The sequence below is a fragment of the Cynocephalus volans genome, chromosome 1 (assembly GCF_027409185.1).
Source record: "Cynocephalus volans isolate mCynVol1 chromosome 1, mCynVol1.pri, whole genome shotgun sequence".
Classification (NCBI taxonomy): domain Eukaryota; kingdom Metazoa; phylum Chordata; class Mammalia; order Dermoptera; family Cynocephalidae; genus Cynocephalus; species Cynocephalus volans.
The window spans coordinates 109,981,718-110,118,519 of NC_084460.1; the positions used below are offsets into that span (position 1 = coordinate 109,981,718).

General features: G+C 40.4%; 5 protein-coding genes across 10 annotated transcripts; 3 read left to right on the forward strand and 2 right to left on the reverse strand.

Annotated features, from left to right (window-relative positions):
- Positions 1-11,092: 11,092 nt before the first annotated feature.
- On the reverse strand, positions 11,093-16,844 carry CRYGS (crystallin gamma S). The gene is made up of 3 exons (XM_063079215.1): positions 16,824-16,844; positions 11,759-12,001; positions 11,093-11,365 (listed from the first exon to the last, which is right to left on the reverse strand). Exons 1-3 carry the CDS (start codon positions 16,842-16,844, stop codon positions 11,093-11,095), a joined length of 537 nt encoding a protein of 178 aa, XP_062935285.1.
- Positions 16,845-18,745: 1,901 nt separating this feature from the next.
- Positions 18,746-43,444, reverse strand: TBCCD1 (TBCC domain containing 1). Of its 2 annotated transcripts, none has more exons than XM_063108991.1 (8): positions 43,366-43,441; positions 40,446-40,718; positions 35,989-36,144; positions 32,362-32,728; positions 30,364-30,550; positions 29,714-30,211; positions 21,886-22,036; positions 18,746-19,197 (listed from the first exon to the last, which is right to left on the reverse strand). In XM_063108991.1, the coding sequence occupies exons 2-7, from the start codon at positions 40,479-40,481 to the stop codon at positions 21,907-21,909; spliced, it is 1,374 nt and encodes a 457-aa protein (XP_062965061.1). In that variant the 5' UTR covers positions 40,482-40,718; positions 43,366-43,441; the 3' UTR covers positions 18,746-19,197; positions 21,886-21,906. The 2 variants fall into 2 exon arrangements, with proteins under 2 accessions (XP_062965061.1, XP_062965055.1); XM_063108985.1 differs by having other exon boundaries at positions 18,747-19,197; positions 40,446-40,824; positions 43,366-43,444.
- Positions 43,445-45,747: 2,303 nt separating this feature from the next.
- On the forward strand, positions 45,748-71,684 carry DNAJB11 (DnaJ heat shock protein family (Hsp40) member B11). 2 transcript variants are annotated; one of them, XM_063109004.1, is made up of 11 exons: positions 45,748-46,033; positions 51,205-51,361; positions 55,857-55,954; positions 57,704-57,836; positions 65,268-65,410; positions 65,730-65,812; positions 66,471-66,528; positions 69,108-69,146; positions 70,046-70,157; positions 70,616-70,775; positions 71,588-71,684. In XM_063109004.1, exons 1-11 carry the CDS (start codon positions 45,966-45,968, stop codon positions 71,650-71,652), a joined length of 1,116 nt encoding a protein of 371 aa, XP_062965074.1. In that variant the 5' UTR covers positions 45,748-45,965; the 3' UTR covers positions 71,653-71,684. The 2 variants fall into 2 exon arrangements, with proteins under 2 accessions (XP_062965074.1, XP_062965081.1); XM_063109011.1 differs by lacking the exon at positions 69,108-69,146 and having other exon boundaries at positions 45,749-46,033.
- Positions 71,685-88,782: 17,098 nt separating this feature from the next.
- Positions 88,783-96,307, forward strand: AHSG (alpha 2-HS glycoprotein). Of its 2 annotated transcripts, XM_063114903.1 has the most exons (7): positions 88,783-88,995; positions 91,224-91,337; positions 91,694-91,778; positions 92,576-92,739; positions 94,059-94,160; positions 95,282-95,365; positions 95,972-96,307. In XM_063114903.1, exons 1-7 carry the CDS (start codon positions 88,783-88,785, stop codon positions 96,305-96,307), a joined length of 1,098 nt encoding a protein of 365 aa, XP_062970973.1. The 2 variants fall into 2 exon arrangements, with proteins under 2 accessions (XP_062970973.1, XP_062970981.1); XM_063114911.1 differs by lacking the exon at positions 95,282-95,365.
- Positions 96,308-121,968: 25,661 nt separating this feature from the next.
- Positions 121,969-133,208, forward strand: FETUB (fetuin B). 3 transcript variants are annotated; one of them, XM_063076602.1, is made up of 7 exons: positions 121,969-122,193; positions 122,529-122,639; positions 124,010-124,097; positions 126,288-126,451; positions 127,193-127,294; positions 131,846-131,926; positions 132,831-133,208. In XM_063076602.1, exons 1-7 carry the CDS (start codon positions 121,969-121,971, stop codon positions 133,206-133,208), a joined length of 1,149 nt encoding a protein of 382 aa, XP_062932672.1. The 3 variants fall into 3 exon arrangements, with proteins under 3 accessions (XP_062932672.1, XP_062932682.1, XP_062932691.1); XM_063076612.1 differs by lacking the exon at positions 122,529-122,639; XM_063076621.1 differs by lacking the exons at positions 122,529-122,639; positions 124,010-124,097 and having other exon boundaries at positions 121,969-122,197.
- Positions 133,209-136,802: the final 3,594 nt, after the last annotated feature.

The window sequence follows — 136,802 nt, forward strand, 5'->3', positions numbered from 1 at the left end:
CTGCAGGGTTAACCATTACACTAGGCTGTTTAAGTTAAAAAAAATAGAAATAAAAATAAAAGAAAGAAAGAAAGAAAGAAAAACAAAAAGAAACAAAAACCTCTCGTTCGTGGCTACATAGCTCCACTGATATGTCACATCCTGGGGATGCTGTTTGTGTACCAAGATTTCACACAGAATATCTTTTATTGCTCCGGTAAAGTTGTCCTAATACAAAACTGGCCTTCAGCCTTGTGATCCCATAAACTGGCTTTTGTCAGCACAATGAAGAAGGGACCATCTGAGTCGATATTTTATAACAAGTAATAACTGTCGTAGGAACCAGAGACCTCGAGCCCTTATGACCAATAGCAGTCACGTTACTTGAAAGCCAAGTCAGAATCAGAAGCTTGCCTGAGAAACATGGACTGAGGATGAGAGGAGTTAGAGGACTTAAGTGTCTGACGGCGAGAGGCTTGAATCCAGTCACAGTAGATGTGACACCTACTTGTTCCTGCCCATGGGGACAGTGAAATCTGGAGGCATTGGCAAGGCTTCCCCTTCCAGGGCAGCGTTTGGACATCCTTACCTGCTCACCCAGTGCCTGTCCCTGGGACTCAGCTTCGCTTGCGTCCCCTGGCTTCACCATGCCCCTCCTGTTTATTAACTGGTTTTGTCACATAAGGAACTTTTTGCTTTCAATCAGTGTACAGTAAAACTGGGAGGATGGGGAGCCTGTCTTTCTCCCTAAGTTGACTTTAAGGATCTCTGCTATGGTCCTTGGTAAGAACCTTAAGTTTAGGTCTTCAAGATAACTCTTCTTAGGGCTGGCCTGTGGCTCACTTGGGAGAGTGTGGTGCTGACAACACCAAGTCAGGGGTTAAGATCCCCTTACTGGTCATCTTAAAACAAACAAACAAACAAACAAACAAACAAACAAACAAACAAACAAACAAAACTCTTCTTTCTCTTAATTCCTAGCCTATCAGTACTGGCAACAGTACACAAGCACCTGACGCATAGAAGGTGCATGATAAATGTCCATTTAACAACAAACATCTACTCTGGTGATTTATGGACAAAAGACACAGTCCTTGACCTCGAGGAGTTCACAGTCTAAAGAGGAAGAGAAACGTGGATAGATAGCTGCAACTCAGGATATAGAGGTGAAGGTAGAGGGTCACAGGAGCAGGGAAGAGAGGTGTGTTGTCAGAGAAGCCCCCTGAGGGGACATCTGAGCTGTTACAAAGTATAAGGAGAAGACTCACAGGTGAAATGGCAGGGTTCTTCCCAGCAGGAAAGATCGTGACTCCCTTGAAGAATTACCAGCAATTCCCCATGAGTGCAGTAGGTTGGAGTTGGGGGTGAGGGAGCCAGAAGGAGTGGAAAGAGCTGAACTTTGTGCCAAGGAAAATGAAGGTGGCCCTCTCCCAGGGCCCTTTCTCCTGTGGCTCTGCCACACCTGCCCTCAGCGGGGTGCCTCTGTGCTCACACCGCACAGCTGTGCACATGGTGCTGGCACCATGGCCCAGGAGGTTGACATTTTGTTTAGCAAACACTCCAAACCTGAAAGATTACAAGGGTTTAAATCAAGAAGGTGACCCATCCCAACTGTGTTTAAGAAAGAATGCTCTGAAAGCAGTGGGGCCCACCGATGGGTGAGAAGTAAGATAGAAGGTGGGAGGCCCGTGGGAGGATACATCAAGGACACGAGCAGAGGCACAAGGCAGGGAGATGGTGGAGAGAAGATGCCTTTAAGAAATCTCCCAGGGTGGGTGGATTGGACAGGACTTTGTAACCAACCTGAAACGTGAGGAAAGAGGATGAGGACACGATGATGTCTGGATTGTGAAGCCGGGAGAGAAAGTGGCTCTGGAGACATAGATTTGAGAGTCATATATAGGGAGAGAGAAGTGGAATTTATGGGAGATTCAAGTGTGAAGAGGACCAAGAACGAAATGTCAGGGAACCCTGATATCTTAGGGACAGAAAGAAATGTGCTGGGAGTAGGGAGGAAGCTGAGGAGATGCTGGCCCATTAGTCTTTCTTTTTTCTGCTAGACAGGAGTTGGAGGTATCTGTAGAGACCAGGCCATGTGATGGGGGGCTTGAGGAGAGTGGGGAGGAAACAGCTGCCATGGTGGGGTGGGTGAGGGAGTTGACTAGGGACACAGAGAAGGACTGCCAAGCATGGGTTGTTTTCTCCTGCACTGACAGCTGCTGTCAGTTGGAGGACCAGATGGAATAATGAGGTAAGATTCTCCCAGCACAGAAGCTACAAAGCTGGGAGCAAAGCAGATACTTCCAATACAGAATTTATTCCTCTGAACCACCAGAGGGCCACTGGTGCCTGATGGAGTAATTTACTCATGAGAGTGTAGGAAGAAACTGGCCCCAGTTATAATCAGGAGCAGGCCCTACCTAATATTCGCAGGCCTGGAGCAAGAGTACAGATGGAGGCCCATATACCAGACACCCTTGCAACCCAGAGACTAAAGGAGCCAAGCTCTCCCCTCGGCCAGCCCTGCCATCTGTGATTATGGTGGGTAGCTCAGATCTGGGGCAGGATGAGGCAGAAGCTGGACCTAGGCCCAGGACTCCTACGTGGTGACCCTCTGGACCCAGGATAGGGACTAACACAATTGAGATCCCCAGGAAGCCAAGGCAGGTGGATTTCCCTTCCCATGTGTCATTTGCTAACTCAGAATTTACAGGCAGTTCTAAGGACCTCTCAAAACTACATCACCTAAGTAGACAGAAGAGAAAGAACAGTTATCTTGGGGAAACTGGCCTGATTAGACATCCACTTTGGGTAATTTGAAGCAACTATAAATAAAAGCAGCCATTCTGGAAACAGCCCAATGTCCTTTAATTGGTGAATGGTAAAACAAAATGTGGTATATCCATTCAACAGAATACTACTCAGTAATAAAAAATAACAAGCTACTAAAATATGCAACAACATAGATGTATCTCAAAAACATATTTTAAATGAAAGAAGTCAGGCACTGAGGCTACGTACTGCATGATTCCACTTATATGACATTCTAGAAAAGGTAAGCATAGGAGAGAAGGCCGATCAGTGGTTCCAGGGCAGGAAGCAGGGAGGGGGCTGATTGCAAAGGGACATAAGGGAGTTTGATTAGTTGATGAAAATGTTCTGTATCTTGGTTGTGTTGATGATTACCCAATTGTACACATTTGTCAAACATCATCAAGCCAAATACTTTTTAAAAAAGGGTGAATTTTGTAGTTTGTAAATTATACCTCAATAAAGCTAACCCTCCATATATGTAAGTAAGTAAATCAGTCAGTCAATCAATCAGACCCTCTTTCTGTGGTTTCCTAGGCCAGAGGCCCTGCGCCCCGCCACCTTGAGCATTCATATCCATATCCCCTAGTCTAGGGCATCCATTTCAGCTCAAGTTATCCTCTCCTACAATTACCAATCCAGAGACAGACAGACAGACAGATAGATTTAGACAGAAAAGACAGAAAATTGCATTTTGGAGTTTTTGATATATATGATCCTCTTAAGTGTGGGCCCCAAGGCAGGGAAGGCTTTTCCTTCCAGGGCCAAAGGACAGTGTGAGAATGTCAGACTGAGAGAATCTGCTTTGATAAGTCTGAGCATACCTCAACTTCTAATAATAGATTCTCTCTCACTTAACACACAACTTTTTGATAGCAAACCTTCTATGAATATTAAGTTTTTGTTAAAATTTTAAGTGCGTATTTTTTAGAATCCTATAGGTAGTTATTTTAGAGTGAATATTTTTTCTCTAATTTAATTGTTTTGCAAATTTGAAATGTTTTATGATTCAACTTGCTTAAAAGGGACTACATCTGAAGGGTAAGCCGTCAAGCCTCAGTTTTGCTTGACAGATGTGCCATATGTGTCTTTCATTATGGCAGGGCCTGACTGGAAACCAGAAAAATGGAGGGCAGAGGGGCAGAAGATAACACAAAACAATGGACACATGCACGTCTGTGTGTCTTTCTGGTACATACTCACAAACACATATTTCCCACCCCCCACCAACAATTGAGCACTCCAGTTCCCACGTATATTTCATTAACGTTACATGAAATCATAGGGGACACTTACTCTGAAAGTGTACCTTGTGTTTTTGATAAAAATGATGGAAATGGCTTTCTTATAATTGTCATGTCACAGGGAAGATTTTCGGCATGAATACGTGTTATACCACAAGGCTGTTCTTGACTATGGGGGCCTAGGAAGTCTGTAATCCTCCTTAAAGTCACATAGCCTTTCTGTGCCTCAGTTTATTCATATGTAAAATGGGAATAATCATAACTATCTTCCTTTTCTCATACCATCATGGTGAGGGTCAAATGAGTTACTGTATGTCAAAAAGCTTTATAAATTCTTAAATAATCTGTGTGAATGTGAGCTGCTGCTGAGTAGCTGTAAGACAGCGAGCATGGCAGGAAAATGTGAGTCCCTCATAACTGCAGGGACCCCTGGTCTTCAAAAGAGTCCCCAAAGCCTTGTCAGTGGCTCTAGTTTATAACCAACTTGCATGCAGCCCCCTTCCCCGCTCTTTCTTCCTTCTCCCTCTCTGCTCAAAGGGACATGGTGTAGAGATTTATCTCTGTCCTGAGTACTGGGTCCTGGCGTACTAGCCTAGCCAGGGTCACCAGGTTTACTGTGAGCTTGAGCAAACCATCCAGAGTGGACTGAGAAACCACAGAGGTCAGCACTACAGCCAGGCCCCACCATTGTTCCGGCTCCATGGTTCAGTGGACAGGCTAATGTGGCCTGTTCAGGGGGTGGGGCATGAACAATAGGAACAAATCTGTCTGCTGTGCTCCCAAGAGGCAAAGTGCTGGCAGGATTTCCCCGAAAGCTAATCAATTTTAGAGCCATTGAACCAAGTGCTGAGTCCCTGTGGTCACTAACTCACAAAGAGGCACTCTGGTGCTGGGAAAGGAGACATAAGTGAAAGGAAATGAGGTTACTCAGCTGAGATAAGAGAAGACCAAGGAGGCAGCACAGGCCTAGCAGAAATGAATGAGGGGATTAATTCCCGTTTTCTGTGCAAGGAGCTTCCCCTGTCAGCTGCACAGAGCTCTGTGGCTCCCCCGTCCCCCTGACCACTGCCTCAGCCCAACTCCCTATTCTCCTCCCCTCCACCTGCTTGCAAGAAAGGACCTCATAAAGCCCTCACAGACACCTAAGTCATGGATCATTAAAGCAGGGAGGGGCTGGAGAGACCACCAGCCCACTGGTTCCCAATCTTTTCACCAAGGACTCCTCTTCTGCCTCCTCCTTCAGGGATTCCATATTTGGAAGATTTTAGAATAGCTGCCTTTATTTAGTACCTGCTCCTTTGGGTCATTCATTGGGCTAAGAACTTTTCCCTTATTTCATCTAATGCCAGCAAAGCTGCTGGAAAGTAGGATTAATTACCTCTGTTTTACATATGAGAAAGCTAAGACTAAGAAATGTGTGTTTGCCCCCAAATCCTACAACTAAAAAACAGGAGAGCTAAAATTCAACCTAGGTTTGCGTGGCTTCAAGGCCCCATATGCTGCCAGCATTTAAGACAAAATAGTTCATATGCCCAGTAATTGTACTACTAGATATATACCAAGGAGAAATGAAAATATTTTATATCTATATAAAAACTTATACACAAATGTTTATAATTCATAATAGCCTTATTCATAATAGCATTATTCATAATAGCCAAAAAGTGGAAGCAACTCAAATGTCCATCAGTTGATGCATGGATAAACAACATATGGTATTTCCATACAATAGAATATTATTTGGTCATAAAAAGGAAGGAACAAATGACACATGCTAACTTGCATGAACCTTGAAGACATTTTGCTAAGTGAAAGAGCCAGTCACAAATGACTATATATTGTATGATTTTATTTACATAACATTTCCAGAATAAGCAAATACAAGGACATTTCAAAAAAGTTCATGGAAAAATAGAATTAAAAGATAATATGAATCTTTCCATGAACTTTTTGAAATATCCTCATATGTAGCTATAGAAAATTAGTGGTTGCTTAGGACTGAGGGGATGAAGAGATAGATAAGGTAGTGATCCCTAATGGGTACGGGGTATCTTTTTGAGGTGATGAAAATGTTCTAAAATGCCTGTGGCAATGGTTGCACGTAACTGTGCATATGCTAAAAGCCATTGAGTTGTATACTTTTAATAGATGGAATGTATGACGTGTGGATTATATCTCAGTAAGGCCATTTAGTAAGAAATAGCTCATGCTATGACTGACAAGATACTATGGTTTCTGTCCCTTGAAGGTTGAGGAGCAGAAGCTCCATGGTACAGTGAAAAGAATAAGAGCTTAGGAAGCAGTGACCTTGGACACATTGTTTAACCTATTTGAGTCCCAGTTCCTCATTTGCAAACTGGGGATAATAAGCCCCATCTAAGTTTTACCATGTATGGGAAAGCCCTCAGCACCTCCAGCTCTAAAATTGCCTGATTTGCAAGTTTGAGGCTGAGTGAAGAGGTAGAGGTGGGAGGTGTCTGTGGACAGAGAGGTTTCCCTTGCATCCAAATCACACACATGAGGGATCCTTCTCTCCTGTGTGCGGAGGCTGCTCAGCCAAAGGAGATCTTCTCTGGAAGGAGAGTTTCTTCTTTTCTCTTCTCTGAAAGGAGAGCTTGGAGATAGCTGCCCTCTGTGCCCTGAGAGATCCCAGATAAGAAAGACCAGGCAGAAGTTAGAAAAACAATGGGGATTTGTGTGGACTCTAAGGACAACCCTGCTGTCCTTGGAAACTTCTGGGAGCTAGAACTAGGGACAGGTTCATGTGAGAGCTAAAAGAAGGCCAGAAATCTATGATAATAAAAATATGGCTGTTTTCAAGGTAGTGGGATGGGTTGGATCATTCTGATGTATTTCTTCCAAACTATAAAGCCTCTGCCAAAAAACACAGAGATGCTTTTCTGAAAACAACTGGGGGATAGGAAGACGTATAAAAAAGCTAAACAAGTGAAAAAAAACCCAAAATTTTAAAAATTTGTTCATAGAAGTGCTTTAGTACTAGGAAATGGTATTAATATGGTAACCATGGTGGTAAAGTACAGTTGATCCTCATTATTTCATAGATTCCATATTTGTGAATTTGCCCACTCATTAAAATTTATTTGTAATCCCAAAGTCACTACTCGTGGTGCTTTTGCAGTCATTCATGGATGTGAGCAGAGCAGCGAAAACTTTGAGTCTTCCAATGAGCGTGTTCTCAGCAGAGGTCGAACAAACACTGCCTTCTTGCTTCATCTCTCATGCTGTGAACAATTGTCTTTTTCACGGTCAATTTAGTGCAATGTTTTCTGCGTTGTTTTGCTTTTTGTTGTGATTTCACTGTTTATAACAGCCCCCAAATGTAGTGCTAAGGGCTGTGTAGTGTTCCTAAGCACTAGAAGCCTGTGATGTGCTGTACTGAGAAAATACCATGTGTTAGATAATCTTCCTTCGGGCATGAATTACAGTACTGTTGGCTGTGAGTTCCATGTTAATGAACCAAAAATATATATAGAATAAAGTGTCTCTAAACAGAAACGCATGCATAAAGAAAGGTTACATATTGATCAGTTGATAAAAATGTGACCAGAGTCTCACAGGAACCTAACCCTATATTTCCTGTAGGAGCAATAGTTCATTATTTGCTATTCAATGTTTTTGGTGTCTTTATAGAACATAACTATCAAAACTAATGGTAATCAACTGTATATGCTATGTATTTTTCATACATTATCTCATTTTAATGCCCACAAAGTAGGCATTATATTTGTTTTACAGATAAGGAAGTTGAGGCTATACATGTTAGATTACGTGACTTAGAGCTCACATGTGAAAGCAGCAGGATTGGATTCTATTTCTGTCTAACTCTCCAGAAAGAAAGTAAACTCTCTAGACCTTGAATTGGGGTGTCAGTTCCTAGAAAAAGGTGTTCAGTCCCATATCAGGGCTGGTAGAAGGGCACAAGGAGGACTGGGCTTACTTAATCAAGAACAGTGTAAATCAGTGAAAGGAGGACAAAAGAACTAAACATGATCCTCCAAATGTAGTCTGCACTGGTCAAACTATAGCTAAGACAGTGGGAAAGTGATAAACTGCAATCAGCACAGAAGAGAGGAACCTTGGGCCGGCCCCGTGGCGCACTCCGGCACTGGGAGCGCTCCCACCATGGGTTCGGATCCTATATAAGGATGGCCAGGTGCGCTCACTGGCTGAGCGCGGTGCGGCCGGTCACAAAAAGACGAAAAAAAAAAAAAAAAAAAAAAAAGAAGAGAGAAACCAGGATGGTGAAGAGTCTGGGAGCCAACAGTTCAAGAGAGAAACAATGGAGGGAATAGGAATTGCTCAGAATAGAAATGACAGTGTGGAGGCGAACAGGAGGGATCCTTAAATATCTAAAGAGCTGTCTTGTGGATGCAGAACTAGACGGAAAGCAGAACTAGGAGAGCAGGTGAAAGTTACAGGGGGCAGATTTTGGCTCAATGTAAGGAATTAATTTCTAATATTCAGAGCTCTCCTACAAACCAAGAATGGAAACTGGTGGTCAACAGGCCAAATCAAGCTGCAGACATTTTCTTGGCTTATAGTGTTGTTTTGTTTTAGTTTTTTTTTTTTTTGTTGTTGTTTTTTAATGTAATTCCCTTCTTTGGGGGATGTGCTCTCATTTCTATAGACTGCACCACTCCCTGTGCTTTTAGCCCTATGTCACTCATGTGTAACTTGCCTTGCTATTGAAATAGGGCTGCCTGAATAAGCAAATAAAAATACAGGATATAGTTAAATTTAAATTTCAGACAAATGACAATTTCTTAGTATAAGTATGTCCCATACAGAACTAGCGGTATACTTATACTGTGTTTATATTTAGATCCCAATGCTTGGGATTTACTAATACTGTCCTGTATTTAATCTGGCAACCCTACTCAACACTTAAAATGGAAGCCCTTGATGTTGAATTTTGAGGAAGTGGGCTCCATATTTGGGAAATATTCAGAGCTGTGTCTCAGAGGAATGCTTGGAATGGAAACAGGGTTAAAATGGTTTAAGTATGCCTTTGCCCTATTTTCTTAAGATCCCCCATTTCAGAGCAACAAAACAATGAAAGGTAGAAAGAGATAATAACTCTGAATAACAACTCAGGTGCTGCCTCGGGTGTGCTTGACGGGTGGGATGCTGGCTTCCCACTCTAACAGCAGAATGTTCTACCAAAAGGGCTGGGATTGATTTTTAGATAAGGACACAAAGTATTTTTGTCCTCTAATATCAATTGCTAGTAAACTTCCTTCTAAGAAAAAGATGGTTGATGTGTCTGTAGCTGGGGAGAATGGTGGCAATCCCTTTCTACATCAGGGCATGAAACAAGAGGCACAGAACACTCCAAAATGATAATTCTGTTTTTGTCTGTCAAAAGCCATCTTCCATTTCTCTGAGGCTGTGGTTAATCATCCCGAAACTTCTCGTTTTCCTATCCTGCTGCCAGAACTGCTTTTCTGGTTGTTTTGAACAGACTGTGACCAACTCGCCAAGGAACATGGCAGCAGTTGGTATGAGAGAAGAGCTGATGCTAACTGACTCTGTTACCATAGCCTCAGTTTCCTCAGTGGAAAATGAGTGGCAGGATCACTGAGGTCACTTTTAGAAATCGTGCCTCTAAAACTGTCAGTAGTCTTTGGTCATCAGCTAGTCTTTCAGTGTCGTTCTTCTGGCCTCTGGCGAATTAGAATGCTCGTGTTTGATGGGACTCAAGAGAACAGTAGGTTCAACACCCTTGTTTTGTAGATAAGGAAAATTAGCTTCATGGTAGGTGACAAGGTCCACAGCTGATGGCTGCAGTCAGCTCATGGGCCAGGGCTCTTTGCAGCTCAGCAGATGGCTATCCATTCCTTCTCCTCTGTTCATCACGTCTCCCTCCCTTACTTTCATCCACTTTTCTCAAAGTCCCTCACTTGAAACAGTCAAAATGGCAAAAGATAGGGGAATATAACAAAATGGATAAACATATTTGGGGGAGAGTATGCACTATACAATAGAGTATAGACGATAGTACACACAAAGGGAGTTTAGCAATCTAATATGTCCTTTTGGGAATGCTCCTGCAAGACATGGGCTTTGCCATCTCTTTTAAAGACAGATGCATATAACATATACCCAGATTTACTTGAATGCTCCCTAAATACTCCTAGTGGTGCTATTTCCCTCATCACTGTCCTCTTCACCAATCTCAGGGGTTACGCAAAGTAAGCAAAACTCAATAAAACTCCATTTCAATTACTATGAAGTAGGAGCAAATTGTTTAATATGTCCTTTCTTTACTCAGAAACCTGAACTTAGGGTTGAGAAGAAAATGACACAGAAGTTTCTGGATCTTCAACAAGGGACTTCAGGTGACTTATGGCCCCACTCTTTTCAAGTAATAACCCCGTATCACTGGTCGTTCTTGACAGGTATCCTGTCTCCTCAATTGTTCCTTTGGGGACCCTGTCCTTTCCACTTTTTAAATTTTTCAGGGTCTTGTACTTACATTACGCGCACAGTTCTCCAGGCAATATGTGCTGAATGAATGAGTTGGAAATAAGGAGAAAAGAACAACGGCTTTGGAAGTAGAAATGTCCTGGACCAAATTCTGGTTTCTCCATTCACCAACTGGTGAACTTGGGCAAGTTTTTAATTTTTGTCTCAGTGTTCTTATTTGTAAAATACAGATAAACCACCTCTCACAGGGTTGTGAAGAGGAAATGGGATAAATGGCACTCCATACATGGCAGCTATTATTACTGTCTGTTGAATTAATGCAAAACATAAGCAAAAAAGAACTACTACATGACACTATGATTTTCTAACCTTTTAATACAGTTCCATTTTGTGTGGCACAAAGATCTAGATTGATAATCTGACGGATGGGTTGATTTGTAACTGCCTACTGTGGTGAGGACTACGTTGCTGGTCCCCAAAAGTGTATAAGGAGAGGCATGATAGTCAGCAGTGGGATGCATGCCAACTGTTTTATTTATGATGTCTATTTGGATCACAAGGTCAGCCAGCATTTGGCCCCCAGGAAGAAGCCCACAGCCCCATCCACGTCATTACTCCACAATGCGGCGGAAAGACTGTACCGCTGGGGAAGCTGCACCCCAATCGACGGGCTTCCGGTACTCCTTCTTGTCTAGGAGATACTGCCTGCCACGGTAGTTGGGTAGCTCATAGAAAATCCAGACACCATCCAGCACCTTACAGGAGTGAACCTCTCGCACGTGAAATTGCTCCATGGTAGAAGGGCAATCTTCAGTGGTTTCATACATCTGACCACTAAAATCCCCTTTCTCAAAGATCTGAATCTTATACTGGCCTCCGCTGGACTGAGAAAACACACACAAAAAAATGAACAGCGATCATTATAGAAATCACCAGCTGGTCAAGAACTCAGAGAACATTATGGTTCAGAACCTACCACCTTGAAAGCCAGATGATCTGAACTACTGTCCCCACTGTGTACTGACTAACACAGCTCACTTGCATTAAGAAAACATTAATTCCTCAAAATACTCAAGGCAGAGAAAGTGCCATGGAAATCATTAGTATGTTCAGTCTTGTGATGAACTCACCAAGATTTTATTCAACCCTCAGCAGCCAACAAAAGACAGTCACCCATTAAGAGGTAGGAAAACCTCAAGAAAACTTTCACATGAAAAGTAAGAGAGAGAGAGAGAGAGAGCCAGAGCAAGCACATAAGTGCAAGCCCCCAGACTCACCAGATGAACAGCTCTGCAAGAGCAGAGGCGGTCATTGAGGCCCATCCAACGCTGGTATTCAGGGTACTCGCCCTGAGGTAAGATGTACATGTTCCCGGCAAAGTTGGGCCTTTCATACACAGCCCAGGTGCCTCCTTCCACTCTAATGGAGTTGCAGCGACTTAGGTATGTGTGGAAATCTGCACAGTCGCAATCACAGTCATAGCGGCGGCCTTGAAAATTTTTGTCTTCATAGAAAGTAATCTGAAGTATAGGGCAAAAAAAGAGAAGAACTGAGGAGTTGGGTGGATTTATTTACATATAAAATAAAAATTAAAGACACATTGCGTACTTTAGAAATTACTTTCTCCTCGGGCTGGCTGGTTAGCTCACTTGGTTAGAGCATGAGGGTTTGGATCCCTGTACTGGCCAGCAGCAAAAAAGAAATTCCTTTCTCCTCTATTCTGAGGAGAAAATATATAATTCTCACTCACCTCACAATGTTTGCTTTCTGGCAGACAACTTTAGTTGTCAATAATGGGAACAACTACTTGCTGAAGACTTAAAATGAAGCAAACGGAAGAATGCTCTAATATAAACCAGTAGTTTCTGACTCAAGTTCATTGCTTCTTCCTTTATGTTCCTTCAGCTCTCTGTACTTACCACATTATATTATAAATTATCCATTTATATGTCTATCCCTCCCACCAGACTCTTACTAGACTTCTTACAAGGGCAAGAAACAAGGCTTATTTAAGCTATGGATCCCCTGTGCCCAGCACGTGACAAGCCCGTAGTAAGCGTTCAATGAAGATGAGTGAGTTCTAAATGCAGAAATTCATGCTAGGTGATACAGAAGATAGAAAAACATAAAAAACAGACCTTAGCTTTCGAGAGCTTAATTTTAGATGGATACAGAGCATACAAACATGGAAATATATCACATTATGTTCTGTATTACTTTATTGCCAATAGAGTAGTAGCAAAGTAACAAAATGACAAAGCAAAAATGCTCTTCGTTCAAACTCTTCCCAAGTTTCCACACAATGCCTGGGGTTAAGACTCTGACAGCACTGAAAAAATACACAGCCCCAGGAAACCAGAAATAATAAGCCAGGGCTCTAAAGCTACCTCTCTACGATCAGCCCTATGACCTTAGTCAAGTCACCTCTCTGGGCTTCAGCTTCCCATTTAGGGAAGGACTACTGTAGATTGGAAGGGTTGGCTGTGAAACAAAACTCAGAGCTTTTTTGGTTGAAAGGGCAGAGTTCTCAGGAATTCCTAGGGATTCACAAAACAGTTTCTAAAAATCACTATGAAAACCACAAATGGACTGCAGAGTTTGTCCCTTCTTGCTCAATAATTCCACAATCTAAGGTCAATGCTAGGTTATAATTTAAAATGTGAACACTTGTCATGCTTCAAGTGGTCAATTCTCCGGCATTATGCTGCCACCTTGTGGCTGATTTGCTTTATGGATTTAAAAAGAGAAAACCACGTGAGTCATTTCAGATGAAAGGAGCAGAACCAACTAGAGTCTTGACAGGATCTTTGAGCTGGAGGTTGAAAGATAAATAGATGTTTGCTAGAGGCAAAAGAAAGAGGACAAACCCATTCAAAAGAATAAAGAAGTGGAAAAATATGGCGCTTTATAGGGACAATAAGTAGTACATTAACTCTAGTGCATACTGAATACGTGGTGAGGTACTAGGAAATAAAGCCAGAAAAATAACACAGGAACCATACTAGAATCCCTCTGGTAATTATGCAAGAGTCGTGCATAGTGGTTTGTGCCTGGAAATAGACGGTTGCTATGAGCCAGCCGGGTGATGAAGAGGGCCAACCAAAAGGCAACTGCAATGTGAATGACGATAAGGAAACTGTTAAAGAAATTTAGGATTTGGTGACTAATGAGATGCTGGGAATGAAGGAGAGGAAGAGACCAAGAATGACTCACAGAAGAGAATAAAATCTCATTTTCTTCTATCCTGGGTGATTCTTTCTAGACACCTTAATCTTTCCCTTTCCCTACCCTTCCCATTTCTCTCAACTCTTCTATTTCCTGTTCTCTAAAAGCTTCCTTTTCTCTTCCAACCCTTAAGTCATCTACTTCATCTTCTTTCTCCCCTCCCCAAGTTTCTTTATGTCTTTCAGCTCCCTTTCCTATCCTGGCATAGCACAGATTTAGAGATAACATGGTAACTCTCTTTACAGATAAAAAAGAAAAAAAAAAAAATCCCAATACCACTACCTACTAGCTATGTGACCTTGGACAGGACATTGAACTTTTTCCTAAAGCTCTTCATTTGCAAAACAGAATATCTACTGCAGAGGCATGTTCTGAGGGTCCAATGGGATAATGTGAATAAAGCACTTGGTTTAATACTTGACTTATAATTGCCAATAAGCTTTTGCTACAGTTGTTACAAATGAAGGAGTTAAGTGACTTGCCTAAGGTCACTAGTTAGTTATAAGTTAGTTGCAGGCAAGCCAATGGAGTACAGTACAAAACTCCTGGTTAGTAGCCAGTGGTTCATTTTATTTTCCTTTGCTGTCCTCTTACCTACACAGCTAGTTCTGTTCTACATGGTAGCATTTACTCTTAGACACTGAATAAGACTGATCCTGAGCCTGAGGGGCTCTCTCATCACCTGTGGAGAGACATTTAGGAAAATCAAGTAACTTTTCTAAGAATGGATAGATTCTAAACGCCGTAATTCATACACTCAATTTACCTTTGGTTTTTGACCAACTATTCACCAAAAAGGAGGCTTTGTAAGGGGTATATTATGGGAAATGAAGTTAATATAATCTATTTTACATCATTGTTTCTCACACTTACTGCCCTTTACACATTTTCTGAGAAGTGGAAATATACACTGTGTTCTATAAGATTACCATGCTTTCCGTCCTCCCAGCAGACCAGCCAACCATCCCGAGTTTGAAACAGCATTTGTCATGTTGCCATGGAAGCTTTCCTTTCTGTGGGAGACCTTCAAAATCTCAAAGACAGAGAATGCTGGACCTAGCTATACTCAATTTCTATTTGTAGAGGAACCATGAAATCTACTGTATTGTCAGCTGAAAGGTTTTGACCCTTGGGCAAAAAAATTTTGTAGACAAGGCTAAGAAATGTGCAGAAGGTTTTCCTATAAATTATTACAAAATTCCTATCACTTTCAAGGGTTTTTTTTTTTGGCAGCTGGCCGGTACAGGGATCCAAACCCTTGACCTTGGTGTTATAACACCGCACTCTTACCAACCAACCTAGCCAGCGAGCCTGAAGTTTATTTCTTGAAAAATAGCCTACTAATCCAATAAAGAAGAAAGAAAAATGTCTTGAGTAGCCCAGAGGTAACAAAGACATACTTAGTAAAATCCATTCCTTTTGCCAAACCCGTAACTCCTCAGATTAGATTGCTAGCAAGATAGTGGGAAAGGGAGAATCAATGAGAAAAACTAAGAAATAATTTACCATCTCCTTTGACATAGGATGTAAAGGTAACTTAATTAAATGAACAACCTGGGTATGAAAAATAAAATAGAGCACACTATTACTACTCTGGAAGTCTCTGAAACTGGGGGAATGCTTTCATCTGTCTAAGATGGTTATGTAACAACCTTCTCTCAACACACGTGGATATCCCTCTAAGGACTTCAAAGTGTCATATTTTCAGGAACTTCATGACATTAAAGACACAGTCTTATTTTTTTCCCCAAACCTTCTGGATGACAAGTATGATTATTAGTTTAATTTTCCAAATGGAAAAAAAAAAAAATCAGGTAATAACCAATTACAGAACAAGTTAACAGGTACCTCTTGACAAGATGCAATGGGAAATATACAACATTGTCTATGTAGCTTTCATGTCAAAACGTTTAGTCGGAATCTAAACATGAAAAAACAATCAGACAAATCTAGATTGCAGGACTTTCTACAAGATGCCTGGACTTTGAAAAATGTTAATATCTCAGAAATCAACAACAAAAAAGGTAGAGGGACTGCTCTAGATTTAAAAAGTTAAACAAGAAAAAAAAAAAAGGCTAAAGAGACATGACAACCAAATGCAATACGTGATTTTTGAATGGGTCCTACATTAGGAGAAAATCTAGCCATGAAGCATACTTTGGAGAGCAATTGGGAGATCTGAATATGGTCTGCATATTAGGTATATTTATGATAAATCTTAGGGACATGATAATATGTTTATACAGGGGAATGCCCTTGTTTTTAGGAGATACATGCCTAAATACTTAAGGCAGAAGTATGAAGTCTGCTACTTATTTTCAAATGGTTTATTAAAAAGAGAAAGAGACAGAGACAGAGAGAGCCCAAATATGGCAAAATGTTAACAATCAGAGAATACAAGAATATACAAGTGTTCATTTAATATTTTTCTTTTCCTTTCAAGATTTAGTGGGTTTGAAAATTTTCAAAGTAAAAAGTTGGGGGGAAAAATGAGGCACCAGACAATGGGTTTGCCTTAAACCCATTGGAAAAGCTTAAAAGCGAACGAAGGGTAAGATCAATTTTCAGCCCACCAGTTGTGAGTCAAATATTTTAGAGGCAATTCTTCTAATGTAAGTGAGCACTTTACTTGGGGAAAGGGTAAGAATAACTGCTTAAATGAAAGAGGCATGTAGTATTTAATTCACCTGATTGGCCCAGCCACTTTGGCCTTTTAGAACATTAATAGTTGAGGCTAAATTTCACAGAACAAATTTTTAATTGACTTCTAAAAGTTTTCTACTCCACACACTCCTCATCAGTATGTCCTATTCCTGTGGAGACTGAGAGAGTATTAGTTGCTGGAAGGCAAAAACCATGATATTCACACACTGTTTACCTATAAGCATTTACCATAATACCATGCATAAAAGATACACCCTTAATAAAGTGTTTGGTAATTCTTTTGCAGTAGAAAATATAATAAGCATTTCTTAATCTTCTGTCCCATTCTCAGCATTCTAACCACTATCATACTCACCTCCAGGCAAAGAAGCAAAAGCTTTTCTCCATGTTCCTTTCAATGTATCACTAGGTGAAAAGTGAGTAGGCCAAAAACCACTATGACTATTTGCTTACCTTGGTTCCAGCTTTAGACATTTTTGGTGCATAGGTTGGTTTCCCCAGTGTTGAAAGAACTCCAGAAATAGCTACAGGGAGTTAGAGGCACAGAGACATTTATACTGGGCTGGTTTCAAATCAAACATTTGCTTAGTCATGAGAATAGGATCCAAAAATTGAGTCAGTCATTTAGAGGCTATTGATGGTTTCTAGAAAAACAATTGGGATTATGAAATAAAGGAAAGCTTCAGTACCCCCTTTAATGCTTACCAAGCCCTACTGCATTATAGACTTTGCTGAGTCAAGACACCAAAACTCAGCCAAAGGTTTGAAAATTAAAAACAAAAAAAGCTCCTCTTCCCTGAGCAATTTGGTTTTTTAGCAAGCAGCCTCTTTGAAATTCCTATGGTCTTTTTTTCTTCAACAAAGCTTGCAAGAGGTGAGTCAAAAGACCACCCTCTATTTCTGGATAGAAGTGACATATTCCAAAGGCAACAAAACTTACATGACAACTAAAGGTAATGCATGCTCTTGTTTTTGCAGGGGTGCGGGGGGGTGCAGGGGAAGACCACTAGAAAGGACATTTTGGGGACAATTATAAAAAATTTTAATATGGACTGTGTATTAGGTAATACTATTTTATCGATGTTTGACTTCTTGAGTTTGATCATTGTACTAAGATTACATAAGAGAATGCCTTTGTTTTTAGGAGATGCATACTAACGTATTAAGAGTAAAAGTCCAAGATGTCTACAACCTACTCCTGAACTGAGCAAAGATAAAATAATACTACATAGAGTGGTAAAGTCAATGTGGCAAAATGTTAACTATTGGTGAATCTAGACAAAGGGAATGAGAGTTCACTGACCTATTCTTGCAACTATTCTTTAAGTCTGAATTTTTTTCAAAACACAAATCAAAAAAGAAAGAGGTCTAATCCATAAGAAGGGTACCACAGTATGTAGAGAGACAGAAAGGTATTTTGGGACTCCTGAATTTGCAAAGGTTTAGCTCGGCCCAACTTGCCACCTGTTAGGTGGTCTTTCTCTGCCCACGATATCGTATTGTGACCTATTCAGAGAACATTTTTTGGCCCTTAATACACCTCTGACTTTAGGACTGAGATAACACGCTATGTAAACTCAAAGAAACAACAAATCAACTTCTTTCCATTTAAATTTTCCTAGTCAAGTATATTCTTCTCAAAAGTCCATCTTCCTCATCTTTCTACTAACAAAGCTATCCTACAAATATTTTCATAAATGGGATACCCCCAAGAAGTCCTATAGTCAATTCAGAAAAAGGCAAATGTGTCTTGCTATGAAGATACTTGAGAAACAAAGTATCAAGTCTTATGCTTAGTATTCTGAATTTTATAAACCTTAAAGAAAGTATCTGATTAATACTATTAATTTCGTTAACAAACAGCAATTTTCAAAACATACTTCTGTTACTCCAGTATTTCTTTATTTGGTAATGCTCTGCTTGCTTGAACTTCCTCTTAAAATAAAAACCATAAAAACTTCAGTTAGAATTAACAAACATTCCGAGGGTTAATTTTCACTTTACAAATATAAGAGCAAGCTGTTTTTTGATATAATTACTAATTAAATGGCCAGTGAGCATATAAAACAATGTTTATCAGTGATCAGTTTCATTTCACTAACCTGATCACTGTTTTTCTTTATTTGAAAGAACAGGGCTTTCCCAATCAAACATAAACTTTATTTTGATAATGATGTCACAGGATGACATTGGAAACATTTTCTAAAATTAAAAGTAAAGCTTTATCCTTTTACCAAAAGGAGAAAATTACTTTTTAGAGTTTGTTTATTGAAAATTTAAAGCAGAAAGTGAAAAACAAAGATATTTACACAATTTCATCAAGTTTTGTATTTTAAGGACTAAAATATCTTTGTATAAAACTATTTCTGCTATATTTATACACCAACAAATCATACTTTCATTCTATTATTTTTTAAAATGAGTAGTAATTTCCTTTTAAATAGTTACAAAGAACTATAAAACTCTTACTTAACTCTAGAAAGGATGAAACCCTTTCATGATACAAATTAAAATATGAAATATATTTGCAAATCTACACTCAATCACTTTAATTTTAACACATATACAATGGGACTGCCTTCATCAACTTTTTCATTTTGGCATCACAAAGATGTTCTGTTGTTCTACAAACAGTATGTTTATAGGTAAATCAGAAGTTTAGCTAAAATTCACCCTAAACAGTAATAACTGAGAACAGAATGAAAATCAAGGAAAGGTCTTCAATAGGAAGAAAAAGCCCCACAGTCTCTTAAACAGTAAGAGCGTCTTCCCAACTTAAGTTTCAAGATGGGCACCATCCTCCATTTGTCCTCATGGTTCCAGAGCGCTGAATATAACAAAAGAAATATTAATATTAATTACTTAATTTCCTTCTGCCATTATGCAAATAAGAAAAGAACTTGTATTCACAAAATCATATAAATCAGGGTGAGAAGACAGTTTACAGTAATAAAATATATAAAGTTTAAAGTTAATTATATTCCTTTTTTTTTTTTTTGTCCTTTTGTGACCGGTAAGGGGATCGCAACCCTTGGCTTGGTGTCATCCGCACCGCGCTCAGCCAGTGAGCGCACTGGCCATTCCTATATAGGATCCGAACCCGCGGTGGGAGTGCCACTGTGCTCCCCAGCACCACGGGGCCGGCCCTATATTCCTTTTTTCTAAGTGTCACATTAGTTCATAACAGAAGAAAAGAAATTCATACATAGACATAAAAAACTGGCACACTGGGGGCTTAGTATAAACTAAAATTTTTACCCTCTTACAGTTCCCATTTCCTTTGTATAGTCCCCAAGACTTCCAGTTCTTAATCTCAGCATTTACTAAATATTGTAAAATTCTTTTTTTTTAATTAATACACACTTCGAAATGAAAATTATATATAAAGTAAACAACAGAATACATTTTTCACAGCTTTGGAAAACTACATTTCCTTAAAAAGTTACACACATGTCCTTGCAGTACCACTCCTAGATATATACCCATGAGAAATGAAAACATATGTCGGCAAAAAAACTTGTACACAAATGTAAGTAGCAGCATTATTCTCAACAGCTGAAAAGTAGAAACAACCCAAATGTCCATCAACTGATGAAAAGACAAAGTGGTATATCCATCCAATGGAATATTATCTGGGCATGAAAAGGAACAAAGTACTGATACATGCTACAACATGAATGAACCTTGAAAACATTATGCTAAGTGAAAGCCAGACACAAAAGGCCACATGTTGTATGATTCCATGTACATGAAATGTTGAGCACAGACAAAGAAGATTAGTGGTTGTCAGGGGCTTGGGGGGAAGAGGAGATATAAAGGGTTGAAGGAATAAGCTACTGCCAATGTGTATGGGCTTTATTTGGGGGTGATGAAAATGCTCTGAATTTGTTCATGATGATGGTTGCACAAACTTGTGATTATACTTAAAAGACACTGAATTCTTCACTTTAAAAAGGTGAATTTTAATTCACATAATTTTATGTGTATTATATTTCAATAAAAATAAAGAATAAGTTTTCTCTCACCCTAGAGACCCAGTCTCATTTCTCAAAGACAAACACTGTTTACAGTTTATCTTTTCAGAAAATTTTAGGTGTGTATCAGCATATGAGTACATGTGATAATCCCTGTCTTTTTTCAGACATACAAGGCAACATTTTACTTTTTCCCCTAAGCTTAGAAACAATTCAATATCAGAACATACAAAATATATTCGTTCCTTTTAAAGATGCATTCCATGGTATGGATGAATCAGTCCATTAGGTGCTAGCCCTCTACCGAGAAGCATTTGGGTTGTTTCCAATCTACAATTATTTCAAACAATGCTGCAATGAATATCTTTTTAAACAAATCTTTATAGGTTACAAAATTTCAGTTAGACAGGAGGAATAAGTTCAAGAGATCTATTGTATAACATGGTATCTGCAGTTAATAACAATATATTGCATTCTTGAAAAATGCTGAGAGTATAGATGTTAAATATTCTCACCACAAAAACAACAACTATGTGAGGTAATGCATATGTTAATTACAGCTTTATTTAGCTATTCCACAGTGTGTATATATTTCAAAATATTAGGTTGTATGTGATAAATACATAAAATTTTGTCAATCTTAAAAAATTAAAGTAAAAAATTAAATAAATCTTTACATGCATGAGTATACCTGTAAGATAAACTCTAAGAAGTGAAATTGCTAAGTGAAAGAATATTTGTATTTTTAATCTTGATTTTGTCAAATTGCTGCCAAAAGAGGCCACACACATTTACACTTTCCCCAGTGTAAATAAAATGTCTTGCCAGTGTTATGCACCACCAGTTTTTGATCCTTTCCAATCTGGTATATAAAAAATAGTACCTTACATTTCTTCAATTGTAAGTGAGCACCTTTATGCATTCTGTTGTCTTATTCATGTCCTTTGTCTGGTTTTCTACTGTTAGTTTTTAGAAATAATTTAAAGCAACAAAGTAAACAAATTTGTATTTTAAAAAGGAATACCATATATTTGGATTAAAAAATTCCCAATAAACATGTATCCATGTTCTCTTCCATTTAATCTATGATCTTCTAGTGTTCAGTAATCAAATCTTCATTTGGATTAATTCTAGTAATTTATCACCGCTCATATGTGCAATTAACAAAGATCACCTTATTTATTAATTGGTTTGGGGGGGACAGGAAAAAAGAAAGATGTGTTAGAAAGAAGGAATAAAACTTAAATTTATGTATGGGGTTGAAGTGGTATCTTTGTACACTTATATAAAAAGCAAAAAAGACAAAACTGGGCCATTATATTTGCCCCAAATTCTATAGTCTCCACCTGAATATTTTGGTTGGTCTTTTCACTGTATAATATGGTAAATATGGATATGTAAAGGTCTGTGTATGCTGGAAGGTGCGGTGGAAAAAAAACTGGCAATGGTTAATAACATAATACCCTGTGCATATTTTTTGTATGCTTGGAAGATTTTCCCAAAAGAATTTGTTTTAAGTGGTCTACATTAGAAATGCCTACCAGTGTTTTGATACAGGAGCCCTATCCTGCTGCTTGTTTGGAACCTGCTGCAGGGGGTACAAGGGTGTCCAGCTGTTGGCGATGTCCTGTATTAATCAACCATTCATAAAACTTGTTCTCCACAAGTATCTGGAACTGCTTCCTTTGATCCCTAAAATTGCAATTGAGAGCAAAAAGAATATAAGAACACCAATTCATATAAATTTTATTCCAGATATTATATAATACTTTAATGGGATAATGCTAAATGATTAATTATTTCTAATTATCCTTTTGTTCTCACTCTGCTCAGAGTCCATTGTACCACCACCACCACCACAACAACAAAAAGGATTGGTCACAAACAATGCCTTCTTTGTAAAGACTTATTAATTGTCAGATATTTACTGAGGACCAAGTGAATGCTGGGGTAGAGTTCTGACTGATGGGGATAAAAATATAAGGAAAAGAGAAGAGACAAGGCCCCTGTCAAGGGAGGATGGCACTGCATGATTCCAGAGGGCACCATTCACATTGTGATCTATGTAGTCTATGGCCCTGTGAACTGTATATTCTAGTAGGGAAGATAGGTAATAAATAAAGTAAATATATGATATAAAGTTAAGTAGTTATAAGTGCCCTGAAGAAAAATAGAGAAGGATAAGGAATGGAGAGTATTGGGAATGCTATGTTAGAATAACAATGGACAGAGAAGGCCTCTCTACATGACATGTGAGCAGAGGTCTGAACGAAGTGATGAAGTAAGCAAATGAATATCTGGAGAGAAACCAGGCAGAAGGAACAAAACTACAAAGGTTTTCAAGTGAAATCATATTTAACATGTTTAAGAGAAGAAAGAGAAGAAGAGCTCCTGATAGGCAGGAGCTAGCTTAGCACTATTAGGCTGACTTTAGTGTAGCTAGGATCTAGCCCAGTCATGGTTGAACATAAACAATTCCACAGGACACCAACGCCACTCTGGGATGATGACATACCAAGACAAAAACAAGGCCACTCCATAATCATAACTCAGTCCAGACAAAAAGAAAAAATTTGTGGTCCAAACCACAAAAACGACCTAACATCACCCTTTCCTGGCTAATGAGTGACTGTTGCTTCTTTACAATTATAGTTTTAGCTCTATTTTACTTCTCTCACCTTAGATATAAAAATTATTGGTACTAAATCATAGAATTACTCTTGCTTCCAGATAGCCCTGCTTCCTAGAATTCTCCCCAAAATCACCTAACATAAGCCAAAATCCAATGATAAGTCCTTTTTAATCTGCTTTTACTAGTATGAAGCACATTTCTCCATGCTCCCCAACCTTTTACTGAGATGAAACACAGTTCTCTCCCTCCTTGCAATGAGTCAATATACCATCCATCTTTGTTCTACAGATGTGTTCCTGGTGGTCTTTGGCCAGAGGGCAATGACTAAGTAATAGCAAGAAGACTGTTGTATGGTGGGAGGGAGTGAAGGAAGAAAAGAATGGTAGAAAACGAGGAAGAGAAAGCCTGGTAGGTATGGTAAAGTCTCTGGATTATATTCCAGTTATGATGGAAAGCCATTAGAGCAGGAAAACCACATGATCTAGTAACTTTTTAAAGAAACATGCTGGCAGCTTGTTTTCAAACTGATTTGTCTTCCTATATTCCCAAAGTTAAATTGACTACTTTCATTGTTTCTAGTGTCACCATGGATCTCATTCCCAGAAAACACTATAATTCAGAATCAACATTAAGTGCTTACCACATCCCACACTCTGCACATGTGTGTAAGCTTTTCACATATGCAAAAGAAGCTAGGCATCTAAACACTAAAAGCATTCAAACAAGAAAATTGCTTTAAAAGGATGTTTATTCAATGACCATCTATTTTATATCACATTATCATGTTATTCTTATATGATGTAATATATGGTAAAAGTTGAAAGAAAATAACAAAGACATTAGAGGCAGTTAAGAACCTCTGTGTTGAGATACTTTCCTTCTATACCTAATTTGCTGAGAGTCTTTATCATGAAAGGATATTGAATTTTGTCAAATGCTTTTTCTGCATCTATTGAGATAATCATATGGTTTTTGTCCTTGATTTTGTTGATGTGGTTTATCACATTTACTGACTGGTGAATGCTGAACCATCCTTGGATCCCTGGGATGAATCCCACTTGATCATGGTGTATAATTTTTTTGATGTGTTGCCGTGTTTTGATTGCTAATATTTTGTGGAGGATTTCTGCATCTATGTTCATCAGAGATATTGGCCTTAGTTTTCTTTTTTTGTTGTATCTTTGGTTTGGTAGCAGGGTGATGCTGGCCTCATAGAATGAGTTTGGGAGAATGACTTCTGTTTCAATTTTTTTGAATAGTTTGAAGAGAATTGTATTAATTCCTCTTTAAAGGTTTGGTAGAATTTAGCAGTAAAGCTATCTGGCCCTGGACTTTTCTTTGTTGGGAGACTGCTGATTACTGCTTCAATCTTGTTGCTTGCTATTGGTCTGCTCAGGTTTTCTATTTCTTCTTGGTTCAGTCTTGGTAGTTTCCATGTATCCAAAAACTTATCCATTTCATCCAGGTTTTCAAATTTGTTGGTGTATAGTTGTTTATAATATTCTCTAGTAATTCTTTGTATTTCTGCGGTATCAGTTGTAATGTCTCCTTTTTCATTTCTGATTTTTGTTATTGCGTCTTCTTTTTTTAGTTAGCCTAGCTAATGGTTTCTTTATTTAATTTATACTCTCAAAAAACTAACTTTTTTGTTTCATTGCTCTTTTGTATCATTTTTGGGGTCTCTATTTCATTTAGTTCTGCTCTGATCTTAATTATTTCTTTCCATCTACTAATTTTGGGATTGGATTGTTGGATAGTATCTCAACACAAATAAAAATCACATATGACAAAACCACCACCAATATCATCCTGAATGGGAACAAGACAAGGATGACCACTCTTACCACTTCTATTTCACTCCTGTTTAGTACTGGAAATACTAGCCAGAGCAATCAGGCAAGAGAAAGAAATAAAGGGCATCTCAACTGGAAAAGACAAAGTTAAACTGTCTGTGTTTGCAGATGACATGATCCTATATACAGAAAAAACCAAAGACTACCCAAAAACTCTTAGAGCTGATAAACGATTTCAGTAAAGTTGCAGGATACAAAATCAACATGCAAAAATCAACAGTGTTTTTATACTCCAATAACAAACTAGTGGAAAAAGAAATCAAGAAAGCAAGCCCATTAACAATAGTTGCCAAAAAAATAAAATTTAACCAAGGGGGTGAAAAATCCCTACAATGAGAACTACAAATCACTGCTGAAAGAAACTAAAGAGGACACAAAAAGATGGAAAAACATTCCATGCTCTTGGATTGGAAGAATTAACACCATGAAAATGTCCATACTACTGCAAAGAGATCTACAGATTCAATGCAATCCCCATTAAAATATCAATGACATTCTTCACAGAAATAGAAAAAAACAATTCTAACATTCATACAGAAAACCAAAGATCACAAATAGCCAAAGCAATCCTGAGCAACAAAAATAAAGCTGGGAGCCTAACACTACCTGACTCCAAATTATACTACAAAGCCATAGTAACCAAAACAGCATGGTACTAGCATAAAAACAGACACTCAGACCAATGGAACAGAACAGAGAACCCAGAAATCAACTCACATACTTACAGGCATTTGATCTTTGACAAGGGCAACAGGAGCACACACTGGGGAAAGGACTGTCTCTTCAATAAGTGATGCTGGGAAAACTGGTCATCCATATGCAGATGAATGAAATTAGACCTACTTCTCACTGTATACCAAAATCAATTCAAAATGGATTAAAAACTCATAAATAAGACCTGAAACTGTAAAACTCTTAAAAGAAAACATAGAGGAAAGACTTCAGGAAGTAGGACTGGGCAAAGACTTTATGAATGAATAAGACCCCAAAAGCACAGGGAACAAAAGGAAAAAATAAGCAAATGTGATTATATCAAACTAAAAAGCTTCTGCACAGCAAATGAAACAATTAACACAATGAAAAGACAACCTGCAGGGTAGGGAAAGATATTTGCAAACTATGCATCCATCCCACAAGGGATTAATAAATATCCAGAATATACACAGGACTCAAACAACAGAAAAAAAACCAAGTAACCTGTCTAAAAAATGGGCAAAGGAGCTGAACTGGCATTTCTCAAAGGAAGATATACAAATGGCCAATGGACACATGAAAAAATGCTCAACATCACTAAGCATCAGGGAAATGCAAATCAAAACCACAGTGAGATATCATCTCTCACCAGTTACACTGGTCATTATCAAAAAGACACAGAATAATAAATGTTGCAAGGATGCAGAGGAAGAAGAACTCTCCTACACTACTGGCGGGAGTATAAATTAAGTGCAGCCATTATGGAAAAGAGTATGGAGGTTCCTCAAACAACTACAGATAGAATTAGCATATGATCCCACAATCCCACTGCTGGGTGTATATCCAAAGGAATGGAAATCATCATGTGGAAAGGATACCTGCTCTCCCATGTTTATCACAGCTCTACTTAAAATAGCTAGGAGTTGGAACCAACCATCAATGGATGACTGAATAAGGAAAATGTGGTATATATACACAATGGAATACTACTCAGCCATAAAAAGGAATACTACTCTGCCATAAAATTCCACAATGGAATGCCATTAGCTGCAACATGGATGAAGTTAGAGAAAATTATGTTAAGTGAAATAAGCCAGGCACAGAAAGAGAAATAGCACATGTCCTCACTCATAAGTGGAAGCTAAAAAAAATACAAATAAACAAAAAAAGAAAGAAAGATACAACAATCAAAACAATTCATTGAACTTTTCAAAGGAGAGACTGGAACTGAGGCCAGCAGAGGTAGGAAATGGGGAGGAAAAGGCGGGGTAGTGAGAAATTGGTAAAGGGCCACAAAAAAATGATTACATGTGTAATAATAAATATAGTAATTATCCTGATTTGAGGATCATGTATTGCAGCACAGGTATTGATATTCAACGATGTACCCTACAGATATGTATAATCAATTATGTTTCAATTTAAAAAAAATAAAAAAAGAACCTCTGGAACCATGGTGACTGGCAGTGAATCCTGGCTCTTCTGTGACTTTAGTAAAGTAATTAATCTCTCAGTTCTTCAGTTTTCCCATGTGTAATAGGGTATTGTTATGGAGAATAAATAAATTAGTACAGAGAAGGTGTTTAGAATAGTACTTGGCACATAGTAAGTGCTCAGTACATATTACCTGTTAATATCATTATGATGTAATATGCTGGAATAAGAATGACTGGTCTGTAGTATTAATGTCTTGGTGGCTCAATCCATGAGGTACAGATTACACAGAATGTTTGTAATAGATAATAGAAGTATTAACACAATGGACTTCTAGTTAAAGCATGCATTGTGACTGTTGTCAATCTTTTTATTTTTTGCCAGGTAGCAAATGTTTTAAAGAGTCTAAATGCAATTGTTTAACTATATATTATCCATGTTATTCCTTAATCCATAAGATGAGAATAAAGCCAAGACAATGCATCTGGAAAATATGACTAGATCAAGTCTTTTTTCAATTACTATTTCTCCTAGAATGAAGTTAACTCTAACAGGTCAGGTTCCAGATTTTCTGGGTAAACAATCTCACTCAGAAGATGAGATACATACACACATACACATCACTAGTACTCATACTAGTAAACACAGTATCTCATACACATAGCTAAACACAGAACAGCACACATCACACATACATCACTACTATATGTTACCTTATTAAATATACACATCAATCTAATTGGGTAGAAAATGCTTTATATGTATAAGCTACAATTAAGAGACAGAGAAGTTAAATACACACTCAGTGTCACATAGTAAGTGGCATGTTCCTTATTAATTCCTGAGTCTGAGACATTCCCCTACAATATAGACACAACTATCCAAAAAAACTCACTAAACTTAAAATCTAACAAAACTGAAAGATCTAATTAATATAAGCATTTTCACTCATACATTAAATAGAAATTCTGGATCATCAGAAATTGAAACATTTCTGGAATGGCTGTCACTTTCCAAGGTAATGACAACCAGCAAAAACAACTACTACTAGAAAAATAGAATCCAATCATTAAAGAATTTTTCTAAGTCGTAAGAAGTAGGGATAGGATATTATGAAGACATGACATTTCACATAAAGATCTCCAAAAAAAACTTGATACCTTTTCTCAAACTAGCTCTAGCTCTCAAATGGACGATGTTTAAATGTTTCCTATTTTTGTCTTCTAATATCTCTAACAAATAAAATTTGATTAAATACCAAAATATTTGTACAAACAGTAATTACTTATTCTGCAAATCCATTACTTTCAAATTGTATATATATAGTGTTCTGTCTGGAAGAAAACTGATGAATCAAAATTTAAGCTGGGCTCCAATTTTTGGAGTCATCTTTATTTTTCTTGTCTTCTTCACAGGATTTTCCACTGAGCCCTTCCTCCTGTGAAAGTATTTCTGTTCTCCACCCCTCTTCTCTTCACTCTAGTCCAGTTTCTTAGTCTAGACTATTGAAATATTACCCTTACTCCCTTCTTTCAATTCTAACCAGAGAATTTTCCCATGTGCTAATCACATTGCTTTATATATTTTTTAATCCACAATAGCATCTAATAAAGTGGTCTGCATATAGTAGGCATTCTACAAATGTTCCCAAATAAATGAAATGACTTTTTGTACTTCAATCCATTGTTAAAACCCTATAACAACTCCTAACTGTTCAATTCCACTTAAACCTAATTTTCACTGCCTAGCATTCAAGATTTGACATAATCTGACTCAATCTATCCATCCAAGCTTAAATACCACTATTCCATACCCAGAATCCCGCCTCAGCAATTGATCTTCAGGATACCTAAGGCCTACTTTCTGCTTCCACATCTGCTCCTCCAGTGCTGTTGAAAGTATTCTGCCCAGTCCTCACTTCCTATCCAAACTGCTTATTCTTCAGGGTCCAACACAAATTCTACTTCCTCCATAAATCTTCCCTCACTATCCACACTGAGGTATTCTGGATCTCTATAATCCATACAGTGTGTCCCTGATTTTTGGAGTTCAAAGACCAATACCCTTGATATAAAACTCCGTGGTGTACATAATACAGTAATCATAGCTATCTATTATCACAAGCATGTTGTGATAATAAAAAAGTAGGGAAAAAGTAGGGAAAAAATAATCTCAGAATAAAAGATAGTATTTTGCTCTGAGTAAATCTACCTTTATTTAAAAACACTGTACTTATTTTTCACATTTTACCATGGACTAGGGAAAACTTTGACAAAAACTGGCACTAGTCTGTGGACCAGCATTAGGAAGCTACCCTTAGAGATTCTGACTCAGTAAGTCTGTGGTGTGGTGGAGCCAGGGAAATCTGTATTTTTAACAAGCTACTCAAAGAATTCTAATACACTACCAAGTTTGAGAACCAGTAGTATAGTATAAAGAAGTAAATTAACAACTAAAAACCAATCCATTTAAGTATTGGATTATGTGGAATATTCTATATATGATTTAATTTATATAAGTCTTATATCTGACAACTAAACTCAAGCTTCTTAAAAGAAGGCAGTCTAATACCTGAGTATCCACTCACTTCCATCCCCCAACCCAACAGTGCCTAGAATAGTGATCTGAAATCCAAGCCTTAACAAAAAAACAATGTTTTTAAATTACTTTAACATAGCTATAAAAATGTGTAGATTAATTTGTTTTTACATGGAGTTTCAAGTAAAATACAAACTATTACTTCTAGAAAACACTCACTTTGTCAAACGAGCCTCCTTCACAGTTTTCTGCCAGATCTGTATCTTCTGCTCTCTTTGACCCAGTGCTTTCTGATATACAGATGGAAGACCCCCAGGTATCTCTGTTGTGTCCCCTTCCATTTCAAAGGGGATAATAAATACATAGAACTCACAAGGTGGTAAAAGCCGGAAGACACTTGTATTGTTGTTCTCTCTGCACACAATCACTGGATTATCCCAATAATTAGGTACTGTAGCAAGGCCAGTCTTGGCCATATGGTCCTCTAGCATTGGGTAATAGGTATGGAAAGGGGCAAAAGTTACTGTCTGGTTCCCAGAGAGAATAAGTGGACGTGTAGGTGTCAGAATGTGAAAGATGGAACCTGCTGTAGAAGAGATGGACAAACGATGGCAAACAGCAATGACTTTAACGTTGTCACAGCTGTGGAGATGAAGAACAGTCTCTACAGGGCCCAAGACAAAGGTGCTATTCCTACATTTCTCAATTGTCACAGATCTAAAAAAAAAAAAAAAAAAAAAAAAGTAAATTCCTCTTAATAAGATAAACAATATTTGACAAAAATACTATTCTCTGATGACAAAAGAAAGGATTGATCCTAGTTGAAAGAAAATGTGAAAATGTTAGAACACTATGAAGAGTGCACTTACCGCAAGGGAGAGAGCAGATATATAAAAGATTCGTTGCAACGATGAATCTTCACATGTGCCCCCACCAGAGTATCTGAGCTCTTGGCCAATGTCTGCTTGTAAACCTGGCTCATTACCACCATACGGTGCATCCTAGGGGCCACATGAGTATTACATGCTATCTTAGCTCTTTTGGTCGTACCTTCAACTATTTAAGAAAACATATAAATAAATGAGATAGTTTCAAATAAAAGAAAAACAAATAACCATATGAGGTTATACATGTCTACATATACACATGTCTAAGATTAGATAGTACATATGAGGGAAAAAGTGTTAGGTCTAAGCAATGGGTAAAGAGTTGTTTACTAAACCATTCTCCATTCTTTTCTGTATGTTTGTAGTAATTCATAATTTTGTTATAAAATAATTTTAGAACCTAAAATCCATTCAAGATTGTCTATAGATCTAAGATTTTTTTCATACCTACCCTTGAAGTTAAGTAATGTGTCTACTAAGGTCATAAGACTAGTAAGTCACAGAGGTGGCCCAACTCATAATTAACCTCTAAACAGCCATAATATTAATTCTGTACTCCTTCTAATTTACTTACATACCACATTAGTCCAAGAATTCTATTTGAATACATGTCTTTACTTCCAAGATCACTACTACCTAAGAGCACAACTTCCTATCATACACAGTGTCTTACACAAACTGACATTCAAAAAATATGTGCAGGTTGCCTTCCTAACAGTCCCACCATTACGTGACAAGCTTCTCAGACTGTACTTTCCTGCAAGCTTTCAAGACACCCTTGTAAACAATACTGGCCAAACATGGAGAGGTCACATAAGTATGCTATTATCTTCTTTTAAAAGAATTCTTATTGATTATTTTTATTACCTACATACATGTATGTAATACCTAGATATTGTAGAAAAATAAAAAGTAAAAGAAGAAAAAAATCATTTGTAATCTTACTGTCACTGTTAACATTTTAGTATAATCCTATGAAGTTGGATAGTTTTTTTTTTCCTATTAGTGCACATCCTAACAACTTTCAAAAACTCACTTGAACTTATATTCTTTTATGAACACCAAGAATTATGTAGTATCTCTTATATATTTATGGGAGCCTTACATATCTAAGAGTCTCCAACTTCATATTAGAGGAATAGCCTGATCGGATATAGAATTCTTGGATTACAATCTTTTTGCTCAAGATTCTATAGATGTTGCTAAACCATTTTCTGTTTTTTAGCATTACAAACATTTGATACAAAAATCATTTTTTTTACATTTGTATGGAACTTACTTTTTCCTTGCCTTTGAAATTCAGAGATTGTTGAAGTACATTCTAGAGCAGTTTTTTCCCCCCATTAGTTTTGTCTGGCACTTGCCTCAGTAGTGTAAATACCTACTGAGGTGTATGCCCAGTCCCTCTTCTCTTAAAACTTGTACCTGGGCCCGGGAGTCATACAGCACCTAAACCTATCCAGTTAGCCATCACTGGACTATCAGGAATAGATACCTGATACAACTAAAGCCAGATTCTCTCTACTGTAAATTTAAATTTCCTATTTAGAAACATTTACTCTGCTTGTGTTTATGTAGCTAAAGACCTCATCTCTACAACAACTCTCTGAAGTTGTTACTGTGGGATGGCGAAATTCTGCTGAGTTGTACAGAAAATAGGCAAGCCTCCAGCCAGTGAGAATATTTGAGTGAGTAGGAGAGAGAGTCAGATAAGAGAAAAGCAGAGCAAAGAGAGGACTAATTGCAGTTGGAGGTTCTGTTAACTGCAACCAAAAGGACCTCGACTAATAAATCAACTCTAAGATGTTGCCTTGAGAGAAAAAGTCATAGACAAAGCACAGATGTTCCCTTTTTCTCTTTTATAGTAGATATATATTTTTAGGTCCTCTACAGAAGATGTGTGATCATTAATACACCAGAAAACACTAAGTTTCTTAATTTGTCATTCAATTTAATATAGGTTAAAAAATTAAAAAATACCTTGATGAGCCCAAGCCAATTTCTTTCCAGACTTGAGGCAAGCAGATGTACCAAATGGATTCCCGGTCAAACAGGTTCTCAACCAGGCTTCCAGCTTGTAGAAAGAGAAAGTCTTAGAGATCCTTGAGAAGCCACTTTCTGCATGCAGTGGTTGCCACAGTGCAAGTTCATGAAGTGAATAGATTTTCCTGGCTCTACTTACAGTACCTTCAATGAGAAAGCTGAGTGCCACAACAGCTTCTCGAGAGACCAGACTACTATGAGTTGAATGAAATGATGCAGTGAGTTGTTCAGGATCTAAAAGCAGCTCAAGGAGATTTGACAGATGATCATAGACAAATGCTTGATGACTGTAATCATTCCAGTTCTGAAAAAATCAGAAGAAAATACTCTTAATAGAACAGAGATTCTCCAAGACCTAAAACTTCCATATTTTACTTTTTTCCTATTTATACTCTGCCTCATCCCCCTAAAAGGATTTAGGTGGCTATATAAACTTTATAAACTTTTCTTGTGTACGGTATGTGATAGGTTTAAATAGATTCCCTCTTCACCTTAGCTAACTGAAAAGTAATACTAATAATAACATTTAGAGTTTGCCAAGCATTAGGTATTATATATACTTTAACATATTTAATCTTAACAATCCTAAAATGGATGCCATTATCATGCCCATTTTACATCTGAGGGAATAGAGGTACAGAAAGGTAAAGATACTTGCCCAAGGTCACACAGCTAGTAAATAAAAGATTCAGATTGAAAATAAAAATAATTACCATGGACATTCATTCGGTGAAGCACTGGGTTTCTTAATTTACCTTCTCCAATTACAGAAAGAATTTCAAATTCTACTAGGTGAAATGAGGCAATCAATCTTATAGTGACTAGATTTAAGAGAAATTACAATTTGGGGAATATGCTTTGAGTTGGCAGATGTCCCAGTGATTTGATTCATTCATTTGATAGATATTTTTTGAGCACCTCTTATTCAGCATGAGCAGTATTTAGTGATGAATATGCAAATTGAATAACACACAGTTCCAGTCCTCAAGGAACTCAGTCTATGTAGTGAGAAGACAATATAAACAAATAACCACAACACAATGAGATAAGACCTAGAGCAGAGATTTGTAAAGACATTCTATGAGATGAGAGGAGTGACTAACTCCACCTGGAAAAAAAAAATCATAGTGGAGTGCTGTTTGAATAGATTCTTGATTGATGTTGGTAGTTAGCCAAACAAATAAGAAAAAAAGGCATTCTAGAGGCATAGGCAGCAGCACATGCAAAGGCCCACAGGAGTAGAAGTAGCTGCTGTGTTCAGAGAACTGCAAATGCTGGGTGGGGGTATAGGAAGCATGCTGGGAAGTGGCAGCTGAAGTTAAAATATTAGGCAGGGAATGATCATGAAAGGCCTTGTATGAAATACTAAAACATCTGGACTGTATTTTGTGTGCCAGGGACTTTCAAGCTATTTTCTAAATAGATATACCTTTTCAATAAATTTTATTTGGATGCCCCCCACCCCCCCAAAAACCCCAAACAGATCAAAGCAGAGCTGTCCTCAGATTCAACCTACTCTTCCTCCCTTTGCTTCCTCTCCCACAGCAGGCCCTGAGGAAGCTCCATGGAGTACAATATGAAAACAACATGACAATGAGGATTAATTGAAGGAGTTTAAACAGGAGATAGATATAATCCATCTGCATTTTAGAAAGTCCAGTGTGGTCAGTGGACTATGGACTAAAAGCAGGATGACCAGCTAGGACCTAATTACAGAAATCAAGACCAAAAAAAGTCATTAGACTAAAAAGCCTAGAGAAGAGGAAGAAAAGGGACAGATTTAAAGAGTTATTTTGTGGGGAAAAAAGTAATATTGAGGCAGAATAAGTAAGACTTGACAACTAAGTAGGCACGGGTGGACTGGTGGTAAGTTTCACTGGCATAGAGAGAACAAGTCAAATAAAGTAAAAAGATACTTTACTGTCGGGATACACAGTCATATCCCAAACTGAAGTAGAGGCAGGCCTTATTAGAATTGGAACTGGAAAGCCATCTAGAACCTGGTTCTCTTTCAGGGGTCAATGTTTCTCTGTATGTCTGTTCCATTCTGTTCTTTTTCTCTGATGACAAACATCCTGTGGTTCCTCTGATTACCTCAGAGTTTCTAATCCCTCATAACTCTAGGTCACTCATAAGCAGGTAGCTATTCTTATTCCAATGCCACATAAGTTTTCAGTTCAGGCACCCATCACCAACTGGTAATTTCTTCAGTCCCTGGGGTACTGATGGGCCCAAGACATCATCTCAAATCAGACCAATTTCAAATACACAGCAATGAATGGGCTACTCTATTCAAATGTCCATCCCTGTCCAATCAGTTGTTGGAAAGGTTATGCTATAGCACAAACCAGTCACAATTTACTGGAACTTACTATGCAACAAGTCCCATGCTAATATAATACTGAATTGTCAAAGCCATTCAGAAAAAGGAATTATTATCTTCGTATAAAGAGGAGAAGCCAAGGCCTACAGAAGTTAACTGACTTGCCTAAAATCATGTGACTATTAAGTGATAGAGCCAGATCTGAATGCAGGCCACCTTAAATGACAACACCATCTCCTAACAGTGCTCCTTCAGCAGAAAATACATGCAGAGAGAGCAGGCCATGATTGACATCTCTAATACATATGGACTTGGACATTCTGAATTTAAGATATAGCTATAGCATCTAAGTAAAGAGGTAAATATGACGCAAGAGCTCTAGATAGAGATAAACTTGGGAGTCACTGAGAAATAGGAAGTCCATGCAAATAGAAAGAATTATGGTGAATTATGCTTAGTGAGAAAATTGCCCCAGGCAGAATCTTGGGGGAATGGCACAGCATGTAAAAGAAACTCATGAAGAAACATGAGAAAAAGAATCTGAAACAGAACATGGAGGATATAGCATCATGGAATACAAGGGAGCACAGACTTATTAAAAAGGAGATTATAATAGTGTCAAGTATCAAAGAGATTGTTTTAGCCTCAGAACATTTTTAAAAAGCATGCACTGAGATCTACATTTTACTTAAAAGTTTTTCAAAATACTGCCACAAAAACAGATGAAAACACTTTAGTTTATAAAAACAGGAAGAAAAAAGCAGTATGACATTTTCTAAAACTCACAATGCAGTTAAATTTAACTTCTAGATTGTAATATCATATATAATTACTTAAGCATGATTAATCAATCTGACATTTTTATAGAAAATTTTTTCAGCAGATTTCAGACTTTGCAAACACGACATCTCATTTATCCTATCTTAATCTAATAAGTGATTCAAATTCACTAACATTTGCAAAAATGAGAATGCTAATATAGTGAATGATTTACCCAAAAATCACATAAGTGAATTTTGTGCCAGTGAAGAAACTAAAACCACTTCTCTATTTTGGTTAGGACTGCACACATTGATTTTGTTTTATAATTAGGAAAAAAAAAAAGGAAAAAACAAAAAGACAAAATAAGCCATCAAATCACTGGCTTATATAAGGAATCCCAACATAATTTTTAAGGAAGGTGAATCAGCTCCCTCACAAACAGTCCCTTTCAGAGAAGGACACCAAGATATAAATAGTACCTTATTATGACAATTGGGTTTTCCAGTCAGGTCAGGAGACCGAGATCTGTTTCTAGGACTAGGCCACTCTTCTCCAATCAAAGATGTCCTCAGCGAGACCTTGTTTAACTGCTGTATGTATAAGAAGAGCAGAAACTGTAGGGTGTCCACTGAAAGCTGTCCAAGAAGAAAATAAATGATGAATACATGTCTTAAAACAATATCAATCAATCATCTACAACTGAGTAGACACAGTAAACTAAATCCACAACAGTTTGCTAATACTAAAAAAACAAATTTAGAAACACTGCTAGCATTTGATATGTATGTCTCTGATACCCTGATGTAGGAATTTCTAAAACTAAAGTAGAAAACTATGTAGCATCTATGGCCATAGAAATTCTCTCCCAAAACTGACGAAGAGGTAAGCATGAAGTACATACTTTTTAAAAGTATATTATTTCGGAAGCTTAAAAATATAGTTAAAAAAAATAACCTTAATAATTGGAATAAATAAATGAATATGTGGAAGAAAGGAAGAAAGAAATTCAGTCAAGACATAGAGGTTTAACCTAAGATTCACAGTCTTACCAAGAAAGTTTAAGATATCATTGCAATACGTGACACTGTATGTAACTTTTTTGGTATATACGCATTTTGTGGTGGTGTAGGCCTCAGGTTTTCACCATATTCTTAAAGGGGTATCTGATTTAAAGAAAAAAAACACTACTGGTTTGATAGATGTGTAAAGTCATTTCTTATTTGAGGAAGGGTGTGGTTTGAAGCTCACCATTTGAAGCTCATGATTATCCTCATATACGCATTCCCACAAACACAGGAGAGGCGAAAAAATGAAATAATACATCTAGGTTTACGGCTATATTCACCTTGATTCCCCCCCTGGATAAAAATTGCTATAATCTGAGGAGTTTAAAAATACAGATTCTCAGAATCATCCAGACCTATTCAATCAACTGTCAATGTGGAATCTCATGAATGTATATATTTTATAGGTTTTTACTTTCTTAATTAAACTGCTTGAGATAACTGTAGGTTCACATGCAGTAGTACCCTTTATCCAGTTTCCCATCTTGCAAAACTATAGTGCAATGTCACAACCAGGACACTGACATTGATACAGTACATTTCCATCAACATTAGGATCTCTCATGTTGCCCTTTTATAGCCACACCCACTTCTCTGCCACCCTCACCCCTTCCTTAGCTCCTGGCAACTACTTATCTGTTCTCCATCGCTATAATTATATCATTTCAAGAATGTTATATAAATGGAACCACACAGTATGTAACCTTTTGGGACTGGCTTTTTTCATTCAGCATAATTCCCCGATTTTATACATATTTCCATTTTAACGATTATTTGTTATATTATTATTTTTTCACATAGTCTCCCCATGAGACTAGGAGATCCTTGTCTTTACATTTTATATCCCTAGTAACTAGCATAGAATCTGATACATAATAAACACTCAAAAAATTTGGAACTTCTTGAAGGTTTTACTCATGCCTTATCCACTTCATCCATTACTATACCTAGGCACACAATAGGCACTCAATAAATAAATAATTAATGAATAACTATAATGCCCTCCCTCTCTTGGTTACTTGACAAACTTTTCAATTTCCAAAACCTTATTCAGATATTACCCCACACAGCAGAGAAACTTTCCCAAAATAAATGGAAGCAAAGGACTCTGAGGCCCTAACAGGCATGGCTGTGGCAAACTGTATTATTTGCAACTGTTCTCTTCCCCATACTCCTCCAAGAGGCTTATATAGCCTTACCCATGGCCATGGGATCTTCCTTACCTCCTGTGAGGTAGTTTACCTTCTCATCGCACTGACTTTAGGTTTGATCATGTGACAAAGCTTCAGCCAATGGAATAAAAGTACTCACAGTTTTTGTCACACCTAAGCAAAAGTTTTAAGAGGAATCAAGAGAGCCCCAAAATAAACCCACACATGTATAGTGAACTAGTTTTCCACAGGGTGCCAAGATACAAAATGGGGAAAGGATAGTCTCTTTAATAAATGGTGCTGGGAAAACTGGATATCCACATGAAAAGAGTAAACTAGGGCTATAGCTTACACCATACACAATCAACTAAAAAATGGATTAAAGACTTAAAATGTAAGACCTGAAATGGTAAAACTCCTAGGAAAAAAAAAATAAGGAAAAACTCCTTTACGTTGGTCTTGGTAATGATTTTTTTAATATGACACCATAAGCACAGGCAACAAAAGCAAAAATAAACAAGTAGAATTACATCAAACTAAAAAGTTTCTCCACAGCATAGAAAACAACCAACAAAATGAAAAGGCAATCTATGGAAAAATACTTGCAAACCATATATAGAGTATCTGATAAGAAGTTAATACCCAAAATATATAATAAACACCTATAACTCAAAAGCAAAAAGAAAACAAAGCACCAAATAACCAGATTTTTAAAATGGGCAAAGGCCCTGCATAGACATTTCTCTAAAGAAGATATACAAATGGCCAACAGGTACGTAAAAAGGTGCTCAGCATCACTAGTCATTAGGGAAACGCATATCAAAACCACAATGAGATATTACCTTGCACTTGTTAGGATGGCGATTATTAAAAAATAAATAAATAAATAACAAGTGTTGGCAAGGATGTGGAGAAAAGGGTACACTAGTACACTGCTGGAAGGAATGTAAATTGGTACAGCCATTACAGAAAACAGTACAGTGATTCCTCAAAAAATTAAAGATAGAACTACTATATATGATCCAGCAATCCTACTTCTACGTATTTATTGAAAGGAAATGAAATCAAGATCTTGAAGATATAGCTGCATTCCCACAATCACTGCATAATTATTGACAATTGCCAAGATATGTAAACAACCTAAATGTCCACTGGTGGATGAATGGATAAAGAAAATGTGGGAGATATATATATGCACACACATACACACACACATATACACAAAATGAAATATTACTCAACATTAAAAAAGAATGAAATCCTGCCCTTTTCAACAACATGGATGGACCTGGAGGACATTATGCTGAGTGAAATAAGCCAGACATAGAATAACAAATACTGCATGATCTCACTTATATGTGGAATCTAAAATAATCAAACTCATAGAAGCAGAGAGTAGAATGGTTATTGCCAGAGGAGGGGGAAATGGAGAGGTGATGGTCAAAAGCTACAAACTCTCAATTATACAAGATAATTAAGTTCTGGAGATCTACTTACTATACAGCATAGTGCCTACAGCTGACAATACTGTATTGTATACTTAAATTTTTCTAAGAGGGTAGATCTTATGTTACAGATACACATAAAATAAGAAAATAATAAATAATAATAATAATGATTAAGGAGGCAGGGGAAATGTTGGGAGGTGATGAATGTGTCTATGGCCTTGATGGTGGTGATGGTTTCACAATATATAATTATACTCAAATTCTTCAAGTTGTATATATTAAATAAGAAAAAAAAAGAGGCATCATGAGTTTCCTCCTACTCTACTGTTCTTCCTTTCTGTTACAAGAATAAGCATGACCTACACAGAAGCTGTTTCTTTGGCCTGGGTTCCCAAATGAGGAGACACATAGAGCTAAGCCATAGCTGAAGTACAGCCACTAGGTAAAATAAGTAAGAAATAAACCTATGTTATTGTAAGCCACTGGAATTTCATTTTTTTTGTTTTTGTTTTTACTGCAGCAAAGCTGATTAATATAATAGTGACTCCAAAAGACAGAAGTGTGGATCCCTGAGTTATGACTTGGACAACAGCAGCCCAGAGATTCATACGACCAGGTGCACCTCTGTTGGACTGCCACATAAATGAGTAATAAACTGTTATTGTTCTAAGCCACTGAAATGCTAGGATTGTTTATTACTGTAATTGGCCTATTCTGATTAATATACTTTCTCTGTTAAGTCTTTCCTGATCACCAGAATGAATCATTATTTATTCTATTTCTGTACTTTATGCATACTTTTATTATTGGGCATACCACACTGTTAAATAGCACTTGTTTACACACCAGATTCCCCAAGTAGTCTATGAGCTCCATGAAGGCAGAGATGCTGTCCTAATCATCAGTGAATCCCAGCACATGGTAGATGCTCATTTAAAAACAGCTAGGTGCCCTGACTGTAACCTATCCGTGGTTTATAACACTCAGTCACCCCAAAATATTTTTAAAGTCAATGAAAATACTTCCTCTTTCAATCACAGGTTTCCTGCAACATTACTGTTTTTGGGAGTAGGTGAATAGGATTGGTAAATAAGAACTAATTCACTGAATACATTACATACTGACAAACTGTAACTTCTAAAAATCAAACGGTCCTTTTTTAATAATCACAATGGTCATTAACCTAAAACCCCACAATATACCACTAGTACAAAAATTAAGAATGGTTTATTTCCCAAAGTAATTAAACACATACACACACATCAATCTATACCTGATTTCTCTGCTTTTCAACTTCATCCTCAGACATGCAGTTGGACAGAACCTCAGACCATTCCAGGCGCTCCTCAGGTGTCCTCACTGAAAGACTATCAAATAGTTCGAAGTAAAGCCATGCCAGATCCTTAGCCAACTGCAACTTTCCACATGCAATATGTCTCCATGTAGACCAGTAGAGGCGTGGATAAGCTCCCTCTGCAGCCCGGGTTCGCACATAGGTGGATATCTTCCTGAGATAGTGAAGACTGAACTTGGATGGAGGGGGGACCTGCAAGGCACCCACTATAAAGGGTTCTGCTTTCACCCAGAGGAGAACTCTGGACTGATCCATATTATCTCTAAGGACATCTGGATGAAAAGGCTTTTCTGCATACCTAGGAAACAAAATTTCTTCACAAACTGATTTGAAACAAATTTCATTTATACATTTTCTTAGAAGGTGACCCCTCTCTTATCTGTTTTTAAATGTACTACATCAATTTAAAAAGCAGCTCTAGTTTAGAGGAACTGAGAATTAAAACAGATTCCCAAAGATAGGTACGAGTTATCCAAGGAAAGAGAAGGGAGGCTCAGAACAAATAGGCCCAAAAGAGAGTGAGAGATCATATTGAAAGAAGTGAAAGATGTTCAGTGTGGATTTTTGGTCAGATCTCATTAACCAAAAATAGAGTGGATTTTTGGTCAGATCTCATTACAATCTATTTGAGCAAAAAATTGTGTGACAAAATAAAATTATCCTACTTGAATTATTAGAAATCGTTGTTTAAGAAGAATGTGTAAATGCAGCAAGTCTGAGTTGAATCCCTGCTCAGGGCAGTAAGATAAGAAGGAATGGGGGGAAAAAGTCATCCTGTCACAGGAAAACTTGCTCTACACTGAGGGTGAACATTGATCAAAATAAGAGGAATAAAATTTCTGAGTTTAATCATTTACACATAGAGGACAGTTGGTTAAAGATTTGGATGTGTTAGCTGACCACATAAACTCAATATGAAACACTAATACGAGGCGGTAGACAAGAATGCTAATGTAAACACAGGCTGCAAAAATAGATCAAGGGAAGTTAAAGTATCTTTATCCTTTGTAACAGTTAACTGGCTCTGGCATATTCTATCATGCTGAGTTCAAGTACAGTATTTTTAGGTTTTGTTTGTTTGTTGTTTCTTTGTTATAATAATGATACTTGATTTTTATACAATATCTATAAAATATCTGAAAATAGAAGAGAATCATCCACAGTCCCATCACCACAGGGCAACTAGTTAATATTTTATCATATTTCCTTCTCCTCTTTTTTCTACACATAGATATAAATTTCTTTTTGGATTTTCATAGTTATGATAACACCACATATACAATTCTGTATTATTTTAAAAGCTTCAAGGCATTCTAAATAAATATACTCAAATTTATTCAACTATTCTCCCATTTTTAGACACTTAATAGGCTCAAGATTTTTCACCAAAACAAGATAGACAAAATAATGATCACTGTTGAAGCTGAGATATGGGTACATGGGGGTCCATTTATTTGTTCTACTTCTGTGTATGTTAAAATTTTCCAGTATAAAAAATTTAAATGTTTTCTCTATTATAAATAATGCTGACTACCATCTTTTTTTATTTTCTGCATAATGAATTATTTCCTAGAATTTTCAGATATGTATTCGTGAAATGAAGTAACTGACAGTTCCGAAGAACCTGACATGAGGGTACTTCAAAAAGTTCATCGAAAGATTCGTATTATTCTATTCTTTTATTTCTATTTTTCCACAAACTTTTTGAAGTATTCTTGTACATTCCCATTGCTTTCCAAACTATTTTATCAAATTGTACCATCATTTGACCATGGTACTCACTTCATTGAGCACTCCTCAGCATTAAGTAACATCACTTAAAAAAAAATCTTTCCTTGTCTGACTGATAAAAAATGTTTTATTGTTATTATTATATTTTGCATCTGATTCTAAGAAATTGTACTTCTCTTGAGAATGATCTGCTAAAAAAAATAATTGACATCAATCGAGTGCTTAGTATGTGCCAGGTAGAATGCTAAACATTTTGTGTACTTCACCTGGAGAAACAGTACATATTGATTGTTCTCGTTTTCAGATGAGAAAACCGAGGTTTAGAAAAGCTCAGGGACTTATCCAACGTCACACACTCAGCTGGCACAGCCCTAGATTAGGATTCAGGTCTGACTTGAGAACTGCATTGCTGCAGATGAACTTTGGGAACCCAGTTTTGGGAGAATATCTGAAAAATGGGAGTGGATCCAGAAGGGGATTACCAGAACGAAGAGCCTTACACATGAGACCATTTAAGGGCTAAGTGAAAGAAATGCGAGTGTGAACCCAAAAGAAGGGCGTGGAAGGGTAAATGGCAGCTGTCTTTGAATATGGGAGTGGCCTAGCGTCGTTTAGCATAGTTCTGAGTAAAAGCAGACGATGAGAGAGTAACGTGAGGAAGACGTCAGCTCTCTCCAAAATGTAAATAGGCTGCTCTGTGAGGTACTGAACTCCTGTTCCTTCAATGTGCAATCAAAAACCAGATCTTGAGAATGAACCTTATATTCTAACTCTGAGACTCGAGAGGGCTAACTTCGTAAACAAACATAAACGGGGGCCGTTTCACTCGGGATGCACGGGGATTCGGGTTTTTCAGAACTGGAGATGGGCGAGGGCCCAAGGCGAGCTTCCCGAGGCTTCGTCACCATCTCGACGCGGTCCGAAATAAGACTCTGCGTGGGCCGCCGAGCACCCCGACCAGACTTCGGGAACACAGACGCCCCAGCTGACAGGGTTCTCAGTGGGCCCGAGACCCGGCAAGCGCGAAGGCAGCCCCCTCCACCCCCGACACGAGCCTGAAGCTTGAACGGCTCAACCCTCCCCGCCGCCACCGGCCCCTGCATATTACCTGCGAAGGCAGGCTCCCCTCCACCAAACCTCTCCGAGCGCCACAGCGCCCAGCGTCCAGCTCACCGGGCCCGCCCCTCGCCCGCCGCCGCGCGTCGCCGCGCCCACCGCGCCCACCACGCAAGCGCGGAGGCTTCGCATCACCGAGAACGGGCGGACCACGTTGCTAGAGCGGCGGATTGCTTCTCCCACGTCTGAGAAAAACTTGGTGGAGAACGAGAGTCGTCGATGCTGGGACCTGGAACCAGACCCACCACTTCCTGGTGTCGCGCCTTTCGACCAGGGAGAGTAGGAAGTTTTCTGTTGCTCCACAGAACTGTGGTCAGCCAGTAGCTGCTGGTAAGGTCAGCACTCTCTTTCATCATTAATAATAATGGCGATTTACATTTATAGAAGGCTTACTATGGACTGGGCACTGTGTAAAGCACCTGACATTTGTTTTACTGATGAGGAAACTGGGGCGTAGAAAGGTGACAGTAACACACCTCTTGAGTCACAGAGCCAAGATTCAAACCCAGGCCGTCTGAGCGAGACCCGCCCACCCCCAGCCCCAATGTGTGTCTGGCACAGTGCTAGGCACTAGGGTTAGAGTAGTGAACAAAATAGACAAGGTCCTTGCTTTCGTGGAGTGTATAATTTTATAGGGAAAATATACACTACGTATTAAGGAATAAAATAGGATAATTTCAGATAGTAATAAACGCTATTAAATTGGGGTCAGGGGATCAGGGAAGGTAGTGCCAAATTTGAGCTGAGACCTACGGAATAAGAAGTCAACCATGCAAAAATCACAATTGTAGCAACTTTTACTCGAAAATTTTTGAGCATTTACCCCGTGCCAGGCACTGTTCTGAGGTGCTCTTTTGTACAGCTGTGAACAGAACAGTCTAGATTCATGCTCTCATTAAACTGGCATTTCAGGGTGTTAAGAAGGGGGGGGGTGAGGAGGAGGGATGGAAACAAAATAAAATAGGGTGCTGTAAGAATATGGGACTCAATTTTCATGGGTTGGTCAGGGAAGTCTTCTCTGAGGTGGTGACATTTAAGCTGATATCTGAGTTTTAAAAAAGGAGTCATCCATGTTAGGATCTGCGGGAGGGAAGAGTATTTCAGGCAGAGGGAACAGTACAAAGGCATGAGCTTGGTGCATTCGAAAAAGAGAAAGGAAGCCAGTTTTGCTGGAACATGTAAGGTGTTTAATAGGTGAGGGTACAGATCATAAGAGTGTAAGTCTTTGTAAACTAGCATGGAGTTGAGAATTTATTTTAAGTGCATTGAAAAGCCATTCGAGGCTTTAAAGCATGACTTGACATATTTTCTTAAAAATCCGGTGGGAGGCAGGGGTGAACAACAGATATTAAGATATGAAGTAAGATATTAAGAGTGGGATGAGAGACATATGAGGAGGTCCTTACCAGGTGATATGATGTGACTTGGCCCACAGGCGTAGTAATGGAGATGTAGAGTAGTAGACAGATTAAAGATATAGTTTAGAGGTAAAGATTTGAATAGGTTATGCGGAAGAGGAATCAAAGAGGACACCTAAAATTTGTCCTGAACAACTAGGTGGTGCATTTACTGTGAAAAGTAAAATTGGGGGTAGGAGGGTGGAATCAAAGAGTTTTGTTCGAAACTGTAATAATACCTTTTATTCATTGCGTGCTTACTATGTGCCAGACGCTGTGCTAGACAATTTACAGATTTTTTGCTCCATTAAAAATTCACAACACTGCCTGCAAGTGCTTTGCCTCAGTTTCGTGAGTAAAGAAACTTAGATTAAGACTTGGGGATAGGGGCGGGGAGGGTCTCACTGCTAAGTGGTGGAAGCCGAATCAGAAGTCAGTCTCCACGGTCGCTTCTCCGTAGGGTGACAGCCCTCCTTTCTATGAAATCGAAACCATTTTCTTATGGGTTTATTAAGAGAATGTAAAATAAGATCTCCTAAGCAACGCGACTGATGTATTCTTGGCTTGAAGTAATTGTGCTCACCCATTCCGCCTTCGTTCCCCCCGCCCCCGTATCCAGCGCAGAGCTCAAAGTGAATGAAATTCCGAGAACTGTAACCTCCCTCCCGCAATTGGTCGGTGCTGGCGAAGGAGCCTCGTGATAGGTGGATAGTCGGGGAGGGGGGGCTTCGTGTACCTGGGTGCCCTCACTTGGCACCACCCCGCGCCTTTTACGTGATTTTCTACGACTCGCGGGAGCTGGCGCCAAACGGATTCCTGCGGCGGCGCGGCCCTCTGACGCTTTTCCCTCTTATTGGCTGGGAGCTGCGGCTGCAGTTCCGAAGCCTAACTGGCTGCCTGCGCCGCCTCGGAGGTGAAGTGTACTGCGCTGATTGGCTTCTAAGCGCCGGTCGCGTGTGATGTCCCGGGCAGAGATTGGCCCTTGCCTGCTGGGGGCTTCTCTCGCCGGGACTTGGGACTCCCGGGAAGTGGACTGGCAGAGGAGGGGGTCAGCTAGCTGGTTCTGCGGACCGAGTAGGAGACCCCCGGCGTGAGGTGGCCTCGCAGGGTCCGGTGGGCTGGCGAGCTGACCCGGCGGCGGCGGAGGAGGAGGCTTGTGAGGGGTGCGCGGGGGAGGGGTCGGCTCAAAGGAACCATGGCCCCGCAGAACCTGGGCACCTTCTGCCTGTTGCTGCTGTACCTCATCGGGGCCGTGATCGCCGGGTGAGGAACAGGCACCTGCGGGCCCGATGTCCGTGGGTCATCCTTTGCCGGGCCGGGGAGAGCCTTGAGGGGACAGCGGGGAGAGGGCGGCATTGCCAGACTGAGGAATGGAGAGGAGCATCAATGTGGTACGGCCGTGGGGCGGAGGAATGGGTAGTGTGGGCCAAACTAGTGGGGTGAGAGGAGAGCCGTGGGTGACACCAGTGAGAGGGCCTTAGATCCAGAGGTTCTACAGAGCAAGATTTGCCCAGAGAAGTGGGAGCTGGGTGCAGTGCCAAACACAGCATTTGGGGAATGGGGGAGTTGCAGGGGAAGAAGGTGGCTGTGAGCGGAAGGAGTGTCACTCAGAGCTGGGGGGAAGAAAGGGGCGCCTGACTGTAATGAAGGCAGTGACAGTGCCAGGCCGAGGTTGAGGGGAGGGATATTTGTTTGCTGTATCCTGCTGAACTGGAGAAGAGTACAATGCAATGCCGAGCCTCCGACGAGCCACTGGGGGAGCTGACATTAAAGTGGGTGGGTTATAATGCCAAGCCGAATGAAGACAGCAGTTAGGGACTGAAGGAAATTGGATTGAGGGTGCGGGAAGACCCTTTGGAGAGCCCTTGCCTTGTACTTTCCAGCTTCTTGAGCTTTTGAACCTTAGCTGTCATCATGCCTCACTACCTCTCTAGGGTACATTCTTGAGAAGCTGAATGTTATTTTGAGCGGGAAGAGCAGTTCACCAATAGGTAGTAAACTGGGATTCTAGCCCACACACTCCTTCCCCACTTATGAATTACGTAACCTTGAAGGAACCATTTAAACTCTCATCTGTAACATGAGGATAATAATGTGCCACCCTATTCAGGGAGTAGGAGATGAACTCTTGAGGATTTTCCAGCCTTTAAGATCCATGATCCTATAAGCCTGGTGACCCAGGATATGGTATGCCAGCCTCATATTTTAGAATGCAAGAAAAAGTAGGTCTCAGCTTCTGACAATTTATAGGTTGTTCTAAATGTAGAAGGTACTACCTAGCAGTGCTTTAAATTTTAAGTTCTTGTTTTCTTAGAAGTCTTTTTCCCTGTGCATATATGCTTAAACTTTGTTGTCATTTTTTCCTTCTGAAATATCTTAAATTTCTAAAAAATTAGCTTCTCCTAGTTAGTGCTTTATTTTTCTGTTTAGTATGTTTTTGTTAGTAATTTTGACACTTAACAAGTACCCTAAGGTGATTCATAAAACATCAATATAAATATTGTTAATACTGTAGCTTTAAATCTCATTCATAAAGGAATATTTTAATAACTGTAACGTTGATGCTGAGCTATGCCAGCCATATTTCTCCCATTTTTCTGAGCTTTTATTTAACTATTTTTTATATTCTAAGGAAACCTCTCTCTGTTGTAGTTAGCCCATTTGTTATAAATGTTAGCAGTCCTTTCAACTGTTTAGTTATCTCAAGAGATTTCAAGTTTTCACAGATTTGGGGAGAAAGGAGAAAGCCCCTAATTAATCATCATGGACCCCTTATGAGTGACAATTTTAGAAACTGATAAATAATTAAGTGATTTTTTTCCCCTAAAATGTGACCAAGAGCTTATGAAATAATTTTTTAAAATAGTCTGTCATATATCACCTGATGTTGGTCTCCCAATGCATTTTAAAATTACCATCACTACTAAGTCAGTGTCTCTATTGTGAATAACTTTCTGTGTTAGTCCATTTTTGTTGCTTGTAACAAAATACCTGAAACTGGGTGATTTATAAAGAAAGCAAAATTATTGCTTACAGTTTCTGACTCTGGGAAGTCCAAAATCCATCTGGGTGTGGCAACAGTGACCCAGGGGTCTCACATGGTGGAAGCAGAGAGAGCAAGAGAGAAAGACAGACTCTCCTCTTCTTTTATAAAGCCCTTAGAACCATGCCCCTGACCACCATTTTTAATTCATTCTCTACTGAACAGTCCTGCAATCCAATCACCTCTTCAAGGCTCCACCTTTCAATTACCATAATAGGATTTCCCACCCTCTTAACAGTCACAGTGGGGGCTAAGTTTCTAATACATAAGTCTCGGGGAACACAATTCAAACTCAAGGAGTTTTGGGGCAAAATTCAATCCACTACATTCCATCCCTGGTCCCGCAAAACTCATGTCCTTTTCACATGCAAATACATTCTTTTCATCCCCAAAGTCTTAATTTGTTTCAACTCAAGAGTTCAGAGTTCAAAGTCCCATCTGTGAAATCAATACAAGTTATCTACTTCTAAGATACAATGGTGGGACATAGGGTACATATTTCCATTCCAAAAGGGAGAAATAAGCCAAAAGGAAAGGGTAACAGGTCCCAAACAAGTCCAAAACCCAGCAGGCCAGGCATTAAATCTCAAAGCTCGTGAATCTTGTAACTTGACCCCATGTTCAACATCCTCTGCATGCTGGTGTGGGGGTTGGGTCCCCAAGTCCTCTGGCAGCTCCACTCCTATGGCTTTCCTGGTCTCAGGTGATGATTTAGCTCTTGTAGGCTGGCATTGCATGCTGGTAGCTCCACAGGTCTGGGGTCTCCATGAGCATGATCTCACTCTCACTGCTCCACTAGGCATGGCACTGTTGGGGTTTCTGTGCTGCAAGTCTGACCCCATGCTTCCACTCCTCATTGCTCTAGCTATGGTTGTCTGTGACTCCACCCCTGCCACAGATCTCTTCCTGGGCCCCCAGACTTTTCCATACATCCTCGGAAATTGCGGTGTAGGCTCCCAAGACTTCCCAGCTCTAGCATTCTGCAAGCCTGCAGACTTAACACCACGTGGACTCCACCAAGGCTTCTGGCTTGTAATTTCCAAATCTGTGGGTCCAGCCACACCTGGGGCCAATTTAGCCATGGCTGGAGCAGCCAAAGCAGCTGGGGTGCTGGTGTGGGGAGCACATTCTGAGGTGGCCTTGGGCAGTGAGCTTGTGGAGGGTGCCTCAGGCCTGTTCCCCAAGACCATTCTGTCTCCCTAGACCTTTGGGCCTGAAATGGAAGGGTTGGCCCCAGAAGCTTCTGCAATGCCTTCAGGACCTTTTCTTCCTTCTCTCGATAATCCCGTTCTTTTGTGTTAATCTTCTTAGTACCATTGGATTTTTCTTCTGAAGATGCTCTCTGCTTCTGTACCACATGGCCAGGCTGCAAATTTTCCAAATCTTTACACTCTGCTTCCCTTTTAAATTCTGGCTTTATGTCATGCCCTTGCCACCATAACTCAGAGTAGGCTATTAGAAGTAGCCATGCAGCTTCCTTAATGCTTTGCTGCTTAGAAATTTCTTCCACCAAATACTCTGATTCACAACTCCTAAGTTCCAACTTCCACAGTCATAGGGCATGGATACAATGCAGACAAATTCCTTGCCAGTTCACAGCAAGGGTGAGCTTTGCTCCAGTTTCCAATAAGTCCCTTCTCATTTACATCTGAGACCTTCTCAGAATGGCCTTTACTGTCCATATTTCCATCAGCATTCTGCTTGCCACCACATAACCAATCTCTAAGGCATTCCAAACTTTCCCTTGTCTTTTTATCTTCTTCTGAGTCATCCAAACTCCTCGAACCTTTGTCTAACACCCAGTTCCAAAGCCACTTTCACATTTTCAGGTATCTTTTATAAGCAACACCCCACTTCTCTGGTACCAATTTTCTGTATTAGTCCATTTTTGTTGCTTGTAAGAAAATACCTGAAACTGGGTGATTTATAAAGAAAACAAAATTATTGCTTACAGTTTCTGAGGTTGGGAAGTCCAAAGTCCATCTGGTGGTGGTGACAGTGACCAAGGGGTCTCACATTGTAAGATGGTGGAAGCAGAGAGAGCAAGAAAGACAGACTCTCCTCTTCTTTTAAAGCCCTTAGAACCATGCCCTTGGCCACCATTTTTAATCCATTCACTACTACACAGTCCCACAATCCAATCACCTCTTCAGGACTCCACCTTTCAATTACCATAATAGGATTTCCCACCCTCTTTACAGTCACAGTAGGGGCTAAGTTTCTAATACATAAGACTTGGGAGACACAATTCAAACTTCAGGGAGTTTTGGGGGGACATAATTCAATCCACTACACTTTCCCATTCCCATTGTTGAGAGAATGTATTTTCAGAATAAGTTCTGGTAGCTAAAATGACTTCGGCAAAAGTAACAGATTTTTGTGAGCACTGTTATTTATTCATTTCACTCAATGACTATTTATTGATGTCTTTAGTGGGCCAGATGTGATCCCTGCCCTGAAAGTTTATTATAGTCTTATTCTATCTTCCATTACCATATTTTGCAAAGATCCCCTTTACAATTAATTTGATCTCTGCAAAGTCCCTGGCAAAGAGGTCAGTGGACTTCCATCTTATCTCCCGGTTCATGCCATATACATATTTACAGCTGCCGAGACATATAGGTTCCTTCATATAGGCTTTAGCAGCTGTCTGTAATAAAGGTTTAATTCAGACAAAGTAGTATACTAGAAATGAGTGCAAGATTGATATTTTCTCTCTCTTTCTCTTTTAGCAAAAAACACCACAACTCATACATCCGGATAGGTGTTATTTTCTTTTTAGAGTTATTATTTCAGCTTTGGATTAACTTCTGTTTTAACCTCTGAAGTTAACTTCAGTCAATTTGTCTTTAACATTCTAAGAGTGCTACTCTTAGGACATTTGTGTCATATAATCCTTTTGAATAAGTAAAATCATCCTTTGAAGTTGTTATTTGACTTTTGGAAACAGTCAAAAAGTCATTTGGAGCCAATATAGGGAAAATGGGGGAGAGTTAACTTGATTATCTGATTATTGCCTGAAAATAACATACAATCATATAATAAAAAAAAGATTTTCTTGACTGAAGGTAGTTCTAAAAGAAGAGTGCTACATTACTTTGAATAATCTAACATTACCCAAAAAGTACATAAGCCTCTCATTGTGATTACTTCAATATGTAAGACTCATTACAAATCCTGGTGTGTTCTCTGTTTAGTCATTCGGGTACAGGGGGAGGGTGACCTATACCTTCATTTTTGTACCTCTTTGCTCAGACACAAACCTAAATGTAAAGGGGAAAAAGACCTTTTCAGTCTTAAAAATGTAAATGTATAAAAATATGTATATAAAAATATGTACATAAAAAATAATGTAAGTATTTAATGAAGTGTTCTCTCTCCCGCTTCCCAGGCGAGATTTCTATAAGATCTTGGGGGTACCTCGCAGTGCTTCTATAAAGGATATTAAAAAGGCCTATAGGAAACTAGCCCTGCAGCTGCATCCTGACCGGAACCCTGATGATCCACAAGCCCAGGAGAAATTCCAGGATCTGGGTGCTGCTTATGAAGTGAGTCAGTAAAAATGATAAAGTATGAAAAAAAACCTGTGGATATAGAAAATATCATATAATGCAGAGGAACACTGCCTTCCTTTCGGTCAATTCTATTTAGAAATATACAGTAGATAAAATAGATACAATATGGAGAAATAGATAAAATAAAGGCTGTACTTGATTCTATATTGTACTAGATATTACATTCATGTTAGTAGATGCCATTTCCTGGCTTTTTTATATTAATATTTATTTTAATAAGTAGAATAATGTTGAAAAAGAATGAATGAAAGAAAGATTGATAGATTAACTACTTATTAATCTATCAGTCAATCATTTTGGGAGCTAGAGTCAGAAATAAGAAAGACCCTAAATAAGGGTTGCAAACCTATATGCCCATGTGGAAAGAACAAGTAATATACAGCTATATGGTAAAACATGCCAATGGATAGTCTGCCTCCATACTGGGAAGCAATAGGAATTGAGGACTGTGATAAACTGAAGCCTTCTTGGCCCATTTCAAGGGAGCAGCTGTTTCTCAATCCCAGCCAGTTTTTGCCATATACAAATGCAAATACTGTAATGCCAGATCATCTAATTTTTTCAAGAAAATTTGGAAATTTAGATTTTTATATAAATATTCCTGTTTGTAAAAATTTTGGTAACTAATTCAGTTAAATTTCTTTTTTGTGCATATCAAACAAAACACAGCTATAGTTTGAATTTGCAGCCTCTTATCTAGTGGTCAAAATACTTTTATGTGTGTCATCTCATTTAATCTTTACTAGGACACCATGAAATGTTAGTAGAGCTAGGCATATTTTTATTCCCATTTTATAAAGGGGCACTGTGTTAAAAAACAAACTTAGTTTCTCCCACTCTTATACTCTCCCACTATACTCTTAAAACATTATACTCTTAAACCAACTTGGTGTCCTCCAGTTCAGTTCTGTCACTATCTTCCTCTAGATAGTGTCACATCCCACAGGTTGAGGGCTCAGTCCTACAAGACTGTTCCCTACTTCCAATGCCAATCTCAAGCCCCAGGTTGTTTTACTTGTGCTTCTGACTGACAGGCTATAAATCAGGGTTTCCAAGACCCCCTCCTTGAGTTCAATTAATTTGCTAAAGCGTCTTACAGAACTCAGGAAAAAACTTACTCATGCTTACCAGTTTTTTATAAAGGATATTACAAAGGATACAGATGAAGAAATGCATAGGGCGAGGTATGGGGGATAGGGCGCAGAGCTTCCATTCCCTCTCTGGGTGTGTGCACCACCCTCCAGGAACCTCTGTGCGTTCAGCTAAGCAGAAGCTCCCTGTACCCTGTCCTCTTGGGCCTTTTATAACGATTTCACTGGATAGGCATGATTGAATCCTGGACAACCATGTAGAAATTTGATTGGATGAAAAGGGTATGATCTAATACTAAATAGACTTAGTGGGGAAAACCAGCAAAGCCTCTTGGTGCAGCATTCCCTCTTCTCAGGAATAGGGCAGGATCCCTCCTTCAACAGGGGTCTTATAACCTACAATCAGACAAGGTAGGTTAGGGTATCTCTTGATGGCTACCTCCAATACAGAAAGACAGGGGAAGATTAGAATGTATTTTTAGTTTCTATGGCCTGTCATGGAGAGAAAATGAAGCACAGAAAAGGAGGGCAGGAGAAGGTCAGAGACTGTCTTTCATCTTTGTCGCGATGAAGCTGTTTCAAAGCTGCTTCAGGAACCAAGGACAAAAGACCAAATACTTTAACAATTTTAAGAAAAGATATGCTTATTGTTTTAGTCACTTAGGAAATAAAAAGGACTATGGGAATTATAAGGCAGGAACCATGGATGAAAAAATACACACACACACACACAAGTTCGAAAAGTTCATGGAAAAATAGAATTGAAAGATTCTATTTTTATAGAATTGAAAGTTCTTTCCATGAACTTTTCGAAGTACCCTCATATATTTCATGATATCACGGGCACAGAAAAAAATTAATTTAACTCCAAAAGTAACAGAACTAAAACTCCTCAATTCAAGCTTAAATCCCTGCATATTGAGAAGGCTGGAAACAAATCTGAAAAATATTTTAGTAGTCCAAAGAACCCAAAAGGAAGGTATCCCAAGACCTAGATTAAAGAAGCTACTGAACTGAAACAGTGACTTATACTCAAGTAACCCCTAGAGCTATTGGGGGTTCCCCTTTCTTCTCTTAACACCTTCAGGGATCCTGTAGGATAGAAATTCTTAACCTGAAGCCTATGAATAAACTTGAGAGGGTGGATAGCCTCTCCTAAATTGTATGTAACATTTTATTTCTTGTTGATAATATGAATTCTGTATTTTGCACTGTATTTCCCATGAATAGTCCCATTGTCTGCTAGGAACCCAATACTGAAAAATATTTTCTAGGGAAGCTAAATTTACCATGCTCTCTAAAGAATCTACCATGTTCTTTATTCATGACCTAGGTAGGCTATACATAGATCATTCATGAAATTACAGTTTATCAACTTTTCTATTTCCATATTTAACAACTTTTCTATTCACTAGTTCAGATTTTCTTTTTTCTTTGTACCATTCGAACTTGATTGCCTTTAGTCTTAGGTAAATCAGTGTTCACAAATCAGAATCCCAGTACAGTATGATGAGTCTTTTGTGAATACAAATTTGTTTTCTCTACTGAGCTGTGGTTACTGCTGGCATTTTAATTAGTTCAGAATCTGCATGTTGGTTAGCTTGTCAACTAAGAACCTATTTTTTCTTTTAAAAATAAAATAGTTTCCAAGACCGTGGAATAAAATTTCATTCCTTAGAAAAAATGTGAGGAGGAAGAGAAAGATAATAGATGACTTCAAGGGTCATTTTTGGGTGGTTATTACAGAAGCTTCTGATGTCCAAAAAGAAAGTGACTTAAAACTAATCTTTGTTTGGGGGTTTTGAAATGGTGTTTTTTATAGACCCAAATGCAGGGTTGGTTTGTTTGCCAAAACAAGATCAGAAAAGTAGACTTGAAAGTGAAATGCTGGAAATCCAGATAATTTTCTTTTTCTTTTTTTTTTAAAAATTTAACTCTGCCCATTTCTGCTTCCCCAAAGTATCTATTTTCTAAGGATATTTGCCAAAACATTCCTTTCTCTCACCTGGTCTATCATAGGGGCTTTAGTCTAGTACTGTAGCGATTTCTGGACTAACCCATTTGTCTTTACTTTTGAGAATGCTCAGTCTCTTGTACATTCCATTTCTATTTATCCTTCTAAATGTATCTTAAATGTTGGTAAATTTTTGCCACAACTCCCTCCACATCATTCAGGCTCTGAGGCAAAAGTGCATCCTGTTGGAATAAGCCAATCAGGTCTTCTCTTTCTTTTGCTGAATCAACAAGCCCTATCTACTTCCACCCTCCTTTTCCCGGGCCACCATGAGGATGGGTTTGAAATAACTTTCTCCTTCAGTCTCTTGTATAAATAGGAGTTTATAAATATCAAAGGAAAATTTTCAAACTATGTAATTTCAAAGGTATATGTGTGCACATGCTTCAGATTGCTCTAAATAAAAGGGAAGCCTTTTTTTTTTTTTTTTTTTTTTTTGCATGTCGAAGGCAAATTTTGAAGAGTATGGAAGCTTATTTTGTTTTTACATTCTTTAATATCGTATAGAGAGTGGGCTCAATGAGAAAGCATATAGCCATGACTATGTATATGGTTTTCTGAAACCAATAGAACTTCAAAAATTCTTTTTAAGCAGCGAAATTGACTTTGAGCAACCTTCATAGAGCTATGTCCCTTATTACTCGCTCCCCAATTTGAACTCAGGACCTTATAAACTTAAACATATATGTAGGAAAGGTAGACATCATTCTTCCACAAATGTAATTCTACATATACCAAAAAATGAAAAACGGTGTTTGAAAATATAGCAGTATAAACCTTTCTGGAGGGCCTGTCATCTGATTCCCTTGACTTGCCAATATCCTAATGTGTGGGGGTCGGGAGGTGGGAGGGTGTATGGTGTGGACATTTGGGGCCCAGCTATTTTTAAGGCTATCCTAATTTACTTCTTCCATCACTAATGATAATCTGTCATAGTCATATTCTAATTTATAGTTTAGAGATATAATATAGTATGCTGGTTAACAGTGTAAGCACTGGAATCAAACTGCATGGGAAGTAAAGCTGAGGAATCCATCTCACCTCTTTCCTGTTACCACCCTGACCTTCACAGCCACATCCCTAATCTCAGACATGATTTTTTTAAGTGACTAGGTAAGATTTGATAACTTTAAATTAAAAACATGAATTGATGAATGTGGAATAGACAGTGTATCAGAGAATTTAGTCTGTTAGAGAAAATGACTTTATAAACATGCCTTAATACTATATACATAATGAAAACTACAGCCCGTTAAAATCTTAGACACAGTATCAGGGTAAAAACAAAAAACATAAATATGAATATACCTTAACTGAATATTACCAACTCATTATCTTTTCCTCCACTTGCTTTTATCCTCAGATTCTGTCAGATAGTGAGAAAAGAAAACAATATGATACTTATGGTGAAGAAGGATTAAAAGATGGTCATCAGAGCTCCCATGGAGACATTTTTTCACAGTAAGTAATTAACTCATCTGCAAAGTATTAGAGAATGGGTCACTTAGTGATTATTAAAGAATTTTCCTCATTCCCTAGTTCAGAAGCTTTTGATGAAGAGTGGAACTCAACTGATCCAAAAACCAATTATCCTTCCTGTGGAATGGTAGTTTTCTGTTTTCACAAAGCTTCAGGAAAGACAGCACTGAGAGGGCTGTCCATTATAGCCAACTATATCCGTTAAATAAACCCTGACTATTTTAGGGGGTATATATGTTGGTAAACAGTTCATCCTCATCTACTTGCTATCTTAGAATCTGCAAACCATTTAATAAGCAGAATTATTTTTGTAAGCAGTGAGATAAAAGTCCTACTCTGATACCCAGAGCTATCTCTCTTTCGTCCTACCAACAGAGAGGGATGATTATGATAACCAGGACTGAAGGAAGGAATTATGGTAGAAGCTCTTTATCTCCTGCTGCACATGGCTTTCTGGCAGTGCTGAGTAGCTAGAATAATAAGCATTTTTCCTCCTTACTCTTTGAACCCGTCTTTGTTGAACATTTGAAATTCCATATACTCAGATGATGCCTTATACTGGAAGATCTTAATCTGGGGTTTCAGGTCTGAAGTTATAAACAAAAAGATGCTTGAATCTGCATTTTTATGGGGAGAGAGTTCATTGCTTTCTTCAGATTCTCAAAGGGTTCTGTGACCCCTTCCCTAAGAGAAGTAAGAATCACTGTTGCATAAAATAGCTTCCCTTATTTAATGTTTGGAAGTGACACATTTTTAGGACTTATAAAGATGTGTGAGTAATGTGATCAGGATATCTTCTTCCTCAGGATTAATTTGGCTGTTTTAGCCTACTAGGGAAGTGTCGTGTTCCCCTTGGCTGTTTAAATACGTAGGGATGCCAGAAAGAGGAAGAAGCTTCCTCTTACCCCCACCCTCACCTCATCCTCTCTTCTTGCTTTTATTTAAGATTCAGGGAATTCATTCACTAGGGTTGGTTGGTGGGGGAGGGAGTTATATAGTTGTCATCATCATTGTGCTAATATCTGAGGCTTTTTAATAACACCAAAAATTAACATTAAGATCAGAACACCTGCACGATTGAAGGTCACTGTTTTTATTCATCTCAAAGTGATTCTTTTGTTACTTACAAAAACAGGTTTTGGTCTTGTGTAGGCCAAAACTTTCTTCTCCTTAAGGGTTAGAAGTTTACTAAGACTGATGCTTTTTTAGTTTATTTAATTATGTACGCAAGATTTCTGTACAGAACAGGAGCTTCTTTCACCAAGGTTAGCTTCTAAAAAGCATGAAATGTGAATGCTACATGTTCAGAATTACCCTTGAGAATTCCTTAAATTAACCATTAAATTCAGCATTATACAAGTTTACATATACCATACTCTTTCTCAAATGTTCACCATATCTGGATTTTCCTCAATATTGAAACATTATTATTTCATTGGTTGAGTCCAACATTGTTTTCACTGGCATACTATACATGTATGTACTATACTATATGAGTGGGCCATATTGTATTAAGAAGTAAATTTTTTTTCTGGTGGGGGGCAAAATAGTTGATATTGTATAAATTAAAAATTGTATATGATGTATGACTCCAATGTATTAAAATTATCTTTCAGTTTTTGCACAATGCATTGGAAGGAAACAATATCTTATATCAATGTGAAGAAAACGAAATAATTGTGAGACATGAGCTCTGATTTCTTTTCCTGATGCTTTCATACTTATCTACAGCTTCTTTGGAGATTTTGGTTTCATGTTTGGAGGAACCCCTCGTCAGCAAGACAGAAATATTCCAAGAGGAAGTGACATTATTGTAGATCTGGAAGTCACTTTGGAAGAAGTGTATGCAGGAAATTTTGTGGAAGTAAGTTCAAACAATACTGCTGTTCATATTGACTACCAGGGCTTATACTTTTGACTGAAAATAAGAGGTTTCTTTGTAACTTCTCTGTCTTGAGGGTGGAGGTGGGAGGCAGGGAGTAACCAGATGCACAGAATTGAATTAATCATAATCCTTGATTCATGATATACAATCATTGTTTTATGAACTCAACCAACCAGCCCAAGAACTAAGTAAAATAATACTATGATGTAATCTACCTCCACGCTACTTCCCTATTCCATTCCTCTGCCTCCCTTCAGAGGTAACTAGTATTCTGGATTTTGTCTTCACTGTTCCTTTGCCATTCTTCTTTGTTTGTTTTATTACATATATACGAATACTGAATAATATGTTGTTTATTTTTATTGTTTTTGACTATGCAAAAATGGTGTCATATCATTAATTATCTTCTGGGACTGGTTTTTTCATTCACTCTTATGTTACTAGGATTCATCCTTGTTGCTTATAGCTGTAATTCTTCTGGATAAAATTTCATTGTGACTGCAATTTATCAGTAGGCATTTAGGTTTTTTCCAGTTTTTTCAATTTCAAACAGTGCTTTTATGAACATTTTGTACGTATATCCAGGTACACATGCGCAAGAATATCTCTTGGATGGATATACATAAGAGTGGAATTGCTGGGTGATATGAATCAATGTTCACTTTTACAAGATAAAACCATATTGTTTTTGCAATTGATTGTACCAACACTTCCACCAGCAATTTCTAAGAGATATTATAGATTTACTGCCTCTCTAATACTTGGGATTACTAGACTTCTTAATTTTTGCTCATCAAATGGGTATAAAATATTATCTCATTGTGGTCTTGATTTGCATGTCTTTTGCTCATTTTTCTTTTGCCTTTTTCTTATTGATTTCTTGGAATACTTTACTCTTGCTACTAATCCTTTGTTGGCTATATGTAATGCAAATACATTCTGTCAGTTTGTAACTTGTCTTTTTATTATATTTGAGATTTACTTCAATGAACAGAAGTAATTACTTTTTTATTACTTAAAATATTTTAGCATTTTCTTGTACTCATTTATTGGATACAGTACATTGTTTCAGCACATTCATATTCGGTGCAATGATTTACTTAGGGTAGATAACATAGCTTTGTACCCATTAATCCACCACTTTTCTTCCCTTCCCCTCCCCTGCCTCTGGTAACAATTTTTCTACTCTCTACGTCCATGAGAACCACTTTTTTTTTTTAGATTCCACATATGAGTGATATCATGCAGTATTTGTCTTTTTGTGCCAGACTTACGTTACTTAGAATGATGGTTTCAGTTCCATCTATTTTCCTGCAAATGATAAGACACCATTTTTTTATATAGCTGAGTAGTATTCCATTGTGTATATATACCACAATGTTTGCATCCATTTATCCATTGATTGACATTTAGGTTGATTCCATCTCTTGGCTATTGTGAATAGTGCTGCGATGAACATGGGAATGCAAGTGTCTTTTCGATATATTGATTACATCTCCTTTGCATATATACACAGTAGTGGGTTGTAGATTAGATCTACTTTTAGTTCTCTGAGGAACCTCCATACTGTTTTCCACAGTGGCTGTACCAATTTACACTCCCACCAGCAATGTAGGAGAGTTCCTTTTTCTCCACATCCTCTCCGGCATTTGTTATTTTTTGTCTTGTTGATAATAGTAATTCTAACTGGAGTGAGATGTTATCTCATTGTGGTTTTAATTTGCATTTCCCTGATGATTAGTGATGTTGAGTATTTTTTCATTTGCCTGTTGGCCATTTGTATGTCTTCTTTTGAGAAATGTCTGTTCAGGTCCTTTGCCCATTTTTAATTGGCTTATTTGTTATTTTGCTGATAAGTTCCTCGTATATTCTGGATATTAGCCCCTGATTTGATGTGTGGTTTGCAAACCCTTCCTCCCATTCTGTATGTTGTCTCTACACTTTGTTGATAGTGTCCCTCGCTATGCAGAAGCTTTTTAGTTTGATGTTGTTCTATTTGTTTTTTTGCTTTAGTTGCCTGTGCCTTTGTAGTCTTGCTCAAAAAAGTGCTGCCCACTCCCATTTTGTGTAGTGTTTCCCCTGTTTTCTTCTAGTACTTTCATAGTTTCAGGTCTTAAATTTAGGTCTTTGATCCATTTTGAGTTGATTTTTGTGTATGGTGAGAGATAGGGGTCTAGTTTCAATCTTTTGCATGTGGATATCCAGTTTTCCTAGAACCATTTATGGCATCTTTATCAAAAATCAGTTGGCTGTAAAGATGTAGGTTTATTTGGGGGCTCTCTATTCTAGTCCATTGGTCAATTTGTCTGGTTTTATGCCATTACCATGCTGTTTTGATTACTATGGCTTTATAATATTTTGAAGTGAGGGAGTGTGATGCCTCCAACTTTATTCTTATTCTTTTTGTCCAAGATTGCATTAGCTATATGGGGTCTTTTGTGGTTCCATACAAATTTCAAGATCATTTTTTCAATTTCTGTGAAGAATGTCATTGGTAGGTATTTTGATAGGGATTGTGTTGAATGTGTATTGCTTTGAGTGATAAGGACATTTTGATGATGTTAATTCTTCCAACCCATGAACATGGGATATCTTTCCATTTATTTGTGTCCACTTCAATTTTTTTCACCTGTGTTTTATAGTTTTCATTGTAAAGGTCTTTCTTTCACCTCATTGGTTAAATTTATCCCCAGGTATTTCATTTTTTTGGTAGCTATTGTGAATGGGATTACTTTCTTGATTTCTTCTTCGCCTGTTTCATTATTGGTGTATAAGAAGGCTATTGATGTGTGTATGGTGACCATGTATCCTGACGCTATACTGAATTCGTTTATTCTAGTAATTTTTTGGTGGAGTCTTTAGGATTTTCTATGTATATGGTCACATCATCTACAAATAGGGATAGTTTGACATCCTCCTTTCTGCTTTGAATGCCCTTTATTGCTTTTGCTTGTCTTATTGCACTGGCTAGATCTTTCATTACTTTGCTGAGTAAGAGTGGAGAAAGTGGATATCCTTTATCTTGTTCCAGATCTTAGAGGAAAAGCCTCCAATTTTTGTCTGTTCAGTATGATATTAGCTGTGGGTTTGTTGTATATGGCCTTTATTGTGTTGGGGTACATTCCTTCTATACCTAATTTACTGAGTGTTTTTTTTATGAAGGGGTGTTGGATTTTGTTAAATGCTTTTTCTGCACCTATTGATATGATCATATGGATTTTTCTGATTTGCGTATGTTGAACCATCCTTGCATCCCTGGGATGAATCCCACTTGATCATGGTGAATGATCATTTTAATGTGTTATTGGATTCAGTTTGCTAGTATTTTGTTGAGGATCTTTGTACCTTTCTTCATTAAAGATATTGGTATGTAGTTTTCTTTTTTGTGTGTGTCTTTTTCCGGTTTTGGTATGAGGGTAATGCTGGCCTCGTAGAATAAGTTTGGAAATCTTCCCTCCTCTTCAGTTTTTGGAAGAGTTTAAGAAGAATTGATATTAGTTCTTCTTTAAATGTTTAGTAGAATTCAGCAGTGAAGCCATCTGGTCCTGGAGTTTTCTTTGCCAGTAGACTTTTCATTACTGCTTCAACCTCGTTACTCATTATCGGTCTGTTTAGGTTTTCTAGTTCTTCATGATTCAACTTTGGTAGGTTGTGTGTGTCCAGGAATTTATCCATTTCTTCTAGGTTTTCCAGTTTGCTTGCATATAGTTGTTTGTAGTACTTTTTTATGATCCTTTGTATTTCTGTAGTATCAGTTATAATGTCTCCTTTTTCATTTCTGATTTTATTTGAGTCTTCTATTTTTCTTCATTAGTCTAGCTAAAGGTTTATCTATTTTGCTTATCTTTACAAAAAAAGAACTGTCTCATTTTGCTTTTGCTCTCATTTTTTCAGCTCCTCAAGGTATACTGTTCAGTTGTTTATTTGGAGTCTTACTTTTTTTTTTTTTTTTTTTTGATGTAGGCATTTATTTCTATAAATGCCTCTTAGAACTGCTTTGGCTGTATCCCATAGGTTCTAGTATGTTGTGTTTTCATTTTCATTTGTCTCAAGGAATTTTTAAATTTCCTTCTTTATTTCCAGAAGTAGGGCTGGCTGGTTAGCTCAGTGACTAGAGCATGGCTTGTAACATCAAAGTAGGGAGTTCAGTTCCACATACCGGCTGGCCACCAAAAAAAAAAAAGAATCAGAATTAATTTTAATGTGGTCAAACCTATCAGTCTTTTGTGGTTAGTTTTTGTGTCTTGTTTAAGAAATTCTTCTCTGCTCTAAAATGAGAACAATATTTATCTATATTTTCTACTAAAACATTGTGATCTTTTAATTTGAGATTCTTCATTTTTTTAATTCCGGAAAATATATCTTCATTAGTTTTTCAAATATTAAATCCTCTTCTTTGTGACCTCTACTCTTAACGTTCTTTTAAACATGAAGAAAAAAATTCTATTTCATTATCCTTCACTGCTTTCTTCTAGGAGAGTGTCTCATTCTGGTCTTCCAAGTCAACAGTTCAATCTTTAGCTATATATATTCTAATAATATTCCATCTGCTGTGTTTCAATTCCAACTCATGCTTTTATGCACAATATTTCTACTTGATTCTTATATTATTTCTTACTTTATTTCATTTTGCTAGTCTTCCTTATGTCCTTAAGTATTATATCATGCTTCTTTTAAATTTTTGGTCTTCTCTAGTGCACTTGCTTAAAATATATGTTATCTAGTTGGTAGTGTTCTGGGGGCGGATAGTTGGACTCCTCAGGTGTGTAGCTATTTTGTTCTGTGAGCTCCTGTTCCATTATGGGTATCGGCATCTGTCTTTTCCTTTAGAGCATCTTGGGATAAGCCCTTGCCCAGTGGTTTTAACTGTTTTGTTGGTTGGTTTCTTCGTTTCCTTGGGGTATTTTTGTTTGGTGTCTGGGGTCTTTTGTTTTTTGCAGAGAGGAGGCAAGCAGTGCTTGTTTCAAGGCAGTTCAGGAGAGAGGCAAGAGCAGAACTTCAACTGCTTTTTTCTAGAATCTTCTCACTGCCCTCACTAGCTATTGTTGCCCCAGGTTGTAGTCACCACCTTATACATACATACCAGTTCAAAACAGCCTTCTATCTCTGGGTTGTCTTATAAATTCTGTGTTATAGTTATTATTTCCTGGAATCCATGTTTTCCTGTAGTTTCTCCAGGATTTTGGAGGAATCAGTCAGTAACCTATGCATATGTGCCATCTTGACAAGAAGCATTTTCTTCTTAGTTGTGGTTTTTGCTCTGAATAATTGAAAGAAAAGGACTAGACAATCACAGAAGATATGACTGGCTTGTAATAGTTTTGTTTAGACTGCAAGATAGGAGAAAAGGTCACTAAAAATACTTGGGCTATCCTTCCTTCATAAACAGGAGAGGTTTTTTAGGTGGAAGAAAAGAGGTGAACCTAATTAACTCCTGATTTCCCTTCTAAACCTGTCGTTCTGCACTCAATCACTAATACACGGTATATGTCACTTTTTGCAGTTAGTGTGTTTGTAAACAAATTCTGTTTTAATCTAGTAATTGTAAAGTATGTAAATGTCCTTGCTTATTATTTATTAATTAATTTATTTACTTAGGCAGCTGGCCAGTACAGGGATAGAACCCTGCACCTTGGTGTTACCAGTACCACGCTCTAACCAGCCGAGCTAATCGGCCAGCTTGGCCTTCCTATTTAAATAACCCCATGATAAATTCTTTTTTTAGGGAAAAATTACCTTGAGAGATAGGATGGATAACGGTCAGAAGCATGGACTTTGCAGCTAAACTGTCTAGTTTAGAATTCTGGTTCTGTCATCTATTAGTTTAGTGTCCTTGATCATGTTACTTAATCTTTCTGTGTTTCTGTTACCTCATCTGTAAAATGGAGATAATAACAGTCTCTACCTCATAAGGTTGTTGTGAGGATTAAATGAATTTGTAAATATGTAAAAGTGTTTAGAGCATTGTTTGGTATATAGTAAGTGTTATAAAGTGTTTGCCTTATCAGTTGGTTAGAGTATGGTGCTGATAACACCAAGGTTCAGGGTTCGATCCCTGTGCCAGCCAGACACACACATGCACAAAAAAAAGTGTTTGCTCTAATTACTATTATTGTTTTTGTTATAATTTGTTCTGTTGACCTGAGTTTTCATGTGTTGGTAGGTGTATTAGTCTGTTTTCTTTCACTTATAACAGAATACATGAAACTAGATAATTTTTAAAGAAACAAAATGTGTTTCTTACAGTTTTGGAGGCTGAGAAATTCAAGGTCCAGGGGGTGCATTTGGTGAGGGTCTTTTTCTTGGTGGAACTTTCTACAGAGTCCTGTGGTGACACAGGTGAGAGCTGAGTAAGAGCGCATTTCCACATGCTTTCTTCCTCTCCTCATAAAGCCCCCAGTCCACTCCCTGATAACCCATTGAACTATTAAGCCATTAATCCATGAGTGGATTAATTCATTCATGAAGGTATAGTCCTCATGATCTAATCACCTCTTAAAGACTCCACCTTTCAAATACTATATGGGAGATTAAGTTCCAGCATGAACTTTGGAGAGAACAAACATTAAAACCATTGCAGTAGGCTTCAAGGGATTTTTCTCCAAGCATTTGTGTCATTCTGCTATGAAAACATATCTTGTGATTTGGTGTTTGACTAGTTAAACAGGCAAAAACAGGAATACATTTCTTCATGTATATTAATTTCACATACTTAGAGGAATGGAAATAGTACTGGAAAATAGTTCTGGATTGAGTTGCCTGAAACAGGGAGGCGTTTTCATTAGGTTGATCATAAGATTAGATGGTAGCCACATACCAGCTTCTGAAGGCTGTGGTTGTTTGTCAGTGGTTATGCATTACAAAGCTCAGATTTCTTAAAAGATAGTAATTCTATGAACTATTTTATTTTTTATTTTTTTAAAAAAAGATGATCGGTAAGGGGGTCTTAACCCTTTACTTGGTGTTGTCCAGCACCACACTCTCCCAAGTGAGCTAACCGGCCATCCCTATATAGGGATCCGAACCCGTGGCCTTGGTGTTATCAGCACCACACTCTCCCAAGTGAGCCACAGGTCGGCCCTCTATGAACTATGTTAACTCGTAGCATTTAGTCATGGCTTAGAAATGCTGATATCAAACACCTTATTTTTTGGTTCTCTTCTTTCCCTGCTCTCTTTAATCCTCCAACTTTAGAATTTGAGTCACTTAAGTATGTGTTTGCTTCACTCCTGGTTGGTGCTGATTTATCCTCCTCAAAGAGTTCTGTCAGCTTTAGGTCTCCTTGAGGGATAGCTTGCCAGAAAAGGGGAAGTTCCAGTCCAGGCATGTGTGCAGAGCCCTGATCTGGTTGAGGAGACTAAAGATTATTTTACATGAGAAAGAGGCTGATGTGGTTTATGCACTTCTCAGGTAGTTAGAAACAAACCTGTGGCAAGGCAGGCTCCTGGCAAACGGAAATGCAACTGTCGGCAAGAGATGCGGACCACCCAGCTGGGCCCAGGGCGCTTCCAGATGACCCAGGAGGTGGTCTGCGATGAGTGCCCTAATGTCAAGTAAGTGAAATCACCTCCTTATGTTTCTGAACTAAGCAGTGCCCATTTTTTCTGAATATACTTAACAAGTGTTAATGTTTCATTTTCTTCCTACTTGGAATATTAAAGCGATATTATTTGTTTATATAATATATAGTAGTTTTGTCCTGAATTTTGGTTCATTGAAGATGTAAGTGGATATCAGATAACTTTGTCAAGTAGAGGCACGCTATAGTCTTCCAAGAAAAAGCTCCGATGAATTTGATAAAAATTTAATTATCTATACCTGGGATTTTTTTTGCATTTTCATTTTTTTCTTTTTAAATTCTCTTTGTCTCAGACTAGTGAATGAAGAACGAACACTGGAGGTAGAAATAGAGCCTGGGGTGAGAGATGGCATGGAGTACCCCTTTATTGGAGAAGGTGAAATATTGATATTGGTGTTTTATTATCATAACTTTCTATTCTCTGCTTGCTTATGAATACCGCTCACTCTTGCCTTACGCCACAACTTAATAGCCATGTAGTAAATGTGTATATAATTTCCAGTACTATTTCAGCCACTTTTAGGATACAGAAAGCCATTTATGACCATCACGGTTAGTCATCCAAAGTGTCAGCATTACTGTTTATACTTTGAATAGCATGGCCACAAGTTACTATCAGGAAGTCTAAGTCTTATCAAAATTTAAGATGTTCAAACCTTAATGGATTAATTTTTAATTCATCAATGAAAGAAGATATATAACTGTAGTTGGCATTAATAAGATACTCTCAGACCTCGTTTTTGGGCTTAAATCTAAAACTTTGAAAGAAAAAAGGCTTTAAGACTTCAAGTTCAGGAAACCAATGAATCATTCTTTGTTTAGTAAACAAGTCATTTATTGCTGTGCCTGCAGCTCATGTGATTTTCACTAATAATCTGGAACTTGATATAACCAGGCAGAGATACTGCCCTCACAGATAGACTTGACAGAGTCAATGCCTAAGGTAGTGACTTTTAAAAAGTTTTCAACTGCCAAATAGATTTATGGTGTTCAATTTGTGTGATTTACAATATGCTATAATCTGCTCTGACTAGGTGAACCTCACGTGGATGGGGAGCCCGGAGACTTACGGTTCCGAATCAAAGTTGTCAAGTAAGTAAGCTAGTTTTAGACATCTTTTCTTTAGCCTCTGCTTTTCAGGTGTCTCAGATTATAGAGATGTGGGTAGCTACCAGAGCACTTCCAGACTTTTTACTCTGTTTCATGCCCTTGATTCCGTAAACAGTTATTCTTTAACAGTACTGAAAATTTGGAGTTGGGCCCCAGGACTGAGCCCCAGTTATTTATTTACCTAGGACTTATAAATTCAAAAGATGTTAGAAAAAAAGAATTGATAAGTAAGAAGTTATTAAAGAAAAGCAAACAAGAATAGGGAGTCAAGGAGAGCTGAGATTTTAGCTGAGGATCTATGATACCATTCAAGAGTGGGAGACTTTTCCACAGAAGAAGTCCATTGCAGGCATACCTCATTTTATTACACTTCACAGATATTGCCTTTTTTACAAAATGAATGTCTGTGGCAACCCTGTGTTTGAGCAAGTCTATGGGCAACATTTTTCCAATACTGTGTGCTCCCTTCAAGTCTCCATGTCACATTTTGGTAATTCTTGCATTATTTCAAACTTTTTATTGTTATTTTGCCTGTTATGGTGATCTGTGATCAGTGATCTTTGATGTTACTATTGTAATTGTTTGGGGTGCCACAAGGCACACCCACATAAAAAGACGAATTTAATCGATAAATGTTGTATGTGTCCTGACTGCTCCACTGACTGGCCATTTCCCCATTTCTTTCTTTCTCGCTCTCCTTGGGCCTCCCTATTCCTTGAGACAGTACAATATTGAAATTAGGCCAATTAATAACCGTACAGTGGCCTCTTTGTGTTCAAGTGAAAGGAAGAGTCTCGTGTCTCTAACATTAAATCAAAAGCTAGAAATGATTCAGCTTAGTGAGGAAGGCATGTCAGAAGCTAAGACAGACCAAAAGCTAGTCCTCTTGCATCAAACACTTATTCAAGCTGTGAACGCAAAAGAAAAGTTCTTGAAGGAAATTAAAAGTGCTACTCCAGTAAACAAATTAGAAGAAAGCAAAACAGACTTGTGGCTGATATGGAGAAAGTTTTAGTAGTCTACATACAAAATCAAACCTGCCACAACATTCTCTTAAGCCAAAGCCTAACCCAGAGCCAGGGTTACCTCTCTTCAATTCTGTGAAGGCTAAGAGAGGCGAGGAAGCTGCAGACGAAAAGTTTGAAGCTAGCAAAGGTTGGTTCGTGAGGTTTAAGGAAAGAAGCTGTCTCTCTATATAACATAAAAGTACAGGGAAAGCAGCAAGTACAGCAAGTGATCCAGAAGACCTAGCTAAGATCAGTGATGAAGGTGGCCACACCGACCAACAGATTTCCAGTGTGGGTGAAACAGCCTTCTACTGGAAGAAGATGCCATCTAGGACTTTTCTAGGTAGAGAAGTCAAGGCCTGACTTCAAAGTTTCAAAGGATAAGCTAACTCTCTCGTTAAGGCCTAATGCAGCTGGTGACTTTAAGTTGAAGCAAATGCTCATTTACCATTTCAGAAATCCTAGGACCCTTAAGAATCCCAGGTCCCTTAAAATCTACTCTGCCTGTGTTCCATAAACGGAACAACAAAGCCTAGATGACAGCACATCTGTTCACAGCATGGTTTATCGGATATTTTAAACCCACTGTTGAGATTTACTGCTCAGAAGAAAAGATTCTTTTCAAAATATTACTGCTCATTGACAATGCACCTCATCGCCCAAGAGCTCTGATGGAGATGTACAAAGAGGTTAATGTTGTTTTCATGCCTGCTAACACAACATCCATTCTGCAGCAGCTCATGAATTAAGCAGTAAATTCGACTTTGATTTCATAAGGCTGTAGGTGCCAGAGATAGTGATTCCTCTGACAGATCTGGGCAAAGGTAAATTGAAAACCCTTTTGGAAAGGATTTACCATTCTAGATGCCATTAAGACATTCATTCCTGGGAGGAGGTCAAAGTATCAACATTAACAGGAGTTTGTAAGAAGTTGATTCTAACCCTCTTAGATGACTTTGAGGGGTTCAAGACTTCAGTGGAGGAAGTAACTGCAGATGTGTTGGAAGTAGCAAGAGAACTAGAATTAGAAGTGGAGCCTGAAGATGTGACTGAATTGCTACAGCCTTATGATAAAACTTGAACAGATGAGTTGTTTCTTATGGATGAGCAAAGAAAGTGGTTTCTTGAGATGGAATCTACTCCTGGTGACGATGCTGTGAACATTGTTGAAATGACAACAAAGGATTTCAAATATTTCATTAACTTAGTTGATAAAGCAGCAGCAGGGTTTGAGAGGATTGACTTCAGCTTTGAAAGTTCTACTGTGGGTAAAATGCTATCAAACCTCATCGCATGCTATAAAGAAATCTTTCATGAAAGGAAGAGTCCATTGTCCATCAATACAGCAGATTTCATTGTTGTCTTATTTTAAGAAATTGCCACAGCCACCTCAGCCTTCAGCACCCACCACCCTGATCAGTCAGCAGCCATCAGTATTGAGGCAAGACCCTCCCCCAGCATAAAGATGACAACTCACTGAAGGCTTATATGATTGTTAGCATTTTTCAGCAGTATAGTATTTTTTAATTAAGATATGTACATTGCTTTTTTTAGGCACAATGCTATGGCATACTTACTAGACTACAGTATAGGGTAAACATAAATTTTATATGCACTGGGAAACCAAAAATTTTGTGACTTGCTTTATTGTGATATTTGCTTGATTGCAGTGCTGTGAACGTGTGGTATCTGAGATATGCCTATACATAATATGCAGCTTCTATTACATAATATGTGGCTTCTGTGAAGAGAGAGCTCTTCTCCTTTGGTGGGCTTCTCTTCAGCATGAAGTGCTGTTTAGACAAAAATGACAGAAATTTTGCCTGGGAGTCAGGCTTTCTGGTTTATTATTTATCTCTTGCTACCACTTTGGAAACCAGTGATACCTCTGCATCTAAGGATTCATTGAAACAGGGTTCCCACCAAACTATGGAGAAAAGGCCCACCCACTGCTAGGACATTTTTCTCACCACACTCTTTAATCTCATTGATCTTTTCCCCAGCTTTCTTTCTCTACCTTGTCTTTCTCATCACTTCCCAGAGAAAGTGAAACATGTGCTATTCCCTGAGTAAGCCTGGTACCTTCTCAAGTCCTTGTCTTTGCCTGAATTCCCTCTCACCCTATCCACCCCCTCTTCCCTGCACCCACCTCATCTCTATCTGTAAAGCTCAGGAAACATCCACAGACCTGTTCCTGATACCTGTCTCCCCAGCTCCCACTGCCAGAAATTGTCTTTCTCTTTCCTGCCTAATCTAAAGACTTATAATTACTTGTGTACTTTGGCTTCTGCTGATTGAAAGCTCCTTAAGAGTCGGGTTTAGTAAGACATAACTGTATAGTCTGCATTAATACTATGCATTGAGGTGTGTCTAATAAATGCTTATTGTTTGAAAGAATGTTGTTCATCTTTTTCCAAGATTTTCCTAACAACTTTTGAACTCTTCCCAAAGAAAGATGGACATTAATGATTTTTATCTTGTTCTGTTTTCAGGCACCCAATATTTGAAAGGAGAGGAGATGATTTGTACACAAACGTGACAATCTCACTGGTTGAGTCTCTGGTTGGCTTTGAGATGGATATTACTCACTTGGATGGTCACAAGGTAAACAAACCAATTTTTCTACTTCTTTTCCTTTTAAAGCCTTCATGTGTGTAGTTTTGAGATTATTTCAGCCACTTCAATCATTTAGAACCACAGGGACTCCTTTCTCAATCTTGTTCTGCCTTCTCTTCTTACTCTGCTGCTAACACCCAACAATAGCAGTGCCACAGACCTTTCAACTACTGAGAGGTGATTACACAGTCTTTGGCAGTCTTGTTCTTATAGTTTCCATTGGCAAAAACCTTGCTTTTGTATTCGTTTATGTGTTTGATTTTTCTTTTTCTTTTTTAAAACCTTTTCTCTCTTTGATTTGCATTGTCCTAATGATGTTTCCCTTGCCCCTTCATCCTTTCTGCTGAGCTGTGACATTAACTTTGTGTGCCAGTGCTTACTAGAAGCTGTGTGATATGCTTTGTGCATACCAGTCCTGCTCCAGTTGATTCTCTTTTGCTTTCTAGGTACGCATTTCCCGGGATAAGATCACCAGGCCTGGAGCCAAGCTATGGAAGAAAGGGGAAGGGCTCCCCAGCTTTGACAACAACAACATCAAGGGCTCTTTGATAATCACTTTTGATGTGGATTTTCCAAAAGAACAGTTAACAGAGGAAGCAAGAGAAGGTACAGGGTATAATGAGTGAGAGAGAGAGAAAGAGAGAGAGAGAGAGAGAGAGAGAGAGAGAGAGAGAGTGTGTGTGTGTGTGTGTGTGTATTGTATGAGAACAGAGTGGCAATTAAAACAAAACTTTCTAGTGACATGAGACATAAGCCATTAACACTAGTGGAACACAGGGATAGGAGTGAACTCACCTTTCTCTGTAAAGTCAATATTAAAAATCCACATGTCACTGTGTTACTGAAGGCTGTGTAAACTGGGCTTTGAAACCTTCAGAGTGATAGTTTGTATGGGAGTGAAACAGAATCACTTAAAACAAATGAGCTGGATCAAACTTTGAAAGTGAGGATGAGATGTAAGAGTAGAATAGGAGGATTAGAGGCTAAGAGGTAGATGTCTGTGATGACTGGTTGAGAAGAAGGCCCAGTTGGGGGTCCTAAATAGAAAGAGAGAGGAGAATGGTGAAAGAGTTAAAAACTGAAAAGAGAACAAAGAAGAAGGAATGGAAGACTTAGCTGAAGAGTTTTCTTTCTCTTCTGATTGCTTCTTGCCATTCTCATCCATGGGGTTTTATGGGATGTGCATGTGGTATGTGGGCCTCAGAGAAAGAGAGGAGGAATCATCTTGGATGCACATGTGCATGTGTGGGAATATCCACATGCCATGAAGTTAGAGATTGGAGATTGGAAGCTGTTTGTTTAATTCAGATCCATGGTTGTCATAACACCTTTTATGAGCCTCCCCATGAAACACACTCTTTAAACCGTAGGGAAGTCACATTTTTGTTAATGGAGTCATTTGTTCATTCTTTCTTCAGGTATCAAACAGCTCCTGAAACAAGGATCAGTGCAGAAGGTATACAATGGACTTCAAGGATATTAAGAGTGAATAAAATTGGACTTTGTTTGAAATAAGCGAATTAGCGATATTTATTATCTGCAGGGGTTTTTTGTGTGTGTTTTTGTTTTTATTTTCAATATGCAAGTTTGGCATTTTTTCCCCTAATGATCGTCATGAAATGAATAAGAGGGCTTAAGAATTTGTTCATTTGCATTCAGAAAAGAATGACCAGCAAAAGGTTTATTAATACCTCTCCCTTTGGGGATTTAATGTCTGGTGCTGCCGCCTGAGTTTCAAGAATTAAAGCTGCAAGAGGACTCCAGCAGCAAAAGAAACAAAATATAGATGGTTGGAGTTAATTGTTAGCTATTTCATTCAAAATGCCAACTGGAGAAGTCTTTTTAAATACATTTTGTTGTTATTTTTTTCTTGACTCCTGTTTCTTTTCTCCTGTGAGGTAGTTGGGTTGTCCTCCCATCAAGCAAGATGGACGCACAAGCATACAAAAGAGTGATAAAGACCTAGTTTTTGTACCCAATTAAACACACATGGCATCTTTTTGAAAGGAACTTAAACTGAATAGATTAAATATTGGGGTACATGAATGAAGGTTACATAGAGATTTAATTGTCCTTGAGAAAGTTCATTTTCTCTCATTTAATTTGGCAGTAATCTAATATGGATACTTTACTGTTTAGAAAGCACTTTTCATGTATATACAGTCTCAGTCGACCTCATTAGAAAGCATTTGGTTTGTTTTAGGAACTAGGATTATTGCTGGCTCTAGAAAATCAATGTAGAATTACAAATTACATTTGCTTCTTCCAGGGGCACCTGATTCAGGTGGTAAGTGACTTGACTACACTTGACTTTTGAACCTCCTTCAGTTTTTTACAATGTGCAGTCACATCACATTCTACTTTTCATATACCTTTGACTTCTTTCCATAGCTAGTGAATGTTCCAGTGCTGTTGAATAATTGGCTGTTGGAGTGTGTGTGGAGCTGCCTTCCAACCATTCGTGTAGCTCCAGCAGCCTCCCTGCCTTTAGCTGTACAGCAGCCAGGGCTATTATTCGAAACTATCTTAGAAATCAAATGAAACTGCATAAATACATATTTAAGTTCAGTGTACATTTTGTACATTTAAGATTCATTATGTATTGAATTGCCCCTAGTCGAGCATTTCTTAGAAATGATCGATATTTCCCTTGCATATCTTAGCCTGGGAGAACTCTTGATCATTATTTGCACTTGCTAATCCTCATCTTTCCAAGATGTATGCAAGAGTCAGTCATGATACTTAGAGCTAGAATTACTAGTCTTAGCTAGAAAGACTCTAGAGAGAGAATGCTCTTTCTACAAAATAGAATGTGAATGGGGCTTTGTCATTCCTTTTTATCCATGGTTTAGACTACCATGATTTAATGAGTTAAAAAAGAATATCCTTTTATCACAGGACTCTGTGAGCTTCAGTACACTTTAAGTGCATTATCAGAGGCATGTTGTAATTTGGAAAGATTTATATCAAATTTCATAGATTTTGTTGTAATAAACCATAGTGACAAGGATGATGGTGGTGGGGATGATGGGAAGATCATAAAACCAGGCTTCAAAGCCCAAGTTTTCTGTACTATGGTACAGTTACCTACCTAGAAGTTAATACTGTCCAAAAATGGAGTGGTGGTCCCTGAGGCAGCAAGCTCCCAGCAAGTGGACTAAAGATACTATCTGTCAAGGAGTGCTGCAGAGGGAGTTCTTAGGCTTGGGGGGATTGTAGTAGTCAAAATGTAAGTTCACTTCAAGCCAGAAGTGCTCATATATTGCAGAGTACAAGTGAAGAACAGTGAAAACTTGTTCTCTTATTCACTGTAAAAAATACCTGAAGAGCACATACCCTGAGCCAGGTTCTGTTCTAAGTGCTTTATATGCATAAGCTCATTTATATGGATGAGAGATTCTGATCCATAAGCATATGCTGAGAGGCCTTGTTGAAGTGAATCCATGTTGGGTCCTAGGGATCAGCACATCCACGTCTAGGTGCTTATAACGATGCCTGCATTTGCCATCATGGTCTTACCCTGCCCATCTCCATTCTTTCAGCCTCTCCTCATCCACGGTGCCTCAAGATCACAGACATATTTAGCAACCTTTTCTATATTCTTTCAGTATTCTGGGACTGTGTCCAGTTGAGAGAAATAATTTCCATTAAAGTGTTTCTTAAAATTACCTCTTCCCTGTAGGGGTTCCATTTGCCATTACTGAGGTTAACACTACCCTCAGTATTTCAAACATCATTCTTTTTGACAGAATATAGAAGCAAAATGGGAGGTTTTATATACTATAGTGGGTAAAACATATGCTCCAGAATCAGACTGATTGAAATTCCAGTTCTACCACTTACTAGCTGTGCCTCAATTTCTCCATCTGTAAAATAGTGATAATACCTATTTCATAGGGTTGTTGAATCATTAGACATTTACAAGCAGAATGCCCATCTTGGGACAGGCAAAAAGGAGAAAGTTAGTATCTCTGTTGCTTAAGTGAGGTTTGGAAGGTTTATGATTTTTTTCCCCCTTGTTTATATGCTCCCCTCTGCAATGCATGGTGTTTGTCCCCAGGTGGCGCTAAAATAATGTGAGAGCCATAAATCAGCCCTGGGTGCTCCAGACCCCACCCTCCCCCGTTTTAAGTCATTTTCTAGTTATTGCCACTAAAAATCAAACTATTAAGTAAAACAACAATGATAATTTTCAATGCAAACTCAATAATGTACCTTGACTGTGTGTCTTTCTTAGTCTCCCTTAATCCTAGCAGACAGAAGGCAGATTCCACATGGGTTGGATTTTGTTTTGGAGTTTGATGCTCCTAAAAAATATAATAGTAAAGTTAAATTTAAAAGAGGGCTCCTGATAACTAATAACAATCATGGAAACTATTGTGAGGAGTCAGACCAAGTGATTTAAAACAAGTCATGTAACTAATGCTTCTGCTGCTTCTACCAGTTAGGTTATTAAACTGGGAGAACAGAAAATGTGATAGGCAATGTTTCACCAAGGCGTTTGATGATCCATCTCATGATATCTCTGGGGACAAAATGGAAGCATATAGTTGGATTCATAACTCACTAATTAGGTTTGCACATGCTGTTAATTAATGGATCAATGTCAACCTGGAAGGGAGATAGGCTCTGCTGGCACAAAACAGAGCTATGTTCTCAGTCCTGACTTGTTCAATATTTTTATTGGTTATAAGCATCCCAGGAAGAGAGTTTACCATGTCAGAGGCCTACCGTGTTTGTAAGTCATAGAATTTTCACAACTCTTCTGTGCTTGTCAGTCCAAAAAAGTTGTAGGAGAGAGGTAGGACACATTAAAACTAACCAGACAAGCTTTTGACTCTCGTACAATGTTTCAGGTGGAAAAGCAACCTAACCTGGAGGCATAGAGTTGGGGTGCACCATCTTACCCACAGCACTAATGGAGAAACATGATTTGACAGCAACTCTGTCGATGTGTCACTTGAATTGATGTCTCCCAACAGAGTCAGAAGGGTACTTGAATAAATTTTGGGGGCAGAGTAACAAACGAGTCAGTTGAGTAAAAGGTATAGCCATCAGGGCTATTTTAAGAAGCTGTAAGGCTTCAAATTGTAAGAGTTAAATGCCTCTGTGTTTTGTGATTTGGCAAAGGAATTTTGACATTGGTGGGAGTAGGGAACTTCGCCTAATTCTGCTCAGCAACTGCTACAGAAGAGAAGCCAGGGTCTCACAAGAAGCAAGGTGAGAACGAATGAAATACTGCCATTTGCAACAACATGTATGGACCTTGAGAGAATTATATTAAGTGAAACAAGTCAGGCACAGAAAGAGAAATACTACATGTTCTCACTTATTGGTGGGAGCTAAAAATTAATATATAAATTCACACACACACACACAAAAAAAAAAAACGGGGGGGGGGGAAGAAGATATAACAACCACAATTACTTGAAGTTGATACGACAAGCAAACAGAAAGGACATTGTTGGGGGGGGAGGAGGGAGGGAGAAGGGAGGGAGGTTTTGGTGATGGGGAGCAATAATCAGCCACAATGTATATCGACAAAATAAAATAAAATAAAATAAAAAGAAGCAAGGTGAGAGCCTGATGACAACATAAGGGTAATGTCCCAGTTACTACTGCTATGAAACAAATTACCCCCAACACTTAGTGGCTTAACACAGCTACATTTATCTTTTTGCAAGAATCAGTAATATTGGCTGGGCTTGATGGAGACAGCTCCTTTGCTCTACTTGGTGTCAGCTGGGACAGCTCAAAGGCTGGGGACTGGAATTATTGGAAGGCACTCTACTCACATCTGACAGTTGATTTGGGGAGGACTGAAGCAGCTGGGGCTGGAACCAGAGGTTCTCCTTGGAAATCTTTGCGTCTGTGTGGTCTCTGCAGCATGCGGGTTTAGCTTAGCTGGACTTTTTACATGTTGGCTCAGGGCTCCCAGGACACATGTCCTGAAAGGAAGGGAATGAGGTAGAAGCTTTATCTCTTTTTATGACCTAGCCTCAAAGAATGCTGCTCCATCTTGTCCACTACATTTCCATTCATGGAGGCAGCCACAGAGGTTCACCCGTATTCCAGGGGACGAGAATTAGACTTGACCTTTAGACAAGGAATCTTAGAGGTTCTGAAGGAGTATGTAAATCTGCGAATGTTGGTGTGGCCATCTCTGGAAAATACAATTTGTTCCAGGTGATCACATGAGGCGACCATACAACTGTCAGCTGAGACCATGGGGCACCAGAACAGCAGTGGAGGAGCCAGATGGTGCTCACAGAGCATGAAAGAGGGCAGGGGGACTTGAGAGGAATGAAGTGACTATGTGCATGTCCATGAGCACCAACCCCATCCCTGCCATAAAGGAAGGAATGATCCTGGCAGCTGGAGTTTCAGAGATGGAACCTGAGCAAGTATCACACCATTCTTGCCCCTGGGGTTACCCTTGTCTCTGTTGAGCCGCCTGGAAAATGTGGATTACACATCGCTGATCTTCATGAGAACATGAGGGATGCTGATGGGAGCTGTGGACGCTCAGAACTGAGAGGGACGTCAAATGACAGATCCTGTTCCTCACGACAGCTGCCAAAACCTCTCAGATCCCGATTCCAGGAAAAGAGGACAATTAACTGTTATTGTTTGTTTGTTTGTTTTTTAAACTTAATAGTACAAGAAAAGTCTTTTAAAGTCTATATTGTATCTTCTACAATCTCCTGTACTCCACAGGACTCAACACAACGAGTCACTAAATTTATTTCTACTAACTGCCAGGCACTGTGCTACATGCTAGGGATATGTTAGGAAGATTTTACACATAAAATACACACACACACACACACACACACACACCAAAACAACAAAAAACTAATTAGCCAGTGTACAAGATTAACAAAGGCTTAATCACTGGCCAGTAATAAATTTTAAGTGTTTTAGTTAAATATGAAAAGCTGAGTTAGTTTACCACAGAAGGAGGACTTATGATTAAACTATGACACTCCCCCCTCCCCTGCCACCACCAAAAAAGATGTTTTCACAGTTTATCCAAGTAAAAAAGAAGGGGCCCTGTTCTGACATGTCCTGAGTCCCCTGCATCATCCATCATCACAAGAGTTTGTGCCCTGAGAATCACAAGTCCAGCCTGTTGGAGAGCAAGTGGTTAAAGCTGTGTCTCCTTCATGTGTGATCATTGCCCTCGTAGGGGACATTTTGAAGACACTGAAGCAAAATGTGGTGGTTTCTTTGGTTTTTGATGCACTTAGATGGTCAAATTTCAGAAAATGAGAAATTTTGGAACTTGGATCAAGATCTTTGAGAATTAAATTCTCTGAGAAACCCATAAGAATAACATAAAAATATGTTTCTACTGATTTGAATATACTGAACTTGAAATTCTAGGGAAGAACTCAAAACTTATCTAATCTGAGCATGTATATGTATGCAGAGAATTTGGTCAAGGAAGAGGATGCAAACAAAGCTGTCACAAAATATATGTTATGAGTTGTTTTATTTCTATGATGGCATTTGAAGCATAACTTCAGGGTGTGTCTGAATTTTCAAGCCTAGTCCTTATTTATCAATGTGGCTCACTTTCAAGAGGAACTGGCTGAGTTGAGACATAGTCATGGGCTACTAACCCTGAAATTCTAGTGATGCATATGAATCCCAGAAGGAACACGGAATTTCAGATACTCTGGCCAAACTCTGGACAATTCCTGGGTCTACTTAGTGCACAGATAACAGGTCTTTATTTTTTTAACTCTTGCAGAAACTGTGATCCACTCAACGATATAGACCCAGGTTCAGGAAGAAGGCACATCTGACTGATACACTCCATAATTGTCCAGAAAGCAGTCTATGAAGCTGCAATGTTCTCATTGGTATGCTCAAGCAGTATCATGCTTTGCACCGGGTCTACAGTTCTGAGTCCAAGTGGCTGGCTCTGCAGTGAGACTGTCTAAATTTAAATCCCAGCTCTGACAATTAGTAGCTCTGTGATGTCAGACAAGCATCTTAACCTCTCTGAGACTGAGTCTCCTCACCTACCTCATATTCTGAAGATTAAACAATATGATATATTTAAAGTACTTAGCACAGTACCTGGTGCTTAACAAATGCTCATAAGCACTCATTAAATATTCATCATTACTGTTGTGTAATAAATGTGATTAAACTGTTTTTGAACCAATTTACATTTCTGTTAAAACATCATATATTTGAAATGCTAACAGGTTATCTTTCCTCAATACCAAACACTGTAAAACATTTACTGACCTGCACAGGTGTGGACTTCTAACCCTGTAACACTCCCCCCACTTTGGAAAAAAACAGGAAATATTCTTGCTCAAGGATTTCTGCAGAGAATGGATGAAAACCTACACTCCTACTCCAGACCCAGAAAGACAGGAACTATAGGAGGAACATATACTAAATATTAAAAGAGGAAAAGATAACCCAACCCCAGAGCCTTAGAAGAAAGGAAAACAGGTGTCTCAGAAGCTGGCCTGAGACATGCCATCTGTCAGGGTGTTTATACAGCAGGAAGTCTCAGACCTCCCAAATCTTCAACCTTCGCTGCTAGAGCTCTCACAGTCAAGAGTCACAGCACTTGATAGGACCTCCCGTCCCCCACCCCCTCTAACACTAGGGTGACCACCTTATTCCTGTTGTCCCAGGACTTTTCCAGTTTTAACACCGAAAGTCCCACATCCTGGAAACCACTCAGCCCGGGTAAACTAGGACGGTTGGTCACCCTGAGCTCTAATACTGAAGGGGCTGCTTGCATGGAAGCCCCTGCAGCTCAGATCACTTCTAACCATCATGGGCAAGTGCAGAGAGATGGTGAATGGATGGGAGGGGCTAGAGCCAGGCCAAGTCCTGAGAATTTCCACAAAGGAGGAATTCATGAGAGCTGCGCATGCAGACCTAGAGGGGCAGAGCCAAAGCACAGCTGTCATGGGCTGAGCATGTGCAGGGCAGGTCCTTCCCAGGCTGGTTCACAGGTTGGCATGCGCTGAAAGCAACATTCTTTCTACATTGGACATTTATGTAGAGGGACAGGGAGGAGATAATTTTCTTTGGTAAAAGTTGTACATACACCATACTTCACACTGAAGATAAAGGAATTTACTGCATGTGCTGACTATATGCTAAAAATATAAACTTAATTGGAATTGTCTTTCATTTCACAGTTTTCCATTATTTTAATGAATAACATTAACCACTCATACTTACCAAGAATATAGCAACTTACGTGGTCGCAGATTTAAAGTCCTCTGAAAGTATTTTTTTTTAATTATTTTTTTCTGATTGTATGTTGGCAAATTCTCCCACTTTTGTTTGCTTTATTCTCTTTTTGTTTGTTTTTGCTTTTGTTGTATGGTTATTTATTTTATGAGGCAGGCATCTTCTTAAGATATATATTAAGGGTTTTACAGTTTAGATAATAAAACACTTTAGTTGTTTGCTATAAAAAAGTGATAATTTCAGAATTTCAGCCAACACTTACTGCTGACATCAGGCAACAGCCAGCTGGCTGGTCTCAGAGTCCCTGTCCCAGTCTGAGCTTGCAGGCACAGACAGCAAAAACCCTCAAGAGAGAAAGCCCAGCACCGGCTTTCCATGACACTGTGCTGTCTTCCATGCAGGGATGGGGTTGATATACATCTACCAACTATATAGAGCCATCTATGGAAATTTCAACTGACTGCTGCCCAGCTTCCAGTTTATTGTAGTATCATTTTTGCTCCCCTTTCTGACTTGTACCTAGGCCTATGCATGCCTTTCCCTCCCCATATGACTTAAGCAGGGGCTCTTTGTAGTCTTGTCAGCCAGGGTCTCCGGTGTGGAGAGGAAGTGGGCAAAATTACATCAAGGGGAGAGAGGGTGAGCTTGATTGTGGAAAGCTTGATTTTGGAAGGCTTTATAGCTTTAATTTCATATAAAAAAAACCAGCTAGGAGCAATTGCAGATTTTTTCGAAGAGAAATATAAGATGAAAACAATATATTTTATTGATTCATTAAACATGTATTAAGCAGCTGCTGTGTGCATGAACTTTAGGAAACACTGAGGAGAGGATGCCAGAGGTCCTTCTGCACAGAGGGGCCCGGCCAGGGGTGGGTGGGGACAGGCTGTGCTCCAACCCCCTCCACAACTGACCCCTCAGCTCAGACTCCTTCCCAGCACACAGCTCCAGGAGGGCTTTCCCATTCACTAGGCTACCCCTGAGCCAGTGTTTGCTGAAGATGGTCTGGTTCATGGGCAGTTGTTGCTTATGACATGCTGGGTTCCATGCTGAGCCATTTATCTCCCCTCCTGGAGCATGGTCTCCATCCCTTTCTCCCTCCTTCCTTTCCTCCTCCTTCGAACACATTCTTCTTCTTTGAAAATGTCATCATCACTGCCCCTATGTATGGCACAGAGGTAGACTCCAGCCATCATGTTCACGACACAAAAAGGAGGCCTGCACCACCAGGGGCGGCAGGGACTGGGGCTGTCGCAGCCTCGTACGTGTGCACTGGAGGGTGACTTTGTCCCGGGTTATGAATTTATTGCAATGGAAAGTGTTAGAACAGCATGAAGTTTATGTCACACTTATTTAAATATTTAACAAAATGCCTTTACTGAGGAAAAAATTAAGCAATGGAGATAGTTGCAAAAAACCAAGGTCTAATGGCCACCATGGTTATGGCCCTATTTCCAGAGTGGCAGGCTCCTGGCTGTACCCTTTAGCACCCCAAAACTGACCTGTAAGGGGAAGAGAGAGAGAGAGAGAGAGAGAGAGAGAGTGTGTGTGTGTGTGTGTGTGTGTGTGTGTGTGTGTGTGTGTGTGTGTGTGTGTGAGAGAGAGAGAGAGAGAGAGACAGTGAGGGAAACAGTCTCCTCCCGGGGGTTATGGCTGTCCCCTCAATGCGGAGGGAAAACTGGTCTCAGAGCATTGGGGACACCACCAGAGAGTGGCAGAGCAGAGGCAGAACTGAGGCTTGTAGATACTGGTGGGTTAGAATTTCTACTTGGGGGTGGGCTAGGGGCAACGTGACTGGAGGGCAGCTGACGTGTGGTAAACTGAGAACACATCAGTCCCTCATAGCAAAGGAAGGGAAGTGCTGATGGAAAGTAGGCGGCCTAAGCCCCCACCGTCCACTCCAGGTCACCCTAGGCCCCCCATTCCCTGCTCAGGTTCTCTGGTCAATAACTTTTCCCTGGACTTATCTTTGAGCTCATGGACAGAGGACACATGAGTAGCAAACTGACTTTGGATTTACATTTCATTACCTCAGAAAGTAAATCAACCTTGAACTGTTAGTTTTAGAGTTTCTACAGAGATAATGCTGCCTCCCCTCTACAGTCTCATTACAGGTAGTCTCGGTTGCTTTAAACTGTCCTTGGTAACCATTTCCTATCCCTGTTTAAACATGATGTTCCTAGATTTCTTCTCTGCTCACTTCTCGAAATATGCTATATTATCTTTTTCTATTTTATTTTATTTAGCTATTTACAGTGAGTGCACATTATTTTCTAAAAAAGATCAAATATCATAGAGGCTATAAGAGCACCACTCTCTTCTTCAGGGCACCGCTGCCTGTCTCTGGGCACTGCTGTCTACCCTGGGCACCACTGTCTGCCCTGGACAGCACTGTGTCCCCAGACACTGCTGCCTGTCCCCGGGCACCACTGCCTGCCTCTGGGCACCACTTTCTGCCCCTGGGCACCTTTGCCTATCCCTGGACACCGCTGCCTATCCTTGGACACCACTGCCTTCCCCAGGTACTGCGGTCTGCTCCTGGGCACTATTTCCTGCACCTGGATACTACCCTGATTGCTGGACACTGCCCTCTCCTGCCCCAGCTGAGACCACAGAGCACCAAGGCCCATACGGAGTTCTGTGCAGACTGTAGGACAAGGCCTCTTTGCTCTTCTGTGTTACAAGCTGTCAAAAGCATCAAAATAAAGATGCTTGAACTTCCGAAGGGTGTCTAGGGATAGCTCTTCTTCAGTTTTTACTTGTCATAGAACTCAGAAATGAGTTCAAAATAGGGCTGAGCCAGGAGAGAAATCTGAGTGACAGAAACTATTTTCTTGTCCCCTCTTACAGGTCTTCCATTAGCCTCCTACATTTTCCCTCTCGACATTTTAGAAGTCTAATTGAGGCAACCTATAGAGAAGAATGGACCGTTGGTTTCATTGTTAATCCTCTCGAAGTAAATAAGGCCTCTGGAAAGCAGGAGAAATCCTCCTGTCCTGCAGTGGTAGCTGGCTAACCTCCATGCCGTAATTTTTGAGTTGTCCACTTTTGCACACGTGTGCATGCACGAGTCTGCACCACTCAGATAGCCATATAATTAACTTGATCCTTAATCACACAATGACTTGTCTTATTGTTTAATTTTGTGCTAGTCTTGCCTGTTTAATAGGAAGATGAGGAAGTCTCACAACTAATTCACCTGAGAAGTAACTGAAGAAACAGGGATAATGGAGGCCCAAGAGGGGAGCAGAATACAGTACGGATGTCTCTAAATTCCCAAAGGCCAACAGAGAGATTAGGGAGTTAGTCTGTGCAGTTCCTGAGGTTAGAACCTGAGCTACAGCTCTTCTGAAAATCTGTGTCCAAGGGCCCCAGCAAGTACACCACAGGGTTCACTGGAAGATGAGGGTTTCACCTCTCGTCCTTTCTTGTCTGAAGAGTGCCACTCATGTGCCTTGCTTTTAAGATATCAAAAGCTGATGACAGAAACCAGCAGGAGAGATGAATGTGATTCTCCGCATTAACTAGCATTTCCCCTGGAAAACATCTAACTAGAAATAGTGTAATCATTTACCTTTTATTTACCTGCTAAACCTGAGGTAGAGATAACTTCAATACTGGCTGAGTCATCACTAAAGTCAACAGGTAAAAGGGTTTTTTTTCCTGAAAAAAATTGATTTCCAGGTATTTCTCACTGTCTGAAATTATGTGGGCAAACTAATTTTTTAATTCTTTTAATTGTTAAGCAAACTCAACACATTTTTTCTATTCCTTGAGCTTTTTTAAAATACAGTACAAACAAGTGTTTTATTAAGAATAATGATTTGCTCACTTTTAGGCAGTGTCCAGTAGCCAACCTCCCCAGCTTTCTTTGGGTCCCATATTCTTCTGGTTTGGGGTTAATATAGAAATAAAGTGATTGGGCTAAATCTGGGCTCCACCTCTTTCTTGGTGTATAATATGGTCAAGTTTCAGAACCTCTCTGAGCCTCTGTTTTCTCCTCTGTAAAGGAAGGCGAGTAAGAATAGCACAGCTCTCATGCCTTTTACAGAATAAGGAGTTAATAACATTAGCTATGATGATTCAGTTTTCCTGGCAGGGTGCTGTTCCAGTGCTAGGAAGTCCAAATCCCCCCATTTCTTTAACCATAAAGTTATTCTCTCTTTTGTGGTGCAGAACATTTGAGTGGGTGTCAAGACCACACTGAACAGTGTGTAGGAGGAAGTTTTCTTCCAAACAAGAGGGAATGGAAGGTTCCCCACTGTTTCCCACGTGATAATGAAAAGCTTACTGCAAGGATTACCTTGTTCTTGGAGGCCCATTTCACACACACACTCACCAGCCCAAATGGTAAAAAACTTTTTCTTGAAAGAGGAGAAAGATTTGATGAAGTACATACTTATTTCTACCTGGGTTTAGACTGGGCCTCTTTCCCAGAGCTGGGACTTGAGTGAGCCAAGGGAGAGATCTAAAGCACAAAATTTAAGGAGGAGCCACCCAAGGGAGAGTGCCTCCTTAAATTTCACACCTTCCCCCTCCCTTGCCCCACTCTAGTCTGGCCTTACTCTTCCCCTTATATGCCCTCAAATGGAACTTCCTTTCAGGGTTTGGATTTGCAGAGTCGGCTCACAGTGATTATGAGGGCAGGATTGGGGGAAGTCCTACAGAGCTTTTTCTCTACCTCAAAAAAGGGAGCAGTCACCTCTGTTGTTTAACAGTTTTTGCCCAGCCATGGTCAGGCCCACGTCTCCCAACTTTGGTGCGTTGGCACTGAGTACAAAGAGCTCTTCCAAATTACTGGGTGATGACTTCTAGGGCAACTGGTGCTAAGTTACCTTTTCAAGAAATCTGTTGGGTCCTTGGACAAGGGTAATTTGCATTCCTTTGATCAATGTTTTACATTGGTGAAATAAATCCTAACCTATCTCCACAGGACACTATAATAATTTGTATAATAACATATAGTTCTTTGCTGGTCAGATGTTGCTGGACCAAATGAGTCAAGACGAGCTCCTTCAGGGCAAATGGTGTCTTCTTATCGTTCTGTGTCCAGGCATCTAACATCACAGATAGTGGGTGCTCAATAAATGTTTGTTCATTGAACATATGAATGAAGAAGCCCCAGGTTTATCAGAAATGAATGCTCAGCCTCTCAGGGCCTAGGCCCTTTAAGCACCAGAAAGAGCAGAGCCAGGAATCCGGCCCCATGATTTAAACACCAACCACCGCTACTTCCTCTCTGCGGAAACCAATCGTTCTCCTGGCTTTTGCTGACGTGCACTTGTTCGTGCCCTGTTTTGTGAGAGGCTGGGTTTCTGGCTTTCACTAGCTTCATCCTTCACCTCCTAGATGCACGTCCACTGGCAGAGCCACGGACGGACTCAACCTCTGAAACTCTGACCCTGTGCTTACAGTGATCTTTCTTGTTCCTGCTCCTGACTGGCAACTATAAACACTGAATTCTGCCATGGAGTAGTTCAAATGCATCGCCTGCCCTGGTGACTCGCTGGTGAAGAGCCCCTTTGACAGATTCAGAGGCCCTGCTGCCGTCCTCAGCTGCCATCTTGAGACTCTGCCATCAGCCCCGTGGGGGCTCTGTCCAACAGGCACTGCCCGGCGCCCGCTGCCACCTCCTGGACACTGCTGACCCGCTTCTGCTCCCTAGACCTTTGGGCCTGCTTTCCTCAGCCAGCTCTAACGAGCTCCTGATAGCCTCCACACGCTGCCAGACGTCATAGTTAGCGCAAATGGAAAGAGTATTGTTTTATGCAGTGATGTGGACCTTGTTGAAAAAGGCACAGATAAGCAATTAAAATAATGAAGCAATGGCCAGAAAATAGAGTAAATGCCTATCTCCTATTGGCATGCAGAGAAGCTAGAACCAGTTGGATGAAACTGACCCAAGATCACTCATGAGTGCATGCATTCAGCATGTGAAAATCTTTTAAAGTTTGAAATCGGTGTCATCAGGCATAGTGAAATATCTATAGTCTCCCTTGGGCACCAATGCTAGAGCTATCTTGGAAAACATACCAAAATATCATCTATTTTCTTCTTCATTGTCAGTAAGTAAATGGCAACATTTCTTTCAAAGAAAACTAAAAAAATCTAAATAAGGGGCCATTTTATTTAGCTTGATACCAAAGTTATTTTAGTTTGTATTAGACATGGTTGAGATAAAATCAAAAAATCATAAAAAAAAACATTTTAAAAAGCGTTCTGATGATTTTCACATGTCTAAGTTCCCCCAAAGGTCAGCATGGAAGCAGAAGAAAAGAGCAAACAGCTGAGCTGACATAACACCCCAGGTAAGTGGTAGGGGTATACACCGGCCAGCCTTTCTGATAGGCGATGTGACTGCAAAAATTAAGACCTTTGAAACTGTCCAAATCATTTGAATCAATAATTTCACTTCTGAAAATCTGTTCTGAAAAAAAGCCCCAAAACGTTGAAAAGCAAAAGATTCCTGAATTAAAAATTTCGTTGTAGTTTTTTATTGAATAGTGATCAATTGAGAACAAACTAAATGCCCAACAATAAGAGAATGGTTAAATAAATTATGACACAGGCACACAATTGAATAATAGGTAGTGATAATGAGCATGTTTTTAAGTCTATTTAATGACATGGGGTAATATTCAAGTTATAATGTTAAATGAAAAAAGAATAAAAATTGTTATATGCACTACAATCTAACTATATTAAAAAATAGTGTGCACAGAAAACAAGACAAGATGGAAATGCACCAAAACATTAACACTGTTTATCTCTGGATGAGGAGATTGTGGGTGATTCTTGTATTCATGCTTATATGTGATAGAATGATAGGTGAGATATTAATTGCCCTTTACTATTTGCCTTGTTTTTCTAGCATCAGCTAAACACCTAATCAGCTAAATACCTTGCATCGGCTAAAATACCTAATGCTTTAGAAATTGTCACTAATGAAAGGTCCAAGAACAAAGGTACCAAAAGAAATGTCCCACATACAAGGCAGAAATGATCAGAGAGCATTTATGATCAGACAGAGCTTTTCTTCCTCCCTGCCCCCTCAGGTTGGGATGGCAATAGAACCACCCTCAGTGTGAGAATCTCAAAGCAGAGGAGACCCAAGCTCACTTCCCTGGTGGGGGAATGGAGGGGGTAGCACGGGGAGACATGACATCACAGGGAGAAGCCCCCCGAGCAGCAGGGTGGCACCAGAGCAGTGGAGGGGCTCTGACTGCAGAGGTGTCCAGGCAGATGATCTCGCAGGCAGCTTCGCGAAACCCCTCACTTTGTATGGGCACAGCAGCCGAGCTTTCTCATGCTTAAAGAAGGGGTGGCACTTAGCTGAGAGAAGGCCTGCAGTCTAGAAAGGATCTCACAGTCAGAGTGAGGGGACCCCTGATCCAGGAATGCAGGGAGGACTGTCTTGCTGTGGATTAGATGGGGACAAGCAGGACACTAGCTCACAGGTGGACCTGTTGGGAAGATGTGTCTGAGGACCAGATGAGGCAGCTTACCTGGCAGAAGGTGCCAGGTTAGGCCTTTGCAGCAAAAGGCAGAGGTGGATACCCTAAATGGGAAATCCCAAATGGGACTGGGTTTTAACCCAAGTGTCTGGGAAATCAGGTTACCTGGGAGTGACTGCAATAAATTTTCAGGAAAGAAGGCTCACAGTCAGAAATTCAATTGAGTTGTGAAAAACAAAGTTAACATTTTATTCACCTAAGCTTATGACTTATAAAATCTGTACTCACTGAATGTTTTTCATAGTTTTCAAATATTCAGTAATGACTATATTAGTATTTTTAAAGATTATCTAAAAGAAAAGCATAGCCTTCACAAAAACATTATGAATCAGGGCCCTGAATAAAATGGGGAATAAGGCTGATGGAAACTTGCACCTAGTTGTGAAGACCATCTTGAGAGATGACTAGGGCCCCCTCTCAGAGAAAACCTGGAGTCCTGACTATACCTTCTGAGCCTCTGTCATTAAGATTCTGTACAAGTGTATGAGCAGCTGTGAGTAAATGTGAAAACAGTCTTACAGCTCCTTCTCTTCTCTACCACCACCACCTGGGCTCCCCCACTCCAACCCCTGCCCCAGCAAATCAGTACTATTAAACTGCCTTTTTCTTCTTTTTTTAAACCAACTGTTTTACTCTGAAGAAATATCAAACAACAGAATAAATCCACCCACACAAAGCGATGACCTCTAAATATCTGAAGAACATGTTGGTCTCCATTTTAGGGCTTCCTTGCTCCAGGCTAAACCAAACCAGGTTCTTGAATGAAATTTTCCAAGCTTCTCACTATCCTGCCCACCCTCCTCGGAGGTCACACCTGGACTTGTCAAAGGCCACTTAAAAAGCCGTGCCTGGAGTCAACATCATGGGCCTATGTTCTGGCCAGAAAGACTCACTACATTCTGCTAAGGCTGCGAAGAGTGTTAAGAGAGGCTTTGTGTTCTGAGCTGCCCATGCAGCATCTCAGCCTGCAGTGTTGGACTGAAACCCAGAACTCTGTCAAATGAGTGGGCTGTCAGAGCAGGACTCCCCTCTGCTGCACTTAGGTACTGGCTTGGGGCACAGGCTACTGGTGCCAATCACACTCAGCCACCTAGGAGATCTAGATCAGTGCCCATCTGTGCTGCCATCTGGAGGGCCCTGGCAGTGAGGTCTGGAGAAAGGATGGGGAGTAGGAAACTCCACACTGCTCTGCAGCCATACCCCTTTCTTGCTCTGTCACAGAAACACCCTCCTTTCACCTCCATTTCCCACTTTCGGCAGAAATATCTCCCTTCCTTCCTTTTTTTCTCCAAGGATTTTATCCATGATCTTGGCGTCTTCCATAACACACCTGTACCTTTGCTATATCTGTGGGCCTGTTCTCCCTCTAGGACCTCTCTTGGAGGAGACAATCCCCCGCAAATATTAGAGGATTTGATCAAATTGCTGATTAGCCCTCTATCCCATCACAGACCCCGTTGCATGCTCAGATCACAGTGGATAACTCTCCCTCTGCTGCCAAACCCTCTGCACTTTGGGCTGGGTGTGTCCACCTTGTCCCCTCAGCTGCCTTCTCTCTATGCTGCTGTTACCATGTGCCAAGCAGACTTTGGAGCATGTCCCCCACAGCAGCATTGACTTTGGCAGATTGCTTGGGGACCAGTGATGTCCTCACCTGTTTGCTTTTCCAGGGCTAATGTTTGTAGGGGGTTTTTGGAACCAGAACAGAAATCATTTCACATCCTTATGCAATTCTTCCAGCAGGCTCCAGCAGATAAATAAAGCCCTTCGCCCCTCCATTGGTCTACCTTTCCCAGCAGAGCACCTAAGTTGATCCTGAAGCCTCCAGTCACCTGATCACCTGCCAGGGCCTCTCTGGGGCAGCCATGAAGTCCCTCATCCTGCTCCTTTGCCTTGTTCAGCTCTGGGGCTGCCACTCGGCCCCACATGGCCCAGGGCTGAGTTATAAGGAAGTGAGCTGCGACGACCCAGAAACAGAGCGAGCGGCCCTGGCAGCTGTGAACTACATCAATTTTCACCTTGATCGGGGATACAAGCACACCTTGAACCAGATTGAAAAAGTGAAGGTGTGGCCTCAGGTAAGTGAACCTGTTGTAGGTGAGCTGAAAGAAACTGTGTGGAGTGCAACCTGGTGCCTCAAAAGATCAGTAGCTCCCAGCACAAATGCAACTGCAGAGGGGTAAACACTCTGACTTCTTCTCAGGAGTGAAGGAAGGGCCAGGCAAGAGAGGAGACATTCTATAGTGTAGTTATGGATCTCAAAGAGGTGCTGAGTAGGTTATGAGGCAGTGTGTAGGAGAAGAAAAAGCTTTGAATGAGATTTTGCAGGTCATAGGTAGAAAGTGTCGCTTTGTGGAAAAACTAGGGCCCAAGAGACTAGCTTCTAGTTGCCAAGTTATCACTGACTGAAAGTCACTTGTCTTTCTTTGCTTCCATTTCTCTGTTGAAGACTGAGAGTAAATAAAACTACCATTTGACCAGTGCCTATTACATGCCAGGCCCTTCTACACAGATCATCTCATTAACCCGCCCTACCATATGTGGTAAGTATATTGTCCCTGTCTTACATAAAAGGAAATCAAGGCTCTGGTGTGTTAAGTCATTTTTTGCCCAACGTCATATAATTAGCAAGCAATCAGGCTGGGATTTGATTCCAGACCTGTGTTCCTTACTCTACACAAGCTGCCTCCCAAAGAGAGTTACTCACATCCAAGAGAAGTACTGGCATGAACAGGATTCACTTCCTCCCACGCTAGACAAGAAACCGTGCAGCCTGAAGCCAGTGACAATAAACATAAAACTAAAAACTATTCCTTGGGGATTAGCCAAGAGATTTGGAGAGACGGGAAAAAGACATCTGTCTACTGCCTGTTTTGAAATTAGATTTAATGCCCGATGAGGGATAATTCAGTAAACATTGATTACAAGCCTTCTTGGGCAAGAGCCAGTTTCAGGTGCTATAGAAGATATTAGGTTGAACCATATAAAATTGCCATTTTTGTATATCAAAAATAGCCAAATATTGGCAATTTTAATCTTTCAACCTAATGTAAAGGAGAGAAAGACATAGTTTGTGCCCACAAAAGATTTACAATCTAGGAAGGAAATAAACATAAGAATGTCCGGACTGACTGATGACTGACATCTGACCTCACAAAGGGACAAAATATTTGAATTTGGGATTACCCCGGATGCATTTTAAGAGTGCTGCAGCCATGTTAACGTATAATGGTGGTTCAGAGGAAACGATATCTGTTCAGGGGAAGTAAACGTAATATGCATATTTGACAGAAAGGGTACTGAGTGGGCACTGTGATTTGCACTAAAGGCAGAGTTTGTGAAGGCCTTTCCTTGAGAAACCCAGGTGTAGTCGGCTCCTAGTCACTGCAGGTCTGAGTGGCTTCAGGAAGAGCACATCTTTCCGTGCCTCATAAAATGCAGCTTCCTCCAGGAAGGGGATTCTGAGGCCTCAGCTACTAGCGAGCCAGGCAGAACCAGAATGAGAGGCAAGCAGGGATGGGCTGTGAGAATCAAGGGCATACTTGTATCTTCTTCTGAAAAAAAAAGGATACTGAAACAGGTGAACTGGCAAATACAACTCCAAGGAGTTATACGAGCTTCCCTGTAACTCTTGCTTCACGTCCGCGCTCGAGTTTCCTCAGTGTCAGAAGGAGACGTGCTCTTCCCCATAATCACCAGCAGGGGGCAGGAGAGAGCAGCATCTTTGCTTCCAGACATCTACAAGCCAAACCACAAAGAAAAAGCCAAAGACAACAGCATCAAAAAGCTTTAGGAAGGAAACGAAGAGGAGGGAAGGAAGGAAAATAAAGTATGAGAGGGAAGGAAGGAAGAAGAATAGGAAGGGATAGAGAAGGTAAAGAAAACAGTAAGATATTATCCACCACTTTATTTTTCAGCTTGACTGAGAAAAATACAAAGCTGACTTTTTCAAGCACTGCTTGAAGGGTGGAATTTTAAAAAACAAAAAATATTTCAGCACTCATTTTTAGTTTCCAAATAGAAACTCAGAGTGAGGACTGTGTCTCCTTCAACTCGTCCAAGCCCACACCCCTTTCTTCCTTGCACGCACCATTTAGTGCTGCCCAATTAACAGAGCAAGACCAGAGAAGCCCGGTCGTTGTCCTGGCCACAGGCCAGTTCATAACTAGGGGGAGTTGCAGACTGACAGTAGGAAGGACTTTTCCCTCATCCCTCTCTCCAAAACGCGGGTTGGTTCAAGCCCAACGGGGGCTCACGCTTCGGCCCGAACAACACGATCTCACCTCTTCATTCTGTGTCTCCACAGCTGTCCGTCGCCGGGGAGCTGCTTGAGCTAGAAATAGAAACGCTGGAGACCACCTGCCATGCGCTGGACCCCACTCCCTTGGCAAACTGCACCGTGAGGCAGCTGGCGGAGCATGTGAGTGCCCTTCCCGGGTGGCTGCGGGTGGCGCCCCAGCCAGTTCCCCCGCAGTTCCGCAAAGAGCAGGCCCGTGGCATTCGGCTTTCCGGCCTGCCTTCTTGGCTAGGCAGTGGGCCGTTTCTAAAATTGCCCTTGGAGGCCGCCCTCCCTGGGGCTGATTTTTACAACAGTTCAACTTTCTTGCTGTAGCCCTCCCTGAAAGCAGAGAATGTAATGTTTCACTATTACGTATTAGGGAAGGTGGTTTGGGTGAGGGTCACCTTTGAGAAGCATGCCTGAGGGACCCCTCCCCAAGGGAGGAGTGAAAGGCCAGCCGTCCTCAGGGGCCCCTCACTGTGGACTTCTTTCTCCAGGCTGTGGAAGGAGACTGTGATTTCCGGCTGTTAAAACGCGACGGCCAGTTTTCCGTGTTGTCTGCAAAATGTCATTCCAATCCAGGTAGAGATGACGTCGTCTTATTTTCACCTCGTAGAGAGAATGTGGAAGGAATCAGAATACTTTCAACCTAAGTAGTTGGAACCACTTTGTCGGGGAGGAAAAGAAGAAGCCACATTTCCTGGGTTTTAAAACCGTTCTTTAAAGAGCTCTGCTCATTGGAAGTGAAAATTGCCCCCCGACGATAGGGGCTCCTGCAGAAATGTCAGCATAACACAGGCCACTTGAAGGTTTAGCAAGAAGCGGAGAAAATGCCTTAGTCCTTTTATTTATTTATTTTTATTATGAATATTCATGAGATACAAAGCCGATTGTCCCCCCTCCTACCCATGATGCGTGGGCCAGATTCATACTGGGGGCATACCCATTACCGGAAATTACTTTTGTACCCCTTGTCCCCTCCCAATTATCGCCCAACCTCCCTCCCCCTCCCCTTCTCCCCTCCACTCCACTTTGTAGCCCTAGGAATGTTCCCTCCCTCTGTTGGATCATGGCACTACTGTGGTCTTTCTTTCCTTCCTTCTTTCTCTCTTAGCTCCCACATATGAGTGAGCACATGCGGTATTTATCCCTCTGTGCTTTGCTTGTTTCACTCAAACTAAGTGTCTCCAGGTTCATCCATGTTGTTGCAAATGGGAGAATTTCATTCTTTTTTAAGGCAGAGTAGTATTCCATGGTGTATATATACCACAGTTTCCTTATCCAGTCTTCCATCGATACACATTTAGTCCTTTCTAAGTAAGCAGAGCTGGGGTGAACGCCGCAGAGAATCACAGCCGACGGTCTCTCCTCCCGCGCAGACTCGGCGGAGGATGTGCGCAAGGTGTGCCCAGACTGCCCCCTGCTGGCCCCGCTTAGCCACGCCAAGGTGGTGCACGCCGTGCAGGCCGCCCTGGCCGCCTTCAACGCTCAGAGTAACGGCTCCTATTTTCAGCTGGTGGAAATTTCCCGGGGTCAACTTGTGGTAAAGAGAGACCCTCCCTTTGTACAAATTGGGCACTTCGGGAATGGAGGTGGTGAAGCGGGGTGAGGGAAAAACAGGTGCAGCAGCAGCAACAATGAGGCAATGAGGGTGTTGGTGGAAAAAAGAAAAAAGGAGTCCCCGGGGGTATGAGGACCCTAAGTGTCATAAAGACGCCAGAGCCCTCAGCGTCTTAATGTTAGATGCTGAGCCGCCTGACACAGAGCAGCCAGTCGCTGCAGGTAGGCACGCCCCACTTCCTCAGTTCTAGTGACACCCAGGACTCGGTGTTCAGCGGGTGGGGGTTCCTACGTACCCAGGAGCACTCACTGTACATTCACTGGCCTGCACACATTTATCATCCATCAGCGCCGGACGTCTGCAACAGTCCCATAATTAATACTTACAGAGGCATGAGCCTACTAATACTGACAGGCATATAACAGCAGGATCCTAAAATGCCTTTTGAATCACTGGGGGAAAAAATCTAATTGTACTGAAGATGGTTTAGCACATTCGAATGCAACAGAATTCTAATATTTTAAAAACTGGTATTCTGGATACCAGCTATGGCACCCTTGGAAATACACTAGTATAGATTGTAATTCTATTAACCAGAAAATGTGATTTTCAGAACATCCCCTTCCCAGACTACACCAGATAACATATTTTATTATCATAAGTGTCTATATGCTCCAAGTGTCTATATATAAGAAAGAAAAGCACAGGCAGTACCTCCCATACTTTCATCTAAATTTTTCATTTGATCCTACCCTATGAAATAAGTGGGAGAGTTATTAATCTTTTTACTTTCTCACTCGTCTTGGAATAACTTGAGCCTTAGGTCTCAAAGTACAGCCAGGGGAGGCAGGATTCCCACTCAAGTCAGCCTAACATTGACCTCTGATTTCCTGTTTTCTTTTTCTTTTTCTTTATTTAAGATGACCAGTAAAGGGATCTTAACCCTTGACTTGGTGTTATCAGCTCTCCCAAGTGAGCCACAGGCCAGCCCTTGATTTTCTGTTTTCTATCTGAAACCTCACCTCCACCCTGGATGAGGGCAATGGATACCTGCTCCCTTTTTCAGGAAGACCCACCCCCTACCTCTGTAGTACAAGCACTTTGGAACGCAATCCCACAACAATTGACCTTGGGAAGCCATTCAGGGGGTGTTTCCTGGGCCCCACAATGTGGTCTATGTAAATGGTGCTCCCCAAAGTTGTGTCATGCTGTGGCCCTCACTACTTGCCTCGAGCCCCTCCTTCCCTCCCCTTTTCACTGAGTTGCGTTGCTTCAAGAACGTTTTCATTTATTCTTATCAGCCTCTCCCACCTTCTACCTTCGTGGAGTTTGCAATGGCTGCCACTGACTGTGTTGCTAAAGAGGTCACTGATCCAGCCAAATGCAACCTGCTGGTGGATAAGGTAAGTGGGTCAGGACCTGGGGTTGTTGCCCCCCAGGCAAAGCTCGTTGTAGAACAGAGCATCCTGATGTAGTCTGGATGCTGGGGCTGCAGGAAGAGAATAGCAGTGCAAAATGCCAACTCTCTGTGGGGCTAGATCATGCCAGGTCTTCCTCTGGGGTGTCACCTTTCCCTTTTGAGAACTGCCACAAGGGTTGGCTGGTTGCTCAGTTGACTAGAGCATGGTGCTGGTAACATCAAGGTCCAGGATTCCATCCCTGTACTAGGCAGCTGCCATAAAACAAACAAAAAATGCAGAAGAACCACCACCAAACTGATCTCACCCACTGAAGGCACATGGGTTCAGGAAAAAGACAGAGGCTGTTTCCTAATGAAGCCAAGGCATGCTGAAAGTGTGAAGTATAGATTTTCTACATACACCTCTGATATGAAGACTTTCCAGGCCTTGAACCAACAATGTCCACTTCTAGGAATTTAGCTTAAAGAAATCATCAGAGATGCTTGACAGAAATATATCTATAAAGATGATTTCTCACAGATATAAAATGAACCAAAAAAAAAAAAAATCAGTAAATGGAAAATCATGCAGACACTAAAAATCATGTTTTCAAAGAATAATAAATGATATGAGAAAATGCTATTATAGTAAGTGAAAAACACAGGATACAAATTGGTATAGTCACAATGATCTCAATTTTTAAATTTTATTTTTGTTTATTTTTTTGGCAGCTGGCTGGTGCAAAGATCCGAACCCTTAGACCTTGGTGTTACCACACTGCACTCTAACCAACTGAGCTAACTGGCCAGGCCTAAATTATTTTAATAGTATTTTTTTAAAAAAGAAAGAAATACATCAATGTTCACAGTAGTTCTCCCTGAGTCACCACCTCTTCTGGGATTATGAGTGCTCTCTGGCATTCTCAAAGCTTTCTGTATTTTCTATATTATATATAGAATTATATATCTTCTATAAGCAGAAACTATAAAGTTTAAGAAAAAGTTTTTTAAAAAGGGAATTAAGAATTTAAGGTTTTTTGTCTTGATGTATTATAGTGTCAATGAAATGGGGGAGAAATCCATCTTTTAAATCAGTTAAAATAGCTCCTCTCTTTCTGTGGGCAGCAATACGGCTTCTGTAAGGCGACGCTCACTGAGAAGTTGGATGGGGAAGAGGTTGCAGTGACCTGCAAGGTGTTTCAAACGCAGGTAACAGCTTCATGAGTATTCTTGCCCACATCTTCAGAAGACAATGGCTGCTTAACATTTACACAGTGCATTAGTAATTACAGGGCATTTGCTGTGGTATGTGGAATTATCAACAAATGGAAGGATATTTTAGCCATGCCTTCCCCTCCCATAAGCTGGTGGCTACAGGACAGAACCATCCTAGTGTGTAGTTGACAAGGCCACCTTTTTATTTGTAGGAGGTGGGAGCGGTTTTCTGAGTTGTAGAGAATAGGTGACCAGATCCACCTGGCAGCTCCCAGTGGCTGCAGGCGTAGATTACAAAGAGGGTGGCATTGCTGGTAAAGATTAGCCATAGGTGGGGTGCATTTACTCATGGGACATGTCTTTGTAAGTCCACCATTGCCAAAATAATCCTGGTGACACTGGGGTTACCATAAGCTAGTTATCCCTCCCCTGTTACCCAGATGACAATCCTTAGTATGTAGGTAGTTCTTTTTTCGCCAGATTCCTTGCAAATAAAAATTATTACTGTGAGGAAATTAGGTGGGGGTGCCACCCAGACTCTTGCATACCTCATCTGGGGGTAAGAAGCAAGCTAACCTAAGGAAATGGTCTTCTTTCCAGCCTGTAGTCCCACAGCCCCAACCAGATGGCTCCAATGCAGCAGTCCCCACCCCTGTGGTGAACCCAGCTACATCTGCACCCTCTCCAGCTGGCCCACCTGCAGCTTCCCTGGTGGTGGGACCTGTGGTGGTGGCGGCAACTCCCCCAGGACCCCAGTTGCACTGGGCACACTACAACCTGCGCCATGCCTTCAAAGATGTGGGCTCAATGGAGTCGGCCTCAGGAGAAGCATTCCACCCAGGGAAAACACCCATAGTGGCACGCCCTGGTGTTGCTGTGGCCTCTGGTCCAATGGTCCGCCTGTGCCCAGGGAGGATCAGACATTTCAAGGTCTAGGCTGGACACAGTAGAGATCAGACGGTTTAGAACAGAGAACATAACCACCATCATGTCAAAGTCACGACATGGGTGGGGGTGTTGTCTGCTGTCAAAGCAAGTGCCACATGTGGTATGGATTAATATCAGGTCTTGAATCCCAACTTCACTACATTCCTCAGGGGACAGAAACAGAGGAGGTGATGGTTATGTGTGATGAAGGCATAAGGCCAACAACTTGATTTTCATTGTTTTGATTATAAGCCACCACCAGTGTGTTCTCTGCCTCCTGTTTGACCCCACAAAAACAACCGGAACTGTGACTTTGAGAGGTGCTCATGCCAAGCTTGTATCTGCCTGTTAATAAAAGTGCCTGAAGGGCTTTCCTTAATAAGGAGTGTTCTAAACTAAAATGTGGTCATATCTATTGCCTACTTCATCCAAGTGCTGCTCACGTGTGTGGTCTGCTATCCCAACAATGACACAAGTGTCCCTAATTAAAGTGAAAATAGAAACAAGAGAGCACAAAAATCTGCCATATCACTATACACAGGGAAAGTGAGACTAGGATCTGCTCACAATCCATAGGATATGGCCGTTTCCTTATGAGAAAATAAATCATTTCATAAGGGACAGGAAATATTGCTAAAGGAGCACCATGTGCCTGAACTTTGTATAGACAGATCAACCATTGGTTTTCCCCAATACCCAGGTAAGAAGGGACTGAAAATTAATACAGGACCTCACTTTAATCATATCTGTTTGTTACTTATATTAAAAATACCTGTTGAGTGTACTGTATACACTTCATTTTACAATACAGAATTGTCCTTTCTAGCCAACCTATTTTAAGGACCCAAGTTAAAGCTGTGGTTTATAGTACAATTAGAGAAGGCATATCTGGACAGGTGAATCCAATGGACATTTGTAGACACTATCCAAGTGCTCAGATAGCATATGGGAGTCAACAGTCACCGTTAGAGAAATGGTGGCTGGGCAATTTCAATTTCTGTCTATAAGCGTTGGGTTGTTCTGATCAACCTCAGTGACAGGCCCTTTCAGATGGAATTTTAAAGGGGTGGAACTAAAAGCCAGTTGAGTGGCTTCGCTTACACCAAGGAGGCTGAAACAAGATTGCCTTGTCATTGCCTAGAGGTTTTGCCAGTATTCCAGTAACCAGAAGGAATGGCCAGGAAGATAAGAAAACCAGTAGGTATCACAGTAGCCAGAGGAGGAGAAGAAGGTCTGGGCAGCTGTGCTAACTGCTGCAGAAAGAGCAATGTGGATGAAGACTGAGAAAAGGCCGTTGTTTTAGTTGACCGACTCGGAGGTCATGGTGACCGCTGGCAGATGCAGGTGCACAAGGGGCACCTGGTTGTCGAGGGTTGACTGGTGACGAGGAACAGAGGGGCATATGTATTCCCCTCTTTCAAGCAGTTTGATGATGAAGGGTATAGAAGAGGTGGGATGTAATCTGAAAGGATAACCAGGTAGAGGAAAATTTTCTCTCTAGGTAAAAAAAAAGAGTTTTGAGCATATTTAGGGAAAAGATAGGAAGAGCTGGAGGAAAACAGAAAGAGAATGGAGATGGTGAGCAGGGTACCAGGGGAGGTATTTAGTGGAGAGCTGGAAATGGGATTCTAGTCCTTCCTGAGGGGACCTGCCAGAGGATCCTGAGAAGACGCCTTTCACTCAGGACTGAGAGAGGCCCATGTGTTTTCCACCCTTGCTACATGCAGATGTGGCTGTGAAAGAGCACATGGAATGCTAGAGTGTTTTTCATGGCAGGTGGCAGACACCCAACCCAAATTAGCTTAAGTAAAAAGGAGACTGTTATTACCTTGTGTACTGAAAATTCTAATGGATGAGTCTTTCCTGAGGCACAGCTGGATCCAGGGGTTCAGAAGATGTCATCAGACCCCCTCCCCCACCTCTCAACAAGGCCTACTTCTGCTTGCCCTCAGTCTTAGCCAGGATGGCCACTGGCAGCCTCATGTCCACATCAGCATTAGTGTCCAAACCTGAAGGAAGTGAGAAAGGCCAATCAAGAAGAGCCAGGGGAGGAGCATTCCCGGGCAGGAGAACGGCAGGCATGAAGGCCCTGCAGCAGGAAACAGCTTGATGTGCCCAAGATAAGAAAGGAAACTGGACTGGACTGAGAGAGGAGAAGACAGAGAGCTGCAGAAGATGAGGTTGGGGTAGACAGGGGCGAGGTCATGAATGGTCTTGAGGTCTCCGGGAGGAATTGGGATGTTTTTCTTTTTTTTTTTCTTTTTTTTTTTTTTTTGTCTTTTTCGTGACCGGCACTCAGCCAGTGAGTGCACCGGCCATTCCTATATAGGATCCGAACCCGCAGCGGGAGCGTTGCTGCGCTCCCAGTGCCGCACTCTCCCGAGTGCGCCACGGGCTCGGCCCGGGATGTTTTTCTAAGTGCAATGGGAAACCACTAAAGGTTTTAAGCAGGCCAGTAACATGGTCTGATTTCCAGGAAAAGATCACTCAGGTTCTGTGGTTCTCAACCTGGGGATCAGGTGAGATGTTTGGAGCAGGCCCACCATCCTTCCAGGGGAACATTTGGAAGTAAGTGGAGGCATTTACTTGAGATGCTACTAGCATTTAGTGGACAGAGGCTAGGGATGGTAAACATTCTGAAATGGACAGGACATCCCCAACAATAAGGTCCCAACAGTGAACAATGATTAATCAACGTTTAGAGAATCATGTGCCAATGGCACTCACGTTGTTGCTGTAGGGAGAGTGGGTTGTAGCTGAACAAGAGTAGCCACAGGATTGAAAGTGACTAGAGCTTTCCAGGGAAGAGATAAGTGTGCCTTGTTCTAAGGTGGTGGGCAGTGAACATGATAAAAAGAGGATATAGGGCCGAGCCCGTGGCGCACTCAGGAGAGTGCAGCGCTGGGAGTGCAGCGACGCTCCTGCTGCAGGTTCGGATCCTATATAGGAATGGCCGGTGTGCTCACTGGCTGAGTGCAGGTCACGAAAAAGACAAAAAAAAAAAAAAAAAAGAGGATATAATCTGGAGGTAGAACTTTCAGGACCTGCTGATGGATTTCATGTGAGGGTGAGAAAGAGAGATGCCGGATGGTGACCTCCGGATTTGTGGCTTTGCAGCTGGGTGGATGGTAGGGCCATCTAATGACACAGGGAGCACTGGTTCATTTATTTTGAGTTACCTCAACTTCCCTCCTCTCTGTCTTAAAATGCGTGCGGTTGATTTTTCCATGACTAGCTAACTCATGCCTTGATCTCGTGCCTCTCAGGAAAGCAGTGACGGCAGACAGACCTGCCAGACCTGGGCCAACCTGCTTTTCCTTTCACTCTGTGTTGCCCTCTGTACAACCAGATGTGTGCAACAGTCTGACATGGGGGTGTCGGGAGGATTAAATGAGATGCTGCAAGTATATACATGGAACCTTCTTGGCACATTCCAGGTTCTCAGTAAGTGCCCTCTCTTTCTGCTTCCTCCTTCCATCCTCTGAATTTGGTGGCTTCAAAAGACTATGTTTTTGACCTTCTCTTAAATCTGTACTCTCTGCTTGGCAAATTTATCCTTTCTTGTGATTTAAACTATCAGTCTTACACAGATAATTTCCATCTTCATAGCTCTCTCGAATTTCTTTCTCTTTCTTGAATTTCAACATAATATTTCCAAATGTCTCCAGGATTTTCTCACTTGAATTTACCTAGAACAGTTTCCTATGTCACTTATTTTCTCTAAATGATGCATACCTGAAGACTTAACATTATTCAAAGTGAATTATTTTAGAATGACTTTTTCCCAGTAACAAATATACATTAAAGTGGATGAGTTATGGAGCTATTAAATCTACTTCCTTTATAACATATTTTTGCATTAATGCTGCTCTGTATTTTCTTAACATAGTCTTTAATATTTTTTAGAGTGCTCTTTCCTAAATTAATAGCATTGCATATGTTTCATTTATTTGCCTTCTTATTGGCTTTTTAATCTAACTCCTTTTCCAAAGTTACTGGATTTCTGGTGCATTTTTTAGTACTTGTACCATCACTACCAATTAAAAATATTTGGTGGGTGTTAGGATAACACAAATATTTACAACTACAATAACACCAGTAATGTAGAATAGCAATCATCAAAACCACTCATCAAAATTTTGCTGCACGTGAAAAAAGTGTGTTACCATGATATTGACCAAGAGTGATAGGTATTTCTCTTCCATGGGATAGTCATATGGCAATGTTGTAAAAGGTTTACAATGCTTTCTCTCTCTCTCTCCTCTCTCTCTCTCTCTCTCTCTGTTTCTTTCGGCATCTGACTAGCTCAAACCCTGGACCTTGGTGTTATCAGCACCATGCTCTAACCAACTGAGCTAACCAGCCAGCCCTATACTTGCTTTAAAAATATGCAATATTTGGTCAATTTTTAAAATATGGGGATTCAAATTTTTTCAAATTTTGTGTATAAGGTGAGACTTTACTGCTGTTTTAATATCTTGGTATTTAAAATTACATGATTCAAAATCTCATAAAACATAACTGTCTTGTATGTCCAAGCCTCAACTGATCCACTGCTCCTCCAAATTGACCCCCATCGCTGTATCTTTCCCATTTTGGTTCATAACACCCAGAACCCAGGGATCCTAATTTCATTCATCACAGGTAAATTATGTCTTTTTAATCTTTAATATTTAAAGCAAGAATATGTAACCAATGTGGTAAAGCACTTGTAACATCAATTTCCCAAAAGTCATCTTTATAAAATGCCGCTGGTGCTAGCATATACTACTCTTCCTACCTCTAGTCCTTCCCCAGTCTCCCACCTAGACCTAAAAGTCACCAAGAACCACTAGGAATATATGAAATACAATCCTGGCTTATAAACATTTTTTTCACTGTATGTGTGTGTCTGTGTATACACATACATTTAGTAGTTGGTGACTCCAACTCTCTTCTCATATGGCCTGCCAAAGCTAAGAATGTCTATAATGTTCATCACAGCATTATTTGAAAGAACAAAAACTGTAAGCAACATAAATTTTCTGTACTAGATGACTATACAAATTATTTTACATCCATTCCATGGACTACTTTGCAGAAATTTAAAATCATGTTTAAAAAAGAAACCATTTATGTAGGAAAACATTTACAATATACTTTTAAATGAAAAAGCAGGCTTTAAAATGGTATTAACCTGATTTTCTAAAAATAATTTGCATATATAGGCATATTAATATATATACACACAGGTATATAAAATTGCCAAGTAACAGGAAGGAAAACACTAAAATATTAATAGTGATTATATCTGAACTATAGAATAATGAGTAGTTTTTCTTTGTTGGATTAATACTTTTTAAACTTTCTATAATGCTGATGTATTACATTTGTAGAAACATATTTTTATTTTATTTTGTTTGCCTAGAACAGGGGTCAGAAAACCTCTTTTTTAAAGGGTCAGATAGTAAATATTTTCAGCTTTCTGGGCCATATGGTCTCTGTCTCAACTGCTCAACTCTGCCATGGAAGAAAGCAGCCATAGGCAATACATAAATGAATGGGGCCAGTAAAACTTTTATTACAAAATAAGGGTAAGCTGGATTTTGCCTTTGGGTTTTAGTTTGCCAAAGTGGCCTAGAACAGGAAATAAGGAGAAATGGAGTTGGAAAAAAATGGTGGTCAAAGAGTAGGGAAGTTCCATGTGGAGTTGGGTGCTGGTCTCTGGAGTCAAGAAGCTGTCCATGAAAGGTGTTGTCCATGGGATGATGAATCCATCTGAATAATGGCAGGGTGAGGGTGGAGGACAGGACCATAAGCCAGGAGCTAAAGATGTTAACAACAGAGAAGGAGTGACCAGAAGGTCAGAAGATGGCAGTGACAGGAAGGAGGAAGCTGATACAGCCATGTGGCATGGCTCTCAGAGAAACATGGTTTTATGCAAGCAGAGAGGACCAATGTCCTGGAAAGAGCATTGGGAGATGGGGAGGATGCCGATGTCACTAAGCACAAAGTTCTTATGGTGAAGTTGTGCTCTGGGGGAAAGTGAGGCTTGAATTGAGTCCAGGAAATGACTAGGTTAATAAGCCCCGCAGGCTTGTTTACTATACAATGGAGATTTCAGAAGGCACAGTGGAAAGATTTGGGTAAAGGAGTGATCTTGATCGTGCATCGGGTCCAGGGAGAGGAATTGGAGAGTAACAGAGGAGATACTGCCGGGAGAGGACGGACAACAAAAGGGGTTGTGCTTGGGGTATGTCAGGCTTGCAGGGACTGGTGTCCAGAATGAGGAGGCAGCAGCCTTCATTCATTGTAGTTTGGTGATTCAGGTCAAGAGCAGGCAATGGGATTAATGAATTCTCAGGCCTCGGTGCAGGAAACAACAGCCATCTCTGGAGGTTAGGAGGCCTTTTCCTAACTAGACAGCTGCCATCCCTTCTTCCCGTAATCTCACCTCACCCAAAGCCCATACATGGCAAGGTTGTCTTAGGTTCCACTGAGACAAGCCATGGATGTAACTGGATTGGGCAATAATGTTTTTATCATATCTATCATCCTCCATTGCATTCCCTATAGTACCTAGTCCTGACTTTCTTATTCACTTCACTACCTCTTGGTGCACTGCCTGCAGGAAAAACTCAACAAGGAAGGAAGGAAGGGAGCAAGCGAGTCATGTCCCAACTGATCTTGCCAGCTCCAGACTCTCCCTCTGCCATCTGTCCCATATGGGGCTGCCAGATGCAGATTCATAGGTCTCCAAAGTAGGGGGTACAAACTCCAGGGAATGCACATAAATTACTGGCTTGCAGGGGAGAAGTATCTGATATTGTTTTAGCCTCCACCTATGGCTAGTGATGATCCTATTTATCCCCTTTAAGCTTTGGGTCCATGTATCCAACACCTATTTCAAGCATAAATCTCCACTTTGGGATTCCTCAGGCCCTTCAAATTTAACAGTCTCAAACTCAGGACTCCATCCCTTCCCCCTCCCAAATCCACTTCATTCTTGTGATGGTAACTCCTTGATCCTGTCATGTAGCCTGAAACCTCTGGGACCATCCTCAACCCTTTCCTTCTCCTCACTGCCATATTTGATGGGTTACCAAGTCTTGATTTCCTACATCCTCAGTATGTCTCAGATCCATCCCTTCCTTTCTATTTCCACTGCCTCCTCCATCTCTGCAGCAGCATCTCCTCTGACAGGACTCCCTTATTCATGGCTTTATTTGTCAGGGGTCAACTAGATTTAGCAGAACCAGTGGGAAGTATTATAGGGAATTAACTGGCTTATGCAATTGTGGGGGCTGGATAAACAGTCTCTGTAAGGCTGTCTTTGTACCTGATTCTGGAGCCTGAAATCCACAGGGCAGGCTTTCAGGAAGAGAAGATGGATATGAAGTAGGGGGAATTGAGAGAAGACTGGAACCCCCAAGCATGAGCTGGAACCTCACAAGGATGGACCAACACCCATGTCTGTTCTTGCTGCCTCTGGCCTTGATGCCAAGGAGCCTGCAGAAGCCAGGGCCTTTCATCATTGCTACCTGGAATAATCTTTCTGAGAACCAATTTCTTCAATCCCTTCAGAGACTCTCAGTACTTTTAGAACACTATGCAAATCATTCCAGCACAGAAGGCCCTCAGGCTCCTGCCTACCTCCTGCTCTGGCTCTGTCACTCCCTCACCATCCCCCTTCTTCACTCTGCCTTCTGCTTTCTAATTCTCCCCCACTTCTCCCCCTCTGTCATACACACACACACACACACACACACACACACACACACACAATCTCATACCATATGGAACTATATTAGAAAAAATTTACCCATAATATTTGGTGCCTGGTTTATTCAAAATTAACTGTATTTCTGAAGTTTAGATATCTTAACTCTAAAAAAGAACACTTGAAGAATTATGTTGTTACCTGCTAAAACACATAAGGGCTAAAAGTTGTCACAAATTATGCGTTACAAGCCAGGAATCTCCAATATCACAGGGAGATTTCATTACAGAGAGCATTGCCCTGTCCTCATAAGATAGGCTGTCCTCCCTATGTCACTGACTGGCCATTTGCAGCCCCATGGAGTCTGTCATCCCCCACGTGCCACTGGAGTAAATGATTCCTCATGTTACAATGGAAAGGATTGAAAAGCAGGAATGCATTTATTTTATTTTTTTATTTTTATTTTTTAAATTTTATTTTGTCGATATACATTGTGGCTGATTATTGCTCCCCATCACCAAAATCTCCCTCCCTTCTCCCTCCCCCCCTCCCCCCCAACAATGTCCTTTCTGTTTGCTTGTCGTATCAACTTCAAATAATTGTGGTTGTTATATCTTCTCCCCCCCCCCCGTTTGTGTGTGTGTGTGTGTGTGTGTGTGTGTGTGTGTGTGTGTGTGTGTGAATTTATATATTAATTTTTAGCTCCCACCAATAAGTGAGAACATGTGGTATTTCTCTTTCTGTGCCTGACTTGTTTCACTTAATATAATTCTCTCAAGGTCCATCCATGTTGTTGCAAATGGCAGTATTTCATTCGTTTCTATAGCTGAGTAGTATTCCATTGTGTAGATGTACCACATTTTCCGTATCCACTCATCCGATGATGGGCATTTGGGCTGGTTCCAACTCTTGGCTATTGTAAAGAGTGCTGCGATAAACATTGGGAAACAGGTATACCTTCGACTTGATGATTTCCATTCCTCTGGGTATATTCCCAACAGTGGGATAGCTGGGTCGTATGGTAGATCTATCTGCAATTGTTTGAGGAACCTCCATACCATTTTCCATAGAGGCTGCACCATTTTGCAGTCCCACCAACAATGTATGAGAGTTCCTTTTTCTCCGCAGCCTCGCCAGCATTTATCGTTCATAGTCTTTTGGATTTTAGCCATCCTAACTGGGGTTAGATGGTATCTCAATGTGGTTTTGATTTGCATTTCCTGGATGCTGAGTGATGTTGAGCATTTTTAGGAATGCATTTAAAAAGCCTTTCCAGACAGTTCTGGATTTGAATTCTTTGGTGTTTAGACTCCTGGGTATAATCCCCCAGCATCTGCCAGCTCCCACTTTGAAGTTTTGAACATGTGATCCTTCGGCCCTTCCCTGCTTCTTCATGGAACTAACTCCTATTCACTCTTCAAAGCTGGTCTTGGTTGTCATATCCTCCAAGAAATCTTTGCTAATTCCTTTGCCCCTTTGTCTGCCCAGGTCTGGGTTAAAGGCTACACCCTAGACTTACTTTTGTGAATAGATACACCAAACTGTATTGTAATCTTCTCCTCCTCAGGGCAGAGAATGTGCTTTTTAGTTTTTATCCCCAGTGTCTAGCACCGTGCCTGTCACAGAGTAAGTATTTCATTGACTGGAGAAGAATTTAGGGCATTACTTGAATGGAGGAACTTCCTTCTTGCTCCCCAAAGTCCTGATCCATCTGTCCACCAAGGAGCCCCAAAACTCAAGCTTCACAGCTTCTCTTTGCCCTTTCAGAAGAAAGGTTTCTGTTTGCTGTGCTTGGGACATTCAAATGAAGATCAATTCCTAGTGTTTTACGCACTGCCGGTGTGAATATTATTGTTATAATATTTTTGGAGAGCAATGTGGCAAATTATATCAAAAGCTTCAATATTAAGATTTGCCTTTGACCCATTAATTCCATTTCCAGGCATTAGTACCAGGAAAATAATTAAGGGTATGAGCAAAGATTTACCCACAAGAATGTTAGTTGCAGAGTTAGCAGAAAATTGGATGCAATCTACATGTCTATCAAAGATAACTGGTTTGAATAATTGAATCAACAGTCAGTGGACTACTATGCAGTAATTAAAATTTAAGTTATACAATATTGCATTGTATATTTCCAAATAGCTAGAAGAGGGTATTTTGAATGCTCTCACCACAAAGAAATGATAAATGTATGAGGTGATGGATGTGCTAAATACCCTGATTTGATAGTTACACAATGTATATACATGTGGAAATATCATACTGTACCCCATAAATATGTACAATTATTATGTGTCAATTAAAAAAATTAAAAAATTAAGTTGTAGAAGTGGATTTATTTATATGTTAAGATGTTCCCACTCCGCTGTTGGATTTTAAAAGCAAGCTACAATATAGGAGGTCCAGTATTATATTATTTTTGTATAAAAATGTGTGCGATATATGCATAGATGAAAGTCTAGAAGGATATCCATGTACTGTTAACAATGTGGCAGAATATTCTTGTCTTCTTACTTGCTTTCTGTCTTTTCGATTTTTCTGTGATGCACATAAATCACTTTGGTAATATCCTTTTAATGAGAAAAAAGTTTCTCATTCTCCAAGCCCTCCACCTAGCTCCATTCATAGGCATAAGTACTTTTGGACCAAAAGCAAACAGAAAAAATTACCAATATTAAGATTTACTATTGGCTAGATCACATGCATGATCTCATGTAGTCCTGTAAATATTCATGTTGTGTCCATTTTCACTGCTTAGAAAATTGAGTGCCAGAGAAAATAAGTAGTACCTGTGCCTGAAGTCACAAAGCTAGTGACGTGTTCCACCCAATTGTGTACCCGATTACAGTAACCCCCCTTATCTGCAGTTTCGCTTTCCATAGTTTCAGTTACCCAGTCAACCATAGTCAGAAAATATTAATGAAAAATTCCAGAGATAAACAATTCATAAGTTTCAAACTGCATGCTATTCTGAGTAGTGTGATGAAATCTGGTGACTTCCGCTCTGTGCAGTTCAAGATGTGAATCATCCCTTTATCCAACGTATCCACGCTGTATCTGCCACCACCTGTTAGTCATTTAAGCAGCCATCTCCGTTATCAGATCCACTGTTGTGATCTCAGTGCTTGTGTTCAAGTAACCCTTATTTTACTTTTATTACAGTATATATTACAGTACACAGTATATTAGTGCAATATATTTTAGTATTAGTTATCATTGTCAGTCTCTTACTGTGCCTAATTTATGAATTAGACTTTATCACAGGGATGTAGGTAGCATAGGAAAAAACATAGTATATACTGGGTTTGGTACTGTCCTCGATTTCAGGCATCCACTTGAATCTTGGAACGCATCCCCCATGGATACAGGGGTACTACTGGTAAGCTCTAGACCTTTCTACAACAGCACACAGCAGAATCCCCGCCTTGGAGCACCCACCTCCAAGGCCAGGGCCAGCCCTAAAAAGGGTGAAAACAAATCAGTTTCAAAGGTCATTGTCCTCTGATGTAAGCCCATCAAAGCCCAGGGACCCTTGCATCAGCAGAAGCCTGATCAAGGTTGCAGGGGTGAATATTGGTTTTGCCTCATAGTTAATGGATAATAATGTATTTGTCTGGGTATCGACCCACAATGAACAAGAACAACAAACACCACGTGCTGACTGGGATGAGCACCGAGTTGGAGGGTCTTGGCTTCAAGTCCTGCCTGGATGTGTAGACTCGGGCAGGTCACCTAATTTCTCAGGACTTTGGCTACTTCATTCCAAGAAAGTGGGGTTTGGCCTACTTACTCTCTAAGGACCCTTCAATCTCTAACACTTTATGATTCTGTGATACAATACCTGCCAAACAACATGCAGGAAAGGTATCTTCTTATGGGAAGGCGAGACAGGAACAAACATTTCCAGGTCTCAAAAGGCCCCATTGTATCAGCCTGCAGAGAGACATTTTCTTATTTTCAAGGTGAGGATACTGGTTCTCAGAAAACTTTCAGGGATGATTTCTCAACATTTTGAGCAGCTTGCTGTGTGGAACTTCACACTTTCTCCCTCTGCCCACCCCCCTTTGTTCTTTTTAAGACTCTGTGATGATTATAACCTCCAAGTTTTCTAGAAGACTAGAGAAGGACAACAGAATGGCAAAGGACTGGCACATCTCTAACATCCACAAATCCTATCAGCTCAGCAGCAAATCCTTTAGCCCAGCTGAGGGGATGCAAGACCAAATCTTTCTTAAAGGGACATCCCTTGATGCTTATTTATTCTTTACTTATTTCCAGAAATAAACTCTTGAGTGTTGCAGACCGTTGTCTCCAACCAGGACTCTAACAGCTTGATTTTTTCGGTGTGCTTGGAGGACCCAGATCCTGAGAACTTCTGCCCCATACTGCCAAAAGACACTGTGCAGGGGCCTCTGGACTTGTCAACTGTGTTTTGAAGGTGAAGGAAATTTAACAAATTTTGGAAACATGAAGACGTGGCAAGGTAATGCTCACAATTACAAAAAAAAAAAAAAGAAAATGACTTCAGAAATTTTATTCTCTGTTCAGCTTCTGCTAACTGAAAGGAACTGGTGAAGTGGGGAAGGGCAGGGAATGTAAAAAGTTCACCCCTCCCTTCAGATTCAGGGTAGGAGTCTCCCACCCTCCCCTTCTCTGCCACCCCCACCCCCTTGTGTGCTCATCCCCCTTCCCTTCTCTCTTCTCTCTCCCCATCCACACTTAGTCTTACAGCACCAACGGGAACTACTTACTTCAGCTGCTACGTGGCAGTTACCAACTACAGGCATAATTCAGGATTTACATAACTCAGAGTAACCCTCACGCCTGCCTCCAATGCAATGTGGGCAAGGTTAGCTGCCTCTCCTCTGTGCTCCCACACCATCCTCTGTGCGTGTGCACATGTCTGTACACATGAGCACTAATCGATCTTCACTATTTGCAGATTCTGTACTTGTGAACCCACCTCCTCACTAAAACTCATTTGTAACCCCAAAATCAATGCTCATGGCACTTTCCCAGTCATTTGTGGACATGCACAGTTGCAAAAAATTTGAGTTGCCCAAGGGCATGTATATTTCTGGCTTAGTTAAACAAGACCAGCCCCTGCCTTCTTGTTTCAGCTCCTATACTGTAAACAAGTATAGTTTTTGTAGTCTGGTTAGTGCCACGTTTTTTCACAATTTTGTGTTTTTTGTTGGTGATTTCACTGTTTAAAATAGTTCCCAAGCATAATGCTTCAGTGCTGTAATAGTTTTTTAGTACAAGATAGCTTTGATGTGCCTTATGGAGAACGTGTGTGTTAGAGAAGCTGTTCAGGCATATAGTGCTGTTGGCCATGAGTTCAGCATTACGAAATCAACAATATATATTAAATAAGGTGTCTTTAAACAGAAACATGCATTAAACAAGGTTATGTATTGACAAAAATGTTGTGACCAGAGCCTCATTGGTCACATGCACATGCACACACACATGACAATGCATGGTATTTTCTCCTTACGGACATCTCTTCTCCTATAGGCTATGTGTGCCTTAGGGGTAGGGCCTCTGTCTTATTCATATTTCAGCTTCCCTGAATCTATTTAGTGCCTGGCACACACACGTGCTCAGTGGATGATTCATGATAAATGTAGAATGAATGACTGTCTTCTAAAGCTGTAGAACCACACCAGAAAATCCCCCCTCCATTCGACGCCACCTCCCACAGGCCTGAATCTTCATGTGGGTTGTTTCCTCAGTTTCCCAAGGTGTTTAGTGAGGGGAGATGCCAGGGTAAAGTCATTTGTAATAGCACCAACTAAGTAAAGCGAATGTCAGCTTCACATAGCTTTACTCCCTGTGCACTGCTGTAGCAGTGTTGATTATAGCAGCAGAGACTACTGGTCTCCTGGGCTCCCTGCTCTGGAAGAGTAAACACTGCCACCTTAGATAAGAAAGATGAGGTGGCATCTTGTAAAGGATGGGGTCCATCTTATAATTACGGAAATTTAGTAGAACTTAGTCCCTAAAGTCCCAATACAGATAGTCCAGGAACTCTGTCTTTCTCAGTTCATCCCTGGTGGCCTGATCGATCCTCTGGGCTTTTACTCTCCACTCCGAGAGGCTTTTCCCAGCCCTGGCCTCTCTCACTTGTTTGGAAAACACTTACTGGGAACATACTGTCTGTTAAACATCACCTGAATATCCGGCTGGCATGGTAAGCCCAATACGTATGCTAAAATTCAGCTCCTCATCTCCCTCCTGTCTTCCCCTCAGACCTGCTCCTCCTCCTGGGGTCTCTGGTTCTTTCATGGTACTCTTTGCTCCCATTCTCCCCAAATCACAATTCTGTAGACACTTCTGGCTCTTCTTCTCCCATGTCCCCCATCAGCCACCTGCGGAGACCCTTCACAGTGCATGTTGAACAAGCAAGCTAAGGAGATCAGTGAACTCTGCCCTGGGTTCAGAACTGTTGAAAACGTTTCCTCCTCTCTGATGGGAAGGATCTCAGGAGCATGAGGCAGAGGTTGGAAAGGAGGAAGGCTCAGTGACAAAGGCCAGGTCAGAACAGGACAGCATCAGGCTTCTTGGACCCTGGGCTGTAGAAGTGGTGCAGGGATCCCTGTGTGGTGATGTCATTGAATAAAAAAATGAAAATATGTATTCGTACTCATACAGTTCTAGTGGGGGTGTGAACTGGGCACTTTTGCAATCTATGTATAGTGCTGTTGGTGGAAATGTCTCAAGCTATAAGTATCTGGCCCAAATCACTTTATGTTTAGGGTTTCCTGTTATTTGGTATCTTAGTCTGTTCAGGCTGCTATAACAAACACCACAGACCAGGTGGCTTAACTAACAGAAATTTATTTCTCACAGTTCTGGAGGTTGGGAAGACCAAGATCAGAGAGCCATTGCGGTCATGTTCTGGTGAGGCCCTTCCTGGCTTCTTGCTGTGTTGTCACATGGCAGAGAGAGAGTTCTCTGGACTCTTCATCCCATTATCAAGGCACCAGTCCCAACATGGGGGCTCCACTCCCATGACCTCAGTCAAACCCAATCACCTCCTAAAGACCCTCCTCTAAATACCAACACATTGGGGATTAAGACTTGAACTTATGAATTTGGGGAGACACAACATTTAGTCCATAATATTTGGGTATTTATGGTAAATGATGCCATTAATAATATCTTGCTTCTTAAGCATTAACTGATTTTTTTTTTTTTTTTTAAAGATGACCGGTAAAGGGATCTTAACCCTTGACTTGGTGTTGTCAGCACCACGCTCACCCAATGAGCTGACCAGCCATCCCTATATAAGGATCTGAACCCGGGGCCTTGGTGTTATCAGCACCGCACTCTCCCGAGTGAGCCACAGGCCGGCCCAACTGATATTTATATAACAAGCAAATTATTATATTTTATAGTGTTCCTAACTTCTTATTTTGAAATATCTTCAAAGTTACAGAAGAATTTTAGTCCAGATTTATCAATTGTTGATTTTTTGTCACATTCTCTCTCCACACGTACATTTTTTTTTTTTCTGAACCATTTGAAATTAAGTTGCAGATTTCATGTGCTTTTCCCTTTATCCCTAAATATTTCAGGGTCTATTGCCTAAAAACAAGGACATTCTCTTACAGTATCAAATTCAGAAAATTTAACATGTATATACTATTATATAATTTACATTCCATGTGCAAAATTTGCCAACTATCCCAGTGGTGTTCTTTAGAGCAATTTTTCATCCTTGTCTAAAGATTCAATCCAGGGTCAAACTGTTGCATTTAGCTACAAAATCTGTTTAGTCTCCTTTAATCTAGAACAGTTCTTGAGCCTTTGTCTCTCATGAGTTGACATTTGGAAAGAGTACAAGCTAGTTGTTTTGTAGAATGTCCTTCAATTTGGGTTTGTCTAAGTTTTCCTCATGATTACATTTAGGTTATTTCCCACCCCCCACCCCCACTCCCCCAGGAATGCCATAAAGTGATGCTGGGTCCATCTCAGCATGTCACATCAGGAAGCCCATGAGATTTTTCCAGGGAAAGGGAAAGTACAACGTGGCCTTGTGCAGAAAGTGAGGAAGTTCTCAAAAGAAGGGTAAATTACATAAAAGGAAACTACTTGAAGTAAATTCATTGCCAAATCTGGGACACTGAGCATCAAAACAAATAATGACAGTAGTGAATTTACTAGTAGTAAATTATTAGTGGTGAATAATAGCGAATGATTAGTAGCGAATGATAGTGTTTGTCCCATTATTGGTGATGTTAATTTTGATCTTTTGGTTAAGGTGGTGTCTTCCAGATTTCCCTGCTATATGATGTTAATTTCCCTCTTTATAATTAATATGTACTCCGTAAGGAGATATGAGTTCTTACAGACTATATAGATAACCTATTCCATATCAAACTTTCACTCAGTAGATTTAACATACATTTATGATTCTTGCCTTAATTCATTGTTATAATGATGGTTGCAAAATGGTGATTTTCTAACTATCGTTTCCTCTATCCTTAATAATTGTCATTTTACTGTAAGCACAAAGTTTTCCTTCTTCCTCATTCAGTTAGTATCAGTATGGACCCAAGGATTGCTATTTTGTTCAGTGGCTTGTAATTCACTACTATCATTATTTGTTTTGATGCTCAGATTGTTCCAGATGTGTCAATGAATTCACTTCAAATAGTTTCTTTTTACATGAACTTATCCTTCTTTGAGAACTTCCTCACTTTCTACGTAAGGCCACCTTGTACTCTCCCTTTCCCTGGAATCAGCCATTTCTTCAAGGAGCCTTGGTTGCTTTCAGTGAGGAATAGCATTCTAAAACCAAATTCTGAGCTCTAGATAGGCTTGTTGGTACTGGAGTGTCCTTGCTCCTAGGCCTTATCAGTGGACAAAGTTAGAAAGAATAGTAATTTCATACATTCTATGCAAAATTATGAATTCATTCTGCTACCTCTAGTACCAATCCAAGGTCCCAGAGATTCCTTGTCTGCCCTCAGTCTCACTCTTTCCCACAGTGATAATCCTGGTTTCCAAACAACAACGTAATTTGTGCCGTATTACAACACATACAAAATAGGTTTGAGAATTGCCATACCCACTCCATGATGGAAGAACAAACCTATTAAGTGGATTGCAAGATTTGTTTGCATTTCTTGGTTTTTTTCTTTCTTTTTTTTTGGGGGGGGGACTGTTATTATATAATCGAAGAACTGTGTTCAAAAGTTGCTTGGATTAATTCTTTTTTCCATTTCACTATGTCTAGTATTCATTTGAAATACAGTTGGACTTATTTATTTCTGTTTGTATTTCATTTTAGTTCTCCTCTCCCCAGCTTTGTTGAACTAATTTTATTGTTTTGAATATGTGAAACATTAACACAATTTCAAAAGTCAAAACTATATAAAAAGGAATATTCTGAACATAGAACTGGCAATGTTGAGTAACTTATTTCTTGTCTTTTATTTATATTTAGAATTCTCTTTTAATTATTATTAGATATAACTCCCTCTAATAGAATCTGGTGAGATCTTCATTGAACGCACACCTTGCTCCATTCAACTTTGGCTGTCCCTTTATACTTTAATTTCTTCCTTAGAATCTTCTTAACCCCCAACATTCAGTCCAAATCTAGAAACGAAGCAACTGAATCATAGCTGAGCTTCCACTGAGAAAAGGGACCAGAAAACATGGCCACTCTATGAGAGCAAGTGTTGTAATCAGATCCTGGTTGTGTTAATTTGGCAGATATTACCACACATGGTGTGTTTGAAAGGACATGTGCTTTGGGGTGACAACTTTCAAATGGAAGGAAGGTAGCTCCCCACAAAGCCTCATGAGGATTAAGAGTAAGCGCCTGGCACTTAGTACAGTGCCTGGCATGCAATAAGCACTCAGCAGTGTTAATTCCCCTTCCTTGTTTGGTCAGTGTATGAGCAGTACTGGTGATGGTGGAGTCTGGCAATAAAGCTGTCCCTTGGGAATGAAAACCGTGATAACCAGCACCTCTCTGGGTGAAGGAAGCCATCTGCAGGGTGGCTGTGCCCTCTGAATTGGCTTGTAAGGGTGTTGGTGAGATAATTTGGAAGGTGCCCAGGTCTGAGCAAGGTGTTAAGTGTCTCCTCAGAAAGAGGATATAGCTTATTAAAGTTTAGCTTCTGCCTAGGACGCTGCCTTTAATTCAGGATTCAGGATATATACCTGGCACTGGAATCCGGCTAAGCATGTGTATTGTTACCTAGTGTCCTGAAGTGACGATGCAGTCTGTTTGCAGGTTATAAAAGAGCGATGTGTTGTTACAGACAACTGTCGAAATCCTGCCAACATAGCCAATTGTATTGCTAGGGCTAGGGCCCACAGACCCTTCAAACCCATTGTACAGACTGGGTCACAGACCCCTTGTTAGGAAAAGAGGAAAAGTGGTCAGGGCCCCTCGGATGTTCAGAATCTTGCTGAGCATTTGATGTAAATATGCATGTGCACCCAGGTGTTCCTTGGTTATCGACTAATGTAATTGCGTAGGTGCACCCAGGCGTCCTGGGTTATGGACTTAAGTATAAAGGATGAGTGGCTCTGATCCACAGTGCCCCCCACCCTTGGGATGACCCCGGGGGGGCCATGGGGAGGCCACCACTGCTGCTGGAGGCTGTTGCTGCCAGTGTCTCCAGGACCCTCCGAGAAGCCACTGCCACACCTGTAAGCTGCTGGACCTGTAAGCTGCTGCTGCCGTTGCTGAGGACTGAGCTCGTGTCATCTGCCAATGGCTCCTAGGATCTTTCCCAATTACCTAGCGTGGATCTGCATGTGAGGAGTCTGTTGACTTAGCCTGGCATGTGAGGGGCTTGTGACCCAGTCTGTACAACAGGTTTGAAGGATCTGGGGGCCCTAACCCCCAACCGTAACCAGACAACTAGTGTAGCTATGGTGCTAATCCTGACAGTACAAGTGGAAACTTAGTTATATTAAAATAATGAAATGTTTTGGCTTTAATTATGAATTGCCTTAACCCTACAATTGGCGTAAGTCGTGTAGCTTTACATCCCTCATGTGCCAGGCTGGGTCACCAGACTCCACACACACAGGTCCGCGAGCTGGGTAATTGGGAAAGATCCCAGGAGCCATCGGCAGATGACACGGGCTCAGTCCTCAGTTTCCTCAGCAGCAGCCAGCAGCAGCCAGCAGCAGCCAGCAGCAGCCAGCAGCAGCCAGCAGCAGCGGCTGGTGGTGGGTCGTGGGTCATGGCTGGCAGCAACTGGCAACCTCCCTGTGGCCCCCCTAGGGTGGAGGGCCCTACAGCTCAGAGCCGCTCATCCTTTATACTTAAGTCCATAACCCAGGACACCTGGGTGCACACATGCAATTACTTTAATCAGTAAACAAGGATCACCTGGGTGCACGTGCATATTTACATCAAATGCTCAGCAAGATTCTGAACATTGAGGGGCCCTGACCATTTTCCTATATTTTCCCTACAGGTGATCAGAGAGGAAGAATTTGTCAGCATTTGTCCAGCCCTGCTCCAGTGTAAATTAACAGAGTCTTCTGGTTTATACATCAGTTGCTTGTGTATTGGTTCAATGAGTCAGCCCCAGGCCTGAGTGACTGTGTTCTCACAAAAGCCTGAATGTGTGACCTGCAGAGCTGAGGTCCTGTGTTGGGTGCTGCTTTGCTGCTGAGAAGACTGTGCATAGGACATCCTTGTGACATCTCTTCATAAGATAGCACCACTGTGAGTATGAGATGTGAAATGGAGATTGCAGGGAAAATATAGGAAAATGGTCAGGGCTCCCTCAGATGTTCAGGATCTTGCCAAGCATTTGATGTAAATATGTATGTGTGCCCAGGTGTTCCTTGGTTGTCTGTTATTGTGTATGTGCACCCAGGTGTCCTGGGTTATGACTTAAGTATAAAGGATGAGTGGCTCTGATCCACGGTGTCCCCCCCATGCCCCTGGGGGCCACCGGGAGGACACCACCGCTGCCACCAAGGAATCTGAGGACTGAGCTCGTGTCATCTGCCAACAGCTCCTGGGATCTTTCCCCTACCTAGCTCGTGGACCTGCGTGTGAGAGGTCTGGTGACCCAGTCTGTACAATGGGTTTTTAAGAGTCTGAACCCTAGCCCTGACAATACAAATGGAAACTTAGTATAATTAAAATAATGAAACGTTTTGGCTTTAGTTATGAATTGCTTTAACAATACAATTGGTGAAGCCATATAATTGGCATAGTCACTTAGCAATACAATTGGCTACCTCGGCAGGATTCCGACAATAGCCCCAGCCGTAGCTATTGCTGTAACCTGACAGAGATCCTACCCTTATCTTTTAGAATCTCTTTGAGGCACTGAGGGCAAACTGTGTGCTTGGCACTTTGTATGTAGGATCCCACCTGATCCTCACATCCATCTTGTAGATTAACTGTGGCCTCCAAGTGGGTGAGAAACTCATCCTTTGTCACAGCTGATGAGTGGTACAGCAGGGATTTCAACCCACACTTGTCTGAACCCAGGGCCTGTGCTCTTAGCCACAGCGCTGTAGGGATTCTTGGAGGAAATCTCACTTTTGATGCTATAAAAAAGATTTGACCTAAGAACATTTGATATTAAAAACTTGTTCTAAGCATTCTGAATTTTTTCATACACTGCCTAAGTTTTACTGATGAGAAAGGAAGGTTCCAAACTTAGGGTACTTCAGAAAGAAGTCAAGGATAGACTGCCAAAATGTGGCCTGAAACCAGTAAGTGGGTTGGGAACAACAAAGCCATCCAGTTATAGAGGGAACAGCTGGAGGGGTTGGAAGGACATGGGAAGTAAACTCCCTAATTCACATTTCACTTTTATTGCTCCCCTCCCTCAGGCACTCTCCTTGCCTTGCCCATCAGGCATACTCCTCTTCATCCTTTCTAGCCCCAGACCAAATGTTACCTCCCCTGGGAAGCCTTTCGTGACTTCCCCAGCAGAAGTAGTTTCTCCCCCTGTTCCTTTCTAGTATCTACTCCTTGAGGGTAAAAACTGTGCCTTGCTCTCTAAAGCCGTCCCTATAGGTTGGATGCAAACTCTGGCTGTGAGACCTTGGGCAAGCTATTTAACCTCTCTGTTCTTCAGTTTCCTCATCTGTGCAATGGTAAGAATGGTGATCCCTACATCCCTGAGTTGGCTGTGGGCTTAAATGAGAGAAGGAACAGGAAGTGTTTAGCACAGGGCTGGGCGTATATTGAGAATTCATCAGTTACACATAATGCTGGGCCTTAGCAGGGTATGGAGTAGATGTTCATTCAGTGTTTGTGGAAAGAAGAAAAGATAAAGGGAGGAAAGGGGAGAGAAACAGACCAACCAGCTGCAGAGGCCATATTTAATCAGGGCAGCACCAGCCTGATATTTTCGAGCTGTGGCTACCGCACAATTTTCCTAAGTACACTCCCTCAGGTGAAAACTTGGTGCATCTGTTTCTAACTCCCCAGAGACCTAATCCCATACACTGTACCTCCCAGCTGTGCAGGAAACAATGTCTCACTTGTCTGACATTTCCCTGTTCTAAAGTCAACAATCCTGAGTCACTGCTCTGAATCACACCTGTGTCAGGAGGAGGATGGGCCGGGAGGCCTCCTATGGCCTCTTCTCAATCAAGGAAAATCGGCCATTTCTAACCTGGCTCACCTGGTGGTGAATGTGTTCAGGTGTGACCACTTTCCTGTAGCTGGACCAGGACAAGGCTGCTGGTGGAATCACATGGGAATCTGCACTGTGTGAGACAAGGTGAGGGCCACATGGTATAGACACAGCACTGACAGACATTGTCCTATGTGCCAGGGCTGTGCTAGGCACCTCACACACACACTTCCCCTGTGATCAGTCCTTACAGCAGCCTCAGGAGATGAGCATACCCCTGCTACCTTCCTCTTTACAGAAGAGGACCCTCAGGCTCCCAAGGGCTAGACCTGGGCTGCCTCATTAGGTGACCACATCTGACTCTTGAGCACCTTAAATGTGCCTAGTCTGAATTGAGGCGTGCCGTCGTGTGAAACAAAGAAATGTCATCTGTCTCAATTTTTTATAATCACATATTGAAATGATACTTTGGCTAGATTGGGTTAAAAAATGTTAACTTTTTCTGTTTGCTTTTTTAATACAGCTACTGGAAAATTTAGAGTATGTGACTTTCATTGTATTTCTGCTAGACTACACTGGATTAGACAAGTACCTAGATCAAACCCAGGTGAACCTGTCTCTAGAGACTTGCTCTTCACTCCTATGCCAAAACTAACTTCTACACCGATACTAAAGTTGTCCCCACACATGATGCGAACCAAACGTAAGTGTAACTTAGGTTGCGGTTTCTAGGGAAAGGAACTACGTTCCTCTCTTTATACAAGTGGGTGCAACTGTCTGTACGCACAGGCTGGGAGTGAGTTGTTTTATGAATAAGCCCCAGTGTTTCAGGCCCTCTACCCTACGGTGTCAGAGATGAAATTTAAAGCCACGACTGTTACCCCAAAGACGGGCCTCTTCTCCCTGCCGCCTCTCCCAGGGCTCCCGTACTCCGCAAACTAGGAGGAGAGTCTGGGCTCTGGTTGTTTGAGACTCATTTGAAACCCAGGTCCCTTAGTGATAGTGAGCAAGTCCCATCTTATTTGATCTGAGAATATCTCCTTCATGGGAATGGGATGCTGCCAGATATGGAGAAAGGTAGAAATACCTTCACACTAGAGCTAAAAGCGATCTTAGCAATGGTGGGGTTCTAAACCCTACTTCACACATGAGGAAACTGGGCTTCAGAAAGGTTATGCCACTCACTCAAGGTCACATGGATAAGGGCTGAACCAGGACACCTGGGCCAAAGTCCTGTTTACTATTCTGTCAGCTTTTAGTCCCCTTTTAATCCTGTTTGACTCCTTTTATTTTAGTTCCATTCCTGGCCTTCACTTATGCAAGTCTATTGTGAGGGGCCTTCAAAAAGCTCATGGAAAGATTCGCATTATCTTTTAATTCCATTTTTGTGCAACATTTGAGTTCCTTTGTACATTTCTTCAGGCCTCAGACAATCCACTTGTTTAGCCCCTCTCTACTCCTGTGTCCTCGGGTCCTATTCTTCTCAACTCTTTCTGTACATGGCTCTAGCTCAAGGCATGTTCACTTGCTGGCTGAAGCTAAATCTCTGTGGTACCCCAGAACTTGAACATCGGGTTCCACATACCTATTTCTGGTTTCCATAACTATTTTTCTAGTATTTTACCTATTTGAAAACAATACAGTAAAACTACATGACTATGCCAGTTGTAGGGTTGAGGCAATAGCTTCACTAATTGTATTGGTAGGCATTTCATAACTAGAGCCAAAACTCTTCATTATTTTAGTTACACTAAGTTTCCATTTGTATTGTCAGGGCTAGGGCTCACAGACCCTTTAAGCCCATTGTACAGACTGGGTCATCAGACCCCTTACGCACAGGTCCATGCTGGGTAACTGGGAAAGATCCCGGGAGCCATTGGCAGATGACAGGAGCTCAGTCCTCAGCAGTAACAGCAGCAGCTTACAGCAGCAGAAGCAGCAGTGGTGGGATCATCTCGGGGGCACTGGCAGCAATAGCCTCCCGCAACAATAGAGGCATCCCGGAGGTGGGGGGGGAGGGTGGATCAGAGCTGCTCATACTTTATACTTAAGTCCATAACTCAGGACACCTGGGTGCACATGCGCAATTATGTTAGACAATAACCAAGAAACACCTGGGCGCACGTGCATATTTACGTCAAATGCTCGGCAAGATTCTGAACGTTTGAGGGGCCCTGACCATTTTCCTATATTTTCCCAACAAATGCCTACTGCCCACCTCTAAGAAGCTAGGATCTTTAGATCTGGGGTTATAGACTTAAAGACTATTTATTTACTTCTACAAATTACTTAGGATTGTATCTTATTAATCATATTAGTCTTAACCCGTGATTCCTGAGAGCCTAACTCAGTTTCTGCATTGAGTTATTCAATAAGTGCTTATTGAATTACAAGTAACTATCATGATTACACAATAGCTACCATTGTGTACCAAGCACTGACCTAGCCCTCCACAGGGATAATCTCTGAGGCAGGGGCTGTAATGAGGCCGTTTTACAGATAGGGCTACTGAGGTTTACAGTAGTTAAGTGACTTCCCAAGTTCATTCAGTTTGTAATTAAAGAGCTACAATTAGGCCATTGCTATAATGTTTGCTCTAATGAAAAGAATTCTAAAGTAGAAAGTTCCTGTACTGGTTCTAACACTAACTCATTTACGATTTTTGTTTAGGCACTCCTTCCTAAACCTCACCTGGGAAATGTGCTGGTTGGATTTACTAAACTATCTCCGAGTTCTTTTCCGTGAGTCTATGTGCTACCACCAAGTGACCCACAATGCCATGACTTTGCTCTCTATGCATACGGTTATCAAATGGGAAAAATAACTATTCTTCACTCAACTTTTTAATAAAAATTTCAATTTTATTGCAATAGCTAATCACAGTAATAAAATCATTATATTTAGGTTTAAATAAAATTAAAGTTTTAAATAAACATAGATGCTTTAAAAATATTAGAGTTCTTGCTTATGTTTAGTTCACTGTTATCAGCCATGGCCTCCTACACCCTGATTTCTGTTCGGGCCAGAGGACATTTCTTTCAATGCACTTGGAAGATCTCTACTTCCAGTTAAAATCTTCAGTCCCCCTGACCACTTTCTCATCTAAAAACCTCACAGATAGCTATCCTCATCTACTAGTGCATCAACTCCGAAAGTGTATTTGTGGATTAATAATAGGTATTCCTCACAAGAAACTTATAGTCAAGTAAGTATAGGAAAATGTGGTTAAATAGATTTCTTCACCCCAAAGCTTAGCAGAGCCTTTAAGATGCTAATGTGTTGAGATTGCAACATATGCACAGATGGATGCAGTGGTTCCTAAACAAATTTGAACACAAAACGCTTGGGTCAGGCAGGGGGTGGGGAAGGCTGGAGGAGGAGGGGATGTCACTCATCTCATGGATCAGGGTTCCTTCCATCTTGGCTCTTTTCTATTATGACAAACTACTAATGTGTGTCTGTGTGTGTTTTTTAAATAGAAATTAAAAAAAAAAAAATTGTCTTTTGTAGAGTCTGAATAAGTAGAACCTTCCTGAAGCCCAAACAGAAGCTGAAAAAGGAAGGCAAGTGTCCCAACCAGTGTGTCTTTGGTGTTCCTGCCCATCTGCCCATCGTTATCTTTCTCTTAATGGCATTAGGCTTTAGTCTCTTAATGAGTTTGCTTCTATACATATACACAGAAGGAAGAATGAACTTAAATATGTGAGAAATTTTGATATACCATTAACTTTTTTTCCCCTTAAATAAAGTCTTTGTTTTAAAAGAATCTAAGTGAGGCTAAACAGAACGCTTCCTAGCAAGAAGCCCAAAGTGCATTAGGCATCTCACCTGTGTTTCTGGTAGGCTACTGAGGGTTAAGCCACCATCCTGATCTAGTAAGAGTGGTCGACACCTGAGGTCGACCAGAAAATCCGCAACCACTGGCCCCGTGGCTCCGTGCTCCTGCCTGAGATAACTGTTAGTGTGGCCCATGAGATTAGGGGAGGCACTAGGGGAGATGGGGAGAAGGTGACAATCCCACATATTCTGATTCAGGAGGAGACCTGAACACAAACCAGGACCCAATCATAAGAGCCTTGACCAAATGTTTGTTATGATTGCCTGGAAAAAGGTTGGGAAACCAGTTTGTTTACATGAATACGAGATTGCTCAGGGGGTCTAAGGTTAGATAACACTGACAAATCCTGTCCAAAGTACTGACTCAGGGAAATCCGCATTCACAATTCAAGGTAATACATTGGGACATAGTATGTCAAATCCAGGTCAGCTATCCAAATTGCAATTACAGAACTTCTCAAGTCTGCCTTAAGTAGCCCCGAAAGCCAGCCCACCGCTATAGTGCCACATACTGACCCTTTCTGGGCCTTGTTCCCCACAGAATGGGTCTGCTCCTACCCCTGGTTCTCTGTGCCCTGGCTGCATGTTGTGGGGCAGTGTCTCTGCCTCAGCAGTACCCCAACCCCTCACCTCTGCTCTCCCGGGGTTGTAACAACTCCGATGTGCTGGCAGTCGCAGGCTTTGCCCTGCAGGACATCAACAATGACCGAAAGGATGGCTATGTACTGAGCCTCAACCGAGTGAACAATGTCCGGGAACACAGACAGGCAAGTGATGTTCCCCCCTCTGGGGCAGGCATTTGGACAAGCGTCAGAGACTTGCTGGGGATGGGAACCCAGAGACACATGTTGGCAGGTGCTTTCCAATTGGAAACCCTCTTGAGAATGCTTTGCTTTTCTCTGCCAGGCTGTGCTGTAATGCTCTCATCGTTATTGGGAACAAGTGCTAACAGGGATCCTACTCAGACACTTGTCTAGGGTTCAGCAGTTTACATGGCATCTTCACAAACATCCTTTGACTCTCTCATAAAGCAGGGACTTTTTGTCCAGTCTTTGTGGGTTTCTGCTTCCTGTGGGATGCATTTTTCCACCCCTCCCCACAGGATGGCCTGGGCTCTCTGTTCTACCTCACGCTGGATGTGTTGGAGACTGACTGCCATGTGCTCAGCAGGAAGGCATGGAAGGACTGTAGGGTGAGGAGCCTTCATCAGTCGGTAAGTGCTTGTTTTCAGGGGCTCTAGGGAAGGAAACGAAATGCCCTCTTTCTACAGGATAAGGATTGCTCAACATGTGCCATCTTTTAAATGTCCCTCTTTATAATCTCCTAGGCAGGGTGCCCATGTGCTTATTCTACTGCTGTAGACAGAACAAAGTAAACTAATCAGAGGGTTTCTGAGAAGTCCCACTGGGGTCATGCAGACCAGAACTGAAAAGTTGCCCCCAAATTATTTTCTACCTTCACGACACTCCAGAAGGCTCTGAGTCAGTACTTGTATTGTGGAAGAAAAAAAAAAAAAAAGGACCTGAGGCGAAGATTCTGGATGTGGGGTAAGGGTAGACTGCAGAAGCCATGGAAGGAGAGCTTTCTTTAATTTGTTTTATTTTGCTTTCCTCTGTTTTAAGGAACACTGATATGAGGTTTAAGGCAAGGGAAAGGAATGGCTTAGAGTGTGGAGCCTTAGGGGTGACATGGAAGAATTTCCCAGAATCATAGAACCTAAAAGGCCTCAGAAATTATCCTTTCAAAGATAACCATAGAAGAGACTTGAAAATAATACAGTCAATTTTCATTTTGATCTCAATTATCCTGGGATTATTTCCATTAACTTATGTGAACTTTTTAACATGAGTGCAGGACAGTGATGTAAGTGTTTATAAGTGAACTTTTTCTTTCTTTCTTTTTTTTTTTTTGGTGGCTGGCTGATATAGGGATCCAAACCCTTGACCTTGGTGTTGTAACATGGTCCTCTAACCAACTGGCCAGCCAGAAGTAAACTTTTCGATCAAGATATCTTTCCTAATTATTTAACCAATTTTGTAAAATTGCACTTACCTGATTTTACCCTGTTGTAAATTATATTTGTAAAGGTGACACTAGTTGCTCTAACCAACACACTAAAAAATGTATACTGACTCTAACATGATAGAAGTTTATCACGTAAAGATCAGGAGAGAACATCTCTCCAGGAGTGATATGGAGACCCAGGTTCATTCCATGCTGTGGCTCTAGACTCAGCCACCTTTGCCTCTTGGCTTCCATGGTCACCATGCTCATCTGCACCAATCTATGGAAAGAGGACGAGCTGGGCCCAGAAGCAATTACACATCACTTCTGCTCACCTCCACGTGGTTAGAACTCGGTTATACACAGTCACTCCTAACTGTGAGGGAAGTGGGAAGCAGAGCTAGCCGTGTTCCAGGAGATTTGTTTAACTGCTGCAGTTCCTCCCACCCAAAACAACAGAATTTGATGTTAAGTTTCTCATTACTTTAAAATAAAATCTCCAAATTCCATTTTTGGGGTTATTTTAAAAACTCGTAGTTCCATTCACCAGGTCATATAACGTTATTTTGTTGGTTTCAGGTTTATGGTCAATGCAAAGCAATGTTTTACATTAACAAGCCAGGAAGAGTTCTCTATTTACCTGCTTTTAACTGTACTCTTCGCCCAGGTAAGAGATCACTAGGATTCTGTTAATTTTAATTAAAGATGAAAAAGAGTATTTAACCAGGACTGTGCCAAGAGTATATAGGGTTGGGTTCTCCTATCCTTTCTTCATATTTATTCCAAAATAAGTTGCTTAATATTTCCAGTACCTCCCTCCCTGCAGAAATTCATTCTATACTGCTATTCTTCTCGCAGCTAATCTAATCTTACTAAATTACCTTTAATAGCTCTCCAATGTGTCTTGCGTCAAATCCTCAATTTTCAGTCTGACGTAAATGGCACAATCTCTGTGACTTTTCCACAGGCTCCCTTTTCAGCTGTCTGTGCCATTATTTTCCTGACTATAACAACTCTGCACTCCCTTCACCCGGATGCCTCACTATTCTCTTTTGGGGGGCAGCTGACCATCTCACTGTTTTCTGAAAACACACTGCACTTTCCAATCTCTGCTTGTTGCTTGTGCCTCTCCCTCTGCTGAGCATGTCCTTTCCTTATGACATCTGCACTTGGAACTTATATCCTTTCTTTAAGAACCACCGCTAATGGTGCCTCCTCCACAGTATTCTCTGTTCCAGAAAGGAACAGTGCTCTCTGGTTCTACATTTCTATAAACCTTTGGCTAAACCACTCGTGGAGCACAGACCATGCACTGCCTTGATCTGGAGTCTTACGTTGTAGAATAGTTTATCCCTCTGTCTCCCTGCTACATACTCCCCTAGTTTCTATCAAGTGTAAGGAGTCATTAATGCTAAATAAATGAATAACTGGACTAAAAATGAGGCTGAAACTAATGACATTTGAAATAGATATATGCATTCATTTATTCTGGGTTCTCCTTTTTTCAAAAAAAGTCATTGGAAAGAAAGCATCCATGGCATGGGAAAACAGGATTATGGCTACTTGTCAAACTACCACATGCATGTCATTCCCCTGGTGGATCTTGCCAAAGTGCAGATTCTGATTCCATAGGTCTGGGATAAAGCCTGATATTCTGCATTTCTAACAAGCTGCAGGTGATAACATTGCTGCTGGTTCCTTTGAGTAATGAGGCAACAGAACAAACATTTTATTAGCCACAGCTTAAGGTTTCTGGTTGTGAAGACAATACTCACCTAAAATAATTAGAGATTATCCATGGTCTCAGAACTTGGACAGAAGTCATAGGCATCGGATCTGTGGGAAGTGAGGAAGTGATGTGGTGATGACGCACGAGTGACAAGCTGTGGATGTAAATCTCCCTCAGCCTCCAAACCCAAATAAACACACAGTTAATCAAAACAATGTGTGCTGCAAAAGACAACTTTCCTAGCCTGACTTTCACACTAGGTTTGCTACCCCCAGCTCCTCCCAAACAAATTCTGGCTGTAGTATTAGCATCATTCTATCGAGTCTCACAGCGACTTGGCCAGTTTTGTTTTCTGGCTCACTTGCATTTTCTAACCAAAGAGGGTGTGCTCCCACCTTCCATTGTGTCAGTCACTTACCCGTGCATGCTACAAGCATTTAGTATGCACTTACTGGGTGTTAGAGATGATGTCAGGTGTTAGGGACTGAAAGGTGAGTGAGAAATGGCAGTAATGCAATCCCAACCTTTTAAGGCACTCAATCTACTTTACAGAGGCAACGACGAGAAAAGATATTGAACTAGTTGAGGGGAAAAAGTCTTACATTGATATATTATGTGTCTTCAAACAAAATTCCTAGAGTAGGGCTGGCCGGTTAGCTCAGTTAGTAAGAGCATGGCCTTGGAACACCAAGGTCGAGGATTCAGATCCCTGTATTGGCCAGCTACCTAGCCACCCCCCACCCGACCCTGCAAAAAAAAAATTCCTAGAGTAAATAAATTTGTGTGAGGTAAAAACTTTTTTTCAGATTATGAAAGTAATATATGCTCATCACAGAAAACTCATTCCTGACACCTAATTCCTTCCTAGAAAATGTCTTCCTCACCTATTCTTGCCAACACTGAGTAATATCTTTTTTTTTTTTTTCAATCTTTGCCACTGTTATGGTCATATAATTTACAGGATTAAAAATAAATAATAATTTTTTGGCCTTCTGCTTAGCTCACTTGGTTAGAGCATGGTGCTGATAACACCAAGATCAAAAGTTCAGTAACCTGTACTGGCCAGCTGCAAAAAAAAAAAAAAAAAAAAAATCAATATTTTTTAACTGCTCTCATTGGCATCAACAGTTTCCCGAAGAAAAATTCACCGTATGTGCCCTGACTGCCCCAGCCCCACTGACTTGTCAGATCCCAGGGTTTTGGAAGCTGCCACTGAGTCTCTTGCAAAATTCAACAACGAAGGCACCTCGAAGCAGTATTCTCTCGTCAAAATCACCAGGGCTTCTAGCCAGGTAAGGCTAAAATGCCCAAGCCAGTTACACAAACAATGTTCCTCATAACTGTTGCTTCAGGATTCCTAAGCAGAGAGGGAATATCAAAGCACCCTTTTTGATTAGAACCCAAGAGCTCTTCTCTACATTTCCTGCTTTGTTGGACCTGGTGCATGTTCAGTCATGTTTTAGTTCCTGAGTTATTCCATGGCATTTCTACAAGAGCCATGTGACTCAATTTTACTTCATCAACCTTAAGGTGAGAGAAATGGACTCATAGTCTCCTTGGGGGTTCCTATGTAGGTTTACTGTTTACTGCTACATTCTTATATCTGACTGACCATGGACCATTTAGCAAGACAGCCTTTACTCCATGTTAAGACCTGGAGTGGATGTTGAGTTTTGTGGACTGGGGGAAACAAAAGTTCATTTGTACTTAGATTATGTTGATATCTCTCTTATATGGAAAAAACTAATCTAAAAGACAAATCTACATGAGGAAAAATAAACATACCAAGGGAAGGTGTTTTGCGCCCATTCAAATCCTTAAGAAGGGAAGAAAGGTATGTGATCATTTTCGTTAAATACTAAGATCATAGTACATGGTTTGATCAGTGTGGGGACTTGCAGGGATAGCTGGTATGTGGCTTGACAGTGCCTCTGGAGATGTACCATTTCTGTAAATATACTGCTGCCAAACCTGAGTCTTTTCCCCACATAGGAAGGTTTGATTTTTATGCCTCAATTTTTGTCTCATAACAGTGGGTGTTTGGCCCTGCTTACTTTGTGGAATATTTAGTGAAAGAGTCACCATGTACCAAATCTCAGGATAGCAGCTGCTCATATCAGTCCTCTGAATCTGTGGTGAGTTTTCCTGAATGTCTTTGTAATTTAAGATTTGTGTTCACAGATCATCTCTAAGTATTTTTTATTTTTAGCATAAATCAAATATGAGGTGTTGTAAAGCATGATGTAATACTTCTTCCCCTCAAGTCAGAGATTATGCAGGCCCAGATGCAATAATAAGGGATGTTATTTAATTGCAATTGCAATTTTTATCAGTAGTGTCACACAATTGCAAAAAGTGATCAAGGGGTCTATGAAATATAGACAATGGTTAGTGATGGTCCTGCTTTGATCTGAACAAATCCAGTTACACTAGGAATACAGCATGGTGTTCCACTCCTTGGACTTTTAAGAAGGACAAAGTCAAATAGGCCTTTATTCAAAGAATGAACACAAGATGGGGAGGGCACCTTAAAACCATCTGAAACACACCTGGTGAGAATGTACATTGGCACAATGTGTTGGAGCACAACTGGACAAAATGTACCAAAAGTCTTTTTTCCCCTTATTTACTCATTTATTTTTTTCCATTTTTTATAAGCATATTCATTATTATAAATTATAATTTTCCTTTATGCCCCTTACCCGACCTATCACTCCCCAACACCCCTCCCTCCCACCTCCCCCAACACTAGCATCCTTAGATTTGTTCTCCCCTCCTGAAAGTTCAATGTATTATTGTGGCTCTTTCTTCCTTCCTTCCTTCCTCTTTCTTTCTTTCTATAATTCTTTATTTACTCATTTATAGTAACAGCTTTATTAAGAACACAATTCACACACCATAAAATTCATCCTTTTAAGGTATACAATTCAGTGGTTTTTAGTATATTCACAGAGTTGTGCCACCATCACAACTTTCTTATTTTAAAATATTTTCATTAGCCCCCAGAGAAACCCCATACCCACTCATGGTCACTCCCCATTGCTACCTCACCCAAGCCCCTGGAAACCACTAACCTACTGTCTGTCTCTATGGCTTTGCCTACTCTGGACATTTCATGTAAATGGAATTATGCATTATGTGGCCTCTCGTTTGTGACTTCTTTCACTTAGCATCATGTTTTCAAGGTTTCTCCATCAGCAAACAGAGATAGTTTTACCTCTTTCTTGGCCAAATGATACTTTATTGCACGAATATTGTCCATTGTTTATCCATTTATCAGTCGATGGACATTTGAGTTGTTTCCTGCTATAAACGAATATACAATTTTTTGTGTACATATGTGTTTTCATTTCTCTTGGGTACATATCTTGGAATGGGATTGCGGAGTCGTATGAGAACTACATGTTTAACCTTCTGAGTAACTGCCATACTCTTTTTTCCAAAGGGACTACACCAGTTTTACAATCTTGTTAGTAATGTAGGAGGGTTTCAGTTTCTCCACATCTTTGTCAACACTTCATAATAACTGCTCATTTTTGGTTATAGCCACGTTACTGGGTATAAATTAGTATCTCATTGTGGTTTTTTTTTTTTTTTTGCTTCTCCCTGAAGGCTAATGATGTTGAGCATCTTTTAATGTGTTTATTGGCCATTTGTATATTTTCTCTGGAGACATGTCTATACAAATCCTTTGCGCATTTTTAAATTGGGTTACTTATCTTTTTATTGTTGAATTTTAAGAGTTCTTTACATATTCTAGATATAATGCTCTTATCAGATATATAATTCTTAAATATTTTCTCCCATTTTCTGGGCTGTCTAGTCATTTTCTTGATAATGTTTTTGAAGTACAAAAGTTTTACATTTTGATGAAGTCCTATTTATATATATATATATTTTTGAATATGCTTTTGGTGTCATATCTAAGAACCACTGGCTAATCAAGTCACTAAATTTACATATGTAAAAATGCAAAGGATCCAGAACCCAAAACAATATTGAAGAAGAACAAAATAGGAGGACTCACACTTCTCAGTTTCAAAACTTACTATAAGGCTACAGTATTCAGGAAAGTGTGGTATTGGTATAAGGATATATATATTTCCATTGAGATATAGACATATATGTACATCAATGGAATCAAATTGAGATTATATATATGAAATATATATATTTATATTTAAAATACAAAATATAAAAAATATATAATATTAATATTATAAATATATAATAAAATATATATATATATATCAATAGAATCAAATTGATAGTAAAGAAATAAACCCCTACATATAGGTCTATGAGCCATTTTGAGTTAATTTTGTATATGGTATGAGGGAGTTTCAATTTTATTCTTTTGTATGTGCATATTCAGTTGCCCCAGCATTATTTGCTGAAAAAACTATTATTTCCTCCATTTAATTGCCTTGGCATACTTCTTGAAGATCAATTGACTATAAATGTAGGATTTTATTTCTCTACTCTCAATTCAATTTATTGATCTGTATATCCGTCCTCATACAATACCACACTGTCTTAAACACTGTAGCTTCGTAGTAAGTTTTGAGATTGCGAAATGTGAATCCTTCTATTTTGTTCTTCTTCTTCTTTTTTTTTTTTTTTTTTGGTGACCAGTAAGGGGATTGTAACCCTTGGCTTGGTGTCGCCTGCACCGCACTCAGCCAGTGAGCACACCGGTCATCCCTATATAGGATCCGAACCCACGGCCTCGGCACTCCCAGGGCCACACCCAGCTGAGTGAGCCACAGGGTCGGCCCTATTTTGTTCTTCTTGTTCAAGATTGTTTTACGTATTCTGGATCCTTTGCATTTTCATGATGACTTTGGAATCATTTTGTCAATTTCTATTACAAAAGGAAAGTTGGAAATTTGATACATTTGATTGCATTGAATCTATAAGTCAATGTGGGAAGTACTGTCACCTTAACATTAAGTCTTCAGATGCATGAATATGTGATGTCTCCATTTGTTTAGGACTTATTTAATTTCTTTTGACAATGTTTTATAGTTTTCAATGTATAAGACTTTCACTTATTTTAGTAAATTTATTTCTTGAATATTTTATTCTCTTTGATACTAATGTAATGGAATTTTCTTAATTTCATTTTTGGATTATTCATTGCAAGTGTATAGAAATACAACTGATTTTTTCATATTGACCTTGTATTCCATAACTTTGATGAACTCATTTATTAGTCTACTGGTTTCCAGTAGATTCCTTAAGATTCTCTATATGAGGATACTTCAAGTAGTTTGTGGAAAAATAGAGTTGAAGGATAATACAAATCTTTCTATCAACTTTTTGAAGTCCGTCATATACAAGATTATGTCATCCACAAATGGAGACAGTTTTACTTCTTCCTTCCCAATCTGATGCCACAGATGTTCTTTAGGCTTCACATGTTAAGCACATCCACAGACTCCCTCTTTGTGCTCCACTCTAGTGTCAGCACCATGTAGGTCTACAGAACTTGTTATCTCAGCAGATCCTAGCCATGGTGGGAATGGACAGGCTCTACTTGGTGCAGGTATCTGCAGTCTCTCCAGAAGGTTCTCTTAGAGTCCCTCCCCTTTGTGGGTTGGTGATGAAAAGGAGAAGGGAAAGAATTCCCCAAGGACTTCATACCTTAATGGATTTTCCCACCTTAAGAAATTTGTAGTCTTCTCTTCATATGGTCTGGAGATGGGTAATAGAGTAATGTTCGGGAAATCTGTCTAAACATATTTTAGTAAATTTTGTATGGATACACTTAAGAGTTCTTCTTTAAAAACTGAGGCGGCATTTCATTATAATATTGTATTTACACTTGAAAATGTATATACTCTATGACCCTAAAATTCCTCTTCCAGAACTTTACTCTAAGGAATTAACTAGGGATATGTGAAAAGATGTAGCTTCAATGCTTAAACAGATCAACAAAAAAATTAGATTCAATCTAGTTGTCCAACAAAAGAGAGCCTGTTAAATAATACAGAAGAATACTAGGTAGCTATTACAAAGAAAATCATAGATGACTATTCAATACCATAAAAGGATTTTAATAATATATCGTTAGGTGACAAAGTAGAATTATAAAATAATATGTATAATATTATCCTATTTTTGTAAAAGAAAAAATATACATGCATAGAAAAATATATTGGAAGAAAAGAAATCAAATCATTGCAGGTAAGTAATATCTTTTGTGTGATTACAGGTCTTTTTACTTTCTTTTCATTTATCTATATTCTCAACAACTATTTATTAACATTTGTAATAAGAAAAAGTTGTTCTATTTTTAAAGAAAGAAGGAGTTGACGGTAGTTTTGTCTGAGAAAACTCAGGTGGAACATATATAAAGTGCTGCTGTATGAAAGACCCAAGGTCAAGGACTCAGGTCAAGAGGTAGAAGTTGTATAGACACAGTTTTCCACTCAACACAAAGAATTTTCTAAAAATCAGAAACACTGAGTTTCCCATCACTGAAAGCAATTTAGTCTCGTTTGAGTGATTTCTTGGTTAGGGTGATCTGGAGAGAATTAGCTCAGAGCATGCCTATTACATGGTAGAAGCATAAAAATATTGGTTGACTGTGTGTCTGCACAAGCAGGAAACAGGTTAATTTACATTTATGATCCTTAATAATGTGAATACTTACATGACATCGTATTTTCTCTTTCTTTTAGCCTGTTGGTCTTTGCAAAGGTTCTCTGGTTCAAGCCAGAGAAAAGTTGGTCTCTGTGACGTGTGACTTCTTTAAATCACAGGTATTTTTCAATCTAATTGTTTGTCTTCCTGTGAAGAGCAGATTGTCTATATTTAGCTGCCACTACCCCACCCCCTGCTTTGGTTTTCCCAAGATCTATAATCACCACTTTACTCAGGCTGCCCAACACACACCCACAGGGTAACTGGTCAAAGACCTGTCACACCTGGTTTTAGTCACAGTGTGATCCTGCAAAATAAAGACACATTTAGAAACAGGGAAGTACTAGCTTGGATAGCTCAAGCCTCTGAGGCATTACATTCAGTGTCCCAAAGAAACCACACCCTGAACTGCATGGAGAGGTCATTGCAATAAAAACTTCCAATCCCTTTCCAGAAGTATTTATTGAGCACTTATTATGAAGTAGTCTGGTGTAGTTGGGAGGTGGTTGGGACAGGCCACCTGAGTTCCAGTCCTGCTCTGCCACCTGTGAGCTGTGTGACCATAGGAACATTCTTACCCATCTGAGAGTTGGTTGTCTCATCTGTAGAATGGGATTGCAACACCTCCCTCATTCAGATCCCTGAGAGAAGCAAGTGAGAGGACCTGGATGAAGGGTTCTGTACAGGGTCTGCACAGAATAAATAATCAATAAAAGGTGACTGCTGCTGCCACTACTAGGAATAGGGAGACAGCTCACTAAAGACTTTGAGTGAGTCACTGAACCTCTCTGGACCATTGTTCAGCTCAGAAATTGCAAGATTTGCATTCAAGTTTTGGCAGGTATTGGTTTCCCCTAGCCCTTGTCTATGTTGCATTTTAACCCTTTCACCAGGAGTCCCATCCCTCTACCTGGTCTCCCTTTGAAACATTCCATCAGAAAGGCACAGATAAACTTATCCTAGTACCAGGCGTAGCAGGGCTTTCCCTGTGGAACTCTGCATTTGAATATGTTCTTGTTTCAGGCTCCAGCCCCTGGAGGTGAAAATTCTGCTGTTAATCAGGAACATGCAAGCCTCCCCAAGGTAGAAGATTCCCAGAAGAAAGACACAACCCACACTGACTCCCCCACCAAAGCTGTGCCAAGAGGGTCTGTCCAATATCTCCCTGACTTGGATGATGAGAAGCCTGAAGATTCCCAGGAAAAGGGCCCTCGTGAGGCCTTCCCTGTGCAGCTGGATCTAACCACGAATCCCCAGGGAGAAACCCTGGATGTCTCCTTCCTCTTCTTGGGGCCTACAGAGGAGAAGCTGGTTGTCCTGCCTTTCCCCAAAGAAGAACAACACTCTGCTGAGTGCCCAGGACCAGCCCAGGAGGCCATCCCTCTTGTCCTCCCACCATGACAATTACATAGAGGATTCCATGGGGCTGTGGGGCGCTGCATGAGATGAGAGTTGGTGGGGATGGGGAGCAGAGAGATAGAGTGCAAATGCAGAGAGTGGCTAATAAAGCATGTCTAGTTGACCCCTCTTGGTCTCAACATGTTGTCTGGAAATGGAAATAATGAACTTGGGCCACACTGTACACTATACACTGCATTGTACACTGAGCAGCACCTGCCTTAAGGTGCAGTCTCATGCCATGGAGAGAAGCCTCTTGTGTCCTCAACCTCCTGCTTATAAAGTGTTATCCTTTCTGCTGTATATCTATGTACAAATCTCTGTATTAAAGCATTCCATGGGTAAAGATACTTTTCCTAATACTCAGAGATACAAGAAACTGAGGCCCAGCAGAGTTTCATTCTCCACATCCCCTTGAGTTTCAAGATCAAGCACTAGCTGGGCACTGCCTGTGCCCTTATCAACCCTCTGCCTCTTTTCATCTGTCTGAAAATCTCTGGGTCTCAGGAATGGGGAACTCACTCAGAGACAAGGCAAATGGAAGAGAAGTGTGCTGTGGCCTGTGCTGGGCTCTGGGAACGCCAGACCACAGCAGTTCTCATTATTGTTACCATTTCTCTCAGGACAGACAATAAGAGGCCCATTATGACATTCACTCGTAGTTTTCTTTTTCCATATTGAAAAAACCATGGGACAAATTTCCCCTCCAGTAGAAATATATATACGCACACACACACAAGATAGGACTTTTGACATTTTGAAATGGAATTTGCAGATGTAACTATTGTCCTCCATCCTGGCAGCCATTTCTTAGAAGAGTCACATAGGCCTTGGCACAATTTGCATAAGAGAAGTAGACCGTATTCACACACTATTACTTTTATCTGTTTCCCACGAGAAGGAAAAATGAGTATGTGATCTTTCATCCTGTTTCAGTGAGGGTCTGGCAGGGAGCAGAACTGTACTCCGATGACTCAACTGAAAAGACTTTAGTGGAAAGACCTTTCATGAAGCCTGTGGACCAGTGTGAGGGAATGACAAGGGATGCTGAGCATATTAGTTCGTTTTCTGTTGCTTATAACAGAATACCCGAAATTGGGTAATTGATGAAGAAACAAAACTTATTTCTTACAGTTTTGGAAGCTGGGAAGTCCAAAGTCCAAGGGACACATCTGGTGGAGACCTTGGTGGGAGCTCTCTGCAGAGTCCTGTGGCAATGCAGGTTATCACATGGTGAAAAGGGCATGAGAGAACGAGAGTTAACATGCTCACTTGCTCTCCTTATAAAGCCACCAGTCTACTCCCTGATAACCCACTAACCCATTAACGCATTAATCCATGAATGGATTAATCCATTCATATGAGGGCATAGTCCACATGATCTAACCCCCTCTTAAAGGCCCCACCTTTCAAATACAATATTGGGAATTAAGCTCTGACATGAGCTTGAGAGGACATCCAAACCACAGGACTGAGGCACCTGGAGAATAGCAACAGTGGGGAACTTTTACCATGCTGGGCTGAGAAGGTGGGAGGAGGAATGGCTGGCTCCTCCAGGCCCAGTGTGAGCAGGAGCTGTGGGGGAGGGGCTGCCTGTCAGGGGCTGCCCTGGTGGAGGGATGCAGCCAGTGCACAACCTGGTGCCTGAGCAGGAAGAAGAGGCTAAACACCACGCCCTCTCCCTTCCTTCCTGTCTCCTTCTAATCTCCTCCCCCACTGGCTCTTTGAACCCAAGAGTTCAAAGCAGGGGAGCCAGCAGGGGAGCCTGAGTTGTTCAGTCCCCAGGAGTGAGCTTGGGAGACAGAGCCAGGCAGAGAAAGCCAAAGGATGGGCCTAGGGGAAAACAGAAAAACCATTACAAGCCCAGGTAGGGGATTTTCCCAAGGGCGTTCTCTAACACCCTTCTATATCGAGAAAAGGGTAGGGAAAAACCTTAGACTTTGTGTCTCCCCCAACCTGCAACCTCCTTTCTCTTTCCAGGGCTGAGTTCTTGAAGAAGTGAACTGTTCCTGTCCTTGCCACGTCCTTGCCACCTTTTCGTTCCTCAGCTCACTGCAATGTGAGTTCTGCTCTTCCCATTGCCTGCTGTTCCCTCACGATCTCCTTATCTCAATTCAAAGGAAGCGTTTCTGTTCACATTTACTTATACTCTTTCAAGCATTTGGCAATGCTGACCCACTTGTTCTTTAAACTTTCTCAAGTAAACTTTGTCCCACTGCTCCAGGTTTTTCTCCTACCTTTCTGGCCACACCCCTCAGGCCCCAACTTAGGTTCCTCTTCTCTGGTTCACCTGTTAGATGCTGTTGCTCTAGCTTTCAGTCCCTCTTTTCTTACTCTGCAAACCTCATGCAGGCAAGCAACCCACATCCTTGCCAATAGCTCAAAGTGGTATAATTATTCCTCATCTGATACTCTGTTGAAATAATCAGTGGTTTGCAAATTGCAAGCACTAATCTTCCATGCTGAAACTTCAGGAGTTGAGCATTTCTAGTCATGAGTATCTCCATTAAGAGTTATCTCTGGGCCGACCCGTGGCTCACTCGGGAGAGTGTGGTGCTGATAACACCAAGGTCACGGGTTCGGATCCCATATATGGATGGCCAGTTAGCTCACTGGGTGAGCGTGGTGCTGACAACACCAAGTCAAGGGTTAAGATCCCCTTACTGGTCATCTTTAAAAAAAAAAAAAAAAAAAAAGAGTTATCTCTGATGAATCCTTAAAAGTAACTTCTTCAACAATAGGAAAATGAACACTCCAATTCAAAAATCAGCAAAAGATTTGAACCTCACCAAACAAGTTATAAAGATGGCAAATAAACATATGAAAAGATGCTGAACATCATATGTTATCAAGGAAATGCAAATTAAAACAACAGTGAGATACCACTACATACCTATTAGAATGGCCAAAATCCAGAACACTGACAACACCAAATGCTAGCAAGAAATGCAAAGTGGTACAGCCACTTTAGCAGACAGCTTGGCAGTTTCCTACAAAACTAAACATATTCTTACCATATGATCCAGCAATCACACTCCTTGGTATTTACCCAAATGATTCGAAAACTTATGTCTACACAAAAACCCACACATGGATGTTTGTAGCAGATATGCTCATAAATGCCAAAACTTGAAAGCAATAAAGATGTCCCTTAGTAGGTGAGTGGATAAATAAACTGTGGTACTATACATCCAGACAATAGAATATTATTTGGCACTAAAAAGAAATGAGATATCAAGCCACGAAAAGACATGGAGGAAACTTAAATGTATATTACTAAGTGAAAGAAGACAATCTGAAAAAGCTACATACTGTGTAATTTCAACTATATGACATTCTGAAAAGGCAAACTATGAAGACAGTAAAAAGATCAGTGGTTGCCAGGGGTTAGGGGGTGGAAGGGATGAATAGGTGGAGCAGAGAGAATTTCTAGGGCAGTGAAACTACACTGTACGATACTATAATGGTGGATACAAGTCATTATACTTTTGTCAGAACCAACAGAATGAATAACCAAAAGTGAACTCTAATGTAAGCAAGGACTTTGGGTGATAGCACTGTGTCATTGTAAGTTCATCAGTTCTAACACATGTACCA

Coding starts and splice junctions, on each gene's coding strand:
- AHSG (XM_063114903.1), top strand. CDS start 88,783: ATGAAGTCCCTCATCCTGCTCCTTTGCCTTGTTCAGCTCTGGGGCTGC. Junction 91,338..91,693: donor TGAGGCAGCTGGCGGAGCAT/GTGAGTGCCCTT, acceptor TTCTTTCTCCAG/GCTGTGGAAGGAGACTGTGA. Junction 94,161..95,281: donor GCAACCTGCTGGTGGATAAG/GTAAGTGGGTCA, acceptor TTCTGTGGGCAG/CAATACGGCTTCTGTAAGGC.
- DNAJB11 (XM_063109004.1), top strand. CDS start 45,966: ATGGCCCCGCAGAACCTGGGCACCTTCTGCCTGTTGCTGCTGTACCTC. Junction 55,955..57,703: donor CATGGAGACATTTTTTCACA/GTAAGTAATTAA, acceptor ACTTATCTACAG/CTTCTTTGGAGATTTTGGTT. Junction 70,776..71,587: donor AACAGAGGAAGCAAGAGAAG/GTACAGGGTATA, acceptor TTCTTTCTTCAG/GTATCAAACAGCTCCTGAAA.
- CRYGS (XM_063079215.1), bottom strand. CDS start 16,844: ATGTCTAAAGCTGGAACCAAG. Junction 12,002..16,823: donor TGTCTAAAGCTGGAACCAAG/GTAAGCAAATAG, acceptor CCTATACTTCAG/ATTACTTTCTATGAAGACAA. Junction 11,366..11,758: donor CTTGCAGAGCTGTTCATCTG/GTGAGTCTGGGG, acceptor GTGTTTTCTCAG/TCCAGCGGAGGCCAGTATAA.
- FETUB (XM_063076602.1), top strand. CDS start 121,969: ATGGGTCTGCTCCTACCCCTGGTTCTCTGTGCCCTGGCTGCATGTTGT. Junction 122,194..122,528: donor ATGTCCGGGAACACAGACAG/GCAAGTGATGTT, acceptor CCCTCCCCACAG/GATGGCCTGGGCTCTCTGTT. Junction 124,098..126,287: donor TAACTGTACTCTTCGCCCAG/GTAAGAGATCAC, acceptor TGGCATCAACAG/TTTCCCGAAGAAAAATTCAC.
- TBCCD1 (XM_063108985.1), bottom strand. CDS start 40,781: ATGGATCAGTCCAGAGTTCTCCTCTGGGTGAAAGCAGAACCCTTTATA. Junction 30,551..32,361: donor ATTGGCTTGGGCTCATCAAG/GTATTTTTTAAT, acceptor TTTCTTAAATAG/TTGAAGGTACGACCAAAAGA. Junction 30,212..30,363: donor TATCTGCTCTCTCCCTTGCG/GTAAGTGCACTC, acceptor TTTTTTTTTTAG/ATCTGTGACAATTGAGAAAT.